This window comes from Phyllostomus hastatus, unplaced genomic scaffold, assembly GCF_019186645.2.
Source record: "Phyllostomus hastatus isolate PE091 unplaced genomic scaffold, TTU_PhHast_1.1 phas_scaffold_200, whole genome shotgun sequence".
Lineage (NCBI taxonomy): Eukaryota > Metazoa > Chordata > Mammalia > Chiroptera > Phyllostomidae > Phyllostomus > Phyllostomus hastatus.
Genome location: NW_025334016.1, coordinates 2,906,212 through 3,026,417, shown reverse-complemented (window position 1 = coordinate 3,026,417; position 120,206 = coordinate 2,906,212). Strand labels below are relative to the sequence as shown.

Below are 120,206 nucleotides of genomic sequence, written 5' to 3'. Positions count from 1 at the left end.
GACTAATTTTCCAGTCTAAGTCCTCATGATGCTGCTGACCTTTGGGTTACTTACAAAAGAGTAAATGAAAGTTTTCCCTCTCTTCCAACACATCCTTCTTTGACTGGAAACATGTGTCAAGGCTGTTACCTCCAGCAGATGCTTTCTGGATGAGTCAGCATTCTAAAAGACAGAGGCCCTAGGATGTGCCAGTAACAGAATCAGCAAGAAGAAAGTGGGGAGATGGTTCAATGGATGCAACCTTCTGCAGGGTGTCAGTTGTACCATCTTCAAAGTTGGCAGCCCCAGAATTTTATTGGGAATAAAGGGAGAAAGGGTCAAAACCACCTCTGCAGGGCCCTGAGTGGACCTCACTGGGCTGAGGACTGGGTTCTTCTTTGGGAAATCAGTATCATGATAGTTCGATGTCTCTGAGAATAGTTTTTATACAAAAACACTGCAGTCTTGTACTAGTTATATTCCTTTTCAAATGTGCAGCCTCTGGGATACAATTTACTGTTTCCTCATTACCACATTCAGGTGTTTCTGCCTCATCAGTATCCTGGCCTCCTACTTCTCTGCTCTTCTGTTAGGCTGGGAGATTAGTGCCACAAACCACATTACAACCCATGGTGAGGACTTTGGAGTTTTGGATTCAATCCTTATAGAAAAGAGATTATGTCATAGGATCTAACCGATATGCCCTCACTTTGTCCCATTTTCTGTCAGCCTCTAGTCTTGAGGCATATTCCCTTGTACATATTTCCATGGGTTTTACCTGGCAAAAAAGGAAGTGCCCTTCAAATTCAGGTGTCTCTTGTCAAGATCCAGAAGCTGATGTTTGCTATGGCTTCCTTCACTTTACCCTGTTTGAGTTATATACTCTTTTTTCCCTTTCATTCCCTCTTCTCCAATGTCCTCAAGGACCTCATCCACTGCAATGCTTTCAGCTTTCACCTGCATGCAAGCATTTCAAATCTATACCCCTCTCTTCATCTTTCCTACTGAATTTCAAAGTATTTTAACACTAGGCATTGTCCACATTGTTGTTTCACCTGCATTATAATTGTAACATATTCAAAACTAAACTCAATTTCTCCCCATACTGGCTCTTTGTTGGTATCAGTCCAAGTTCAATCAGAGCAGGAGAATCAGGGGATATATATTGCATAAGGCCAATATGGACTTGTTACAGGGAATTGCTCTTATGCAACTGTGGGAGCTTGCTAAGTACTTTCTGTATGGCTGTTGTCTCAGAGTAATACTGGAGCTTGAAGTTCATGGGGCAAGCAGTAGGGAAGGAAAGATGTAGATTGAGAGGGGAGATCCAGGGGAGGCTGGAACCAACAAGCATAATCTGGAGCCCCATGATTAAGAATTGGAACTCATCTTAGTTTGTGTTGTCACTGGCCTTGGTGATGAGGGTATACAGCAGAAGCAGGGCTCTTTGTCACATTACTAAACACACACCCCTGGCCCAGGAGTTGGACAAACTAAACGAGGATCAGGGGAAGGTAGAGTACTTGCAGTCCCAGTTGCTGCTTCATACCAATGAGGTAAGTCAGCAAATCTGCACCATGTGTGAGTTACAAAATGGCCCTGCTTCCCTTCCAACTTCCAAATCTCCCAAGAATCCCTGTGGCTGATTTTAAGTGGAAACAAACGAGAGAATGAATTCTGGGAAATACAGCTCAGTCTAGCCAAGCTGACACATTACAAAACCATTAAAATCCATCCCTAGCCAACTTGGCATCCATACACATCTGCTTAAAGTATACTTAATCTCTGAATAAAAACAATACCAAAGTCCTTCTTCTGCCTAGCATGATACAACTATCCTGCATACAAGTCAGAAAATGCTAACCCTTTCCTCAGAAGAGAATGCAAATTTCTTTTTTATCTTTGGGTGATGTTCATTCTTTTCCAAGCTGATTCACACACTTCCTTTGATATAACTGAGATATAAAGTTAAGTATTATTAAGATATCTTGGTAAGACGATAAAGGGGTGAGAAAAGAAAAAATATCTGATATATATATATATGTATATATATATATATATATATATATATATATATAAACTCATTTGTGTTATGAGGAAAAATATCCATTACTATAGTCTTTGTCTCTGCAGTGGTCACATGGTCATAGCTGATATTTAGAGTAACTTTTCCCCATATTCTACCATTACATACTTTTTTACATTTTTTTATTTTTAAATAATTTTCAATTATTTTTACATTCAATATTTTTTATCATTTTCAGGAGTATAGTATAGTGGTTAGGCAATCATATACTTTATAAAGTGTTCCCCCTGATATTTCCAATACTCAACTGACACCATAAATAGTTATTACAATATTATTAACTACATTCTCTGTGACTATTTTGTAACTACCAGTTTGCACTTTTTAAAATATATTTTGATTATGCTATTACAGTTGTTCCATTTCCCCCCCTTCACTCCCCTCCACCCTGCACACTCCTTCCCACCCACATTCCCCGCCTTTAGTTCATGTCCATGTGTCATACTCATGAGTTCTTTAGCTTCTACATTTCCCATACTATTCTTACCCTCCCCCTGTCTGTTTTCTACCTACCATCTATGCTACTTATTCTCTGTACCTTTTCCCCCTCTCCTTCTCCCACTCCCCTGTTGCTAACTCTCCATGTGAACTCCATTTCTGTGGTTCTGTTCCTGTTCTAGTTGTTTGCTTAGTTTGTTTTTTTTGTTTTAGGTGTAGTTGTTAATAATTGTGAGTTTGCTGTTACTTTACTGTACATGTTTTTTTATATTCTTTTTCTTAGTTAAGTCCCTTTAACATTTCATCTAATAAGGGTCAGATGATGATCAACTCCTTTAACTTGACCTTACCTGAGAAGCACTTTATCTGTCCTCCCATTCTAAATGAAAGCTTTGCTGGATAGAGCAGTCTTGGATGTAGGTCCTTGCCTTTCATGACTGGGAATACTTCTTCCCAGCCTCTTCTTGCCTGTAAGGTCTCTTTTGAGAAATCAGCTAACAGTCTTATGGGCTCTTCTTTGTAGGTAACAGTCTCCTTTTCTCTTGCTGCTTTTAAGATTCTTTCCTTATCTTTAATCTTGGCTAAGGTAATCATGATGTGCCTTGGTGTTTTCCTCCTTGGGTCCAACTTCTTTGGGACTCTCTCGGCTTTCTGCACTTCCTGGAAGTCTATTTCCTTTGCCAGATTGGGGACGTTCTCCTTTATTCTTTGTTCAAATAACTTTTCCACTTGTTTCTCTTCCTCTTCTCCTTCTGGTACCCCTATAATTCAGATGTTGGAACATTTAAAGATGTCCTGGAGGTTCCTAAGCTTCTCCTCATTTTTTGGAATTCTTGTTTCTTCATTCTTTTTTGATTGGATGTTTTTTCTTCCTTCTGGTCTACTCTATTTATTTGGGTCCCAGTTTCCTTCCCATCACTATTGGTTCCCTGTACATTTTCCTTTAGTTCATTTAGCATAGCCTTCATTTTTTCAGTTAATTTGTGACCAAATTCAACCAATTCTGTGAGTATCCTGATTACCAGTGTTTTGAACTATGCATCTGATAGGTTGGGTATCTCTTCATCACTTAGTTGTATTTTTTCTGGAGCTTTGATCTGTTCTTTCATTTGGGCCATTTTTGTTTTGTCTTGACGTGCCTGTTTTGTAGTGAGGGGCGGGGCCTTAGGTGTTCACCAGGGCAGGACAACCCATGTCATTGTGTTGTGACGCTATATGTGGAGGAAGGGTTCAAGGAGGACAATTTACACTTCTTAATCCCTTCACCTTTTCTCCCAGTCCCCAACTCCGCCCTCTCTGGCAACCATTAGTCTGTTCCCTATACATATGAGTCTGTTTCTGTTATGTTTTTTCATTTATATTGTTCTTTAGATTCCAAATAGGAGTGAAATCATATGGTAATTTTCTTCCTCTGACTGACTTATTTCACTGAGCATAATACCTTCTAGATACATCCATGCTATTGCAAATGGTAAGACTCCATTCTTTTTTATGGCTGAGTAATATTCCATTATATATTTTTCTTGCCATCAGCAAGTAGCACAGCTGGTGGTCATGGTTCTTTGCTTGGTGGAGTGATGCTAATTTTCATTCTTGAAGGCTCTGGGATATTAGCAATCCTTCCTGAATTGGGTTTTTGTAGTTTTCTGTTGACTTGAACTCTGGGACATGGGAGTATTAAGAGGCACCCTTGAGCATTTCCTGCTTTCCTGATATTCTCATTCTTATCCCCATTGTGTGGTAGTAGCAGCCTTATTCCTCTTGACGTTAGGGTTAATCACTCTAGCCAGACAGTAACCCCCTTCTCCTACTGTTTATTCAGTGGCACAAGGTACCCAGAGTGCCTAGGCAATAGTCTCATCTTCCATTTCAGTGCAATCATCATTAGGTCCTCTGTGAAAGCATTCCTGCCTTTGAAACTAAGACCTCTACAGAAGCAGGGCCTATGCATTATGGGGATGGGAAGTGACATTTTGCATAGATCAGTGCTACTCTCATTTTTACCATTGTACTCATGGGTTTATGAATATTGGCTACGGGAGAAACAGCACCATATATTAGATGCTGACTCAGCATCCAGGAGGACCTTTCCCAGCCCTGTAAGCCCAAGGGTCCCCAGCCTCCAGGCTGAGGACTGATACCGGTCCAGGCCTGGTAGGAACTGGGCTGCACAGCAGGAGGTGATTTTAAATGTAATGCACTTGAATCATCCCGAAACTGTTCCCCTTTCCCTGGTCCATGGAAAAATTGTCTTCCATGAAACTGGTCCCCAGTGCCAAAAAAGTTGGGGACCACTGCTAAGGTGTTACCACTTAGCTGATAACCATAACTTTGTCTTCAGAAGGGCATTCCACTTTTATTAGCCTGCTTCAAGATGATGGGGAACATGGTAAGACCAGTAAACTCCATGAGCATGGACCCCTTGCCTTGTTTCATTTTCTGTTAAGTGAATTTATAGATTGGAAGTAATGCTGTGTGGAATACCATGATGGTGGGTAAGGTATTCTGAAAGACCATGGATGGCAATTTTGGTAGAAGCATGTGGACAGAGAAGGAAAACCCATATTCAAGGTGTCTGTTCAAGTAACCAGATAGACTACTCAAAGTCTTGCCTACTGGGAGGATTTTTCCACACTGCTGTCCTTCAGGGCTGTCATAGGGTAGGTCTGTAGTACTACCACTATCCACTTCCAGAGGTGTCTCATGTCTCTATGTCATGCAGAACTATGTGCAAACCAGGCCTGAGGATTTTCTTCCTAAGTCAACTGGTCACAGGAAATGCTCCATCAGGACAGAGATCTGGGCTGGAAGAGAGAAGGCAATGTAGCAGAAGTAGGAGCCATGGGCATTGGACCACCTCCTAATGCAACTTACTTGTGCCTTCAAGACTTGCTCAAACCTGATTACATGTATATACCTTTCATTTGATGATGGAGTGCCACTATGCATACCCAGCTCTGTGGCTCAGCCAGTTGGACAACACCCAGTTCATGATGAGCAGCTCAGGCTACATGGCAATGTGGTGTGGCCCATGGTTAAGCATGCAGTCTATTAATGCCCAGTGGCAAACCAACCGTTGCTTTTTAAATGGAGAGTTGTTATTCACAAAGGATGGCAGGGATTTGCTACAAAATTCTAAGGGTCAGGTTTTCCTTCACCAATAGGATTTTGCCAGAGACTTGCAAATGCATCTCTATCTGCCACTGACATTTGAGCACCACTGGATGGCCTGGATCATATGGCCCAGGTGGCAAAGCAACTTGTATAGAAGCCTAGACATATTGCAGAGTCTTTTCTTGTTCTGAGCCCAACACAAAACTGGCATTTATTCAGTCACATTTACACAATACCTAACCAAAGAGGAAAATAGAGATTCCTTCAACCGGCCTCTGTTTTAAAAATCTGAGCAAGCCTCTGATTGGCCTGCATGGAACCTGTGCTTACCCCTCTAATTGCAATGGCTTGGGGGAAAGTTCAGTTGACCCAGCCTGATTCACAGAACCACACCTATGACCCAGGTTTAGAGTGTCATGGTTGGCAGTTCCTCTCCAAAACCAGTTCTCCAAATGATGTTTTCCTGGGAATTCATCATCAAGACAAGTCAGAAAAATGCCCTTCTTGGGGTGAGATAAGGTTCTGGTGAAGGCTTTCCCCTTGTACAGTAGTTCTTTTTAATGGAGAAGTCTCTGACCATATTTCTGAATGACAACTCTTCCCCTCTCTCAGAGCAGGAGGGGTCTTTATTGGACCTTTATCATGAAAACCTGGTAGGGTTGTTGGAGGTGAAGCCTACAGCAAGGTCAGGCCCTGTTATGACTTCAGCCCCAAGCATTTCTCACTGTCATATTAGTCACCCTTAGCTTCCAGCAATTTTTCTAAATTTGCTATATGTGTTTCTACCCACAGATGCTCTGATATGTCTTCTGCTTTAGGTAACAGATCTTGGCTGTGACTTTCTGGATCTGCCTGTCTTTCCAGATGATGATGGGTGGATATTTGCCCTGAAAACTCAGTTCTTTGCTGGATTTGAGAAAAGTCATTGATTTTTCTGTTTGCGTAGCTATTTCTTATTGTCCAGACAGGAATGATGACTTCCAAACACATGGTGATTGAAACCGAAAGTTATTAATTTTATTTTTTTAATTCTGTACATGCATACATCCTTTTATTGCAGTTTACTTTATTGCGCTTCACAGATGTTGCATTTTTAAAAAATTAAATGCTAGACCCTCCACCAGCAAATGATACAACTTGCTTTATTGCAGTGGTCTAGAACTAAAGGTACAATATCTCGGAGGAATGCCTCCATTTCTCAATTCTCTGTCTGACCCTCTACTCCTAATATATAAAAGCATTTCCTTTGATTCTTACTGAATACACCAAAATGATGTCTAAAATTGCTTTTCCTTTTTCATAGATTATTTTCATAAGAGATGTTTCCTTTGAATCTTTAGAGTAAAAGCATTCCTTTTATTTTATGCTGTAGAATGTTTTCATCCCCTAGAGCTTGTGTTGTTTCATTCTGGATATTTATCCTAGAAAAAGAAATCTCTTTAAGTCAGGGGATTGTAAACAGATAACATTCTTGGAGTGTCTTTAGCTTTTTTGATCTTGACCTTGTGCATTCTCACCTTAACCCTCTCTGATCTAGATTTGTAATAGATACCAGTGAGCAAAAGCACCAGCCCAACTTTCCCTAGCCTTCTGGCATTCATTCAGCATAATTCCAATAGACTCAAGTAAAGTGTGTTGTCCTTGTAGTCCTGAGTTCTCAGAAACCTGGAAAATCTATGCTAGTCTGTAGTTTGTATACATGTAGTATGTCAAAGACTAAATTCAAGATAACTGTGCAACTCAAAGTCTGGTCCCTGGACCTGTGCTTCTCTCTTTTTGCCATTTTACTTTTCTAGTGAGTCATGTTTATTACTTTTACAATAGCATTGATCAAGGATAGATTGGAAAATTTAAAATAGTAGTCCTTGCCAGAGATAGTTTGAGAAGTATTGCCCTACATTGCATAACTCCTGAGTGTTTCCTCAACTTTGGGAAATGCCAACCTATTTTCCCTTTAAACTGCAGGCCCTTTACTCTTAATGGATGTGGAAAGAGAACCATTTGAAAGGGTGGGAGAATGAGGAGGTATGGGAAAATTGTAGGGGCACAGGGAGGAAAGGACCTTGACTGACACTGTTGGGAAATCTCTCTGCTGTAGTAGGTAGGTGGCTACCAGTTTCTCCTTTAAAACCATCTTTGATTAGACAAGCTCGAAGAAGTAAGTGGGGGTGAATCCTAGAATCCTTTTTCTTTCTTTTCCATTGTGGTTCATTTTGCTCTGACTCAGGGAACAAGACTGGTGTTTACTCCAACCTTCTTCACACAGTACAGATTGGAAAGAAACCTCCACTGCCCCCGCTAGACTTTGATGTCTGTGTTCCTTTCTCCTTACTTCTGGCACTTTATGCATCACCCAGGAATGCCTCAGAGCACAGAACAGGCACTGTCTGCACAGCCCTGAAGTGCTCAGGAAATCTTCCTTAGCTTGTGGGCAACTAGGCTTCACTCTCACAGATACTGCTGTGAAGCCACCTATCCCCTACTCTGCATCTATGTGGTTGGCTTTCAAGATCTAATATAGGACATCATATGTACCCTCATTTACCATTCAGACTCAGTACAACATTTATGCCTATAGAGATGTTTGGAACCAAGTTCTTGCCTACCTATCTTTGTGCCTCATGCCAACAATGTCTTTTTTTCCATTTATTAATAGTTATGTAAAGCAGAACAGGAATGAGACCATATCTCTCTGGCACTCCCTAGGTGACTTCTCTTCCTGTTTCCATCAACTCATTACCCCATCTTCTTGGTTCAGTTGTTTGACAGATCATGAATCTACTTAACCATCTTATTGTCTGCAAAGATATTGTGGGATAAATTGATAACCTCTTCCCCTCACCTTCTCTATGCCCTCATCCTTTCTATCAGAGAGAGGCCTGAAATAATAATAATGAGTATCACTACTACACTAATAATAATATCTGATTGGCATTTGCTCTAAGATAGCAAAGAGAGCAACACTTAATAGCAAGAGTGGTGTTTCTTGTATTTTAGCCAGACTTGGGTGCTAGCAGAAAGCCAGGTGTTCCCTCTCAGTGTAGTCAGATTTTATGTTGGTTTCTGTAAGCAGAGCTTGAGTTAGAGGAGATATAGGAGAGAAAGGCCACTGGACAGACAACCTGGACCTGGAATTTGGGAAGCACATTAACTTTTGCTCATGGATCTAAAACAATGGTTTCAACTGGGGGCAAATTTTCCCTTAGGGGACATTTGACATTTTTTTAAATTGTCATAACATGGAAAATAAGGGGCTGCTATTGGCATTTGGTACATAAATGCCAGGGGTGCTGCTAACTATTCTTCAACACATAGGGCAGCCAACCTCCACAAAGAAGCAGTATTGAGCTCCAAATGTTAATAGTGCCTAGGCCGAGAAACCCTGGCCTAGGATTTATCCCATTCTAAAACCTGCACACGAGTGTGGGTGAACAAAATTATGGATCCGGTCAAACTCCAGGCCGCATCCCTAAAGATTCTAGTGTTGTTGGTCTGGATATTTTTATGAAGGCCCCCTACTCCCCTTGTGTGTAGACAAGATTGAAAACCACTCCCTGGAGTGTCTTGTCTAATGGAGGCCACAGATGAAGCTGACCTCCCTCATTTTTCTTGAGGATTATTGAAGGGTTCTTGACTCTTTTAGGAGGTAGCAGCAATGGAGAAACCCACAGGAGATGGAGAAAAAAAAAACACTGGAGAGGATAAGGTATGGAAGTTCAAGTTGGGAGTTTTTGTGAGAAGTGGAAAATGGGTACACCCTCTAGATAAAAGAATTTGAAAACTTTCTAATGGATGTTCCCAGGGCCCTAAGACTAGCTAATGGGCCAGACTGCTGTGGCAAGTAGAAAGGAGCACCTCCACAATGGATGTGGCTTCTGCCAAGGCACAGGGTTCCCTGAACCCAGAGGCAGCTGGATTTATGCTCACACTTGTCCCTTTTTCTAGGTACCTTTGCACAGTGCTCAAACTGCACAATCTGATGCAACAGCCATGGTCAGAATTTGCCTTAACTAAGATGATCTCCTTCATCAGGAAAGCGGTGAGGTTCTGCCTTATGGATTAAAAAAAAAAAAAAACATTGGAGAAAGCCTCAGAGAAACCAAATTGATCCTGCAGGCAGCCTAGAAACCATGCAGGGGTGTCCAACCTTTTAGTGTCTCTGGGCCACATGGGAAGAAGAATTGTCTTGGGCCACAGATTAAATACATTGCAAATGTAATCACACATAAAAAATCTCATAATGTTTTAAGTAAATTTACGATTTTGTGTTCGGCTGCATTCATAGCCATCCTGAGCTGCAGGTTGGACACCCCTGCATCCTTGATGCCAGATAACAGGGTGGAGGCTCCAGGCCTGTCATGGTGTTCTCAGGTTGAGAACAATACAGGAAATGGAGAAATCTGGTTGCAAGAAACTACAACAGCTGGATTCCCAAAGCTGTGATTGGGACAGGGAACTTTGCCTTATGCTCACCCTGGAAAGAGCCTGAAGCCCCATTCCAAACCTCAATTTAGCAAGCATGCATGGGGGCCAGCCTTTGATTCATTCCTTTACAAAAGAGAAACACAAACGCTGTAGTGTGGACTTTGGCATTGTCAGAACCACACACCTAAGTTAAAAACCCTGCTCTGCCCATAAAGTGAACCTGTGCAATTTCTAAGCATGGATTTCTTCCTGGATAAAATGGACATAATGATACAAGACTTCAGGTATGGTCATGAGGATTGTGGATGGAAAAGGGGACCACCTACTAAACCTGATAAGCTCATGGGTGGCCTGCATGGTGGGCCTTACAAGCAGAGAGACCTAAAGTAACCACAGAGGATGGTCTGAACATAAAAGTTCCTAACTAAAAGCGTGTCATGGCAGGTATTCATGCCCTAGGCCTGTAACTTCCTTGACAAAGGTCAATCTTTACCTTAAGTGAGCCCGTCTATTGTCTTTTTGCACCTAAGATAACATACCTTTTTTGTTATGATGTTAGACTGCTTTCCATTGCCATATTTTAGAAAACAACACCTTTGAAATGTCAGAGTAATTGTTTTCTAGACGCCTCAAGACAAAAACAAAGGACACCGGAGCAGGAGACCACAGAACCCCTCATGGTTGTCGTGTTCCCTGAATACCATCTCTATGTGTCAATGTTAATTATTAACTGTCCACCAATATGAAAGAAGCATGTATCTCTTTGTTTTACTTTTAATTCAATCCTACAGATTTCCCCACTTTGCTGTCTCCCACTCCCCATTAAATCTACCGCCAATGAAATTCATGTAACCCTCCTTATGCCTCTTCCTTTTATTCAAATGTATAAAATAAGCTGCAAAACTACCATTCTCAGGAGCATTTTCTCAATCCGTTGAAATTTTGCATCCCAGCAATTGTCATCAGTTTGGCTCAAACTCATAAAAATTCTCTACAGGTTTGGACATTTGTTTCACAGACAGGGTCAAACCAGCCAATGTGGCCATCATAACCTGCAGTAGTGGGCTACTCTGGATCTTTTTGATTGCCCCTTCTCTTTCTATGTGACTCATGCAGCTTCTTACACAAATGACATTGTCCTAGGGGCCCATGATCCTGGAGGTAGTTGGGCCACCAGTGTGTATATTCTGGTGAGAGGGCTTGCAGTTGGAGAACAAAAAGATACCCCTGGAGTGCTCTGGTGGTGGTGGCAGGGGCGGTCAGCTCTGCTTCCAGAAGAAGCACTGGCACAAAAGAAGAGGGTGGGTGGGAGCCCCAAACCGCGCCAGCATTCCCTGGAGGCGGAGGAAGGAGGGCAGGCCCCAACTGAAGGGAGGGAGAGAAGCGAGAGAGGAGGAGTTTTCCAGCTCAGCCGTCCGCTTGCCGCTCAGCCCCTCAGTCTGGTCTGTCTCTGCCTGCCCGGGAAGCGCGCTGCGCTGCAGGGCCAAACTGAGCGCCCACGCGCCATGGGGAGCCCGGCATTGCAGCTGCTGCTCCCATTGCTGCTGGTCCTGCTTCTGCTGGTCCCTCTGAGCCAGGGCTTCCCAGGTAGGGCCGGAGGCGGGGCATCCTCCCTAGCTGGGCACCGGGAACCCTCCGCTCTGGACAGAGGGAGGTGCGTGGGGGAGGGGGGTGCCCTTTGTTTGCCACGAACTCCTTTTTCCCTTCCTGGGGAGGGCGTGACACGGAGCAGGGCTCGAGTCTGGGCACCGGGAGGGGAGAGGCCACTGCCGGCCTCTCGCCAGGCGCCTAGCGCCTTCACGGTGCCTGGAGCCTGAGTACCCTCTGCGTCTGGGGTTCCAGGGGTCCAAGCAAACCCAAGTTGGCGCAGTAGGCTACTCAGAGGAAGTTTAACCTCGGGCTAGTTTCCTACCACCCAGACTTTTGCCTCTCACACAGTTGCTCAGGGCCGGGGCCCAAGGGACTGGCAGATTATCCTGAAAGGAGCTCCTACCCCCTCCCACACAAGGTCCCAGGACATCCCCTAGGGCTACAGGCACCTTCACGGTGAAGCGACTCTTTTGGACAGCACAAGCAGGGTCTCTCCTGCTCCCCGCTTCTGGGGGTTCCAAGAAAGTGTGCGCCTCTGGGAGAGAGGTGCCAACTGAGAGTGGTGACATGAGGCATGCGTTGGAATAGCCCTAGGGAAAAAGGGCTACACAGGCGTGGCTCTGCTAGAAGCTGTTCCAGGGCCCTAGAAGATGTGGCTTCTTGTTGCTGGAAGGCGTGGCCTCTAGCATCTAAAGGAACCCTAGTACTTATTAGGGATCTCCTGGTACTGGCAAAACCTTCTTTGGAGATGTCCTTTAAAAACCTCCAGCCTATTCCTTCATCAGGGAGTCTTACTTAGGTTAGCAGAGAGCTTGAGGGGAGCCGGGCAACGTGGATGCACCCATGACCTAGAATGGAGAAGAAATCCATGACCCCACTTTATTTTAGTGTTAATAGAAAGTGGTTGGTGTGGAGTATAGGGTGTGCAAATATTTGGCTTTGCATTCAGCATCGTGGGCAGTTTAAACTTGGGATCTGAGAAACAAACGTACTGATTTCTAGATGAAGGATGAAGGCAGGGAAGGGGTGGGGGCTTGGGAGATGTAGGGATGGCTGCTGGAAATTCTCTGCACATCCCTAAATGAATGAGTCAAACAAATGTGTGAAGTGATAAAGAGGAACATTTGTGTTTTGAGCTGACTCTTGTAAGTTTAAGCTGTTTGGTAGGAACTGATTCAGGGCAAAGTGGAAAGGAGACTTAATCCTCAGTGCCAGACAAGTGCCATTCCCATGGTGTGATAATGCCCCCCACCCCCCTTAGCAGGAGTCAGATTAAAATGAACCCAGAGGGGAAAGGGAAGTCAGTACTGGGCAAGAAGCAGCCTATGGGGAGCAGTGGGGAGTTGAGAAACTAGCTAGAAGCAATTGTACTCTGAATTAAGAGGCTTCTCTGAGCTACCCGCACATCTGCTGGAGCCTTTCTCAGCCAAGGGGCCTCTTCTCATTTTCCATCTGGTCACCATCCCTCCCTTACCATGCCCTCCGCTCTCTTTTCTCTCAGCTTCTACCCTTGTATAGTGTAGCTTGCTGCCAGAGCCCAGCCATCCACAGAATCATGGGTTTGCCAGGGTGGGTGCTCACCCCTCTCAGTCTTTAGGGACCTGTCCCTGGCTGGCCTGGTTCCTCGGATAGCCTGTGAGCTGCCCCCTACTGGAGGCCACCTCCCTCCTCCTTGCCACCCCCTACATTGATTCCTCACCAGCCCTCAGGCTCTCCTGAGACCCCAAATGAGCAGAAGCTGGTTGGGGAGGCTTTCAAAGCACCCCCCTTGAGCTCTCTCTTGGCTCATCCCCATGGGATCTCTAAGGAAATGTGATATGCTGGGGCTATTGAATTCAAGGGTGGGATTTCACTCCAAGCCAGAGGTTTTAGCAGGCTGGGGAGGGGAGATGCCCTAGGTCAGCAGGTCCTGAGGCAAGTCATGTCAGCTGAGTTCACTGTAAGTGCTGGCTGACAGACTTTGAAGATCATTTCAGACGCACCTTCTTAGCAAGTGGACAGCATGTCTCCAGTAAGAGAGAAGGTAAGAAGCCTATCTAGGGCCCCACTCAGCCTCCTGATGATATAACCAGTTGAGATTTAACAGCAAATCTTGTCAGAATGAGAGTAAATCCTTCCCATTTCCACCCTTAGAAAGTGTCTGGAGTTCTTCCATCTTTGAATTTGATGCAGCTTTTCTGACCCTCTGATTTATTCTTTGTAGCCTAGCAAAGACACAGCATCTAAAACAAACAAACAAACAAACAAACAAACCATGAAATGCATGGAAAGTCCATTGCCAAGTTATTTACATATGATTGTGTTTGCATGCCTATAAGGATAGGGGTTTTGATTCTCTTCTTAAATGAACTCTTGAAACCTTATTTACAGCTGAGATTTTGGACGATCACTTTACCTTCTTCTTTCTGTAAGCAGTGCTCACAGAAGGCAGGAATGAGTGCTGCAGCCACTAGGAAAGGCTGCGTGAATCTTACACCTGGAGAAAGGAGGTTAAAGTGGTGTGGTTTGGCCAGTCAGGAAAGCCAAACCAGACCATGGCAGCCAAAGCAGTCTTCTGAAATGCCACATTTGGAGATAGATATTAGGAACTAAACACCTGGCTCAGGATATACAATTAAAGTCTCAGGCTAGGCTAGAAATCGCTCTTTGTATTTAAAACATGTAATCAGATGACAAAATTACTCTGCATTAAAAAGGAGAATGCTGAGGAGAGCAGGACATTTTCATCTGGCATCTTCTTCACTGAGAATGCTTTCGGTATAGTGTACTGGTATTGCTTGTTCTTATTTCACAGACTTATGAACTCTAAGAGACACCAGAAACCATTTAAAGCACCATCTTCAAACTTCCAGCCTCGTCAGTCCTCACATCACAATTGAAATAAAGCCCCTTTCTTTTTTTTTTATCATTAATACAACATTCACACCTTTAGTTTCTGTTATTCTAACTCATTCTATTCATTTTGGCCAGATTCTGGACTTTTAAGTATACAGTTTTACTTTAGCACCATTTTTATCACTTTACTTTCCTATTCAAAGATGGCAAGCAACAGCTCTAGGTTCTATCCAAAGTTAAGTAGAACATTCTTAGCTGTTCTCATGGGACTATACAATTTGCTTCCATCCTAATTTTCTAGTCTTTCTCACCTGGTTCCCTATAAGTCTGACCGAAATAGTTTAACTGTTTTTATAGAACTGGAGTGACAGAAAAATGTCACTCAAGAAGTGGGAGAACACTTCCTGGTATTACTGCTTCCTGGACCTGGACTGCTTTCCCCCAACCACCAGTCTGTCCAAATTCAGCCCATCATCCAATGACCCCCATTTCGATGAAACTTTGTCTTGATCCCTTGAATGAGAAGCTTCTGATTTCCTTTAAGGACCCACAGTGCTTCATGTCTCTCTCATGGTACTTATCATGCATGCCATACTTTATAGTCATTTATCTGCTCTGCTATATAGGCAGACCTCAGAGATATTGCAGGTTTGGTTCCAGAGCACCGCAATAAACAAAGAATCACAATAAAGTGAGTCATAATCTTTTTGCTAGTGTGGGCATCTTGCCTTTAATTTGTAAAAAAAAAAAAAGCCACATCTATGAAGTGCAATAAAGTGAATCAAAATAAAACGAGATATATCTGTATTTCTACATTCTGAGCTCTTGAAGGCAGGGCAATGCTATGTCTTACCCTTCTTTATATTTCTCACATTGCCTAATTGAGCACCTTAAGCCAGGTGGATATTTGTGCATACTGATTTAATAGTTCCTTGTAATTTGGGTGTTAGCCATTGGAAAGAAAAGTTGCTGAGAGAAACACATGTGCAGGGAAACAGGGCTTTGTGCCACCATCTGCATACATAGAGACTATGGCTTACTGGCTGTAGAGCTTGCATTTAAATCCATGAACACCCTCTGTTGAAGCAATAACTTTCTCTGTTGGGGGCTGTAAGATGAGAGTTTGACTGCAGCCACAAGCTGGAGTTTGTATTTATTGTTTTTGTTGGCCACCTTGCTATGGCCCCTTCCAAAGAAGTTGAATGGTTTCCTTAGTAAACGCAAATGTGTGCTACATTAATTCCCCTTTCAGAGAACACAACTAAAATGGGTAATTGAAAGTGAAGATTGAGCTTAAGCAGAAGAAGGTTTACTTTTGACAAGCTATAGCATAGTATAAAATTGTAGCAGCCAAGTTCTGATTAATACCCAGATTAAAGATTCACTTCCCCAAAACCAGTGTGAATAATAACCTCTCCTGAGTTCCAGTTCATAGGCAGTTTCTTAGGCCGGCCCCTTGATTTTCAGTTGTATGATGTATTGACTGTCAGCTTTTATGGGCCACTGTTTTAGAGGTTTAAAGCCTAAACCTTTCTCTTGGATATTTGAATATAGTTCTGAAACAGAACCAGTTTTTGCCTTCTCCAAGGAAACATGGGCTCCATCCAGAGACTTACTTTTCAAAGTAGACACTAAATGATGGGGTGCTTGGGATACCAGGATGAGGAAGAAGAGGGAATTCCTTCCATCAGAAGCTTTCTGTCTTATGGAGAAATAGACACTGAATGTTAAGGTAGTAAATGTTATAACACAGGTGAGTTGACAGGCCTAGAAGTGCAGAGAGTAGCCATGCAGGGACATTGGGCCTAGTTATTGAAGAATGATGCTGATAGATGCTCATGCCAAAGATAGTGGCACTACAGGCCCATGAAAGGTTAAAATAGGAGACCTGTGGGATTCTCTAAGAACATTCTGAAATTGGAAACAAAAATCTGTGTGGGTGTCCTTTTTTCTGGGGAGAAGGCCCTAACCCAGTTCAAAACCACTGCTCACTAGATCATCTCTGTGAATTCTTTGAGAGAATGTGCACTTAGTAGGCACAAAAATAAACACACAACATAAGATGAAATTTCCAGAATAGGGAAACTTTGATTGAACCAATGATCAGGTAGCCTCAAGTTATAACCAGTGGTACAATTTCCTGTTCTCCTCATTTAAAAAGCAACAGCAAACAAAGCAGACATAATCATAGATTGGAATTGCCTTCAGGCCTGGGCTGGCAATGGTTGTACCCCCCACCCTCAACTTAGCACAGTTTATGGGACATGGGAGAGGGTCTTTAGTCAGTATTCGTGAATTGATTGAAGTAAGTATGGCAGGAAATCAATGCATTATATTTCAAATATCCCAGTAGGATTTAACAAAAATTTCCAAGAGGATGATTCCCAAAGAAAATGGAATGCAGGATAGCAAAATGTCAGGAAATTTGCAGTACCCTGAACAAAAGATGCATCTGAGCAGGCAACAATTCAGGGCATAAGTAATTGCTGAGGCTCTGGGATTTCCAATCACCCTAGGAGACTTAGAGACTCCAGGGAGTTCCAGGGACAAGATTTTCGGATAAAGATTTAAGGATAAGCTTGTGCAAGAGAAAAGTCATTGGTAGCATTGCTAAGCTCCCAAGTTTTCCAGATGATAATTGGTTGCACCTGGATCTTACAGTTGCGTGGCTCTCTGGCCTTGGAAACCTCTGGATCACTCATTCTCTGGCTCAGTGATTCACTCACCCATAATCCTTAGCTCATACTGGATGCTTCTTTATGTATTGTTCTCCAGGAAGATGATAAATGGATTTGGATACAATAGCTTGGATTCTCCCAGAGGTTTGGGGTTGAAATTGAGTATGTTGGGTTTAAAACTATTTTTATGGGTAATAGTCAAACAGACCCAAATGTAGAATTTGGGAGAGGGCCGTTTGCCTTAGCCTTGAAATATCCCTTCACTATTTCTTCTTCCCTGCTCTTACAGTGACCTGCAGTGTGACGGCTCATATGCATCAGCAACTTGTTTCCCGGGCTGTCACTGGCTGTTTGCAGTGTCTGTCCAGTTGTGCTTAGTGAGCATCTATCTCTTCAATGCCTATCACACCCCAGGATCCTTGCACAGAGGCTGCGGCCTGCCACTTACTGTGTGGGTGGCTGAGCTGAATGACCCTGCCAGTTCCAGGATCCAAGAATGTTCAAAAGCACTGCTTAAATTAAGGCCATGGGGTGAGAATTGAGCCAGGCAGGGTTTGGCAGGCTCATTGTGGAGTGGTGAAGAAGTGTTGACATGCCTCACCTTCTGAGACTCTGCCCCCAGAGTGGCCATCCTTGTGGGAACTCTGACTTATTGCCACTGACTCAGCATTTGTCAGCAAAGGCTCTAATTCCTTTAAATATCCAATGCTGAAATTCTCTTTTCACTTAGATTTTAATTCAGCTTTCCAAAGGGTAGAATCATCTTGTTTCACCATTAGATGTGTATGGCTCTGATGCCCCTGACCAAAGGAGCAGGTACTGGAATCTTCTTTATTTTGTGTCCTCAGGGCCTAGTAGGGACCTGGCTCCCAGAAGGCTCTTGGTAGATCTATGGAATGAAATCTGCTGGGGAGCACACCTCTGGCTAGTCCTGACCTGCTGGATGGGTGTCTCAGACTTAATTTCCCACAAGAGTTTCTCACCCATATCCATGCTCTCCTGCATGGACCACCTAATTCAGGTAACTGTGGAACTTCAGAGTGGGAGGTGTGCTGAGATGTAGCAACGTGCTTCTTAGTTGACCCTCTGAGGCTTAGCCAGTTGAAGGGATTTCTCTGGGGAAACACAGGGAGTCAGAAGAAGAGCTGGGTTTTGAACACAGTCTAGTGACTCCAGAATTCCCTTCACTCTACCACAGGCGGTATTCAACTCGAGAGGCCACTACATGTGAGGACCATGCTACGCACCAGGGATAGGCAGGCAAAAATTGATCATGCTGCATGCACTCACTGAGCCCCTGTCTAGGGTATATTTCAGCATGGTTGTTCATATCTACATGTGGCTACAATCTCAGAGTCTCAACGTGCAGCTGCTTGCATATTCCTCAAGGGTTCTGAGAAGTTGCTGTCCCATAGCCAGTTCCTGCCTCCTTTTGTCAAGCTCCCAAACACTTTCTCCCTATGCTACTTGCTTTAAGTTCCCCAACTGATATGTGATAACATTTTTAACAGCTTGATAGAGGTATCATTCGCATACCATACCCTGCTCATTTAAACCAATTCAGTGCTTTTTAGCATAGTCACAGAGTTGTATGTTACCACAATTTTAGAGCATTTTCATACCATCAAAACAAAACCCACAGCCCTTCTCCATCACTCCCTAGCCCTGCCCCAGCCCTACGCAACCAGTCTTCTATTTCTGTCTCTATATTTGCCTATCCTTAACATTACATATAAATGGAATCACATGATATTTGTTCTTTTCTGTCTGGCTTCTTTCATTTAGCATAATGTTTTCAAGATTCATTAGTGTTGTAGCAGGTATCAGTACTTGACTCCTTTTTGTGGTCGAATTATATTCTATTCTATAGGTAGACCACATTGTATCTGTCCATTTATCAATTGATGGACATTTTGTCTACTGTTTGATTATGAGTGATGCTATAATGAATATTCATGTACAAGTTTCTGTGTGGACATATGTTTTCATTTTTCTTGGGTATATACCTAGGAGTGGAATTGCTAGGCCATAAGGTAGCTCTATGTTTAACCATTTGAGGAACTGCCAGTCTGTTTCCCAGAGCAGTTGCACCATTTTACATTTTTGCTAGCAATGTATGATGGTTCCAGTTTCTCTGCATTCTTGCCAATTGTTGATATTATCTGTCATTTTGATTAAGTGATGTCACTTTATCTTAGCTCATTAACAGCTTCCAGTCAAGGGCTAAGTGACAAAGCAATGTCTGTTCTGCCACCTGTGGCGGAGTACTGGTAAGAGTCACTTAAGGATGCCTACCACTCTGTGACTGCTAGCTGCAGGGCCATTGGTAACCCATAAGGCACCTTTAAGAGAATTAGAAAACGATGCTTTTTGGGCACATGTGATTCTGTGGACACAGGGCTTGGTCAGGAGGCATACTTCAGGGTCTAGGACTCCACACTTGGAGAGTGGACACAGGATGATTTGAGACCCTGCTTGCTCTTTTGGTGGGTATGACGGTGGATGCTGTGGTATAAGGAACTCCCTGAACAACCATATGTGTGGCAATCCTGGATGACCATAGCTCAAGGTGGGATAGAGGTATGGACCTCATATTCTCTTATACCTTTTGACTATTTAAACAAAACAAAACAAAAAGTTGTGCCTGCATGCCAGCATCACTCTTGCATGTTTGAATCCTTGGATTACCTGGGAGCAAGTCAGAAATGCAGAAGCTCAGGCCCTACCAAAGACCTGCCAAATCAGCATGTGCATTTTAACAAGATCCTTCCAATGATTCTTATACACAGTGAAATTTGAGAAGTACTGGTCTGATGAATGAGTGTAGCCTTTTGCCAAGACCTGGTGGCTTGCCTGTTTATAACTATCACACTCCCTTCCCCTCCTCTCTCCCTTTTCCTGTTAGCTTTGCCTTCATCACTGTATCCTTTAGACTTCCTTTGCTGTCTCTGACATTCCTGAGAAAAGCACGTACAGCCTTTAGGATCCTACTCCATTCTCTAACTCAAAAACAACCCCAACCCTCAGAGGGCCCCTGACTTCATCTCTTATTAAGTAGTCCTGCCAGGAGTGCAGCCCCTGCCTGGCCTAACCTCCAGAAGCAGCCAAGCATGTCCTCAATGATTGCTAACAGGGTCCTTGCATGGTTTTGCCCTGAAGCTAAGCTGGACCTTAAAAAAAAAACATCAGCTCATAAGAAAGCCACAGGAGTGGGATTAGAGCCAGCTCTACCTCTCTTACAAGACCTAGTTCTGGGGCTGAGACTCACTGGAACAGACCAGCCCTTAAAGACACAGTGACTATATGTCTTTTTATACCAGAAACCAATGCCTCTGGGACTAGGGAGGAGGCAGCACTTGGAGGATGAGTGAGATAGATGCCAATGGGAAAGTCAGGACAGCACACCCAGCCCTTCACATTAAGTTCCCCTCCCCCCGCCCAGCCTCATGAATGGGGCAAGTCAGGAAGATTGAACTGTTAACATCACTAAAAGAGGCTTCCCACCTTTTCAAGGGGTCCTTAAATAAGCAGTGGCATTTGGACATGCTGTATTTGGATGACCTGGGGAGTTTGATGAAATGGGGTTGTCGGACCCCACCTCTGTGTATTCTTTTTTGCTGATCTGGGTTAGAGACTATTCATCTAGGGCAGGGATCTGCAAACTGAGTTCAGGGCAGACCAAATATGGCCCATCACCTGGTTTTGTATGACCAGTGAGCTAAGAATGTTTTTTAAATTTTAAAATGGTTGAAAAATGAAAAAGAGAAGAATATTTCATGATGCATGAAAATTCTATGAAATTCAAATGCCAGTGTCATTAACACTGTGCCACAGTCATTCATTTGGGTATGGTCTATGGCTACTGGGTGATACAATGGCAGCGTTGAGTAGCTGTGACAGAGACTAACTGTATGGCCTGAAAGTATGTTCTGTAAGCTAAAAGTATTTATCTGGCTCTTTACAGAAGAGATTTGCCAACCTCTAAACTAGGGTCTTGCTACACAAAGTATAGGCAGAGAACCAACCTGGGAGCTTTACAAAATGTAGAATCTTGAAACTTACCTCAGACTTAATAAATCAGAACCTACCTTTTAACAAGATCCCTAGGTGTTTGGGTCTACTTCTCCTTCACCATGAGACTTGGCTCAGGACTCATCTTAGCCTTAGGCAGGAGTCTTTAAAGATGTCTGAGCCAGCATGCTGTCACTAACATTGTACACCATATTGTTAATTTATCTGACAGATAAGTGGGTGACTTGTTCTCCATGTTGGAGGCTTGGTAGCTCCTGATACCTCAGACCCCATAGAAACTAGGTCCCTATTTTATTCTTGCCAATTCTTGGCTAGGGCCTGCTGTCCTAATCCAAAGCTAGAGGTGGACTGACCTTTGCTATCCACTGGCAGACTTCCTTGATGCTGCCTGATTTCTGGGCAGCAGGCTTAGTTCACTCCAGCTATACTGCCCTGCCAAGGATTTTGCTAGGTGGTGTGGCCCACAGCCCTCCACTGTCCTTACCCCAGATTGATGCTGAGGGCTTGACTTGGACATCTGTCTCTCGCAGGTTGCTGTTCCTTCAGGAGCCTGTAATCTTGCTTCTGGTCAGGAACATGCCTAATAGAACATTTCCAAAAGTGGCTTCCTTGAAGCACTGCTTCCTGGAGAGTTTCACAGATGTCTTATGGGCAGTAGAATGTATTGCAAATAAGTTGAGAAATGCTTGGTTAAGTAGGTTTCTTGATTTCAGGGCTGCTCAGGGTCATTGATACACTACTGTACTTTGTTACCCTTTGGTAGAGGACAGTGGGAAATAGTAGGGACCGCAGACTCTCAAAGTATGGTCCCCAGACCAGCAGTAGCACATGGGAACTTGTTAGATATGTAAATTCTCAAGTCCCACTCCAGAGCTACTGAATCTGGGGATAAGGGAAGGTGGCCTGACAGTGTGTTTTAACAAACCTTCCAAGTGATTCTGGTGCACTCTCAAATGTGAGAACATTTCCAAATTTTCTGAGTATCTCATTATACCAGTGTTTCCCCTTTGTTGTTTTTAAGAGAAACTGTGTTTTTGGTTTTAGGACAAGACATTTGGGAACATGAAATTAGATTTCCTGAAACATTTACTGGTGGCAGTGACCATTGCAGGCTCAAGGGGGGAAAAGGAAAGAATTAAAAACAACCTTTGGATAACATCATCTGTCTCACATCTGCCCTGCTAAACAGCTGTGGGCACGCTTGGTTAGAGGTTTCCTCCAGTTGAAAGCCACCAACTTTTGTTCGTTGGAAACATGTGTTCTTTAAAATGTATTTTTGTGTATTAAAATGTGAAGAAAGCTGGGAACAGCCTTTGGGATGCATTTCTCTCCCCCTCTGTACATTGTCTCTCTTCAGAATACTCTTCTTTCTTCCTCTACAAAATTTTCTCATCCAAATCCCTTACTCATTTTTCCAGGGCAGCCACATCCAAATGGCTTTTGCTGGCTTCCTGGCCATGGGAATGCCTCTGGAAGCTTTTGGATCTGAGGCTGTGGCCTGTCCCCAGGCAGCATCTCTCAGCACAGGACATCTGTGCATTCTGTCTTAGAGCTCAGCTCACTCCCTCTCATTCTAGAGTTTCCTCCTTCCCCATTCCATTTTGTGGCCAGTGGTGTCCCCACCATGGGTCTGGATGTGAATGCTCTTTTATTCTTTGCTATCAGAGTTTGTAACTGTGGTGTTGTAACTTCGTTTGAAAATCCCAGCAGTGTTTAGGCTTGCAGGTGAGGTGAGAGGAGCCCCTGAGTTTCCTTGCCAAGATATTTGCTCTGTCTTTGTTGAGGTCTTAAGACCTCATGAGCTGATGTGGATGGGTGAGTTCTTGATTTGTTTTTGCCTTCTGAACATAATTAAAAAGAAGCAGAATCACCTCATGGTCCAGAAAACAAAAGCTGTCTGAACACCCCGAGATGTGAATGTGGTGCAGGAATGAGCTTTTCTCCAGCTCAGCATCTCCCTAATGTGCTCTAGCACTCTCTGATGCCATGTGGCCTCAGTCAGTGCCTTGATATGGAACCTTTTACTGAAGGCATTGCTATAGCCTCCCTCATTTCTTTGATTTTTGACTGTGTCTCCGTTGGCCTCTGTGGAGGACAGTTAAACCTTCAGAGGACCATATGCTAGTGCTTTGGTTCCACTCTCTGGTTTTTCTTTAAAGGCTAGACCTTTTTTGTCTGTTTGTTGAATGCAAAAGACTCCAGGGCTTTGGGAATGCCCCTTGGTGGGAGCAGGAGTTGGCATTTGTTGAGAGCTCCTGCTTTGGGATGACCTTCTCAGATCTAGATGCCTATCTGTTTCTCATTTCTTCCCTTTTCCAGCTTTAGGCAATGGGCAGGAACATATGTTGGGCCTTCATAATATTTAACAACAGAGGGAGACTAAATTAGAAATATATTATGTTTCCCTTGGATGAGAGTAATACCTTCATTTATAAAGTTATCCTTTTAACTTTGTTTCTGTTAGTTGTGTAAAATATGGCCACAATTAAAATTTCCACAAGCCACCTGCCATCTTAATTGTCTTTGCTAGTTAAAGACTGAGTGCCTGGAGACTCTGGATGCCATCGGCTCTGCCTGATGTTTCCTTTCAGGTCTTGTGCAGAAGGTTTGAATAGAGGAAGAATATTCTCTCAGGTGAAGCAGTGGTAGAAGGACGGCTGTCTTAGAGCTCATGTCTAACAAGGATCATCCTCTTGCCAACGCTCCCCCACCTTGCCACCATTATCTTTTTCTGGCCAAAATAAAGTTAAAACTGGCATCTAAGAAAAGCTTTAATGGGGAAACAACTTACATAAGGGTGGTGTTGGGATGCAAATAGGAAAGAGGGTGGATGCAGGATGGAGCCCCAGTGCCCATAGCAGTTGCCCACTAAGCAGTACACTTACTGCCTTTTCTCCTTTCCCTGTCTCCTTCCCCCCACAGTCCATCACTGTGCTTCCTGGTATCTCCTCCCAAATAACTACTTGGACCTTGTCTTAATTGTGCATTTGGGGGAACTTGTACAAACAATAGCTAAGCTGGAACTTCGCCTGTGATTTTGGTTTCTGATTCAGAGTTCTTTTTACTGCTGAATTGATTCCTGCTAAATAGAGTTATCCAGGTCAGTAAGTGAACTAGAAGGCTGACTAATATGATGGAAGCCTGGGGAGTGTTTTTGTTACCTGTTGCTGTGTAAGAAACCATTCTAAAACTCAGTGGCTTAAAACAGCAACCACCATTTATTTGTTCACGATTCTGCAGTTTGGGTAGGGCTCAGTGGGGATGGCTCATCTCTACTCAACATGGTGTTGGCTGGGGCAGCTCATATGGGGCAGATGGATTCAAGTTGGCTCCACTAACATGTCTGGCAGTTCATCTGGGATGATTGGAATGGCTGGGATGTCTGCACCTTTCTCACTACCTCTTTACAGCCTCCCATTCTCAGATCTTCTCTCTCTCTCCATGGTGTCCTTTTCTCCAACAGAATAAATGGACTTGTTTACATGCAGATGGCTTCCCTGGGAATGACAGCCAAAGCTGCCAGGACACTTAAAGTCCAGGCACAAAACTGTCATAGCATCACTCTGTCACACTCTATTTGTTAAAGCAAATTGCAAAGCAGGCTTAGATTTGGGGTGGTAGTGGTAGTGGATAGACTCTTCCTCTTTAGGTGGAGAGAATGATATGCATATGCAGAGTGGCAGTAATTGTTTATGGTCAGGGTTGCAATTAATTAACTATAGAGCTAGCATGAAAGAGCATATTGGAAATATGAGTTTAATTTCATAGGATATTTGATGCATGCATTCTGATTAAATGCTGAACCCCAGGTTAGCTCTCCAACTATATTAGACTGCTTAGCCACAGAATGTGGCATACCCAGATTCATTGCAAGTCCATAGAATGGAGTAAATCTGTATTCCTGGGAATATCCCAGGTTTATTTCCAGTGCTTACTGGTATTAGGAACACCCTCACCCCTCACTCCCCCATACTTCTCTTTTTCATTTTCATCAAAGGCAAAGACTTTATTAAAGAAAAAGTAACTTAAAATAGATCATAGACATAAATATAAAACCTGTAACTATAAAACTTCTTGATAATAAGGGAGGAAATCTTTGTCAGCTTGAATTAGACAAGGCTTTCTTAGATATGACACCAAAAGCATGATCTATAAAAGGTGAAAGAAATATTGTACTTCATCTACATTTAAAGCTTCCATTCTTCCAAAGGTATAGTTAAGAGGATGGAAAGATAAACCACAGACTGAAGAAAATATTTGCAAATGGCATATATGATAAAAGACTTTTATCTAGAGTATACAACTATATAATAGAGCTCTCTAAACTCAATAATAAGAGGGCAAGTAACCCAATTTAAAGAGTGGGCAAAATATTTTAACAGACATTTTACTAAAGAAGGCTATACAAAAAGATGGTAAACACCATTATCCATCTACTAGATGGATGAACTTGGACAGTTTAACTTCTACTTTATCTGCTAAACATGAACAACACCACCTGCTCTCTTAGGTTACTGATTTGTAATGTACTGAGCAAATATAAGGTATGGTTATAACTCCCCCCCCCAAAAAACAACTTGCATGCATTTCTTTTCCTTGTAGAGGGCTGACTATCCATTTTGTCTGCCTCTTTCACTGGACTTTATGTGACAGACACCCACAAATTGCTGGCCATGACTGTTAGGTAACCACTGGCCACTAGCAATTTGAGGCAGATCATTTACTGTAAGCTCAAGTGGACGTGGGTGTCTCCTACTATACTTTTCCAAGCCAGCATGGTTTTTAGGGCTTCATAAAGAAACCTCTCACTGCCTACTTATGCCCACAAGTGTCCAATGTCCTTTCATTTCAAGCAAATTGCATCATTTCATGCCCCATAACAAAGGGCTTTAGTGTTTCTTGGTACTATCAATACCAAAGAGATTTACTTTGACCTTGATTTTTTTCTTTGAATTCATTTGTAATTAATGTATTATTTTATATTCTGAAATGTGTATGTTATATTCTCATAGAGTATTTTTAATTCAGAATCTAAGGACTCTGACTACATAAGGAATAAGGAGTAAGTAACAGAACATTCTTCATCTAGCTTCTAAAGTTGGAAAAAGAAGCTTCAGTGAACAGCTGCAATGTCCCAAATACTTTTCCATTTCTATGAATCTCGAAGGCCCCTCTTGATGCATTTAGCATTCCCTAAATTTCTAAAGTTAAAAAATATACTGTGAGAGGAACACACAGGGTTTTTTTTTAAACAGCTTTATTAAGGTATACTAGACATATAATAAATGCCACTGAATTACCTTTGCACCTTTTCCAAAAATCTATTGGCAGGTTTCTTTGCAGGTCTGTTTCTGTGTTCTTTATTCTGATTTATGGATCTCTGTGCTTATGTCTTCATCAATACCCCATTATTTTGATTACTATAGTTTTGTAAATAGTCTTAAAATTGGGTAGTATTTCCTCCAACTCCTTTCTTCTTTTCCAAAGTTGTTTTGTATATAAATTTGATAGAAATTTCAGAATAAGTTTGTCTGTATCTACCAAAAGTACCTGCTGGGTTCCTGATTGGAATTATGGTAAATCTGTTGATCTATTTGGGGAGAATTGATCTTTACTATTTTGAATCTTCCAATCCACAGATGCAGTATATCTCTTCATTTTGGGGGATCACTTTTTATTTCTTTGATTAGCATTTTGGAGTTTTCAGGTATATAGATCTGGTACACGTTTTGTTAAGTTTATGCTTAAGTATATAATTTTCTGCAGCTATTGGAAATGGTAATTTAAAAAATTTGCTTTCTAATAGTTCTTCACTAGCATATAGAAATACAAATGATTTTTGTGTTGTGACTTTTTATCTTGCAACCTTGCTAACCTCAGAAATTATTTTGTAGATTCTTTAGGATAATCATGCCATTTTTGAATAGGGATAGATCTACTCCTTCCTTTCCAATCTACATGCCTTTTTTTGTTTCTTATCGCACTGGCTAGGCCTACTAGTATAATGTTGAAAAAGAGTATGGAGAGTGGATGTCTTTGCATTATTCTCAACCATAGGGGAGAAGCATTCAGTTTTTCACCATGAAATATAATGTTAATTGTAGGCTCTTTGTAGATCCTCTTTATCAGGTTGAGGAAGTTCTCTCTCTTCCTAGTATTCTGTGAGTTTTTATGATAAAAGGATGTTAAATTCTGTCAAATGCTTTTATGATACCAATTGATACGATGATGTGGGTGTTCTCCTTGAGTCTGTTAATGTGGTATATTACATTCATTTTTTTAAATTATTATTTATGTCGTTACAGTTGTCCCAATTTTCCCCCTTCAGTCCCCTCCACCCAGCCCTCCCCCAAGTCCCATAGTCAATCCCCACACCATTGCCTATGTTCATAGCTTCTTCATACATGTTCTTTGGCTAATCCCTTCACCCTCTTTCAAACAGTCCCCACCTCCCCTCTTACTGCTGTTGGTCTATTCCATGATTCTGTGCCTCTGTGATTTTTTTATTCATTGATTTTTTAATAGTAAACCAGCCTTACATTTCCAGGATGTATATCACTTGATGTTGGTATATTATTCTTTTTATGTATTTTGGGGTTTTATCTGTTAATATATCATTGGGTACTTTTGCATCTATGTTTATGGCAGATATTGTCCTGTAGTTTTATTTTCTTGTATCTCTTTGTCTGGTTTTGGCATCAGAGTAATGTTGGCCTTATAAAATGAACTGGGACGTGCACTCTCTACCTGTACTTTCTAGAAGAGATTTTGTAGAGTTGGTGTTATTTCTTCTTTAAATATATGGAAGAATTCAGCAGTAAAATCATCTGGGCCTGGAGATTTGAAGTACAAATTTAATTTATTTAATATTTATGGGACTATTCAGGTTATTGATTTCATCCTGGGTGAATTTTGGTAGTTTGTGATTTTTAAGGAATTGGTCCACTTTGTCTAACTTCTCAAAATTGTGTGTAGAGTTGTACATATAGTATATGAAATGATATCCCCTGCTTTATTCCTTCTTATCCTGGTAATTTGTTTCTTCTCTTTGTTTTTCTTTGTCAGTCCTGTTAGAGTTGTATCAATTATATGAATATTTTCAAAGAACCAGCTTTTTGTTTGATTTATTTTCTCTACTGTGTTGTCTCATAGTTTCTTTTTTTTTTCTTTTTGTGGGGGCAAATAAGTTTGGTTTATTTTTCTTTTTTTAACATTTTTTATTGTTGTTCAAGTACAGTTTTCTGCCTTTTCCCCGCACCCCTCCCTACCACCCTAGCTCTCTCCACCTCCCTCTCCTGTTTCCACCCCCCCGTTGTTGCTTTATTTTTCATTTAATATTTCTATACTGATTTACCAGAGATAAGAATGATTTTTGCACAGTAATTTTTTAGATAAGTGATCAAGAGAAGGTTTCTCAAATACATAAGGTTGAACTTTAAAATTTTTTTAACATACATAAGTTGCTTTCTATTTTAGTCAAATTTACAGAAAGGTTTAAAATCTTAAATCAACATTATCTATCAAAATCAATAACAACAATAATTATTATGGTTGTAAAAATAAGACTTCTAGCTCCCTTCTTCTTGCTTTGGCTTCATTTTTTTGTTCTTTATTTTGTAAGGGTAGAAGCTTAGATTATTGTTTTGAGTTCTTTCCTCTTTTCTAATATAAGTATTCAATGCTATAAATTTCCCTCTATATGCCACTTTAGCTATATCTCACTGCACTCTTTCTCCTCTCCTTGAACTCCAATGCCTTGAATGTTAGACTTTATGATCTTGTCCCACAGGTTCCCGAACAACATAGAAAAAAATTGAGAAAAAAATTAACCAAGCAAGGGGAATACAGGAGACAAAAAGTTGTGGATGCTCCTCTTTACTCTCTCGACACCACAGCTTCTCCAATCAGAAAGGTTCCCCTTACCCAGAGTTTTAGATGCCAGCAGGCCCCTGCAGCTAATGCTCTAGTTGTCACTGCTATTACTGCTGTTCTTTGCTACCACAAGATAACCTGGGGACTGGAGAAAAGAAAACAAGCAAAAGGAGAACAAAGAAAACTAGAAGATTTTTCTCACTCTCTTTGAGCTTTAGGAGTCTCCTTTCCCACTCTCGGAGCCACAGATAGAGAGCTGCTTCTGAAACTCTCTCTCTGCATCCAGTGTCTACTTTTGTATTTGGGCTGACTTGAGTTCATCCCATGTAAAAGTTACCACCAATTCAAATTCTGTCTTCTCCAGCCTGCCTGCTAATGTTTACTTTTCAGAGTCTTAGAATAACTGTCAGTACACTCTGTTCAGGTCTTTGAGTTGCATTCAGTAGCAAAGACAAAGTAGAGTGTGTTTACTCCATCTTACCCAAAACTAGAATCTTGTGACCTGTTTGTTTGTTTGTTTGTTTTAATGTTACCTGATCTTTTCAGAGTGATCAAATAGGTGATTTCCTTGCTCCCTTGTTTCTGTCTTTCTCTCTTTTGTTTCTTCTTTTATTTCTTTCCCATATTTTCTTGACTATGGTACCAAGTATATTGTTAGACCTTGATGAATAACTTTTAACTTTGTTTTGGACGGTAAAAATTCTTTTGCATGAGGCTTTATAAGTATTACAATTTAGGGAAATGATTGGAATGTTCATCACTGGAAAACACTTTCTGCTTTCCAAAGATATGCCTACTAGGATGAGAAAAGAATCACAATTTTTCATTTAATATTTAGATTTAATATTTCATTTAATAATTTTTTTCATTTAAAAAGTCAGAAATACTGATTTTATGACCTCACTCTGAAAGTTCAAAAGAATAATATATCTGATACAGGTATGAGTTACTTTTGTTTCTTTAAGTAAACCCAGTTTCATCCAAAGCCTTTTTCATGATATTATGCCAATAAATCTATATTAATAATTAAAGGACTGTAACCATGCAGAGTGATTATGCATCAAATGCTTTATGTCCTTCTTTTGCTTTATTAGCTAGCTCATCTGAATAGTGAATGACCAATCCTATCTGGAGCTTGAGAAATCAAAATTGTGGAATTGGGGGAGATTCAGTAAAACATGATCTTTCATGCAGATGAGGCTTTTGGAAGGTTTCAATTAATTGCTTTTGTTTGGGCACTTGTATTAACATCATCAAACATTAAAACAGTTTCAAAGCATTAGTGAAGTTATTTCGACTTGTCAATAAAAGGGTGAACTGTGAGGAACTGTGTGGCTTCTTTTCAACTGTGGTCAGATGACAGCTTTCAGCAGCAGACCCATGGACTAGGTCATATACTAGGTGGCCCTAGCTCAGGTGATTGGATTAGCTTCCTACTCCACCCAAGCTATTTCTAATCACAGATAAACCACCCACACATTCCTATTTTGAGCAGACATCTGAAATTGACTGCAGCTTAAATCTAGTGATAGCTGAGGCTCGGGAAACATTTGTGTTAATATCCAAACTCTGTTTAAAACATCAACAAAGCCAAATACCCCCATTTAATAGGCTCTTTTGAAGTCTTCTCTTGTAAACCAACAATGTTGACATGTAATTCATCATTAGCTCATAAAAACACTGCAGAAATACAAATCTAGTTTGAAGTATAAAGTGGAACCATGCTCTTTTCAATTAGAGCACCCAGTCCTGGTTCTGATACAGCTCCTTTTGTCAGCCAGTCTGTCATTTATCGGTTCAATCTTCTTCCTCATCTGTGTCCTGCTCACACTCATGAAATCAAGTTTTCCCTTCTGATACACTCTGTGTCTTCATTAAAAAATCTCCAGTAGAATGCACCAACTCCACATTTAGACAGGAAGAAATGATGGCTCTGAGAGATGGTGTGGCTGGCCACAGTCATACAGTTACATGGTGGCAGAGCTGGAGGAGGCTTCCTAGCACTCTCTCCATCATTCCACTCCTACTCTTCTAGAAGGGCACTGTGTTGTTCACAGAACCTCACCTCTGAAGATACCGCACTGCATTTTTAGTCCACTCACAACTAAAGATAACACTGAGTTTTTAATTTGCTTACTCTTTTCTTTCCACATCATTTAAAAAGATATTTAATGAATTTATTTTTAGAGAGGGGGGAAGGGAGGGAGAGAAACATCCATGTGCAATAGACATCAATCAGTTGCCTCTTGCACTCCCCCAACCAGGGACCTGGCCCACAACCCAGGCATGTGCCTTTACCAGGAATTGAACCAGGGACCTTTCAGTTTGCAGGCAGGTGCTCAATCCACTGAGCCACACCAGCCAGGGCTATTTCCATACCTTTTAAGTACATGAAAGAAAATCAACTTGTGATGGCATTAGAAGTCAGGATAGTGGCACAATTCTTGTCATGTTCTGTTTCTTGATCTGAGTGCTGTTACATGGGTGTGTTCAGTTTGTGACAATTCATTGAACTGTGCACTTTTCTTTAAAAGAAATATTTATAGAAAGTGTACAGAAGAGGGATGACTCTGGTGGTGAGCTGACTGGGAAAAGTGCAGAAGAAGAGGCAATTGGCATATGGTATGATCCCTGATTTTTTACTGGGGCCTCAGAACTTAATATCCTACTAATGTCGTTCATTATGCAACAAGTCACCTCTCTCATCCATCTTAAAAATTCATTTTCCTCTTAAAGTTCTTTCATCTTCATCTCCAGGGTACTTTTACTTCCTGACACCTGTGTAATCTTTGTACCATTAGTGCTGCAAAATCCTACTTAAAAAGAGGAATTTGCCACAGCTGAAAATCATAACAATAATTATGCCATGATCTTGGCCCCCACCCCGGGTTACTTGCTTGTTTAATATTTACTGTGCATGTTTCTAACATGCCAGGGCACATCTGGATTTATAGTTCTTCTGCATGTCTGTCCTCTAAGTCTCCAACAATATATGTGTGTGTGTATAGCTTATTTTCTAAATGGCAGCACCAAAACCTTTTGTATTTCTCTCTTTTTACATTGAATCTGAGACATATGAAATGATTATACTTTAAGGCTTCTTCTTCTCTACCTTTCCCACCTTTCTTTTGCATAAGGGAAGAGGCAAGAGCCCAAGTTTGTAACCAATAGTGGATTGCACTCCCTTCAACCCCCTGGGCTGATGAAATTATCTTCTGTAGGTGTTCATCACTCTGCCTTTTTATCTCTGTCTTAGTTTGAGTCTTTTTCCATCCCTTCCTCCTCTGAAATATTTTATGTCACTGAAATATTGACTTTCAGTGACCTAAAAGTTAATCTTGGGTCTGTGTGAGTCATTATTTGGTATTATAACTTCAGAGAACCTTAACCTTGCAAAGGACCTTAAAATACCACCTTACTCCTCAGTGGAAAAAGCCCCAATCTAACTTCCCCTGCCAGCATCCATTAGCCTTGTGGGAACACTTCCAGGCTTGGGGAGCTTTGATGGTGTCTCAAGATGGTCTCAGAGCCTTAGAAAAATCCTGCCTCATGTTGGGCTGAGGCCAGTCTCTGGATAACTTCCAGACATTGTCCCTATTTTTCACTTGAATTATGGTATACAGAGCAAGTCTCTCATCCATGAGAAATCAGAGCATAGGGATTCTATATCCCTAAAGTCTAATTTTCTTCAGAGTATAAATCTGAAGTTTCCTCCCTATTCAATGAACTTTTTAGTTATTTGTTTACTTATTTACTTGTTATCAAAGCTAGCCCATGTTGGTCACTTTTTTTTTTAACTTTCTAGCATCTTTCAGTATGTCTGTGTCACTCTCAAAGTGTGGACCCAAGAATTGGCCTAAATAGCCTGGTGGTTCTCACAGTCTGGTTGGTTCAGGATATTAGCCTTCTGTGGTTTAGCCTCTGTCCTCTTGCTTGTCACTGTTGCTTTCCTCTCTTTAGAAGGCACTTCACCTGCCAGCTCTCAATGTGGGCAACTGCCTGACCACTGTCTCCCAAGTCTGCCAGGGCAGGTTCATCTATACTGTGTTTGTACAGCTTCATGTAGGAAGAGAAGTACAAGAATTCATGTTTATAGCCCTGACTGGTGTTGCTAAGTGGATTGAGTGCCAGCCTGTGAACCAAAAGGTCACTAGTTTGATTCCCAGTCAGGACACATGCCTGGGTTATGGGCCAGGTCCCCAGTAGGGAATGCACGAGAGGCAATCAGACATTGTTTCTCTCTGTTTCTCCCTCCCTTCTCCTCTGCCTAAAAATAAAATAAAATAAATCTTAAAAAAACCATTCACATTTATAATCTCTATTAAATCCCTCCTTGTAGATTTCTAACCAGCCACTGCCTCTGATGATTCCGTCTGTGATTCCTGCCCATTTGTAGCCACCCTGTTGCTGCCCTGCCCCATCTTCCCTCAGTCATCTACATGTTCTCCTGCATTGAGGTGTACAGTTCCCACTCATGCTGACAGCTTTTCACCTCAAATGTCCCTGTGTCTCAGAGGTTTTGCCTGCAGGATTTCCCCAGTGTTGTGGGAGCTTGCTCAGCAGGAAGTTCTGGATCAGTAAGACATAACACCTCTGGGGCCCTCAGCTAAGAAGGGGCAGGAATCAGTGGGTAAATACCTGGGCTTCCATGTTCCCCAGAGGTTCTTCAGTGTGAAGGAGTCCTGGTTGCCCCCAGAAGTAGTCTGCTTGTTATCACAGCTTTATGGACTTTTCTGTTTTTCCTTTCTCACTTCCTTTACTTTCTCACTATGCTTCCCAGTATCACCTCCCAAATGACTTACCTGTACCCAAGCCCTCATCTCAGGGTCTGCTTTAGAAGGAACAAAACTAAACTGTTCTCTCCAGGTTTGTATCTTCTTCAAATTTCTTAGTTCTTTTACTCCTACAACTATACGCACCCCACAGCCCAACTCCTGAGAGAGTGTTACCCATGAATCGGTTGTGAAATCCATTTCGTAGGTCATGACCAGGACTTTTTCAAAACTGCAGTGGAATAGAATAGAAAATGTGAGAGGACATCACACCTTAAGTCCTGTTCTGTGAAACTTATTTCTCACTCATGTAGATGTATGTGCCTACTGAGCCAAAAGATGCAGTTTTTTCTTACTGTGGGTTGTGATTAACAAAAAAGTTAAAAAGTCACTGCTTTTGCAAACACCATATATAAATCGATATTTCTTTAGGATATTTACAAACTTTTAAAGTATCATCACCTAGTCACAGGGATATCAGATGAAGGTATATAGCCCTTTATGCAAACAAGCTGTGTCAGAGGATGCATTCTTTTGACTAAACCAAGGAAATGAGATTAATTTGGCCCCAGTTGTTCTGGATTAAGCATTGGATTAAATGCTTAATCAGCATTTAAACCAATGCTGATCCCAAATTATCACCATTTAAAATAATTCTTCTTTTTCTGTTTAAATATGTTCTGCAATAAAGCTGAGGATAGAGCTGAAGTTTCTCATGTCCAAGATCTATACTCCATATTTTTACCCATGTAAAACTTGTCCATCCTTAGTCTTTGACACTTCTTTTGTTTCCTGTAGCTTTTCAGTGATTATGAGGTATAATTCTGCAGTCTACCTGCTACATTCTTTCAGACTCTAAGAGCTAGTTTCCCTGAATCTGGAAATTCGAACTCAGATAAAGCAGTCAGCTGAGAGCTCACCACTCTTGTTTCAAGCCCCTCTTCCTAATGTGTGGCTTTTTCTCATTTGATGATAGTTTATCTCATGGAGGTGACAGAAGCATGCAGGAGTTGAGACATTCTAGTTTTAGTCTGTTTAAACATTTGCACAGCTTCTCAAGTAGTATAAAATTCATCTTTATCTTCTTGTCACTTTGAAATTCCTCATTTATATTAAACTATGTGGGACCTGGGCAGTTTGTAACATGACAGGATGAACAAGATGTTGCCTCAGTCATGCCACTGACTCAGTCAGTAGTTCTCCCATACGGCTGTGAGAGTAGCAGACAATCTCAGAAGTTGTCAGATTTCATAGAAGGCATGACTGCATTTAGGGCTGGGGTCCTGAAAGCCTGCGTACACAGCAGCAGCAGCAGTGGCAGCACAACCTTCCTGGGCTTTGAGCTTAAGCTCTCTACCCCACTGTCAAATCACCCCTTTTCTGCTTTTCATTCTTTATACTCTAGTTTTTGTCTCTATTTTTTTTCAAAATAACTTTATTAAATAATTGGGAAAGTAACACGAGGCCATTGAAAAAAATCTGAAATGAAAAAGGAAAATAACCTACCATCCAAATATGATGACTTAATATTGCTGTTTATCTTTTTATGCTCTAGTCTATATAAACATTCACATACTGAAAACACTGTTATTTTCCATCTAATTTGGGGCAATCTGCTTTTTTGTATTTTTAACTTTAATTTTGTGGTGGACATATTTGCTATCTAATTAATATTTTGGCAAGCGAGATGTTGGCAAAATTTCAAATGCACTGACAAGTTGAAATAATTTTTATGCTAAACAATCATATGTACCAACTTAATCCTACAATTAAATTACATATTAAATATGCATGCTTCATTACATATCTATCTATCCTTCTATCCATCTATCGATACATCTATTTTTTAAAATACACTTCAAACTTATAGACATTAGCACCTTCCTGCTTTAGTCTGCATATCATTATCATTTCATTACTATTTATATCATCACTGATAATAGCTATATCACAATTTATTTAGCTAGTCCCCTCTTAATGGACATTAGACTATTTTAAACTTTTGGTTAATATGAACACCATTACAACAAACATCTTTGTTAATTCACATTTCTGTCATTGTTTCCTTAGGATGAATTCTGGTAGTGTCTGGCTCAAGATGCACGTGTATTTGTAAGGATTTTCATACATATTGCCAGTTTGCTTTCCAGAGTCTTCCCAATTGCACATCTGTAAGCAATATATAAGACTGTCTATTTCTGATCTTTTACTGATCTTTTAAAGTTTTTCTAACCTGTTTGGGAAAATACATTTTATGGATTTAATTTGTAAGCCTTCCTCTTTTAGTTCTTCCTCGGACTTCAAATTGCTTCTCATTATGCCATAGTGATCAGCACTTCATGGATTTTTTCCCCTAGGCAGTCTACATTCAGAATTCCAACTTTCCATCCCAGAGATGGGAAGTTCTAGTGTCTGTTTGGATAACTTCATGGACTAGGCTTTGCTTCCATTTGACCAAATTTTGTTTCCTGAGCCTCAAGTAGCCTTCTCTGTCCAGCTTGATAGATTCTCATCAGCCCTTTCCCAAGTTTATCTGACCCACACAGAAAGTTTCTCCTGAACATTGTAGTGGCAACCAGTAGGATATAGGCATACACACTAAAGCAAGAAAGATTTTAGGTGGACTTTAAGAAAAAAGAAATTGAGGCCATCCCAGAGATAAAATATTAAGAGCTGCTTAAGAGTAGGCTGGGATGGCTTTGTCTCCAGACTTCAAGTTTTCATTGGGACACTCTCAGTCTTTGAAGCAGGTGTCTGCATCATATTATCTCTTGAGAACATTTCCAGATCTAAAACTCTCAAATTTTATTGGCAAAACATACCTATTAGTAGAGGCCCAAATAGTCATTCTTAAGAACTTCTAGGATAAACAAGTTCTTATAATTGCAAACAAATGAGAAACCAACTTAACAAACTTTTTGCGTGAAATGTAATTGCTCTGGTTGAAAAAAAATTTAATTACAATAAAAGGCAAAAAACTTTACTTGAACAATTAAAATAAAAATGATTATAAAGAAAAAAATAATTAAACATTGAATAAAACAAAAGAATATTTATATAATATGGATAAACTAATTCAAAAAGCAGCAAATACCTTTGTTCTTACTAGCCAGTTTAATAAAAAGAACATTGCCAAATATGTATATGAATTACCTTGAAGTCCTTGCTTGCTATGCCCCTGCTGGATTCCATCCCTTCTATTTCCTCAGAGGTAAGAAATATCCTCACTTTTGGTTTATTATTCCTCTGACTTTCTTTATAGTATTTCTGAATATGTTTATATGTCTAACAGTACATTATTTACATTTGCATACATGTGATCTTTGTATAAATGTACTCATACTGACCATATTCTTCTGCAACTTACTTTTCTCATTCAACATTACATTCTTGAGATTTGTTGATATTTTTGGGTGTGGTTATAGTTTGCTTATTTACATTACTATATAGAATACCATTGTATAAATATGCCATCGTTTATTCATGCTACTCTTGATGTGCATTTGGATTGTTGCTAGGTTTATGTTATTATGAACAGTGTTGTTGGGGATCCTTGTCCATTTCTCTGAAACAATGTGCAGGAATTTCTCTAGAATAAATACCTAGGAGTGGAATTTCTGGATCACAGTTCATGTATAACTTTGCCATTGCTCAGTAATGCGAAATTATTTACTAAAGACATTGTACCAGTTTAACCTTTTTCCACCAATGTGTGTCTCCACTGCTAAATATCCTTGTCAACAATTGATCTTGTTAGACTTCTACATTTTGGGCAGACTGTTTGTGAAACTGTTATCACTATGGTTTTAATTATTATTATTGTACTAATGAGATTTTTAGTAATAATATAATAGCAATAATAATGTGGTTATGAATTCTCATAGGAGGGTATTTTCATCTTCCACTTTGTGCTAAGGAATAAGACAAAATTTTTTCTTCACAGTGCTGACACATGGGGTGGATTTTTTTTAGTTCACTCTTTATTTTGAATGTGCAGCGCTTTGGTGTAATAGCTCTATGTGGGGTTGAAGAAAGGTGGGAGGTCTCCTCTGAAACTGCTGCTCTTGAATGGTCCCTAGAGGTTGTCTTCTGTACTTGAGTCTTCAATGAGTCCATGGATATCAAAGCTTGGTTTGGGCAGTTGTCCTCAGAATGAAAGGTGAACTTTGATATCTCCTGACCAGGTTCCCATTTTGCAGAAGTTTTGGCCTCTGAATAGTCCTCACTTAATTGCAAATTCAAAGTGGATTTCAAAATTAAAAAAAAAATCATCCAAAAGTTTTAATTGATTTTTGTATGAGCATGGTTAGGCTAAATGTCTCCCATGCTGCCTGAAATAGAGTCCTAATCACTTGACTTTAAAATTGATTCCCTTTCTAACCTATCACTACTTTTTAATGTATTTCATTGGCTTGGACCAGAGCTATTGGTTAATTTGATGAGTGGAAGGATACTCATACCCCCTCCAACTACCCTCCCTCAGATTCACAAACTAGAAAATGCTCAGTGTAGAAGGCAATCCCATCACTTGTTCAAGATTTTTCATGAATTTTTGTGTGTACTTACCAAGGAAGGAGATGAAAATCCTGCCTAGGATGTTTCCCATTTACTGCCTGCCTTAATTTTTCATTTGCAATTTTTTGCTCAGCATTTCATTTAAGAGTGACAGTTCTAGGAGACATCGGCATTCATGCTTTAATGCCCATGCCTTACTTTCCAGATGCATCCTTTATGGTGAGAAAGATCCCACATCCTATTTGATTTTGCTGTATGGAATTTGAGTATGACATGACTATCATACATTTAGAAAAACTTTCAAAGACCAATACCAACAGAACAGTTATTGACAACTTTTGCAAGGGATGCAAAGTAATGTGTTTGCATTTTTCCTTACTTTTGGATAGGCGCCATGTGAATACATTGATTACATGAAATACTCTATGCAAATAAGCAAGCCTGGGATAGGCGATGACTGGGATAGTGTCTGTTCACTGAATAGTAGGTCCTTCTTTCCCTTTACAAGCCACAAACACCTGCCTTAGGACTCACTTGTGTCTGCTGTAGCCAATAAAGCCAAATAAGGTGCTGCTGCACAGAGCTCCTCCTGTGTGGTGAAAGGTTGGAGGAATCACTGTGACTTCATTTAATTTACCTTTTATTTGGCTGCTTCCTTCTCATCCTGGGCTTGTATCTACTCAGCAAGGTGCTGGAAAATTGCTCAGAAAGACATGACTTTGGCAAAGTTCCCTTAAAGGTGTAAACTTTCTTCTTCAGTCACCCATGGTTTCTGAGAACTGGCCTTATCCCAAGGTTTCTGAGTATGGGGACTTTACCATCTCCACCAGTACCCTCCCTGCAAACAGTCTTGCCTTGACCCTGGGGCTAACTGATGACTTGAGGTGCAGGAGGAAAGAAAAAAGAAAGTTGTCACTGCAGGCCCTTCTCCAGTAATGGTCTGGGAAGGGGCCAACGCCCCTGTAGGCTCCTATATTGACAAGTTGCAGCATCCTTGAGAGCAGCCAAGACATTAAAATGGTAATTTGCGTTTGCACCTGGAATTTCTAAGCTCTGAGTTCTTGGACTAGAGGCCTCTCAGTAAGAGAAACCAGAACATGCACATAAATATCCAAATCCATATAAGCCTCTTTGTTAGACTCTGGGTCTACAGATCAATACTGCCAACTACCAGGATGATTGTACTGTAAATAGAATGAACCTGAGTGCTGTGTTCCAGGATAGGGGTGGGGAGCAGTAGATGTGGGATATAGCAGAAACTACAGAGGGGTAAACATCCTCCCCTTTTAGTGGGTATTGAGTTACCTCCAAACATAGTTAGAGTTCCACTACAGTATGACTTAAAACAGCTTGTGTAGACTCTTCAGGGGATGGGATTACCATTTATAATATGGCTCCCAAAGGAAAGCCAAGTTTGTGTTACAAATAACTTTTGCCATATGTTTTGGTAATTCATTTCATTCGAAAGTTAATTGATGGCCTACCACTTGTCAGAACTCTTGATGGCAAAGGACGGGAATCCATCTTGCAGTAGCTTTGGCGAAAGGGAGATTTTATTATTTTATGTAAGGGCAGAGGTATGATAGTCTGCCCAAGGGCTCAAATATGGTGGGATCTCTCTTTCTCTTCCTTTTTCTCTGTTTTGTCTCTGCTTTTCTCTGATGATTTCATTCTCTTGGATTAGTATTCTCTGTGAGACTTAACCTTTGTCATTTTTAACTATAGGGCTCACATCTTCCTTATTTTACCACCAGAGAAAAATGCTCTGAAGGATCTGATTGTCTCAGCTTGGCCCTTGTGATCGTATCCTATGGCCAGGGGATAGGATAAAGCCACCTCCACTAGAACCACATGGGTGACATGGGAAATATTATCCAAAAGAAGGGGTCCTGTTTCACTTAGAAGAACGCAGTAGATGTTCATCAAACCTAGAAAGCAGTAGCACCAGGCACTGTGTATTGGGGTTTAGCCTTTCACAACAGGTATTGCACAAGGCCTGCAGATTATCATTTTCAAAATCATAATTGCCATAAGTTCAGTTCCATGTTCTTCTTTCCCCAGAACTTGATTCTTCCAGTGAAGATTATAATAATGGACAGTAACCAGTGGGTGACTGTAACTTCAAGGGCACTGAATGGAAAGTGGATGCTTTCAAAATCAAAGAGAGAAGCAAAACCATTTTGCCTCCTATCACAGGCAAAGCTGGCCAAATAAATCCTGCATGAAAAGCTTCAGTTGAAGTTTTAAGTTTTCATCCTTGGGTGCTGATGTTCTATCCTCTGTCAGGGAATCAGAGAATGTTCCAGAAGGATGAAGCCTCAAGTTTCAACTGAGTAGTCTGCAGCCTGCCACTTACAGTCTCATGATGTTCATGTAAGGGCTGTATTTTGGAAGTGTTTTTTTCTCACAGTCTCTGCTCTCGCGTGCTCTCTCTCTCTCTCTCTCTCTCTCTCTCTCTCTCTCTCTCTCTCTGCTATTTAACTCACTGTATTAAAATATCATTCTACAGCTGTTCAATTAAAGGCTTGCTTCTACCATTCTCAGTACACACTGCTGCAATTTTATTTTCTAAGTATCTCTGTTTCTTAAATCCTGTTATTCTCAGTTTTGCCATAATGGGCCAGAATTTTTTAAATTATACCACTGGTTTACTGCCATGAACTATGTACCAGTTGCATCTTTATTTGGGCAGCTTTTTTGAATCTTAAATACAGTATCTGTTTCTGTAAGTACAACTTTCACTAAGGGAGATGGGTGTCTCATTTTGACACTGGCAGAACTGCTCCAACAGATCAGTAATGTGTAGACTCAAGTTTTGAGGCGAAGAACACTTTTGAGGGATGCCCAGTGGAGGAATGCCTCGTTAGTTTCACTGGGGAAGTAAGTGGAAACAAAACCCAACTATTGTCCCTGAGGAGTTTGATGTCTAGTTGGGAATATAGAACATCATACACACCTGAAATGACTTCTCAAAATCCAAAGCAGTATAAGATGAGTGCTAATTCAAATATGTAAACAGAGGATTTCAATGTGAACACAGTTTCAGGATTAGAAAAGCTAATCTAGAGGAGCTAGGCTTGGAAATAACTTTTTTTATGTTTTATTTTTAAAGATTTTATTCATTTATTTTTAGAGAGGGGAAGGGAGGGAGAAAGAGAGAGAGAGAAACATCAATGTGTGGTTGCCTCTCACATGGCCTCCACTGGGGACGTGGCCTGCAACCCAGGTATGTGCCCTGACTGGGAATCGAACCTGCGATGCTTTGGTTCGCAGCCCACGCTCAATCCACTGAGCTACGCCAGCCAGGGTGGAAGTAACTTTTAAAACAGAAATGGGACTAGGAGGAAGGGAAGGGCTTTTCAGGTTGGTTGTACAAAGGCATGAAGACAAACAGGTAGCTGTGAAATTACATAGGATTTATGGTCAGAACGGTTCAATCCTTGTTTATCTTGTAACTGATAATTCACTTCATTCTCTGACCTGAGAGTGCAGTCATGACCAAGGCATCAAAGAGTCACTGTCCTCCCCAGTTTACATTCTAGTCCCTGGCTGTTACCTATCTGATGGTGTTGCACTGAGGACTTAAAGAAGCAATGAAATTGTAAGAAGCTAGTGAGGTTTACAGTGATGTGCCATGCTAAATGTTTATTACTAGTTGAAGGAGGAGGGAGGCAAGTTGATTTGCATGAATACAATTCCAACTAGAGGTTGAAGGTGGGGGAATGTTCTGAAGGAACGTGATTTGAAAACATGTACTGTTCTTCCCACTACTCTCGCTCCCTTTTACAGATGAGAAAACTGGAGCTCAGGAAAGGAAAGTGGCTTCCCTAGTCAATACCACATAGTGGAGAACCTGGAACTTAATCTAAAGGCTCTTTCAATTGCATCCTTGCAAAGAGGATGGCCATGAACGGTTTAGGAAACTCGGTCCTTGCTTGACATTTCATGAGCTAGAATGTCTGTCCATGTTCTGAACAAAACAAAGGCTTCTACCACTACCCCCAGAAGCCTTTCTTAGATAGTCAGATATCTTCATTTTGAGAAAAGAAATAATTAGCTAGACAAGACTATTACCTATGGGTTTTCAAAATATTTTTTACTGAGACCCATAGCATTTATCTTTAATATGTGTAATGAACTCTGAAATTTTTTATTCTATCCTACTTTACTACAAAAATACTACTTATGACCCATTGCATTAAGTGAAAAGTTTGAAACACAGTACTCTAGTTGATTGTTTGTACATGTGAGGGGTGTGGGATCATGATGGAGAAGGGGAATCAGGGGGGTATGGTGAGGTGGATGTCTGAGATGTACTGTAAACTTGTCTGATCTGAAGATTTTGGTGATTATTCTCTCTGAAGAACAACTCTGGTAATAAACATTTCCTTCCACAATTAGCAAAAGGTTTAGCATTCTGGGTTCTCTTTTTTCCATTTGAAATGGCATCTTCTCTGTGTACCACCACCTCCTCCCCTTTCCTACCCTTAAGCTTTTATCTGTTAGTCTGCCACTGATTTAGAGTAGTAAGGCTTCCAAGAAAGAGTGCCTTATTTATAGTCCCTGGCTTTCTGCATACTTGCTCTGGGCCTGTGTCTCAGAGTTGAAGTTGATGCTCTTGAAATGCTAAATTGTCTTCTCTGCTCCACTCTTTCAAACACACACACTTACATACAACTCCTGGATGTCTCTCCTCTGGATGAAAACTTTGTCAAGACATAATAGAGCAGTCATGCATGCAAATCAGGCATGTGGGACTCACTCCTGGGCTTCTTCAATGATCCTGCCCATATAGTAGAACTTTCTAGCTATGAAGCCCATGGAGGAGAGAAAGGTTACCACTCTACCCTCTCTCCACCCTTCCTTGAGGCCCCTCCGAATGTTTGAACACTCATATGTGTTAGCAAGAGCCACAAAAATTGCTGCTGAAGACTCAATAGTAATACTTCACAGCAATAAAATAACTTTCTGTAGGCTCCCATTTTATAAAAATCTTTAGGTCCCGAGGCATATAAGGAACCACAGTGGTTTTCCTGCCTCAAAGGATAAACTATGGTAATAGCTTGAGCCTGAAAGTCACTTTTCCCTAAAGCAAATTGTATCATCCGATCATCTGAGTTCATAGACTAGACTTGACAGCAGTTTATTTTACTAGAGAAGATTGAGTATGTGGCTTTTCCTGGTGGAAAACCAAGGACAGTAGTAAATATTTTAATAAAATACTTTGAAACACACAAAATGCCATTTATCTTTTATGGCAACCATATGAGGCATGGCTTATTGGAGTATTTGAGTTTTAGGGAGATTCAGTAGCCGTCTTGGTTCTTTAGAAGTGGAGCCTGTGACTTGTTGAAGGAATGCTGTCAGGGAAAACCTATATGTAAGGGAGAGAAGAAGAAAAAGCTGAGCAAGCATACAGTTTCAGGAACATAAATCCTACAGAATTTTCATGAAAGGTAACACCTATTTAACAGCTAAGTAGTAACAGCTAAGAAGTTCTATGAGTCTGTTTCTGACAGTAGAATTCCAGTTCAAAGTTCTCTCCTTGTTCTGTAATGTCTCTGTCCCCCTTAGTTACACTGGTGATATTTTGCATATTATAACTCATTACAAAGTTTGTGGGACTTCTATGAATCTTCATGGACTTCACTCCTTTAGACAAAAGCCATATTCACAAATCTCATAGACAAACTTTTCTCTGTTGTTTAATAGAGAGGATCTGTAAGACACCCTTAATCTCTTTAAAGGAACTTTTATGTGACTGAAGGTACTCTGAGGCACCACCTTGATTTAACAGAGGATTTGACAGTCATATCCTTGGCTTCATCTTTAAACTGTGTCTTCTTGGCAGTGCTTGGATTTGATCTTTGTTCAGAAGCCATCCAAATGTACTTTTCACTGTACTGAAACTGCAGTGTAACCCCTTTGGCAAACCATTTGCTAGGACTAAATCATCTGGCATCCGCAAATAAATGCCCTGTGGGTTCCAATAGTGCAAAATACTTTTTTCTAAGCATCCAAGTCTCTCCAGTATTGTCACAGTTCACATTTATATACTGAAGCTATCTGAGTAGGGTAAAACCATTCCAGATGCATGACCATAAGGACACCTGATTTATGTGTCATAAAAAGCTTAAGCCCTGGCTGGTGTGGCTTGGTTGGATTGTCATAGACCAAAAGGTTGTGGGTTCAACTTCCAGTTGGGGCATATTCCTGGGTTGTAGGTTTGGTTCCTGGTTGGGGTAAGTATCAGAGACAACTGATTGATGTTTCTCTCTCACATCAATGTTTCTCTTTCTCTCCCTTCCTCTCTCTGTAAAAGTTGATAAAAATTAAAAAATAGAAACTTAAGCAGATTCTTTTTTTACTATTCTCCTCCTTTATTCCCCCTCTGCACAGTACCTGCATTCCCTCCAGCATTCCCTGCTCCCTTAGTTCATGTCCAAGGGTTGTGCATATAAGTTCTTTGGTTTCTCCATTCCTGTACTACTCTTAACCTACCCCTGTCTATTTTGTATCTACCATTTATGCTTCTTATTCCCTGTACTTTTCCCCCCATTCTCCCCCTCTAATATCCCTGCTAATAACCCTCCATGTAATCTCCATTTCTATCATTCTGTTCCTGTCCTAGTTGTTTGCTTAGTTTGTTTTTCTTTTTGTATTTTTTAAAGGTTCAGTTGTTGCTAGTTGTGAGTTTGTTACCATTTTACTGTTCATGTTTTTTATCTTCTTTTTCTTAATAAGTTCCTTTAACATTTCATATAATAAGGGCTTGGTGATGATGAACTCCTTAAACTTGACCTTATCTGAGAAGCACTTTATCTGCCCTTCCATTCTAAATGATAGCTTTACTGGATAGAGTAATCTTGGATGTAGGTCCTTGCCTTTCTTGACTTGAAATACTTCTTTCCAGCTTCTTCTTGCCTACAAGGTTTCTTTTGAGAAATCAGCTGATAGTCTTATGGGAACTCCTTTGTAGGTAACGGTCTCTTTTTCTCTTGCTGCTTTTCAGATCCTCTCCTTATCTTTAATCTTGGGCAACTTAATTATGATGTGTCTTGGTGTGTTCCTCTTTGGGTCCAACTTGTTTGGGATTCTCTGAGCTTCCTAGACTTGTATGTCCATTTCCTTTACAAGCTTGGGGAAAATTTCTTTCATTATTTTTTCAAATAAGATTTCAATTTCTTGCTCTTCCTCTTCACCCTCTGGCACACCTATGATTCAGATGTTGGAATGTTTAAAGTTGTTCCAGAGGTTCCTAAGTGTCTCCTTACTTTTTTGAATTATTCTTTCTTAATTCTGTTCCAGTCAAATGTTTATTTCTTCCTTTTGTTCCAAATCGTTGATTTGAGTCCCGGTTTCCTTCCCTTCACTATTGGTTCCCTGTATATTTTTCTTTATTTTACTTTGCATAGCCTTCACTTCTTCATTTTGTGACCATACTCAATTATTGCTGTGAGCATCCTCATTACCAGTGTTTTGAAGTCTGCATCTGATAGGTTGGGTATCTCCTCATTGCTTAGGTTCTTTTTCTGAAGTTTTGATCTGTTCTTTCATTTGGGCCTTATTTCTTTGTCTCAACACATCTGTTACATTGTAAGGGGCCGAGCCTTAGGTATTTACCAGGGCAGAGCAACCCAGGTCACTGAATTGTGGCAGTGTTTGTGGGGGAGGGGTCAGAGAGGGACCAATGCCACTTGCTTGGCTCTTGGCCCACTTTCAAAAGACTGTCAGTTTCTCCTGCTGCCACAAGCATCATGGGTTTTTACAGCTAAGGGTTCTGAGGTGCTATTTTCCCTACACTGGAATCAGGGGTTATGCAGTCTGTCTTGCTCCCCATTTGTTCTTCCAGTTTATCTGTATGCAAATATGGGACCACCTGGTCCATGAGCCATTGTGTTGCCATGTGTCCTCTCTGTCCCAGCTGCCTGTCTCTGTCCCTCCGACCCATCTGGGTGAATGTTTCTTCTTTAAATCCTTGGTTATCAGACTTCCATACAGTTCTTCAATTTTCTGGCAGTTCTGGTGGTTGTTGTTTTTTAAATTGGTTGTTTCCTTCTTTTCGTTGTGCAAAGAGGCAAAGCATATCTACATATGCCTCCATCTTGGCCAGAACTCCCTCTTTTCTTTTCTTCCAACATTTATTGACTACCAATTCTGAATCATATGCTAGGTATACAAAACAAATTAGACATGGTTCTCACCACTGAGCAATTTAGACACATGATTGACTTCATAGACTATTTTAAATTTAAACCTAGACCTATGCTGTCTAGTATGGTAGCTAACTAGCCACATATGGCTATTTAAATTTAATTTAATTTAAATTATCTAAAATAAAAGTATTCAGTTCTGTAGTTCCACTAGCTATATTTCACATGCTTAATTATTACATGTGACTAGTGGTTACCCTATTGGACAGCACAGATATAGAGAATGTCCATCATTGCATCAAGTTCTATTGGACAGCAATAATCTAGAAAAAGCCAAGAAGATCCAATAAAAGGATAAGCATTTATCCTTGTTTTAAATATATTTGTCTCTCTCAAATTAAAAAGTCAAATATCAAGCAGGTACCACATACTTCTTCACGAAATATTCTTTTGGGTCATATACTGTTGTTAAAATCTACTGAAAGTTAGCAGCTTTTTTCACAAAGAAGTATATTCATGTACCAAAAGGCATATCCAATTACAAGGGGTACATGGACTCTCTAAAACACTTCCATTCATCCTCCAACAAGGGTGTCCAACCTGTGTCTGGGGGCTGCATGCAGCCCAGGATGGCTGTGAATGTGGCCAAACACAAAAATCATAAATTTACTTAAAACATTACGAGATACATTTTTGTCATTACATGTCACAATGTATTTAATGTATGGCTCAAGACAACACTTCTTCTTCCAATGTGGCCCAGAGATGCCAAAAAGTTGGACACCCCTGCTAGGAGATCAGGGATTTGGGTTAAGAATCTCCACTGCAAAGTGAATTTTATTTTCCCATGCACTTATAAAATTGATGCTGCTGTTTACTATTAAATATGGCTTCTTTTAAAAATGATTTTATGTAGTTACCTTTAGAGAGAGGGGAAGGGAGGGAGAAAGAGAAGGAGAGAAACATCAATGTGTGGTTGCCTCTCCCACACTCCCAACTAGGGACCTGGCCTGCAGCCCAGGCATGTGCCTTGACTGGGAATCAAACCAGTGACCTTTTGGTTTACAGGTTGGTGCTCAATCCATTGAATGACACCAGTAAAGGCTAAATATGTCTTGTAATGATAGTAAAATTATATTCAGAATAATGATGATGGAGAAAAGCAAAGATATCCAACAAAACATTAAGAATGCAGAGCTGTCTTCAGAATAACAAAAATAAACCCAAACCTGTGAGCTAAAAATATAACACAGAACCAGAAAATTGTACATTTGGATAATGTATCATAGTCAGTAAAGAAACATATGGTTTTAGCAAATTGGCAGTGTTTTCCATTAGTGTCAAATGCTCTGCACCCCACCCATGCCACACCTTACAGTCAGAAAACTTTAAGGTAGTGGAAGGAGCACTGTAGTAGCCTTCTAAAAATCACAATTCCTGATGTAATTCTAATACATTTAATAGATATTTTTTACAAGTGAGTTTGGTGTCAATGTTGTTATCTACCTGGACAGTCAGAATGAGAGGGTAGGTAGGATTCAGCAGGCCAGGAAAACCCTTTTTTGAAATTTTTGGGAAAAGAAATGGCTCTTTCTTTGAAAATCTGTTGTATTTGATGAAGTTTCTATAAGGAGAGCAGAATTATAAATGGAATTGGCTCCAGGTATGGCTAAGGGACAGAATCCTACAGGCACTGAGTTTCTACTTTCTGAGCCAACATGGAATTTGTATTTGTGTGGAAGAAGCACTGAAGCATTTTTTCCAAATAGTGGTGATCCAAACCATATGAGCACTGATTAATGGTTGTCACAATAAAATCTCAGTTAACCAGAATTCTAAAGGGATGGCCTTTTGTAAACAAAGAAGACTTTGTTAGGACACCTCCCCTCACCTCTTTCTCTTTTCTTTCTCTCTCCCTTTCCTTCCTTCCTTCTTTCTTTGTTTCTTTCTTTCTTTCTCTATTTCTTTCTTTTTCTTTCTTTAACCCTATGGGAAATCTTTCTTCAATATATATGAATATATTTCCCCTTTGCTGCTCTAGTAAGCTTTAGTAAGTATAATCTCTTGAAAATAAGTTGCCAGGCTTTGATATTGTATCCTTCAGGTTGTCCATTTTGTAGGCTGGTCATCATTTTTTATAGAAATTGATGTATGGGTTTAGGCTGAATATAAACTGGAAATTTGGAGGGGGCTGGATAATATCTAATTTTTTTTACTTTTATCTCCTATCAATAGTAGGCAGTAAATTTTCCATTCATTTTTGTGTCAGTTTGGATGGATTCAGCTTTAAGTAACCAACAATACTACTCACAGTGGCTTCAGTTGAAAGGACATTGTTTGTTGATCTAACAAGAAGTATGGAGATAAGATGTCTCAGACTGATTTATTATCCCAATAAGGTCATCATGGACCTTAGGTTCTTTTTATCCTTCCACTGTACCATCTTCAGCTGAAAATTTTTAATCTTGAGACTTCTTACCTCATGGTTGTAAAATGGCTGCTATAGCTTCAGGCATTCATCCTTATATAATAGCATCTAAAGCAGGTATCAGTAGTCTCATCATATTCCAAATTTGACATATGTATAAGTATATATATATGTGTACATATATGTATATATATATATACACATATTTCATCATGTATATAGTTTACAGTATCTGCTTTTTTTTATTAGCTGTGTTTCACATGCATTTCCTATTCCAAACTTGATTAGTGGCTATAAAATAGCTTGTTGATATAAGATAATTTGTTTATTCATTGCCCTATTGTCAGACTTTAATTTTCACTATAATAAACAATATGTGACAAATGCATCTTGGAATGCTGATGTACCAGTAAAGTTGGGCTGTTCACCTCAGGTGCCCCCATCTCTTCAGTAGGTCTCAGTCCTTTCCTTTCTGTATGGAGGGACCCCTCTAATGAGTATACTCATCTCAAATTATTTCTGAAAGAGTGAGTGTTGTGATGGTCATGGAGATGCACTGACTAGATCTTTATTTAAGGAAAAACTGGTTGGCTCAACTGCAGGCAGTCAGCCAGCAGTCCCTTCAGAGATTGCCTCAGCTGTTAGGAGTGTTTAGCCCAAGTTCATGTCCTTCCCAAGGTGGGCCATATTGAATGGCTGATTGATGCAAGGGTATAAAGATCCAGTCATTTCTGCCCAACATGAGAGGCTGTCATTGGGCTGAAATCAGAGCTCAACACTTCCGCCTGTCCAGACCTTCTTCCATCTTCTTCCTTTCACAGGTGTTGATTCCTGTGCACTGAACTCCACCTTAGAAGCTAGTTCCTAGAGAATTTAACCTGTGATGGTTGTCTTCTTTACTTAAAGTCAGGGATAAGTGCAGAGTTTCTTACTGCCTAGGTAGATTATATGGAGGCCAGGATGAGCTGGGGAAAGAGAAAAGTACTCTTAATATGAGACAGATCTCCCAACATTTACAAATGTGACATATGGAGTTGGAGAATCCAAGAATCCTTAGTGGAATTCCAGTTAAACTCTGATTATGGAGAGAAATGGGGGAGGGTGGAAGGGGAGAAGCAGTAGAGTCTTTAACATTTCTAATATATTCAATAGGTATCTTGAGAACTAAGCTTCTTTGAGTTATATGCATAATAAACATTATTTTCCATTACAAAAGTAATACATTTATAGTAGAAAATTTAGAAGAGAAGGAAGCAGAAAAACATCCAATTATCATAGACCCTTTTCTATGCATTGTTTATTTTGAATTTGATTGCTTTAAATTGTTATAAATCACACCATTTATATAACTTTGTTACAGTACATTTTCACTTAATGTTATAAGAAAGCTTTTTTCCACACTATTATTTTATAAACATAATTTTTATAATGGTTATATTTCATTATATCCAATGAATGCATTATGGTTTATTTAACCATAACATTGGCCATTTGGTCATTTTATAGTCTTTTGCTATTATAAGTGACATTGCAAAGAAATCTTTGTATGTAAATTTTTTTCTATATTCAATATAATTTCCTTGGGATAGATTTCCAGAAATGGAATGACTTGATCAGGGGGTTCAAACATAAGCTTTTGATTCATGTTGCTAGATTGCTTTCCTAAAGAGTATCACAGGCTTTCATGTTTACTTTTTGGTATGGAATAATGAAAAGTTTGTGTAATTTTCTACCTATCTGAATAGCCAGAAACCAGGTAAAGAAACCTGGGGCAAAGCAGAACATATAACTGGGGTCTTTTCCAAATGGACATGGCCCAGCCTTCATCAACTCCCCACTTTCAATTTCTACACTCACTATCTCTCATTCAGAATACAAGTGAAGTAGAGACCATTACTCAATCACTTATTCTGTATGGGGATTTGAATAACCTCATAATAGAGAGCATCTCTGTCTGTTAGGATTGTAGGTTCCTGTAGGTAAATGTGTGGCCACAATGGTGCCAACTCAACAGTCAGTAACAGATGAGGAAGTCTAGAAGGAAGGATGTTTAGATTTAAGATTACTATTTTGAAGTTTGGGGCCTGATACCATTTTAAAGATTAAGGATCTACCATTTACTGGAATTCAATATTTAATATTTTAAAAATGATTTGATTCCAACTTCCAAATGAGTTTAAATTTTAAAATTATTAAATACAGACCTTCTCACTGAGTCTTTGGTTTTCAAGGATAGCAAGACTCATCAAGAAGTTTTACTTTAGCCATGCCTTGATGAGAAGTTCTGAATAAACATCTAGATTATCGATTTTGGTCCTCATTTCCTACAAATATACCAAAGCAGCTTTATATTTCTTTTGTCACTAAGACATTTGATTTGCCTCCTTATGCTCCACTCAAATTCACTTCACAAGATGGACTGATTTTCAGGTGCCATAAACATGCAGTTCTGCTGGGTGTTCTTTGACTGCTGGAGAAACTGTGGGCTGTGTCTGAGTCACACACCTTTCACTGTGTCTCCCCTGGCATGAGATTCATATACATTGGCGTCTTCTCAGAGTGAATTTGCCGAGTCCAGAATTTCATTTGGCACGTGGTGATTCCCAAACAGTTTGAGGCTCATTTTGATTGGCTCTAGTCATCCCAACCCAGCCAGGTTCACTCTGAGAGGTCCCCTGTCCTTTCATGAATGGCCATAGAAGCTTTTACTCTTGGCTCTGCGTTCTAATAGCCCTTCCTGCATGGACTGTGCCAAAGCAGTGCTTCGAAATATTCATCCATATCATGTGGCTTTTCTTGCTGCAGTTTCTGTTCTTTTTTATTGTAGGATCTGGAGACTCACCGCTAGAAGATGATGAAGTCGGGTACTCACACCCTAGATATAAAGGTGAATGCTTTGCTTATATGCTAATGAGGACCTGCTGATGCCAGGAGAACTTTCTTTTTTGCCCTGCATAGCAGATTATAATAAAGTGTAATTAATGTAATTAATTACGTAATTAATGTAATTAATTACAAACAATGTAATTAAGTTCTAATTACTTGTCCAAAACAACATATTTAAAATTAATATGCGTATTAATTTCAAATACAAAGGAAAACTAAAGAAAGCAAACAAAAAGCATTTGGAAATCTCTGAAGTGCTGACCTTCAGTATCTCAGTGGTCATTTTATTCTCATAAGTTTCTTTATTGAAACTTATTATTTCTGCAAAGCCAAGCTCTAGCTGATGAAAGTGAAAATCAAGCTATGAGTTCAGCCTGATTCATACATTACAGCCAGAATCATCCAGAGTAAACTATCCAAGGTCAAATCTGGGCCCAGTGCTGCTAATGTAGTGAGATGAATGGGGACTGACAAAACTTGATTTTCATAAGCTCATTTCATCGTACTCTTTCTGAGTCCAGCTTGGCTCCTGAAATGATGAGTAAAGTCTGTTGCCCCATGAAACTTTAATCTAATGTAAAGAATTTCATCTCTACATATTTCCAGCAATCCACCCAAGTATAAAAAGCCTAATCAAGAACCTTCTATGCAGGCTCAGGTAAGTATGCCCACAAATATTTCTACTGGTGAGTCGTTTCTCTGAAACATAGGGAGCCCTAGGAAAAGTGAAGGTAAACAGTTTTTGAAGGTAAATTTAAATCATTTCTTTCTGAATCTGGTTCCCTTTATAGTGGAGAAATAATTTTAAGGAATTGGTTAATAAAGTTCCATTGTGGTATTTTGGCCAGGAAATTTGTCCACATTATGGCAATAGAAGAATGCCCTGCTCTGTTGTGATGTCTGTTGTAAGAGAATCAGGGTAGTGCTGGTCAGCCTTTGGTTGGAGAGAGTCCTTCAGTTGTTTCCCACACAAGTGAAAAGTCGTTCTAAAGTAATGACTGGTGCCTATGTCCAGGTGTGTCTCCCACCATAGTCACATTTGCTTTTGACCTGTGAATACAAATACTCATTTCTATCCACAGCTCCTATACTAATTGTTTCAGGAATTAACCGGTCAAGCAAAGCACAAACTTGTTAATGAGATGTTTGGGGTAAGAAGGTATTGTGATTCCTAACACTTCTTAATTAATTGAGGCTTTAAAAAATCTTTTTTTTTCCTTTGAGTCCCTGCTTCACAAATCTTCCTAAAACACATGCATACAAATGTGACATGACATGTACAGTACAGGTTGTCTACTGCCCAATGATCTACTGGGATCATTGTTCCCAGTGTTTGTCCTCATCTCACAGCATTGAAGTTGTGGAAGGTAGTCCAGATGGTCAAAATATGTGTCTGCCTAAAGCATACCCTGAATGTTTAAGAATAAATACTTCTTAAGGTATTGTTTGTATTGTCAGGTTTAGCTTTAAAACTTAGATACCAACCATTGTTAATTGGAGATTTAGCGCTAGATCTTCCAGCCCCTGCACAGTGCCTGGCACAGAGTATATATTCAATAAGTGGTTTTAAATTTAATTTAAGTAAAAGAAAAAAGTGAAATTTAACCCACATTTATTTTGTTCCCAGAATGTGGCAAACATTGCTTTTGATTTTTTTACTTGGAATGCCATCAGATTTTCACACTAAATGATGGAAGGGATAAGGCACATGGAGATATGTTTATTCCTTATTTACAGGTGGAGGAACCATCGATTAGAGAAGGTAGGTGACTTGCCCAGAGTCACACAGCTAGCAAACATTACATTGGGTTTGAAATCCAGGTGTTTAAGCTCCGTGTCTCGAGTTTGCTAGTTCTTTCTCATTAGTCATGGCATTTCACTTAATTGGAATGCTTACCACATTGACCCACAAAAAATGAAAAAAAAAAACCTTTTCTGAATAATGGATCTAGATTTCTCCCTAAATAAACCTCATCTTAATTGAAGCAGCATAAGAGCTTCCTTTCCTTAAACCTCTACATTAAATGTTTTGCTAATTCACTTTAACTCATAGTGCTTGTATCACTTCAAATTCAAGTCTCTCATTGACATTTTAATTACTGTCACTGCAGGGCCCCTAAACTATCAAAATATATTCCAAAGACTGGTCTTGGAAAATAATCCAAAGTAACTTTTTTTTTTAGAATAGATTCTAAAAGATTCTTCTCCACATGTCGGCAACAGTACAGGTTTTGGATATACAGCCAGCACTACTAGGATTTGAAGACTCAGAATATGGAGCCAAATCTGCTAATTGCATGTTGTATCAAAATATGTGAATTCGTGATGTATGTATACCCAGGTCATCCTCTAATGTACCTGCTAGCCTTAAATATTTGTCATGGGAATATTTGTAGAAAAGACAACCAGAAAGTGTGTGATAACAACTTCAGGTATGCTGCCTCATATTAGTTTACTCTGAAATTGGCCCTGGCTGGTGTGGCTCAGTGGTCTGAGCACTGGCCTGTGAACTTAAAGGTCACTGGTTCAGTTCTCAGTGCTGCGATTGCAGGCCAGGTCTCCAGCTGGGGGGATGTGAGAGCCAACTGATCGATGTTTCTCTCACACATCCATGTTTGTATCCCTCCCTGTGCCTCTGTAAAATAAATAAACACATAAAATCTTTTAAACTGTGTCCTTCCTAAACTCACACCAAAGTCCACAAGCTAGATGTGATAGCTGTCAACGTTGGAGTGAAAAACAAGTAGAAAATTGGACATTCTTCCAGTTTATATATCAGTACAATTATGATCAGGACCCAGAATGCAAAAAAGATTTGCCCTCAGCTGGAAGGGTTACAAGACTACCCAAAGTTGTCATAAGAAGGAGTAAGGTGGTGGAAATGGGTATGAGATGGGTATTGGCTGAGAGATAGATAAGACAGGGTTTGAATCATACAACATAAAAGCTAAATGAGACTTTGAAAAGAGTTTAATCCACTCAAGTCTCTTGAAGATAAGGAATCTGGTTGCCTGAAAAATTTAGTTAATCATTCAGGGTTACTAGAAGATGATAGAGTTCAGAAGTGTGCCCAGGCCTCTTGACTCTTTGCCCAATATTGTATCTGCACAAGCTCATTACGTTTTCAACATCTCCCTTTGGGTCTCCATATTCACTCCCACCACAGTACTCTTCCCCCACCTCCAGTAGAGATTTTATTTTCTTTCCCAGGAGCTTAGTTCTCAGCCACGGATTTCACAGTTTGGCCTCTGAGATGGTGGAAAAAGAGGCAGTTAAGGGGAGCCAAGTGGCAAGAAAAGAAGACTAGAGATGGGGAAGCATGGAAGCACTGCAGAGCAGGCAAGGCAAGTAAGGAAAGAGGCAGTGGGGAAGCTAGGGAGAAGAGGGGAAGACGGTTAAGATAAAGAGGTAAAGTAACAGGTGATTTTTAAGATGTGACATCATTTTAAGTTCTCTGACAAACTATCAAAAGTGCTTCTTGGAGATGAAAAACACTAAGTGCATTTGGGGGATGTCCTTGTAGGTGATTTTTTCTATTACAATTACAAAAGAAAAGGGGAGAGAGACTTCTAGTAGTCACAGAAACCAGTAGTTTCCAAATCTCAGTTTTGTTTGAGTGGTAGCCATCTGTGGATTTTTCCAGAATTTATCTTAAGGACTTTTCATTGTAGAAAACATATACACAGCTGGGCAGTGCTAAGCAAGCATACTCGAAGGACTTCCCATTTACCTGTGATCTTGAAACCTAGTTTCATGGCCTGCTTGGAGCCATTACCAGAGAAAGTACTAAAATATTTAAAATGGTTCAAGAATTATTTTATATGTAGAAGAAAATAATGGAGATACATGTGCTGTTTTGTACTCACTTCAGGGTCCAGATTTTTCTCTTTTAACAATGTTAGCACATAGACTACATGTGTAAACTTTAGAGGAAGGTAAATCTGTTCAAGGGAAGTCTGTAGGCCAGGTGTGAGCTCCTGCAAGTCTGTATCCACGTGGCTGAATTTAATCAGCTGTACACTAAGCACTCAAGACAATGCTTTCATCCAGAATGTTTAGGGTATACTGCTTGAGTCCTGACTTTAGGACTCACTTGGGACCGTCTGAAAAACATTAAATCATGAAACATGACAGCACAAAGGTAACAAAGCAGTCTATGCACCATGCCTGGTAATGGCTGAGAAGCACTTAGAAACATCCTCAGAAGAGAATTCCTGGAAAAGTCAAGCAGGGTGTGTCCTCTTTTCTGGCCACATGATGGCGCATGAAGCCCACTCACTGACAGCTCAGGTGATGGCATGGGGAAAGCCTGGCAGGCTTGAAGAAGCTCCTCACTAGCCGCAGTGAGTGTGCAGTGCCCACTGAGGGAAATTCTCCACCGAGGAGCTAGTCTTGCCCTAATAATTTTATGGCACCCAGTGAGCAGCTTCCAAAGGCACAGGAAGAAGTTCTGATTTATTACTGTTATCCTAACTGTGCTCTGGATAACTATGAGATTAAAATCAAAATATCTTGGAACTATGCCATCTTGGAAGGATGTCACTCTCTTACCTACTTGGAGCATATCTGGGAACATCTGAAAAGGGGAGTTGCAATGATTCTGTTACTTTAAGCCAAAATTATATACTGTGGGGAGAAACCTGGAAATAGTAGCTTCATTCAAATTAATTATAATTAGTATTATGAGTTTTTATAGAATATAAATACAGATGTGGAAAAATCCAAATTATTATTTTATTTTCTTTTTCTTTCTTTAAATTGAATTTATTGGGGTGACATTGGTTGATAAAATTATATAGGATTCAGGGGTACGGTTCTATAATACATCATCTGTGTACTGTGCTGTGTGTTCCCCACCCCAAGCCAAGTCTCCTTCCTTCACCATTTATTCCCCTTTTACCTTCTTCTACCTTCCCCCTCCCCACTTTCCTTTTGGTAATCACCATACTATTGTCTGTGTCTATAAGGTTTTGTTTGTTTTGTTTTATGTTATTTTGTTTTGCTTAATCCTTTCATGTTTTTTTCTCCCAAGCCTACACCCCCCCCTTCCCTCTGACAGCTGTCACATTCCTGTCAGGACCTGCAAGGTCATTTGCAAGGCCATATATGGATGGTTGGGGTTCACAAAGGTTACCAGTTGCCCTGAAGACAATTATGTATCTAGTTCAGGGAGATGTTGAAAAGAACAAGCATTTATTGAATCTTTACTGTGTGGTAGGCACCGTGCTAGGCACTGATGTATTATTTTTTGGTTCTCACAAGAGCCTGGACATAGCTGTAGGTATCAACTCATAGAGATTAAGTAACTTGTTCAAGATCACATAGGTAGTAATGGAGGAACCTGAATTCGTATTCAGATACATCATAACTTCCCCATACAGAGATATCTTAAAAGACATGGGGCACTATCTGGAAGTCCACAATATGGAATGCAGCTAGTCAGCGACTTCTAGGATGAGGAAACCTATTTTCTGAAGATGTTATTTTCTGTTTCTTTCCTCCTTTTTTGTTACCTCTAGACACCCCATGGTGCTCTCCCATCAAGGTGAAGTACGGGGATGTGTACTGCAGGGCCCCTCAAGGAGGATACTACAAAACAGCCCTGGGAACCAGGTGTGACATTCGCTGCCAGAAGGGCTATGAGCTGCATGGCTCTTCCCAGTTGATCTGCCAGTCAAACAAACGGTGGTCCGACAAGGTCATTTGCAAGCGTGAGTAGTCCAGCCCCATGTTGGTCCTCAGGGCCAGTTAGCGCCAGAATCTTTTTCTTTGAGAGGCTTTTTACTGAATGTTTTATGGCCTTTGATGAGAAAAACTCCCCTTGTGAGCAAAATGCAGGGGGATTTCTAAGATACTGAGGAAGTGATATGATACCTTTCAGAGGGAAGGATGTGATCAGCTATTGGGGAAAGAGGAAGAGAATAGTGGCTTGTTCAGCAAACAGGTTATGTTTATTCAGTAAATGCTGGACTCTTTGAAGGCACTAGAGATTTAGAAATAAGACACACACAGGCTCTGCCATCATGGGTATCACAGAATAGCGTGAGAGACAGTGAAGCAGAGATGTAAACCATGACAGCAGAGAAGAATGGTGCTAAGTCATGGACCTGGGGTAATGGACACAAGTATTCTCCCAGGAGGTAGAGATTTGGGAGGCAGGGAACCAGTTCCTGAAGGATGCTGCTCATTCCAGAAAGGAAGTGTACCTCATGGAAGAAGACTGGAAGGGTATTTCAGGGGTGGCTTTAAGCCTCATGAAAAGTCATATGCAGAAGTGGTACATCATTGTCAAAGCACATGTGAGATACCATCATTTTCCAAAACAGCTACCATTTACTGAGTTCTTACTATTTGCCAAGCATTTCACATACATTCAGGTTTTTCCAACAATGCCATTGATGTGGGTGCCATTCCTTTAACTTTATTGTTAGGGAAACTGAGGCTTACAGCTACAGCCATGTGGTCTGGTCTACACAGACTGTGCAGTGTGTGACTAGTGAACACTTTTTGGTGCTTCATCCAGATCTCTCTGGATGCCCTTTAACCTGCGTGTCCATTGCCACCTCCCACCCCCAGGTTCTGAGTGCTTTGCTTCTAATGACTTGCACATTTGATGTTCTTCAGAGGAAGCAGAGGGCTCTGCTCCTTTAGAGGACTTCCCTCTTTGTTCTGACAGGCAGAGCATTCCCGCGAGGACCTATAGCTGCTCAATACTGACTGGTAAAGGATTATGAAAGGCCAGCTTCCTTGCCTGGAGGCAGGACAAATTCTAATGTCATTCATGTTCCAGAACTCCTTTTTGGGAGCAGTCTGAGGCTGACTTTGCCTGAGAGCCTACCTTGCCTGGGTTCCTCTCACCCAATGGTCTGCCTCTCCCACCCCTCCCTGGTCTCCCCCAGGAACACTCACTTACTAAATCCCTGCATATAAATCCTTATCTCAGACTCTGTTTTTGAGGAACCCAACTTAAGACAGTGGCTTACCTAGGATGCCAACTTGAGCCACTCTGAGCCACCCTTCTGTGTGACATGTAACCATCCATTATTTTTCTAATTCTGTCCATTGTATTTAAATTAACTTTTAACCCTATGCTTTCCGAGTTTCTGGACTGTGAAACTCTATGGACAAAACCTAAGAAGCTGAATGTCTGGTTTTCTGTTTTTCAGAAAAGCGATGTCCTACCCTTGTCATGCCAGCAAATGGAGGGTTCAAATGCATAGATGGTGCCTACTTTAATTCTCGGTGTGAGTACTATTGCTCACCAGGATACACACTGAAAGGGGAGAGGACAGTCACGTGTATGGACAACAAAGCCTGGAGTGGCCAACCAGCATCTTGTGTTGGTAAGAAAATCTCACAGTTTTCAGGAGGCACATACTTTGTAAGAAGCAGGGGCTGTTTGTCCAGTGGATTTGAAAGGAAGTATCAATATCCCACGTGTAAAGCATTAGCATCCAGCTTTGCTTTCAGTAGCTTCCTTCATCCCTAGTTCTCTAGTTCAGCTCAGACCTAATCTCAGTCTCTGTCTTCCAGAAGTGACTTAGCAGCTGATGGCTGTCATCTGACATTTGTCTCTTTTTTGGTTTCCTACCGAGGCAGCTGCAGGCTGGCAGAGTGAGGGAACACTACTGCTGCTTTAAATCAGGGATCTTCCTTATAGCTCTGAACAGAGCAGAGCTCCTGACATTTGAGGGGCAGTCCTTCAGAGAGCATCTGTGGGTCTTTCACCCAGCAGATTTCCTTTGTTGCTGACTCTAGTAGTCAGTGAGCACATAGTTTGCTAAACTGGAAGGGGTTTGAATGTTTTACCTTACTCTGGGTTTGTTGAGCAGTAGTTCTCATGGGGTGCTCCTGGGAGCTGCAGCATCAACCTAGAACCTCTGTAGAAATGCAAATTCTCAAATCAGAGGGTGGGTCTAGCACTTTTGCTATCCTGAGCTCTCCCGGGGACTCTAAAGTGCTTAGGGAGCCACTGATCTAAGGCAGTGCTTCTCAAAGTTTAACATGCATCAGAATCACCTGGGGACCTTGGTAGAAATAAAGATTCTAACCCAGCAGGTCTGGGATGGGCCTGGGATTCTGCTAGACTATGCTCTAGGGCAAAATCTCTGAACCTTGGCACAGTGGAAATTTGGGGCCACGTAATTCTTTATCATGGTGACCTGTCCTCTGCACTATGGAATGTTTATCAGATCCTTGGCTTTTACTCACAATATGCCAGTAACATTCTTTTTTCCCTAGTTGTGACAACCAGAATGTCTCCAGACATTGTGAAATATCCCCTGGAGGGGAGAGGAAAAGAAGAAGAAAAATCACTGCCCCATTGACAATCTCTGGTCAAGGGGCATGGATCCCCACCTTGGCTACCTACTGGAATTGCTCGAGTATCTTTTAGATGCTAGTAATACCTTACTTCTACCCTAGAGATTCAGATTTATTTAGCCTGTTGTGGGATAGTTGGAGGAGGCAAGTAGCATTATAAAAGCTTTCCAGGTGGTTTTCATGTGCAGCTAATATAGAGGAACATTGAGAGCAGTGATTCTGGAACTGTTGTCCCCTGACCAGCAACATTACTATCTCCTGAGATCTTGTTAGAAATGCAAAGTCCCAGCCCCACTCCACATGTGCAGGATTAGAAACTCTGGGGTAGGGCCTAGCCATCTACATTTTCATAGACCCTCCAGGAAACTTGGATGCTCTGCAGGGGTGTCCAATCTTTTGGTGGTTCTAGGTCACGCTGGAAGAAAAAGAGTTGTCTTGGGCCACGCATTAAATACGCAAACACTAATTAAAACCAAAAACTCTCATAATGTTTTAAGAAAATTCACAATTTTGTGTTGGGCTGCATTCACATCCATTATTGGGCCACATACAGCCCATAGGCTGTGGGCTGGACACCCCTGCTTGGGAACCTGCCCTCAAAGGTCAAAATATACTAAAAATAATGCCCTTGAACCTGCGGCATCAGCACAAGCAGGAAGCTTGTTAGAAATGTAGAATCTGAGGATCCATCTCAAGCCTGGCAGATCAAAATCCACATTTTAAGAAGATCCCTAGGGGATTCCTATGCCTTTAAAATGCTGAGACAGACTGCTGTAGGTAGTGGTTATCATTTCCATCTGGATATCTAGGCCCCTGCTATTTTTCCAAAGCTGCCACATAAACTGTTACAGCTGCCAGAACCCATCCTTACAGAACATTCTAGTCCAATTTCCCATTCTACAGGTGAGGGCTGACAGGTCACCTGACTTGCTTGAAGTTGCTTACAGGTAGGCTTTCAGGCCCTTGATCCCTGAATCCAGGGACAGCTCTGGCACTGACGTGCTATAGTAGCCGGCCATAGTACTCTGGCTCCTACCCTTGTGGGATCTTCCCATCGTCTAGAGAACTATTCAGCTGTCTGCTAATGTGCTTTACCACAAGCACTCCTTCCTCACTGCTCAGTGTCTGAGACATATACTTCAGGACTAAGACTGAAATTGGATGCTACCCTCTGGGGGCAGATACGCAACAATGCCTCCAATCTTGGTCCCTGGGGTGTCTTCATGATGACACACCCTGTCTACTGTCTTCCCTGGTAGCATCCACCATTTTCACTCTGCAGTTATGTGGTTACTAAGCTACAGCCAAGGGACCTGGCCCAAGATGTGGTCAAAACCCATCTATACCAGAGTCACAGCCTGGATCATACCTTGTATCAATTTGACAAGAGCAGCAGGTTCAAATTACTCAGATAACCAACTGACTCACATTTATTCTGGGCTTTTCTCTTTCTAGGATTTAGGTAGCAGTTTGTATTGGCCAGTAATTGGGAAAACAAAGGCCACTGTAGGTATTTCAAACAGAGGGGAATTTAATAAATTTAACATGGGGAAGTGGTTACAAAAATATAGGAAGAGCTGAAGGAGCAAAAGAGGAAAAACTGTTACCAGGGACAAGTTACAGCAGAAGTCATTCCAACCAAGGGCTGGAGTAGGAAAAGTAGAATGGTAGTGTTATCCTGAGTCCATGAGCCCACCCATGATACTGATGTTTCCATAATTGATGCCATCATTGGTGAGAATGAAGTCACGAGGCAACATTCCTGTTGATGTTTCAGGAGTCTAGAGAACCCTCACTGATGCTCCTACCAAAAGCATAATGGCTTTTACCTCCTTTCTGCCCTCTGGTCCCAGGAGGCACTGTTCTGTGGCAAATCTATCTGGCACCCACCTGGGAAATGTAACTTTGAGGCTTTTAGCTAGACAGTAAAGGGGAGATTATAGAAAAACTGAGTATCAACAGAATATTTGGCCCAGTAACCTTTTTCTGAGGTTTTAAACTTCTCTCCCAGAATCATTGTAGTTGTCAGTGAAAAGAAAGACCTCAGAGTGGTCCTGGTCAACCAGCACAGGTACCATGGTGCTGGGACTATGAACTCTGAATATGCTCCTCTTGAAGGGTATAACCTAAAGCCAGATGTTCAGGTCAAAATGGCCTCTCATGGATATTGCTTTCATTATGTCCCCTGTCACTTGGTATGTGCAAGCTAGTTTTTCAAAACAATTAAAAAAGTTTTGAAGCTCTCCTCCCTCTCATTGGAAAGGGCAGAGGTGATGGGAGGAGATGCTCAGAAATCTTTCTGCTAAGCAAGTGCTGGCAAAGAGTTCTCTAGGAATCATACCATTTCGATGTCCAGATTGTGTGGAACAATGGAAAAAATGCTAATTAGTCTCAAAAAGCAATAAGCTGCACCAGATGGTCCTGGAACCTTCCCAGAGGGAGAGAGAAAGAACTAAAAAAAATGAACCCCAATTTTAGGGGTCTTATCTTAGAGTTTGCCAGGGCAAGTTTCAGGCATATGTGGGGGAAGGGAAATTGTGCATGAAATTAGGTAGGAGTAGCTAAAAGGGCACCAGTGCGTCACAAGAGAGCATAGAGCTCTGAGGAAAAAGAGAGAAATGGACAAAGCAAGCATGCAATTCTTTCTCTGATTTTGGTGACAGATAAATTGGAGTTTGTCCCCAGTGAATTTTACTCTAGGGATATCACTGACTCTTTTGGCTTTAAATGTATTAAATTAGTTTAAAAAGTTTTTGTGTTGGTGGGGCTACAGGGTCCTTGAACATAACTCAGAACCTCAGCCTATTTTAGAAGCTGTCACATGGTGGCTGAGTAGTTCCCAGATTTGCACACAACCTTGAACAGTGCATCTTGGCTACAGCTGTGCTGAGTGCTGAGGAAATTGTCTCACTTCTCTCCTAGACCTGCATGCAAAAGAGAATGCTGGACTGACTTTTGACTCAGAGGTGGTCAGTTCTGTGGTCTGGCAAATTTAAAAGTACCACAAGTTAAGATTAATTCTCTTATGCAGACCATACTCTGGCAGTAGATTCAAATCCACGGTTAAATCAGAAACAGATATAGACAGAAATAAGTCAATGTAGGAGAAAAAACACACAGAAAATTTCGGGAGGGTAAAATTTTTGAAGAACCACAACTGCCATTGATAATAATAAGAGATAAACCTTAGAATGTAACAACTGTTGTTCTGGGGAAATATTTTTCCTTCTTTCCATTTAAGTTATTTTTAGTTACATTGGCATTTAGATAGAACAATGAAGAGTTAAAATTATAAGTCCTCATGGAGAGACCAGATTTTGAGTAGATACATGATCTCTCCTTTAGGCCGATATTTCTTCCTAGGCCAAAAGAAGAAGAAAAAAATTAAAGGAAATTTAAGAAACCATGGACAATGAAAACTCAGTAAATTTCTTTTGATATGCAGAGAGGCCCAGTTAGTTATTTTAATGAAGAACAATGTACAAACAAACTTTGCTTTTCAAATTGCCCTCTGCTTGTTTTATATTTCCTAAAGTAGAATAGATGGAGAGTTAACACAAATGAAATTTGGAATAAAAAAATCTCCGAGATTTAAGATATGCAAATTCATGAATACTTTTATGACTTCCCAACTATCAGACAGCTGGGTTCACCCATAAAGAAGTTTGCTGGTCTGCACTGCATTATTTTCAGATTCAGTTGAACACACGAACATTGAGGGGACAAGAATAAATGTATCAGTGCATTGTTGTAGATGACCATAAATTATGCCAAATTTTTGCTGGGTGGACAAATTCATATTCTTTGCAAACTTTGAGAAAACCAGTTTCAGCTTTGAAACCACTTGATTGACATACTGACCCACTTTTTACCTGACATGGTTTGCTAGTACAAACTGAACAGGTAAATTTTTAGTGGCCATCTTCAATATAAATATATCCCCAATTAATTTTTAGTTGGCCATCTTTTTTTTCCCATTTTTTAAATTGTTGTTCAATTACAGTTGTACCCATTTTTTTAGTTGGCCATCTTTTTGGTGAAGATGTTCACCAAACATCTCTTAATTGTGGAATTCATTGCTTTCCTTTTTGCCTCTTTTGTCCAGTTGAGAATGTTTTCTAATACCTTATGTGGTACAAAAGAAATGGGACCACTTCCCAGAGATATCTACGGGGATTATGCTCTCACTGGGGAAGAAAACAATTGGAAAAGTTTTTAGTGTCTGGATTTGCTCTGCCTTTGGCAGTCATACTCTTCTTGTGCCCCATGACATAATCACTTCCTTCCTTCATCACCAACCTCGAGCTATTTTATATTTGGATCAGCATTCTATTGCTAAACAATAGACCACACAAAACTAGGTGGCTTCAAACAGCCATGTTATTGCTTGTGATTATTTGGGTGGGAATTTGAGCAGTACTCGGTGGAGACAGCTCACCCCTGTTCCACATAGTGACAGACTGGAGCTAGAGGATCCAAGATGGCTTCATTCACATGTCTGGCATCTGTCAGAGGTGGCTGTACTGGCTAGAGTTTGGCTGAGCCTCATTCTCTCTTTCTTGCTTCATAATTTCTCATCTTTTCCACATGGCCTCTTTAGTCAGCATTTGGACCTCCTTAGGTGGCAGGTGGTTTCCAAGATAATAAAAGTAGAAGATGTCAGGCTCTTTAAAGCCATAGGCCTGGAACTGGCAGAGTCATTTTCCTTGCATTTTATTAGTCAAAGCAAGCAATTAGTCTTGTGACTGACACAAGTTCAAAAGACTGGGAAATAGACTCCACCTCTTGGTAGGATGAGCTGCAAATACATAAGAAGATCATTGGTGGCCATTTTTGCAGGAAATTCACCATAATATTCTTCAAAATTAGTGCTTAGAAATCATTACTGAAATGTATCTTGGAAGATGTTGCACAAGTTATTATATAGACATAGATCTCCACTGAAAATACTATTTAACCAAACATTTTAGGATACAGTTAATTTATAGCCTTAGTTTAAAAGGGTTTTTTTGCTAGTTACTTGTTGGCCAGGACATTTGAACCTCTTTCTTATTTCTACCACCTACCTGCTTAGATGTGTTAACAATCCCAAGTACATAGTTCAGTTTCTTAGATAAATAGAGTTTGATACAATGCAATATAGCAATATGTTTGTTTCTGGTATTTTAGATGTAGACAGGAAACTAGAGCACAGTCTGTCAGATGTCTCCAGTGAATGGGGCAGAGGCCAGCATTTTCATGAGATTTTCAGGATTTCCACACAATAACAGGCTCTATGGGCATCCTGATTCAATAGGGAATTGTCATTATGTTTCTATAGCAACTTTGTTCATTTCATTCATGGAAATTTATAATAACATAAGAAGCAATGATGGGCACGACTATATAAGAATAGGCTTAGGTTTCCGGAGCATCTTCGAAGGGCAGCTAGCTGTTCTCATCAGCTGAAAGAGAGGGCATAATGCTTGAGGACACAACAGAATCCAGTCCTGCTGCTGCTCTTCAAGGAGTTATGGGAAGCTGTAGCCAGTGACTGCAAAAGAATGTGTGTGCAAGGGTTGGAAGAAAACAAGTAGGGCAGCAGCAGGCTGACACACAGAAGTGTTTGGCTTATTAAAATAACTTTAAAAATATTTGATCATATCGTAAAATCCCAGACCACAAAGAAAATCCAAAGTGAGGAAATGCTTTCCAGTCTATAAATGGGGATGATGAAAACAATCCTTAGTTTAGTGAGTGGTTGTGAGAATTCAATGAAATAATGCAGAGATACTACTTACCATGGGGTGGGCATGTAGGAGGGTCCAGTAAATATTAGCTATTATTTTTAGTAATTTATTTTTTTCTTGTTTCTGGTTTGGAAAAGCACTGCTTCTGAAATACTAGGCTAGTTTTGAATGATCATTGTTAGCTGGACATAAACTGGCTTTGCAAAACTCTCAGAATCATCACCCAAATAACATAATTTGGAGCTTTTTGCTTACAATGTCAGTATGACTAGTTGATACAGAAAACAACCTAGCATATCATCCAGATGTTTAGTTTGAATGACACACAGACTAAAAGAATCTCTTCACTCTAATGATGTTGCTCCAAAAAAAAGTGGTAGCACAATGAAATTTTACATTGATATCTATCTCCTCTCCTCTAACCCTCCTTTCTTGCTTTATTTTTTCTTTTTTTTTTAAATATTGAATTTATTGGGGCAACATTGGTTAATAAAATTATATAGGTCTTCACGTGTACAATTTCATCTGTATATTGTATTGTGTATTTACCACTCCAAGACCCCAAGGCAAGTCTCCTTCCATTACCAGTTATGCCTCCTGTACCCCTCCCTCACCCCATTTTTCTCTGGTAATTACTATACTGTTGTCTGTGTCTGTGAGGTTTTTTTTTTATAAGGAGAGAATCTTTTTTATTTTATTTATTTATTTATTTATTTATTTATTTATTTATTTATTTATTTATTTTTAGAGAGAGGGGAAGGGAAGGAGAAAGAGAGGAAGAGAAACATCATGTGTGGTTGCCTCTCATGTGGTCCCCAATGGGGACCTGGCCTGCAACACAGACATGTGCCCTAACTGGGAATTGAACCAGTGACCTCTCGCTTTGCGGGACAATGCCAAACCAACTGAATCACACTAGCCAAGGCTACTACAGTTTTTTTCCCCACTCACTTACTAATGAGCACTTGGGCTTTAAATTTTTAAAAAATAAATATGCTTTCTATGATGAGATCTGCCAGCTATAGTTAACCAGTAGGGGCAGATATTGTATACTTGTCTTTCTGATTCACCCTAAACTGTGAAATGTTCATCTGAATTATGAAAGTATGTCTTCTATTACCTATTATAGAGAAAAAGTATTATTTTTTAAAGCTTAGCAACTGAAATTAGACACCTCAAGTGCATTTAAAGCACCTTCCATGTCATAACATTTACATACTTTATTTCATCAGTTGTAAGAAGCATATTTTTTTACCCTATAACATCCCTGAAATTGGCTGCATCTCACAACTGATAGTGACTTGGACTCAATAAACTATGGTGGTCATCTTAGTATTAGTATTAAGGCTGTAAATTCACACTCTATGGAAGCATGACATAGAATTAAAAATAAATTTGGATAGCTGAAGACAACACTGTTTAACAAATGATTAATAATTTCCTATCCTAAATAGAAAGAGAAATTATCAGACAAGACACAGGAGAAAGTATATGAAGACTTCACTTGGTGTGTTTTTACTCTCTCAAAGATGCTTGATTCAGAATCAAATGACACAATTTTACTCAGGTTGTGGTAACATTTAACTACTTATCAGTTAGAATGTAAAGCAATGCAAATCTGAATATTGTTAATTTGCTATGACCTCTTGAAATACATTGGCCACATGTTCAGAATCATCAGGTAGAGTTTGCTAAACTTCGAACTCCCCTTCTTGTGATTTCACTTTAGCTATAACAGGATAAAATCCAAACCAGTGTAGAGCCAAAGTAAAACTGCTGTCCCAAAACACAAATCATAGGTGTGGTCCAGTGGCAGTTAAAGGGGAGTGTGGACCCAGACAGAGCACTGTTTTTTAATATATTGAAGAATATGTTGACAATAGACATAGCCAGAGGAGAGAGGGTTCATTCCAGGGCTAAGGGGTCTGACTTGAGTTTTAAGTCATACTCATTATCTACATGCATTGCCTTAAGTAAATCACTAGGGCTCTCTGAACTTGTTTCCACACCTGTAAAGTGAGAGCATTGGGTGGCTCCTATAAGTCTCTGTAGTATTTTCTTTTACTTCTCCAAGGGCAGTGCTCTTTGTACTTCATGTTATATTATATGTGTGCTGACATAATGCCCCTAATAGGCTATAAACTCGGAGAAGCACACAATTCTCTTGCTTTAGTGCATCTCAACCACAGGAGTTGGAAGGATGCCTTGGTTAAGGCAGGCACTTACTAAAGACTTCTTGCCTTGAATTTAATAAAACTGGATGATAGCTAAAGGTACCTTTCTGTAATATTTTATAATGCTCTTTTTAAAGCAGGAGGTATTCAATATGGCTGAATGACTTCTAGATTTAGCTGGGTTACTGCCATATTACCGAGTCAGTAGGCAGAATTTAGAAACATAGGGAAGAAGAAGCTATAGCCAATAAGTTATGCCATAATACACCTAACAAGGCCCATTGATTTGGTTTATCCAGGTTTACCCATGCACACGTGAGTGCTTAAGCAATCTTCAAAACTCATCAAGAGAGAAAGGGCAAGATGAAGGGAAGGAAGAGAAATACAGAGGGGTGAGCAAACCATTAAAAATGTGGAGTACCAGCCCTGGCTGGCGTAGCTCAGTGGATTGAGCGCGGGCTGGGAACCAAAGTGTCCCAGGTTCGATTCCCAGCCAGGGTACATTCCTGGGTTGCAGGCCATAACCCCCAGCAACCGCACATTGATCTCTCTCTCTCTCTCTCTCTCTCTTTCTCTCTTCCACTCCCTCCCTTCCCTCCCTAAAAATAAATAAATAAAATATTTAAAAAAAAATGTGGAGTACCTAGAGCTTTTGGCATGTCGAATGCAAGGTGTCAAACCCCAAGTTAATGAGATGGTTCTTGATGATAGTGAGAATACTCTGGTTATATTTTCAGATATGGAACCACCTAGAATCAAGTGTCCAAGTGTAAAGGAACGCATTGCTGAACCAAATAAGTTGACAGTCCGGGTGTCCTGGGATACCCCTGAGGGAAGAGACACAGCAGATGGCATTCTAACCGAGTAAGTGAAACTTGGCAGATGGAACAATGTTACCTCTTTTAAAATAACTTTTATTGATTTTGAGAGAGAGAGAGAGAGAGAATGATTTTTGTTGTTCCACTTGTTTATGCATTCATCGGTTGATTATTGTATGTGCCCTGACTGAGGATTGAACCTGCAACCTTGGCATATTGGGATGAAGCTCTAACCAACTGATCTACCCAGCCAGGGCTGATGTTACCTCTTTTATATGAGAAGTTTACTACCCAAAGTGGGGAAGTGTATCTTCGCCGGTCTATTGATGTTTACAGACTCTGTACAACACTTGGTCAGCTCTTCCTCACTGATGTTTTATTTTTTTCCATAGTTGTCTTCACCATCTGACATGTTATATATTTTACTGATGTATTTGTTCACTGACATATTCCTAATGTCCAGACCCATGCCTAGCACATAGTTGGTACTCAGTAAATATTTGTCAAAGAAAAGAAAGGAAATAAGAAGAGGTGGTGGGAAAGAAGGTAGAGGAGAGACAGAAGGGGGAAGAGAAGCCACCTGGCTAATTCAGAAATGACCCCATTGCCCACCCAGAGGATTTCTACTCATGCCCCCAGGCCTTACTAAGCCATAACCCCACTGGAAGCCTCCGTGTGTCCCAGCTGGAGCCAGATACTACCCTCCTTGTGCTCTGTGAATATGGCTTAATACAAACCCTTTGCAACCCCCTTTTTGGCACCCGTTTTTAAAAAACTTTTGATTTTTAATTAGTTTAAAAAAACTTGTGGCCACATTGAACACTTACAGAAGAAGCTTATTAAAAAAAGAGTTGTTCTCTTTTGCCTTCTTCCCCACCCCAACCCCATCCTCCAAGACCAATTGTATTAATAATTTAAGATACATCCAAAATACTTTTTAAAATGGTGATTCCATTTGGTGAAATTAGCTACATGTAGTTCCAATCTAGCATCTTGACCTGTACCTTGAAGCTTTTTGGTTGGCCTTCCTGTTCTCTGGAGGCCACTACTTCATGTCACCATGTTCACATTTGTGCCTTGAAGGCCGTGGTCCTGTTAGACCTCCGGACTGAGTTTCCATCTGTGGACAAAGAATCCCTCTGATTCACCCCCTGGTGAGCCATACAGCAGGGAAAGGTTTTCTATAATCCTATCAACCCAGGCTGTGCAAGAGAAAAACATTTTAAAGCAATTATTAGCAATAACAGAAAATCTCCCAACCCTAGCAGGACCTCTTATTTCTACACCCTCATAATTTTCTCCCAGTGTACCATCTAGCTTAGATAATATTATTACTAGTTTTGTTCCTCCTTGAACTACTCAAAAATAAAGTTCAAACTTTATTAAGAAAATTATTTATTTGCTGTCACATATGCATGTCACAATCCCCTAATGAGAAACTTTGGGCAATTGGGATTAAAAAATAAGTCACTGTTGACATATTCAGGGATTGAGCTTTATTTATGTGTGAATCTTGGTGCCTAGCAAAATGCCTGGATCAGCTCCTGAAACAGAATAATTTCTTAAATTTTTATAACTCTGAATGAAATCCTACATAATAAACTCAAAATATCATGTCACCAGATGACTCTATTTACCTTGGCCTTGGTAGCCTGTGTTATGGTTAGAAAGGTGACTTTTTTATTTTTTAATTATATTTTATTGATTATGCTATTATGGTTGTCCCAATTTTTCCCCCTTGGCCCTTCTCCACCCAGCACCCCTCACTCCCTTAGGTAATCCCCACAACATTTTTCATGTTCATGGATCATGCATGTAAGTTCTTTGGCTACTCCACCATTTCCTATACTGTACTTTACATCCCCATGATTATTCCATAACTACCCATTTGTATTTCTTAATTCCCACGTTTCTTCATCCATTCTTCCACAATCCCCTCCAAATTAGCAACCATCAAAATGTTCTCTATACCCATGATTCTGTCTCTGTTCTTCTTGTTTCCTTAGTTTGTTTTTTAGGTTCAATTATTGCTAAATATATATTTATTGCCATTTTATTGTTCATAGTTTTGATCTTCTTCTTTTTCTTAAATAAGTCCCTTTAAAATTTTATATAATAATGGTTTGGTGATGATGAACCCCTTTAGTTTTTTCTTGTCTGGGAAACTCTTTATCTGCCCTTCAATTCTAAATGATAGCTTTTCTGGGTACAGCAATCTTGGCTGTTGGTCCCTATTTTCATGATTTTGAATGTCTTGCCCATCCCTTCTAGCCTGCAAAGTTTCTTTTGAGAAATCAGCTGACAGTCTTATGGGAACTCTCATGTAGGTAACTAACTTCTTTTCTCTTGCTGCTTTTAAGGTTTTTAAAATTATCTTTAACCTTTGGCATTTTAAATGTGCCTTGGAGTGGGCCTTTTTGCATTCATCTTGTTTGGGACTGTGCTTCCTGAACTTGCGTGTCTATTTTCTTCACCAAATTAGGGAAGTCTTCTTTCATTATTTTTTCAAACAGGTTTCCAATTTCTTGCTCTTTCTTTTCTCCTTCTGGGACCCTTATGATGCAAATGTTGTAACACTTGGAGTTGTCCTGAGAGGCTCCTTACACTATCCTCATTTTCTTGGATACTTTTTTCTTTTTGTTGTTCTGATTGGTTGTTTTTTTTGCTTCCGTAGGTTCCAAATCATTGATTTGATTCTTGTCTTCATCCACTCTATTGTTGTTTCCCTGTAAATTGTTCTTTATTTCAATCAGTATATCCTTCATTTCTGACTGGATCTTTTTTATGCTGCTGAGGTCCTCACCTTGAGCATCCTAATAACCAGTGTTTAGAACTCTGCATCTGATAGATTGTGTATCTCCATTTCATTTAGTCCTTCTTCTGGAATTTTGTTCGGTTCTTTCATTTTGGGTCATGTTTCTTGTCTCCTTGTTTTGGCATCCTCCCTGTGTTTGTTTCTATGTATTAGGTCAATCTTCTTTGACTCTGTGTCTTGGTACAGCTTATGTAGTGTGGGCTAATATAGTAGGTGTCCTGTAGGGTCCAGTGGCACAGCATCCCCTATCACCCAAGCTGGGTACTTGAGGTGCATCCTTTATATGGGTTGAGTACATCCTTCTCTTGTAGTTGAGCCTTGGTTGCTTTTGGAAGATCAATAGGAGGGATTTACCCAGGCCAGTCAGCTGCAAGGACTGGCTGTGAGGCTGGGACTCCTCGCTCTCAAGATATCCCTCCTGAATTTTTATCTTCCACATGTGGATTTAGGACCAGCCCATCCACATCTCTGCCCCTCTTACCAGTCTGGATAGGTGTGGTTTCTTCAATTCCATAGTTGTCAGATTTCCATTCAACTCAATTTTATAGTTGTCAGGCTTCCATTCAACTCGATTTTTGATGGTTCAGAGTGATGGTTGCTCTACATTTTAGTTGTAATTTTGATATGGCTGTGGGAAGAGGCGAGCCGTTACTGCTTATGCTGCCATCTTGACCAGAAGTTATGAGTAAAGAATTTTTAAAATAGTGCCCTTTTCACACTCAAAAGGGTCCTTGTTTGGAATACATATTACATAGTCATGTTACTTATTGAGAAGGACAAAATCCACACTATGGAATGTGAAATGGATAGAGTTTACCAGACATTGAACTTTGCCATAATTTGTGTCCTTTATGTTAATTAATCATACTAGTATATCCTTCATTTCTGACCGGATCTTTTTTATGCTGGTGAGGTACCAAGTTCCTTGAGCATCCTTACAACCAGTGTTTTGACTTCTGCACCTGATAGATTGATTATCTCCATTTCATTTAGTTCTTTTTCTGGAATTTTGTTCTGTTCTTTCATTTGGGCCATGTTTCTTTGTCTCCTCATTTTGGCAGCCTCCCTGTGTTTGTTTCTATGTGTTAGGTAGAGCTCCTATATCTCCCTGTCTTGGTAGCATGGCCAAATGTAGTAGGTGTTATGTAGGGTCCAGTGGCACAGTCTCCCCTGTCACCCAAGCTGGGTACTCGAGGTATGTCTTTTGTGTAGGCTGAGCACACCCTCCTCTTGTAGTTGAGCCTTGATTGGTGTTGTCAGGTCAATGCAAAGGGTGTATCGAGGCCAGTCAGCTGCAAGGATTGACTGTGAATAGTGACAACCAATCTCTGCCCTTCATGGAGAATCAACTGTGCAGGGGCAGGGTGGTGGTGCTTTCACATGGTCTGTAGCTATCCACTGGGTGTGCAAGCTCTGGGGTTTCTTGGGTGGCGCAGGCCAAGGTCAGCTTCCACCTGTGTTCTGCCCAGGGCCAGCCTGCTTGAGTGCTAAAGCAATCCAAGATGGCTGCTACTTGTGCTAGGCTTGGAGAACCCAGGTGAAGCCAAGCTGTGAACCTAGACTGGCTGCTGCTAGTGCAGGGCCTGGGCCCACTTAGCAAGAGGTACAGGGGCTAGGAGCTCACTGAAGTTGGCTGTTGTTTGTCTGATAGGATTTAGGACGTTGTGAATCATGAGCCAAGACCAGCCATTTCTGTGGAAAAGCCACTGTTAGTGACTTGGGTGGGCCAGTAAGTTGGGTGGTATGGAGCCTCAGGAGATTTCCAGGGTGGGGCAAACACTGTTAGCCAGGTTGATGGAGTCTCAGATATAGCAATCCACCTGCTGGCTGTGTGGCTCTGTGCGGGGAGGATTCAGAAAAGGTACAATGGCCTCTGCACACCTTTCTGTCTGGGAGAAAACTGGGTACTTGTGGTGCACTGTTGGCCCCCAGCCCTCACCCAAATGGCAGACACTTCAGTTCCTTCATGTATTCCACTGGTACCCTGCAAGCTGCCACCCAGGTATTAGAATTCAGAGAGAGCCAGTCTAAGTAAGCCCGTGTGTGGGTTCTTTAAGAGGAACTGCTTGGGACTCCAAAATTTTTCCATGAACTCAGTCCCCACTGGATTTCAGAGCCAGACTGATCTTCCTGGCACTGGAACCTAGGTTGGGAGGCCTAGTGTGGGGCTGGGACTCCTTATTCCTGAGATATCCCTCCTAAATTTTTTAATGTATATTTTATTAATTATGCTATTACAGTTGTCCCAATTTTTTCTCCCCTTTCTCCCCCTCCTCCCTGCACCCCCCACCCTCCAGCATTCTTTCCCTTCTCTTAGTTCATGTCCATGGATTGTACATATAAATTCTTTGGCTTCTCCATTTCCTGTACTATTCTTAACCTACTCCTGTCTATTTTGTGCCTACCTATTATGCTTCTTATTCCCTGTACCTTTCCCTGCCATTCTTCTGCTCCCCCTCCTCACTGATAACTATCCATGTGATCTCCATTTCTCTGATTCTGTTCTTGTTACAGTGCTGGCTTAGCTCATTTTTGTTTTTGCTTTTTTTTAGGTTTGGTTGTTGACAGTTATGAGTTTGTTGTCATTTTATTGTTCATATTGATCCTTTTCTTAGATAAGCCCCTTTAACATTTCATATAATAAAGGCTTAGTGATGATGAACTCCCTTAACTTGACCTTATCTGGGAAGCACTTTATCTGCCCTTCCATTCTAAATGAAAGCTTTGCTGGATTAAGTAATCTTGGGTGTAGGACCTTGCCTTTCATGACTTGAAATACTTCTTTCTAGCCCCTTCTTGCCTGTAAGGTTTCTTTTGAGAAATCAGCTAATAATCTTATGGGAACTCCATTGTAGGTAACTCTCTCCTCCTGTCACTTTTAAGAGTCTCTCCTTATCTTTACTCTTGGGTGACTTAATTATGATGTGTCTTGATGTGTTTCTCCTTGGGTCCAATTTCTTTGGGACTCTGAGCTTCCTGGACTTCCTGGAAGTCTGTTTCCTTCATTATTTGTTCAATTAAGTTTTCAATTTCTGGCTCTTCCTCTTCTCCTTCTGACACCCCAATGATTCAGATGGTGCATTTAAAATTGTCCCAGAGGTTCCTGAGCCTCTACTCATTTTTTTTTTAATTCTTGTTTCTTCATTCTGTTCTGGTTGGATGTTTATTTCTTCTTTTTGTTTTAAATCATTGATTTCAATCCTGGTTTCCTTCCCTTCTCAGTTTCCTGTTGGTTCCCTCTATATTTTCCTTTATTTCATTTTGTATAGCCTATTTCTTCTTTCATTTTACAACCGAGCTCAATCATTTCTGTGAGCATTCTAGGCGGTTTGAACTCTGCATCATATAGGTTGTCTATCTCCTTGTCACTTAGTTCTTTTTCTGGAGTTTTGATCTGGTCTTTCATTTGGGCCATATTTCTTTGTCTCAGCATGCCTATTAGGTTGTAACAGGCAGAGCTTTAGGTATTCACCAGGGTGGGCCAACACTCTTTGTAGCGTTGTGGTGCTGTCTGTGGGGAAGGGGTCAGAGAAGAAACAGTGCCGCTTGCTCAGTTCTTGCCATGCTTTCTGTCAGTCCCTGCCATGCTTTCTGTCAGTCCCCTGCTACCCACAAGCAGATTGTGCCTTTTCAGGTACTGATTCCCTGGGTGGGTGAGTTTGTGTATGTTCTAGGACCCCGTCAGCCTCTCCAGTGGACTCTCCTGTGAGACTGGGTGTTTCTTCTGCCACCACAACCCCTACAGATTTTTCCAGACAGAGGTTTGGAGTCTTGAATTTCCTTCACGAAAAACCCTGGGTTTCACAGTCTGTTTCACTTCCCATTTGTTCCTCCTAGCTTATCTGTGTATGAATGTGGGACAGCCATTCAGCCAGCCCCCACCGTGCCTGAGTAGTCTGCCTTCTTGCCATGCGTCCTCTCTGCCCTACTGCCTATCTCCACCCTTCCTACAAGTCTTGATGAATATTTCTTTAACTCCTTGATTGTTGGACTTCCATGCAGTTTGATATTCTGGCAGTTCTGGCTGTTTTTGATTTATAAATTGGTTATCCTTCTTTTGGTCATGTGAGGAAGTGAAGTGTTTCTACCTATGCCTCCAACTTGGCCGAAACCCCACTCCTGAATTTTTAGCCACCACATGTGGATGTGGGACTAGCCTGTTCTGTGTCTCTGCCCCTCCTACCAGTCTGGATAGTTGTGGTTTCTTTAATTGTGTAGTTTTTGGACTTCTATTCAACTTGATTTCTGATGATTCTGAGTGATGGCTGTTCTGTAGTTTAGTTGTAATTTTGATGTGGTTAAGTGAGGTAAGCACTGCTTACCTATGCCTCCATCTTGACTGGAAGTCCCATAAATATGGCACTTAAAAATGCAGCCTAGAGCCCCTACCCCTCTGTTCACAGTAGCTGTCTTGTCTCCTTGCAGAGTTCTACAGACCAGAGCCAGTGGAGGCTTGGAGCAGGATACTGTTGAGAGTGCACTGGCAGAATGAGGAATTCAGAGAAGGCTGTCATGTCCCCTTTTCAGCTCTCTCACTTGGGCTCCTTGCTTGTGTGGCATTTCCCTATGACCCCTTCCACTATGTCTTATGCAAGCTACTGTTATATAATCTCCTAAGAGGGAAGGTTCTAGTGTCAAGCTTTGAGACAAGTGCTTCCTGTGAGTTCCCTTATTTATTCCTGATGACTGTTATTTGCATGTCACAAATAAGATACATTTTCCAAGAAGTTAGCAGACACTCATATTTGATGTGTGATTCCTCTCAGGTTTATCTGCATTTCAGTCATGATTCCTGCATGACTTAAAGCATCTGAGGCTCAAAGTAACATGTCTCTAATGGTGGGATTTCTGCCACTTTCCCAAGACCCCTCAGTTCATAACTTGTAAACAGCCACCTTAAACACAGTTCTAAGGTACAAGGTTCTCCTCAATGGTAAGAATGGTAATTTCACATGTCCATTATTAGCAAATATTTTCATCATTCTTAAGAATTGTAGAGAGACTTCCAGCCAAGATGGAGGCATAGGTAGACACACTGTGCCTCCTCACACAACCAAAAGAAGGACAACAACAAATTTGAAAACAAAAAACAACCAGAACTGACAGAAAATAGAACTGTATGAAAGTCTGACAACCAAGGAGTTAAAGAAGAAACATTCATCCAGAGTAGTAGCAGGGGCAGAGATGGGCAGCCAAGGCAGAGAGGACTCATGGCAAGGTGGTGGCTAGTGGAGCGGGAGGTCCCACATTTGAGTGCAGATAAACTGGTAGAAACAACTGGGGAGTGAGACAGACTGCTCAACACAGAGTTCCAGCATGGGGAAATAAAACCTCAAAAACCTCTGACTGTAAAAACCTGTGAGGGTTGAGGCAGGAGGAGAAACTCCCAGCCTCACAGGAGAGTTTATTGGAGAGACTTACAGTGTTCTAGAACATACACAAACCCATCCACCCCAGGAAACAGCACCAGAAGGGCCCAATTTGCTTGTGGGTAGCAGAGGCAGTGACTGAAAGCTGGCAGAGAGCTGAGCAAGAGGCACTGTTCCCTCTCAGACCACACTCCCACATACAGCAACACAACAAGGCAAAGTGGTTTGCCCTACTCCAGTGAACACCTAAGGCTCTGCCCCTTACTATGTAACAGGTTCACTGAGACAAAAAAAATGACCCAAGTGAAAGAACAGATCAAAACTCCAGAAAAAATACAACTAAGTGACAAAGAGATAGCCAGCCTATTGGATGCAGAGTTCAAAACACTGATAATCACGATGCTCACAGAATTGGTGGAGTATGATCACAAAACAGAGGAAAAAATGAAGGCTATGAAAAGTGAAATAAAGGAAAATGTACAGGGAACCAACAGTGACAGGAAGGAAACCAGAATTCAAATCGTTTTGGACCAAAAGGAAGAAATAAACAATCAACCAGAACAGAATGAAGAAACAAGAATTCAAAAATATGAGGAGAGGCTTAGCAACCTCCAGGACAACTTTAAACATTCCAACATCCGAATTATAGGGGTGCCAGAAGGTGAAGAGGAAGAGCAAGAAATGGAAAACTTATTTGAAAAAATAATGGAGAACTTCCCCAAAATGGCAAAGGAAATAGATTTCCAGGAAGTCCAGGAAGCTCAGAGAGTCCCAACAAAGTTGGACCCAAGGAAGCACACACAAAGGTACGTCATAATTACATTACCCAAGGTTAAAGATAAGGAGAGAATCTTAAAAGCAGCAAGAAAAAAGGAGACAGTTACCTACAATGGAGTTCCCATTAGACTATCAACTGATTTCTCAAAAGAAACCTTACAGGCAAGAAGGGGCTGGAAAGAAGTATTTGAAGTCGTGAAAGGCAAGGACCTACATCCAAGATTACTCTATACAGGAAAGCTGTCGTTTAGAATGGAGGGGCAGATAAAGTGCTTCCCAGATAAGGTCAAGTTAAGGGAGTTCATTATCACTAAGGCCTTATTATATGAAATGTTAAAGGGACTTACCTAAGAAAAAGAAGATCAAAACTATGAACAGTAAAATGACAATAAACTCACAACTATCAACAACTGAATCTAAAACAAAAATGAACTAAGCAAACAACTATAGCAGGAACAGAATCACAGAAATAGAGATCATATGGAGGCTTATCAGTGGGGGAGTGAGAATGGGACAGAGGGGAAAAATGTACAGGGAATAAGAAGCATAAGTGGCAGGTAGAAAATAGACATGGGGAGTTAAGAATTGTGTGGGAAATGGAGAAGCCAAAGAACTTATATGTGTGGCCCATGGACATGAACTAAAGCGGGGGGATGTGGGTGGGATGTGGTGTGCAGGGTAGAAGGTAATAAAGGGGGGGATCAGACAACTGTAATAACATAATCGATAAAATATATTTTAAGAAAGAGCTGTAGAGAGAAATTATCTGTCTGTTGAACAACAAACAAAACTCGACATTTGATCATGCTTTACCTCTTGGTGTTCTTATCAGACAGTTAAGAAGAAAGATGCTGGATTCACCCTAGATGCATGATCTTGGACAAGTTCCTGAACTTTTCAGTTCTACAATTTCCTCATCTATAAAATGGAGATAATACTACCTACTTCATAAGGTTGTTCTGAAGATTAAACAAACTACTATATGTAAAACTCCTAGATGTATGCCTGACAGTGTCCCTGCTACAGGGAACCAACAGTGGCTCCCTTTTGATATGGTTTTGTGAGGAGGTGAGCAGTGTTTACCTATGCCCACATCTTGACTGGAAGTCCCAGAAATAAGGTTTGTGTAAGTACAACAAACAATATTATTATTATCACCAAAGAATCACAGTGAACTTTAATTTTGCTCAGCAAATATCTCAACTGGCCCAGATAGAAAAGGAAAGTTGTAACACCTCATGCAGGCCCAAATTGCCAATGAGTGCTTAGACTATAACTGAGGTCCTGGGTTCTCAGCCTCCTCCATCCTCTGTTCTACTTTCCAGTGAGAAAAATAAATATGAAGTTCCCAGGAATTTGAGACTACCATTTTCTGATCTCAAACAACTCTTCCAAAAACAGAGTAAAGCTCAAAAATGATATTTTTCAATAAATGTTTGTTCTAGTCAAACTGATTGCCCTTCTGTATCATTCTATCCTCTGCAGGTTGTTCAACAAATGCCTGTAATGGTCATCTTTGGTCTTTAGGCCCACAATGGCCTAAGTGTTGCTAGGTCCATAATCATCATCTTTGTTCTTTCCATTTCCCCACCTTTAAGTGTTATTCTAAAAGGCCTCCCACCAGGCTCGAATTTTCCAGAAGGAGACCACAAGATCCAGTACACAGTTTATGACCGAGCCGAGAACAAGGGCACTTGCAAATTTCGAGTTAAAGTAAGAGGTAAGAATACTGATTATTGGCTTTTCCCCCTCTTTAAAAGAGCAAAGGGAAACAGGCTCTCAAGTAAGAACCCTCTACAAGCACCCACTGCTATAAGGATACTTCCCAGTTTGGATTCACTTTTAATGAGGCCAAGAAAGTATGCCACCTTATTGATTAAATTTTCCAATACAAATCCAGATGAGGTTCAGTGCTGGCAGCTTACTTAAGGAGTCTGAGAGAGTGATAAGCTAGTCTCACATGAACCAGTCCTGGCTGTACTAGAATATTATTTGATAACTTTTTCATCCCTGGGTTTGGATGACCAACTAAAAGCCTGCAAGTCCTTCTATAAAGTAGGTTAGAAACTCCCTAGATTGGGCCACTGGATCATGTTTTTGGTGTTCTAAGACTTTTGGTCTACCTGAAAAAAAGTGTTTTAAGGTTTATTTTATGCCTCATTGTTTGGACAGCTAATTAATAACCAACCATATTTACTCTTCTGCATTCAAGCTCCTCACATAAAACACAGGGGGCTAAAGCAGTTGACCTCAGCATTTTCACTGGTATAAACAGTGACCATTCCAAGGCACATTCCCTGGCCAGATAGTCATCCCTGCCCCTTCATTCATTTCACATACTGATATAGAAGTCTGATTACAAAGCTGGTACATCTGAGACCTCACTTTCCCTGGTTACTCTGTGGAGGGGAGCTCATAACTGAGACTTGTCTGGGCTTGTGTCCCTACAGTGAGACGCTGTGGCAAACTCAACCCCCCAGAGAATGGTTACATGAAGTGCTCCAGTGATGGAGATAATTATGGAGCCACTTGTGAGTTCTCCTGCATTGGCGGTTATGAACTACAGGGTAGCCCTGCCCGAGTATGTCAGTCCAACTTGGCTTGGTCTGGCACGGAGCCCACCTGTGCAGGTATGTGTGCAGCCTTCTCTATCGCCAGCAGCAGAACCTGAAAATTCCTTGGTTCTGGATTCCAGTAGAGGGAGGAATGGTTTCATTCTACATACCTCAAAAGGTTCAATGCCATCCCTCTTCATCAGATAGGTGAAAATTGTCCCTGGATCCCTGCTGCAGGTTATCTTACCCACCCTCATCCTTTGCCTCTGCCTCTTCTGATTTCCCCTTTAGAAATTTTCTAACGTAAAGACATTTCTAATGTCTTCTAAGGAAGAAGCTGGATGGGGACCCAGGACCAGCCTTTAGTGACATTATGAATCAGCAAAGCCTGCTGTAGTTACCCTTGTTTCTCCCTTCTACAAATGTAATCATTTTTTTGTACAAAAGCAGTATACCACATGTACAGGCAATATAATGCCTCTTTTATAGCACTGGCTTGAAAGTCATGCAGACCTTGGATATTTATAATCCTTCTTCTTATGTCAAATGAGACAGATAATGGCTACTATCTGAGTTGTTGTAAGAGTGAAATTAAGTTATTCATTGAGCAATGGAATAGAGCAGTGCCTGGCCCAGTGTAAGCCCTCAATACATGTCAACTAGTCTTACTGAGGAACAAAACTTGAACTGGGAATCAATAATACTACAGAATTTGGACTAGTCAGAAAATTCTGGACATATCTCTAATTTAAATACTCCTATTTTGGCTCTTTTTCTAATCTTTTCTCTTCTTTATACTTCCCCTTTAATCCCAGATATTCAGAGTCAGATGAGAGAGACAGGCAGATATGCACCATCAGCTAAATATCTGAAGTTCTTCAACTTTATACGTTAAAGTAGAAAGAACATACTTCTTTCCTTCCCTATCTCACTTCCTGTTGTTGGGAGAATAATGGCCCCCTCCTACCAACTCCCCCATGTCCATATCATAATTCCCAGGATTTGTGGATATATTGCCTGACATGGCAAAAGGGGTGTTGCAGATATAATTAAGAATTTTGAGATGGAGAGAGTATCCTGTATTATCCAGGTGGTCCCAGTGTAATCACAAGAGAGAAAGAACTGTTGTCAAGACCAGAGAAAAAGATGATGGGAGCAAAGGTCAGAGAGAAAAGAGATTTGAAGGGGCTGTGCTGCCAGCTTTGAAGATGGAGGAAGGGCTACGAGCCAAAGAATGCAGGTGGTGTCTAGATGCTACAAAAGGCATGGAAACAGATTATCTTCTAAAGCATTTGGGGGAGCCCAGCCCTGCCAACACTTTGACTCTAGCCCAGTGAAACCATTTCCAAACTTCTGATGGCTAGGACTGCAAGAAAATACATCTGTGTGTGTTCAGGCACTAAGTTTCTGGTGGTTTGTCACAGCAGTAAGAGGAAAGTAATATACTTCCCACTCTTCTACCAGTACTTCTTGGGACCACCTCCTGAACAACTTCTCACAACTGAATCTTTATACCAGAGTCCACTTCTTACATATATGGTTCTGTGTGCCATCATAGGCTATATTGAGCCAGAACAAGTAGAGCATTTCTGACCTATCTGGCCCTTTCTAATTATAGCCATGAATGTCAATGTGGGCGTAAGAACAGCAGCTGCACTTCTGGATCAGTTTTATGAGAAAAGGAGGCTTCTTATTGTGTCTACACCCACAGCCCGAAACCTCCTCTACAGGCTGCAGCTTGGAATGCTACAGGTGAGTCCATGGGGTAAGGACAAGGAAGGGACCTTTAGCTGGGAGGATCCAGTCATTTCATTAAAAGTAAAGGCCAGCTTCAATGCCTAATCCGTTTGCTATGAGCTTCAGGATACTGGCACTTTAGAATTACCACTGTTCATTTCTGGTTCTGGGGCATAACCTGATTAGTGTTGATTCCCCAACATTAACCTAATCATTTTCCAACTAATACCATTAGTTTGTCTTCACTAATAAGCCTCACTGACATGCTGTCCAGGCCCAGCCAATAAACAATTGTCTTTACAGAACCTGTCTAGGATATGTCTGGGCTGGAGGTAATCAGTTGTTAGCCCAAAGAAGTTTGCTCAAAAGATAAGGGGAGTCCAGGAGCCCCCATGCCTCAGATTCTACCCCCAGTGAGCTTCTCCAACTCTCCCAGAGCTCCTCAGAGAGTGATGACCATCTTTAGAACACTGGTTCTCAAAGTCTGGTTCCTGGACTAGTGGCATCAGCATCAATTGGGAGCTCACTAGAAATGCAAATCCTCGAGCCCATTTCAGACTTACTGGATCAGAACCTATATTTTAATTAGACCAGGTGATTTCTAAGCACCTTAAAATCTGAAGAATACTTTTCTAGGAAATGTACCTTCTCAGGTGGGCAAATTTTGTAACTAAGTGAGGCAACCAGTATCTTTAAACAACAACAACAACTACAAATTGAAAAACTAGAACTTGCTTAATTTTTGTTGTTAAGCTGGTTTGCAATAAGAGTAGCCAACTTGACTGAATGCTAATGAGTCAGAATGTGCACTGGGTCATGGACACAGTGCTACACTTTTTTATTTGAGCAATATTTTATTTACTACAGTGAATGGAACTAAGTGTTTAGAACAATATTAGTTTAACAAAAGCTACAATTTTACTTCTCATTTAAGCATTAATACAATGAATGATAAGTCTTCATTCTCCTCATGTACTTGAAGGACTTCCCGTGAACTCTGAACAACCATACAAAGTTTTTCAGGCTTCTCAGATAGGAGCCCAATTCATTGTGTCTTTATCCTCAATCCCTGCCACCTTACCTCCATCCTTGTATTGCCTTGTCCTAGCTAGGGGACTTGCTCTTCAGGTAACACGAGCTCACACCACTCCACTCTTTGGGCAATTGGCCTTGCAGACTATATTCCATGATCATACATTTCCTGACCTCTTCTTATTCCAGAGATAAACTATTAAGTCAGACAGCTTGCTTTTCCTCTTTGTTGACAAACTATGGTTTTGTAGGTAAAATTTTATTGGAACACAGCAACACTCATTCATTTGTGCAGTGTCTGTGGGTGCTTGTGCACCACAGTGACACAATCGATTAGGACAGAGACCATCCAGTCCCACAGAGCCCAATGTATTTAACTATCTGGGCCTTTGCAGAAAAAATCTGCTGATTCCTGCCCTAGTCTAGCCCATTCATTTGCATACTAGCTAAAGTACCAATCAATAGGTTGGAAAAGATACTTGGCATCCAGGTGTTTGTATGTGACCTCTGCCCAGTCAATATATTTTAACCAGAGCCTTCCAGGGAAGTTTGATTGATTTAGGTGTTTCAGTTAGAATGATAAAAAAGTATATTTTTACCTTTTCTAACTTTTCCCCCCTGTCATCCCATATGGGGTTGTTTCAGTGGAATTGTAATTTAAAAAATGGTGTTCTAATAATTCAGGAGGTTCAAATTTCTTTTCCCATTTAGACAGATTCATATTATGTTACTTTTTGTTCCCTACTGCCATTGCTGCTCCTGATGTGAGACCTTCTGGCATGTGATTGAGTGGGCCACATTTCTGAGGCTCTTGCCAAGGGCTAGCTTAGAGAGCTGGAACCTTTCATCCTTGTTTCCTTGATGCATTTGGATGTGGGGAACATAGAGCAGAGGATGTGGAGGGTGGACACAAGATCAGATAGGGGGACTCTGGAAATAATCATCCCTCCTTGAAAAGACAAATTTAGAATCCTCTGGGGGTGGTCTTGGACACTTTCTAGGAAATTTGGCTCATGTAAGGTCTTAACCCATCTGGAAAGACAGAGACTGCTATTTTGCTTACGTTTTCAAAATCCCATTGCCAAGCCATTTCTGAATGATTTCTCTAGGAAGGTATTAAGGTTTTACAGCCACCAGTTTCACCCCAATTTTTTCAACTGTTTTCAAGACAGTGTGGAGTGGGCAAATAAACTTCCAAAAACAGACCAATTCTGTTTCTGTCAGTCTGTAGTTCAACATAGAAGTCTCTTTCTTTAGCCATGCTCATGCATTCCCTATTGTTTTTCTTTTTTACAGCAAGCACAGTGCAGCTTGGATCTTCGACATATCACCGTGGTAGAGCTGGTAGGCGTGTTCCCGACCCTTATTGGCAGAATAGGAGCAAAGATTATGCCTCCAGCCCTAGCTTTGCAGCTCAGGTAGGGGGACATCCTGTCCTTAAATTTTCTCCCTTATAAAAGTACTTTTTTTCTGATCAGTTTCCCTGATTTCTTTCTATTCAGTATTGATTCCAGGTAACTTTCAACGTTTAATTGCTTTTATTCTGGGAATATTATAGTCATGTTAGTTGGCATGTTGCTACTTATCCAAATGTATCATACAATAGGTAATTACCAGTGTTCTCTTATTTGACCCTCCAACCACATATTTTAACTTTGCCTTTGTTCTTTTTTTCTGCCTGGGGGGAATGGGATGGATAGAGGAGAACCTCCAAAAAAGACTTAAGCAATCCTTGGTCTTATTAAGAGGGTAGGCATCCAATGAGCCTTTCCAATCTTGGCCTCTTTTTCTTCCATACTTCCAGGACACTTGTCCATATCCCCATTTTAACACTTATATTTTATTTTGGGAATACTCACAAAGCCAGAACCATGGTGTTGCAGACTCTGAGTAATACTGCTTCCAAGAAGCAGAATTCAGCAGCCAAAAAGTAATTTCAGAACACCCAAAAAGTTTTATTTATATCTCTTGATCATCGTGAAAAAGAAAATTAGGCTAAAGCAAAACTGAAAATCTTTCTCACCAATCTTTTTCTCTCACACATTGTAAGGGACAGTGCAGATCTCTTCATTGCCTTTCAGGGTCCCAAGCTAATGGCAGCTCCACCATCTCATAGCATCAACATCCAGACTCATGGCTTCCAGATTTCTTCAAAAGGGGAAGAGAGAAAGTAAAAACAAACCATACTACTCTTTTATACTTCATGTTGAAAGCATAATATTGCTCTCTCTCCTAGCCCCTTGGCCAGGACTCATCACATGATTATGACTGATCTTCAGTGGAGGCTGGAAAATATAGTCTTTCTGTATTTCCAGGAAGAAGAAAATGAAATAACACTTGCTAAACCCTATCACAGATGTTGAAAGAGGGTCACAGAAATTCCTTGAGAGAGATAGAAATATGTCCTTAGCAAGTGATGTTATAGACCGACATAATAGTTTATCTCATTTCTTTATTTTCCATTTGCTTTTTGACCCATCCCATATTTTGTTTATATCTCTCTCCAACTAAAAAGAGTCACCCACCCAGGTAAAAAACTTAGAGGGTCAGGTATGGGAAAAAAGAAAAATAGAATACCCAAGTTCCCTTCATTTGAATGAAGGAGGGAGAAGTCTGGGTACACTCACAGGCATTTATGTTTTTGTCCTAGTGTACTTGCATCTAGCACCTCCTTTGAGATCTGTACCAGATCGTCTCAAAATTCACTACCCATCCATTGCAGAAAATACTCAAGGGGATTATTCTACATGAAACAAAGAATAGAAGGTCACAAAACTATGAGTAAGATCACCAACAAACTTACAGCACAAACAGGGATAATCTGTGACAACAAAAATGAAAAGGGGTGGGTGAAAGGTCTGAATTTGCAAAGGAGGATGAAGATCAGATGCATTCAAAAGAAAAAGGCCTGCTGTATATATGAAACTTTCTTTTTCATAAATAAACCTAATGGAAATCTCTCTCTCTCTCTCTCTCACACACACACACACACACACACACAAACAACTGAGACACATAACTTAAAAAGGGATAAAAGAGGTATGGAGTATCACCAAAAAAAATAAATAATAGGCAGAAACACAAAGGGGAAGAACCAATGCAGGCACAGAGCTATCAGAAAACAAGAAAATAAAATAAAATGACTATAAGAAATCCTCATACATCAATAATTATCCTAAATTTAAATGGACTGAATTCACCAATAAAAAGGCACAGAGTAGCAGATTGGATGAAAAAACAAAGCCCAACCACATGCTGCCTTCAGGAGACACATCTAATCTACAAAGACAACGATAGACTCAAAGTGAAAGGTTGGAAAATTATTTTCCAAGCAAATAGCATCCACAAAAAAGCAGGTGTAGCCATACTTATATCTGACTAAATAGATTTCAAGATAACAAAGGTAACAAGAGACAAAGATGGACATTTTATAATAATAAAGGACACTACATGAAGAAGATATAACATTTCTAAATATATATGTACCCAATCAGGGAGCATCAAACTATATAAAGCAACTACTAACAGAACTAAAGGGAGAAACTGACAGAAACACAGTCATAGTTGGGGACCTAAATAATCCATTGACAGTTTTAGATAGCCCAGACAGAAAATCAATAAAGAAATATTGGCCTTAAATGACACATTATATCAAACGGACATAACTGACATTTACAGAGCCTTTCATCCCAGAACATCAAATAATTCATTCTTCTCCAGTGCACATGGAACATTCTCAAGGACAGACCATATGTTGGGTCACAAAATTAGCTTCATCAAATTTAAGAAGATTGAAATCATACCAAGCATATTCTCTGACCACAATGCTTTGAAATTAGAAATCAACTGCAAAAAGGAAGTTAAGAAACCTATAAATATGTGCAGATTAAACAACATACTGCTAAAAATGACTGGGTCAAAGAAAAAATAAAAGGTGAGATCAAAAGATATAGAGAGACAAATGAGGATGACAATACAACATATCAAAACTTCTGGGATACAGCAAAAGCAGAAAGAAGAGGGAAGTTTATATCATTACAGGCCTACCTCAAGAAACAAGAGAAATCTTAAGTAAACAACCTAATATTACATCCTAAAGAACTTGGAAAAAAGAACAAAAACAACCCAAAGTCAGCAGAAGAAAGGAAATAATAAAAAATTCAAGTTGAATGAAATAGGGAACAAAAGAACTATACGAAAATTTAATACAACAAAAATCTGGTTCTTTGAAAAGATTAATAAAATTGGCAAACCCCTGGCTAGACTCACTACAGAAAAAAGAAAAGGCCCATATAAACAAAATCAGAAATGTAAAAGAAGTTACCACAGACATCACAGAGATACAAAGGATCACACAGGAATACTATGAAGGACTACATGTGACAAAATCAATAACCTAGAAGAAATGGATAAGTTCCTAGAAATATATAACCTTCCTACACTAAATCATGAAGAATTAGAGAATGTAAATAGACCAATCAGCAGTGAGGAAATTGAGGCAATCATCAAAATCTCCCCCAAGATAAAAGTCCAGGACCAGATGGCTTCACCAGTGAATTCTGTGAAACATTCAAGGAAGATTTAATGCCTGTACTTCTCAAAGTCTTCCAGAAAATTGAAGAAGAGGCAATACTTCCTAACATATTTTATGAAGCCAACACAATCGTGATACTAAAACCTGGCAAGGATATCACAAAAAAGAAAACTACAGAATGATATCTGTGGTGACAGATCCAAAATTCCAAAACAAATCAAATACAACAATACATTAAAAAATCATAGATCACGATCAAGAGGGATTTGTTCCAGGGCATAGGGATGATCCAACATACACAAAATGATCAATGTGATATACCACATTAACAAAACAAAGGATAGAGATCATATAATCTTATCAATAGGTGCAGAAAAAGTATTCAATAAGATATAACATCCATTTAAGATTAAAACACTTGGAGGGGGGAAAGATGGCGGCTTTACTCTAGGCAGCATGATTCTGGGCTTCTGTGAAGAGGAGGAAAACTCCTGGATCGGTGGAGGAACAGAGCAAGTGGCCTAGGTTACCAAAACATTTTTTAAAACAGGACATCAAAAATTATTGCAATCATTGAAAAACCAGATGGTAAGGAGACTGCTTCAGGACAAAAGGGACCCAGGAATCAGCGCGGGGACCAGGGGTTTGCAGTCCCCAGGCCCGGTGCTCCCTGGTCTGCCTCAGGCCTCCCGGGAGAGGGGAGTCGCTGCTCCCTCCCCTGAATATGGGGGTTGAGCAACACCAGGGGAGAACTTGTTGCTTGAAGGCACAGAGAGGGCAGTTGGACTGGGGAAAAAAAATCACCCAAGGACTGTGAACACCCACCCAGAGCCCTGGGAGAAGTGAGTGCCTCCAGCCGGAACGACCAGGGGCAGCCTGGAAGAGGCCCCGCACCCCTAGCCTGGTGGGAGTGTGGATCAGTGGAAAACCCAGACATAGCAGCCCCTATCGAGGAAAGGGCGCGGGCGTTCTCAGGTTTCTGGAGCCTGCGGTGCTGAACTGTGGAAGCATGCGCCCCATCGGGAATCCTGACTCTCGCGCTGTGAACCCGGAAGGGACGCGGCACTTAGTGCATTCCTAGAGCCCGAAACTCAAAAATTTGGTGGATGGGCGCGCTCTTTTATGATCCCCAGAGATGGCACAGTGAGTCCCAAAACATCACAGGTGCTTCCTGAGATCATACAGTTGGAACCCTGCGGGGACCCCGGAGCCCGGGAGAACATGGCAGTGAGCTCCTGAGAGCGAGCATGCTCGGGAGCGCCCAGGGTCCTGTAGGGGAAAGTCACATTGGTCCTGGGGATAGTACCTGAGACACTCACTGAGATTTGGCTGGGAAGAATGATAAAAGTTTCAAATGTCCCTCAGCCATCTGAAGCCAGCAAGATCAGAAAAACTGGTCTGGCCAGTTAGAAACCAACAAGAGGTTGTTTTGTTTGTTTTGTTTTGTTTTGTTTTTGTGGCTGTTGGTTGATTGATTTTATCTTGTGTTTTAATTTATTTTATTTTTCAATTCTTATTATTTTTATATCTCTCAATCCCTTATGTTTCTCTTCCATTCATCCTAGTATTATTCCTTCCACTCCAAATTTATCTAGCCTGCACTCCATCTTCTGCTTTTTTTCCTTTTTTTTTGTTTTTTTTTTAATCTTGCAAGTTACTGTAAATTTGTATTATCTTTTTCTCACTCTTCTGACATTTTTTATTTTAATAGTATTTTGGTATTCTTTTTCTTTCTGTATAATCATCTGTGCTTGGCTGGTTATACTGCCATTTGATAGGTTCCCCCTGGTATCTAACTCACAGTGTGTTGATAATTTACTATCCTTCATCTGTGTTCCATTAATACACCTCTCAAGGTTCTATATTCCTTATTCCTGTTATCTAGATCTCATCAATTCTGCCACAAGACTGTTGCTTTACTATTACTGTTAATACCACCTAGTTCATACAATTGTAAATACTACTCAACACGCCTACCTGATCTCAGCCCACTTTACAATGTCCTGAACTACACTATTGTGGAGGTTGTCTCTATTCTTTTACACACTACTCCTATTTACTAATCTTTATTTCAACCCTACCTTAGAATCTGACCTCCCACAGCTTCACAGCTTACTAGTTCCAACTAACAATCCTTTCATCCCCAATAAGAGTCTTGCCTTCTTTCTATCCTTTCTAAAATGTGTCTAGTGGGGTGGAGGATCATGGTTAACACTATAAGGAGCCAAAGGATAACCCATCTCTTCTCTACTGGCTGCTAATGTAAATATCATAGTATACTGTCTTGCTGTCTTAAACCATTTTGCCTTACTCCTCCAACTGATCACAAAAAAGAGTAGGGGGAAGTTGTGAACACCAGGATACTCGAAGGAGACTGCACCACTGAATCTCACACGTATTCTACCACAGAAGTTCACACTATAATTACAGGGAACCAGAACAGATCAATTTAAGAAACACAGGCTAACAAGAAGGAACCCACGAACAATGAGAAAACAAAGAAACAATCCCCAATTGAAGGGAAAGGAGGAAGCCTCAGGCAAAATGCTAAATGAAATAGAGGCAACTCAACTAACAGATAGTGAGTTCAAAATAATGATTATCAGGAAGTTCAATGAACTCACAATGAGCTATGAGAAACTAGATGGAAGCTACAACAATCTCACTGCAAACTATATAAACATGAAAGAGGAAATAGAAATGCTCAACAAGGACCAAGAGGAAATGAAGAATGCCATTTCTGAACTGAGGAACACAGTAGAAGGAATGAAAAGCAGGATTGATGAAGCAGAAGATTGGATTAGCGAGCTAGAGAACAAAGTAGAAAACAACACCCAGAAAGAGCAAGAAAAGGAAAAGAGGCTCAGAAAGAATGAAGAGGGATTAAGAGACATGCAAGACAATATGAAACGTAACACTATCCGTATAATAGGGATACCAGCAGAAGAAGAAGAAGAGCAAGGGATAGAAAACCTATTGAAAAAGTAATGATGGAAAACTTCCCTAACTTGAAGAGAGAAAAATCACACAAATACAGGAAACACAGAGAGTCCCAATCAAGAGGAACCCAAAGAGGCCCACCTCAAGACACATCATAATTAAAATGGCAAAACTTCAAGACAAAGAGAGAATCCTAAATGCAGCAAGGGAGAAACAGGAAGTAACATACAAGGGAGCCCCAATAAGGCTAACAGCTGACTTCTCAATGGAAACACTTCAAGCCAGAAGAAAATGGCAAGAAATACTCCAAGTAATGAGAACCAGAGGTCTGCAACCAAGGCTACTTTACCCAGCAAGGCTCGCAATCAAGATAGAAGGCCAAATAAGAAGCTTCCCAGACAAAAGAAGTCTAAAAGAATACACCTCCACCAAACCAGCTCTGCAAGAGATGCTAAAGGGACTGCTTTAAGGAAAGGAAGGAAAAGAGAGAGAGAGGAACACTCGTACATATAAGACAATGAATAAGTACCTATCAATAATAACCTTAAACGTAAATGGATTAAATGCTCCAATCAAAAGACATAGAATAGCTGAATGGATAAGAAAAAATGACCCACATATATGCTGCCTACAAGAGACCCACCTCAGGATAAAAGACCTGCACAGGCTGAAAGTGAAGGGCTGGAAACAAATCTTCCAAGCAAATGGACAGGAAAAAAAAAGCCGGGGTAGCAATACTCATATCAGACAAAATAGACTTCCAAAAAAGGTCCATAAAGAGAGACCCAGAAGGTCACTTCATAATATTCAAGGGAAGAATCCACCAAGAAGACATAAATATTGTAAATATATATGCACGCAACATAGGAGCGCCCAAATACATAAAGAAAATCTTAGAGGACTTCAAGAAAGATATGGACAGCAACACAGTTATAGTGGGGGATTTTAACGCCCCACTATCAAAAATGGACAGATCTTTCAAACAAAATATCAACAAAGATATTGTGGAATTGAACAATACCCTTGATGAAATGGGCTTTACTGATATATACAGAGCCCTCCATCCAAAAGAAGCTAAATACACATTCTTTTCAAATGTACACGGAACATTTTCAAAGATTGACCACATGATAGGACACAAAACAAACCTCAAGAATTTCAAGAAAATTGAAATCATACCAAGCATTTTCTCGGACCACAAGGTACTGAAGCTAGAAACCAACTCGAAGGAAAAAAACCCAAAACACTCAAAATCATGGAGATTAAATAGCATGCTATTAAACAATGAATGGGTCAAGAATGATATTAGGGAAAAAATCAAAAGGTTTCTGGAAACAAATGAAAAGGAACTCACAACAACCCAAAACTGATGGGACACAGCCCAGGCAGCCCTGACAGGGAAGTTCATAGCGATACAGGCCCACCTAAAAAAGTTAGAAACATTCCAAACAAACAACCTAACCCTACATCTACAAGAACTCGAGGAACAACAATAAAGACAGCCCAGCGCAAGCAGAAGGAAGGTAATAACCAAGATCAGAGCAGAATTAAATGACATAGAGACTAAAAGCACAATTCTAAGGATCAATGAATCCAAGAGCTGGTTCTTTGAAAAGATAAACAAAATTGGCAAGCCTTTAAGCAGGTTCATCAAGACAAAAAGAGAGAAGACCCAAATAAACACAATCAGAAATGAAAGAGGAGAGATTACAACAGATACCACAGAAATACAAAGGATAGTAAGAAATTACTATGGAGAACTGTATGCCAAGAAATTTGAAAACCTAGGTGAAATGGACAACTTTCTAGAAAAATATAATCTTCCAAAACTCAATGAAAAAGAAGCAGAAAGCCTGAACAGACCAAGAACAACAAAAGAAATTGAAGCAGTAATCAAAAAACTCCCAACACGCAAAAGCCCTGGACCAGATGGTTTCACAGGAGAATTCTACAAAGCATTTAAAGAAGAGCTAACCCCTATCCTTCACAGACTATTCCACAAAATCCAAAAAGATGGGAGACTCCCGAACTCTTTTTATGAGGCCAGCATCATCCTAATCCCCAAACCAGATAAAGACACAACAAAGAAAGAAAACTTCAGGCCAATATCACTGATGAACATTGAGGCTAAAATCCTCAACAAAATACTGGCAAACCGCATCCAACAATACATTAAAAAGATCATACACCATGACCAAGTGGGATTCATTCCAGGGATGCAAGGATGGTTCAATATTCGCAAATCAGTACATGTAATACATCACATAAACAAAAGCAAAGACAAAAACCACATGATCATATCAATTGATGCAGAAAAAGCATTTGATAAGATACAGCACTCATTTATGATAAAAACACTCGGCAAAGTGGGAATAGAGGGAGCATTCCTCAAAATAATAAAGGCCATATATGAGAGACCTACAGCCAACATCATTCTTAATGAGAAAAAATTAAAATCTTTTCTACTAAGATCAGGAACAAGACAAGGCTGTCCACTTTCACCACTTCTATTCAATATAGTACTGGAAGTTTTAGCCACAGCAATCAGACAAAAAAAAAAAGAAATAAAAGGCATCCAAATCGGAAGGAGGAAACAAAACTGTCACTGTTTGCAGATGACATGATAGTGTACATAGAAAATCCTATAGACTCCACAAAAAAACTTCTTGATCTAATGAATGAATTTGGCAAAACAGCGGGATACAAAGTCAATATCCAGAAATCAAAGGCATTTCTGTACACCAACAATGAAACAGCAGAAACAGAGATCAAGGAAAAAATCCCATTTGAAATAGCAAAAAGAAAAATAAAATATCTAGGAATAAACCTAACCAAAGAGGTAAAAGACCTGTATTCAGTAAACTACATAACACTCAGGAAAGAAATCAAGGAAGACACAGACAAATGGAAACATATACCGTGTTCATGGATTGGAAGAATTAATATCATCAAAATGTCCATACTACCCAAAGCAATTTACACATTTAATGCAATTCCTATTAAAGTACCAATGGTACATTTCACAGACATAGAACAAACACTTCAAAAATTTATATAGAATCATAAACGACTCTGAATGGCTGCTGCAATTTTGAGAAAGAAGAGTAAAGTAGGAGGGATCACAATACCTGACACTAAAGTATACTACAAGGCCACTGTAATCAAAACAGCCTGGTACTGGCATAAAAACAGGCACATAGACCAATGGAACAGAACAGAGGGCCCAGAAATAAACCCAAGTCTCTATGGTCAATTAATATTTGACAAAGGAGGCAGCAACATCAAATGGAGTAAAAATAGCCTCTTCAAAAAATGGTGTTAGGAGAATTGGACAGCCACGTTCAAAAAAATGAAACTTGAGCACCAACTTACACCATATAGAAAAATAAATTTAAGGTGGATAAAAGACTTAAATATAAAACGTGACACCATTAAAGTCCTAGAGGAGAACGTAGGTAGGAAAATCTCAGGTATTTCACAAAGAAACTTTTTTACTGACTTGTTCCCTAGAGCAAGGGACATAAAGGAAAGAATAAACAAATGGGACCTCATCAAAATGAAAAGCTTCTGCACAGCTAAAGAAAACAGTATCAAAATAAAAAGAGAACCAACTGTATGGGAAAACATATTTGCCAATGATACCTCAGACAAGGGTTTAATCTCAAAAATATATAAAGAACTTACACGACTCCACTCTAAGAGACAAGGAATCCAATTAAAAATGGGCAGAGGACTTGAACAGACACTTCTCCAAGGACATACAGAAAATCCAAAGACACATGAAATGATGTTCAATATCACTAGCTATCAGAGAGATGCAAATTAAAACCACAATGAGATACCACTTCACACCAGTCAGAATGGCCATCATAAACAAAGCAACAAACAACAAGTGTTGGAGAGGTTGTGGAGAAAAGGGGGTCCCTAGTGCACTGTTGGTGGGACTGCAGACTGGTACAACCACTATGGAAAGCAGTATGGAACTTCCTCAGAAAACTAAAAATGGATCTGCCTTTTGACCCAGCAATTCCACTGCTGGAACTCTATCCTAAGTATACTAAAACACCAATCCAAAAGAACCTATGCATCCCAATGTTCATAGCAGCACAATTTACAATAGCTAGATGCTGGAAGCAACCTAGATGCCCATCAGTAAATGAATGGATCAAAAACTATGGTACATTTACACAATGGAATTCTAGGCAACAGAAAGAAAGAAGGAGCTCCTACCCTTTGCAACAGCTTGGATGGAGCTGGAAAACATTATGCTAAGTGAAACAAGCCAGGCAGTGAAAGACAAATACCATATGATCTCACCTTTAACAGGAACCTAAATAACAAAACAAAGAAACAAGCAAAATATAACCAAAGACACTGAAATAGAGGACAGGCTGACAGCGACCACAGGGGAGAGAAGAGGGAATTTCAGGGGATAATGGGAAGGGTTCACGGTAACAAATTTAAAGGACACTTGGACAAAAACTAGGGGGAGGGTTGTAATGGGAGGGAAGTGGGGAGGGTTGGGTGGGTGGGCTGCATTGGGAGTAAGAGGAAGAAAACTGTACTTGAACAATGATTAAAATAAAATTTAAAAAAAAAGAAAAAAGGGAATAATCTTACCTAGTTGGAATGTTTGCTCTCTGTCATTAGCGTTCTTATGTTTAGCCAATGTATTACTGAATCTTCTTATATGACATTTAAGAGATTTTTATGGGTATTTTCAAACACAGATAAAACAAATATCACAATGAAACCTCATACACACTACCGACTTTGACAATTATCCACATTTTGCCAATACAGTTTTACATACATCCTCAAAAAAAAAAAAGATTAAAACACTCAATAATGGATATAGAAGGAAAGTAACTCAACAAAATAAAGACCACATATGACAAATCCTCTGCTAATCTCATACCCAATGGTGAAAAACTGAAAGCTTTTTCTTTAAAATCAGGAACAAGACAAGGATGCCCACTCTCACCACTCTTATTCAACACAGTTCTGAAAGTCCAAGCCAGAGCAATCAGGCAAAAGAGAAAAATAAAAGGCATCCAAAGTTGGAATGAAGAAGAAATGGTTTCATTTTTTGAAATTGGCATGATTCTGTAGATAGAAAACCCTAAATATTCTACCAAAAACTATTAGAAACAATACACAAATACTGTACAGTTGCAGGATTCATAATTGATATACAAAAATCCACTGCTTTCCTGTATACTAACAATGAAATCTAATAAAAAGAAAACAATTCCTTTTGCAAATGCAACAAAAAGCATAAAATACCTTGAATAACAAAGGATTTGAAGGACCTAAATACTAAAAACTACAAAGCATTATTAAAAGAGGTTGAAAAAGACACAGTGAAATGGAAATAAATTCCATTCATGGTTTCAAAGAACCAACATAGTTAAAATGGTCATATTACTGAAAGCAATATACAAATTTATGTAATCCCCATCAAAATCACAATGACTTTTTTAAAGAAATAGAATGAAGAAAATTATCAGATTTGTATGGAACCACAAAAGACCCTGAAGAGACAAAGCAATTCTGAGAAAAAAGAATGAAGCTAGAGGTGGTATCACAGTACCTGACTTCAAATTATACTACAGAGCAATGATAATCAAAATAACATGGTATTGCCAGCAAAACATATGCACAGACTAATGGAACAGAATTGGGAGCCCAGAAATAAAACCATATATACATGGGCAAATAAATTTTGATGAAGGAGCCAAAAACATACAATGGAGAAAAGAAAGCCTTTTCAATAAATGGTGCTGGGAAAATTGGAGGGCCACATATTTCTAAATAAGCAACAGCTTCATAAGAGCTACTTTGAGAATTTTTATTATAAATTTTCATGTTTATTTAGAACTACATGTTTATACCCTATGTAAATGATTTTTTAAAAACCTATTGCAGAATTTTCTAAATGTTTCTTTCGGATACACACACACACACACACACACACACACACACACACACAATAAGGGATCTTTATAAAATCTTGATATTTTAAACTGTTTAAATTTGAAGAACAGGAAAAAAATCTGATTTATGAAAATTTCTGTCATTCGGGCTTTGTGTTTTGGGGCTATTGTAGACTTCTGTAAGCTGAGGATGATTTAAGCAACAAATAAGTTATACAAATGAAATATGCAGTAGTTATCAAATTTTAGCCTGCCTCGGAATCCCTTGGAGGGCTGTTAAAACACAGAGTGCTAGGCTCCACCCCCAGAGTTTGTGATTCAGTAGGTTTAGAATGTGGCCTGACAAATTGCATTTCTAGCAAGATCCCAGGTGTTGCTGATGCTACTGGTCTAGGGACCACACTGGGAGAACCGCTGGCCCTAGTGTTTTACCAAAGGCTTCACAATTGATTTAGAAATAGGAATTTCTCAAAGCAGCCTATAAAAAGAGAATAAATCATTACTATGTAGCCAAAAGATAGTCCAGGTAAATATCATACATAAAAGATTCTTCACATGCATTACCTAAGAGAATCTGTGTTAGGCCTCATGTCCCCTTTATCAGACCTGTCAGTGAGGAACAAGGGTTTGGGCTAATGGAAGTTTTGTTTCTTTGAATTCCACCCTAGAGTCTAGAAGAAAAGAACCACTTTAAACAAAGAAGGGGAAGCAAGACAGAGGAGAGGAAGAATGCCTGGAGAATTTAAAAATTCTCTTGTATGTTTGGAATACTATTTCCAAATAGCACTCACTGAAGCCATGATAAATTAGTTGAAGGTCAGCATCATAAAGGAAAGGGTGGGTGCCTGGTGTTGCAAGATCAGCACTTACCTGCCTTCTTGCTCTCATTTCCTTTATATCTGGATGTATGAGCTAATTCATGTTCCCTAGAGTAATTTTCTAGGAATATCAAGGATGATAGGGACTAAGAATGCAATAAGTTTTATATCCATATCATATTTTAAGGTATAATTGACATATACCATTATTAGTTTGAGGTGAATAGCATAATTATTTGATATTTGTATATATTATAGGATTATCTCAAATAGTCTATAAACATCTGTCACCATATATAATTGAAAAACTATTTTTTCTTGTAATGAGAATTTTTAAGATTTACTTTCTTAGCAACTTTGAATATGTAATGCAGTTTTATTAACTATAATTGCCATTTTTCAGTTTGCAACAGACCTGCAGTGGCTCATGTCTTGTTGGTTTTCAAAGCTAGATGTTTACAGGGCTCGTCTCTCAGATGCGGATCTTAAAAGCTGGGGTACCTGATGTGGGGTACAGACGCTTCACTCATCAGGGGGAATCTCTCAATTTTGAGTTTCCTCCAAATTGTGGGTCATCATGCTGGGGTAGGTGGTTTATGGTGAAACTGTCTCAGCCTTTTCTACCAGCTCATATGTAGTTTCCTTCTTGTTCACTTAATAGGCTGAATCACTCTACTAGTTTTAAGGTGTTTTTTTCCAGAGGAAATTGTTCCATATGTAGTTGTAGATTTGGTGTGTCTGTGGGATAAGGTGATTCAGGATCTTCCTATGTCACCATCTTGAATCAGAACCTCCCATAGTATTTTTTGAGTATGGAGAGTTTTCTAGTAGATTCTCCAGGAAGAACATATTTCAATCTGATGACAGACCTTTGTGTAACTATGACATACCACTGGCACCAGCTCTCATCTCCTGGAGTGTCTGATCACTCATCCCTGAGATTTGTGGTCTCTTGGCCATAATGGGATGCATTTCTGTGCTTGTGCCTAGCTTGTGGATCTATCTACTTATCTTTTCCTCTGGTGGTTTTCTCTCTGTGTGTTTTATGTGAATCAAGGCACAAGGCTCACATGATGAATGTGTATGGTAGCAGATTGTGGCACCATGGGAGGCATTTCTATCCTGGGCTAATAAGCACTATAACATCAAATGTACCAATTCATCATTGATTACACTATCCCACAGGCTCTAGAGACCACAACATTGCTTAGCCCTTTTCTCTCTCAACCTGCTTACTTGCCAATGCTTCTGTTTCCTGGGACCACCCCCCACCCTGGGCTAGGATTTCTCCCTCACCAAAAAACTAGATACTTCTCTTCTTAAAGACACAGAGAAGTTTAGTTGTCCATTCTCACCTGACTTCATGGTCTACATTCATCATTAAATACTGGACTTCTTCATTAAAGCACCTCTGGAAAGAATCTGCACCTGACCTCCCTTCTTACCATTGCAGGAAACATGGAAGAAACACTGCAGTGTTGTCTCTTTTATTTCTAGTCACTAGAAGTGGAATAGTAATTTAGCTTCTCAATGGGATAAAATATAAATTATTCCCGTGTCCCAACAAACTCCTTCTTAAAAAGCAGAAGAAAGTGTAGTCAGTTTGGATTTTGAATGATTTTTTTGATCCATTTGTTTGAGACAAAAATTATTTTAAATCCAGATGGCAGTATATGTTCTGCCTCACACATGATCTCAAGATATCTAAACTAAAAAGCAAAATCTGGATAAGAGCCTGAGCAGGCTCATTTTTTCACTGGGCTCAGCTAATCCATCTGTTTGCTTTCTTTGGCTCTCTTCATCTAAACATGTTTGCATTGATGTAAAAATAATATTTTTGACAGTTTGAATTCTAGTGAAATATAATACAAAAAATCAGACCTTTGAAACCAAATTGAATTATTTTTTGAATTATTTGAGGTACAAATTATAATAACCAAGTCAATATACTAAGGGTATAGACCAAGTTCAAACCCCGCTAACTGTTATCCTGAGCTGGCTACTGAATGGACCAGAACTACAAAATCTAGAAACCTATATCAATCAGCTTCACCTAGTCCAGGCTTTTTCAACCTTGGCATTATTGCCATTCGGTAGTGGATAATTCTTTTTTGGGGGGAGTGGTTGTCCTGTGTATTGGAAGATGTTAAGAAGCATCCCTGGCCTCTCTCCAAATGTGACAGCAAAAAATGTGTCCAGACATAGCCAAATGTCCCCTGTGGGGCAAAATCTCCCCTGTTGATAACCACTTACTTAGTACTGGTGCATATGTGGTTGTGCAAACCTAGTCTGCAAAGTTGTATTGACTCCAGTTTAATGTAAAATATCTGTTAGTATTGTACATGACTTGTGGCAACTATTGGTGCATAGCACCATTGCAGGCCTAATGACTTTCTGATGATTATAACCTAAAGCAGTGCTACTCAATATTTTATGTGCATGCCAGTCATCTGGGGATCTTACTAATAATGAAGATTCTAATTCAGTAGATTTGGGGTAGAGTGTGGGAATTTCCATTTCTAACATGATCCCATGTAACTCTGCTGATCCAAAGAACCACACTTTGAGTAGCAAGGGTCAAAAGGTTAATTAAGTCCTTTGTGGCATTGAGCTTTTCTCTGAACACTGTGTCACTATAGGGCTCTGGATGGTCCACTAGAACCCCTGGGGGTCAGGTTTGACATATTCTTCTCTTTTTCTGCCATAGGTTGTTGCTGCGAATCCCACTTTATTCCTTCAGCATGGTGCTAGTAGATAAGCATGGCATGGACAAGGAACGCTATGTCTCCCTGGTGACACCTGTGGCCCTCTTCAATCTGATTGACACTTTCCCCTTGAGAAAAGAGGAGATGGTCCTGCAAGCTGAAATGGGGCAAACCTGTAACACCTGATGTGATGGTTCCTCTCTCTGCAGTTCCTCTTCTCTTTCTACATAGTGATATGCACATGGAAAGGCCTTAAAAATATCCTTGATGTACAGATTTTTATTTGTAATTTTTAAAGTCTATTTTATTATGACCTTTCTTTGCACTTAAAAATTAGCACAATGCTTTTTGAACTTCGAAGAGTTCAAAAAATGATATATTTACTATTTCTAACTCTCTTTACTCCATGATGGCTGGTTAATTTTGTAGAGAAATTAAAAACCACAGTCATACACATCCTTTCAATATGTTATTCAGTGTGACAGGTAACTTTTCTTACATCTTTTTTTATATAAAACTTTTACCAATAAAATATTGTGGAGCAAATTCATTAAAACCCATTTTGTTTTTCAAGCACCAGCCATACTTAGTGTAGTCAGTGGTTTTAGGACTGCTTTTTTGTGGTGTTTTAAGAATAGAAAAAGTAGCAGCATCACCAGATGCAGAAGCAACCTCTCTCACTTTTTTTCATCATCTATCAGAGAAGATGAAAAGTGAAAGGGGTGAGTGAAAGTATGCCAGGCCACTTTGGCTGCAACTGGATGGTCCCATTGCTCTTCAACAATGCTCCAGACTTCCAAAGAGAGACTTCCCTGACTTAGGGGAGGGAAAGGAAGAAGGCAGACAAAGAGAGCTGAAGGAAGAATGCCTTTCCTGCTGTCTGCCCCAGGATTCCAGCAAGAGATCTGCCCATGGACCTCTGAGAAACCCCTTCCCACTCAAAGATCCCCCTAACAGGCCTTGGGTAAACCCAAAGCCCCAAGTTAGCACACACCTCCCCCTACTCTAGCACCACCTAGTTTTTCTTTTCCACACCAGCTTTGCTATTTGTAATTCCAACCTTAGGGATGAGTCAGCTTTCATAAGAGAAACCAAAAATTTTTGCTATAGTACATTCTAGAAAACAAAAGGAGGGCTCTTAGCTACTAACCTGTTGAACTGTTAGAAGGAAACAAAGTATGTAAACAAAGCTTTACCGAAATAAGAAAGGTGTTCCCTACTTCAAATGTGGCAACAGAAGCATACTATATCAAACACTATGAAAAGTCATGATTATATAGTACTAAAATAAGAAAATGCCAATCTCCAGCAACCAAACCCAAAGACATGAGATATTACAATCTAACTGATAAAGAATTCAATATAGCTGTTAGGAAGAAATTCAATGAGCTATAAAAACTCAAAAAGGCAATTCAATGAACTTAGGAATAAAATTAATTAACAAAAAGGGTACTTTACCAAAGAGAATGAAATTCTAAAAAAATCACCAAACAAATTCTGGAACTGAAGAACTCAATAAAGGTGAGGAAAAACACATTAGAAAGCACTGGAAACAGAGCAAATCAGATGGAAGAGAAAAAAAGCAAGATCAAGGACAGGAATTTAAAAATGATTCAGGTAGAAGAGGGGAGATCATTTAGATTTTAAAATAGTGAAGAAGCCCTACGAGAACTATCAGATTTGATTAGAAAAGCAATCATAAGATAAATAGGTATGCCAGAAGGAGAAAAGAGGGAGAAGGGAGCAGTGAGTTTATTTAAAGAAATAATAGCTGAGAAAGGTATTTCCTAAATCTGGGGAAGGGATGGATCTGCAAGTCCATGTTGCTAATAGAACACATTATTATCTCAGTGCCAAAAGACCTTCTCCAAGACACATTATAATAAAGTTGTCAAAAGTCAATGATAAAGAATTGTAAAGGCGCTAGTGAAAAGAAGTCAGTAAATTATAAATGAACTCCCCCTACCCCCATTTGGCTATCAGCAAATTTCTCAAAAGAAACTCTACAAGCCAGGAGAGGTTAATATATTCAAAGTATTGAAAGATGAAATTGCTAGCCAAGAATACTCTATCTGGCAAAGTTATCCTTCAGATATGGAGAAATAAATGTTTTCCCAGACAAACAAAAGCCAAGGAGTTTACTACCACTACATCTGCCTTGCATGAAATGTTTAAAGGAGCTCTTAAAGCTGAAAAGCTGACAGCATACAAAACTGATTAAGGTGACAAATAGACAAAATTAGAAAACGTAACCTCTTTTACAATAGTAAAAGTAAAGAACAATTATTAAACAATTATAATTAAATAATTGATTTAATTAATTGTATAATTAAACAATTATAGCATAAAAGTAAAAGTAAAGAACATTAAAAATAGCTGCAACTACTAATTCAGTAAAGCAATCATAGCATAAAGAGATAACTTGTGACATCAAAGACAAATGTGGAGGAATAAAAGAATGGAACCATTTAAAGGCAAGTGAAGATAAATTTCTATCAGCAGAAAAAGGATTTTATTCATTAAATGTATCATGCAAACTTCATAGTAACCACAAGTAAATATCTAAAGCTGAGACAGAAAACATAAAAAGGAAAATTGCCGTGGAAAACCACCAAGTTACAAAGGTATACAGAAACAGAAGGAAAAAAGAAAAAATGGAGAGACAAAATAAGCAGAAGACAAAATGTAAAATAGCAGTAGTAAATCCTTGCATATCAACAATCACCATAAATATAAATGAAACTCACCAATCAAAAAGCACGGAGTAGCTCTCTGGGTTTTTAAAAAACATGACATAACTCTATGCTACCTACAGAAGATTCATTTTCAGCTCTAAAGATACACATGGGCTCAAAGTGAAGGGATGGATGATATTTCAAACAAGCAGAAGTCAAATGAAGGCAAGCTTAACCATACTTATATCAGATAAACTAGGTGTGAAGCCAAAAATGCTAACAAGAGAGAAAGATCATTATATAAGTATAAAAATGTCAATACATCAAGGAGATATAACAATCAAATATGTTCACTGCCAACAACTAAGCACCAAAATATATTAAGCAAATGTGAATATATCTTAAGGGAAAAAATGACAATATTACAACACTAGAGAATTTCAATACTCTACCATCAGCAACAGATGTATCATCCAGATAGGAAATCAACATGAAACATTAGATTTGAACTATACTTTAGAAAAGATAGACTTAACAGACATATAAAGAATATTCCATCCCCAAATGGAATACACATTCTTCACAAACGCAGATAGAAAATTCTCTAGGATAAATCATATGGTAGGACACAAAATAAATCTTAGCAAATTTAAGAAGGTGAAATCATACCAACTATCTTTTCTGACCACAATGGCATAAAACTAGAGATCAACAACAAAAAGAAAGTGAGACAATCTACAAATACATGGAAACTAAACAACCCACTTTTAAAGAACCAACTGGTCAAAGAAAAAATCAAAATGGAAATAAAAACTATCTTGAAACAAATGAAAATGAAACTACAGCAAATGAAATCATGTGGGATGCAGCAAAAGTATTTCTGGAGGAGAGTTTATAACAATAAATACATATAGGAAATTAGATAACTTTACACCTCAGGGAATCAGAAAAAGAACAAATTAAGCCCAGGGTTAACAGAAGGAAGGATGTGATTCTGTGCTCTCTGTTATGCTACGGTCACCCCTACATTCTTCAGTTCTTCAACCCAGTAACACTATCTTCATTTAAGACTCCCCCCCAACTCTACTATGATGCCCACTAAAACCTACCCTTATGCAAAACAAAAGTAACACTGATGACTTACCTAGTGTATTTGCCCTCTTCCAAATGACAACTGCCCTCCAGTATCTGCCAGCTTTTTGGCCATTCTCCAATGCCTTCAGGAAGTTGTTTTGTTAATACTTTGTCAAGATATAGTTGTCTGTGGAAGGCTGGTACAACAGGAGCTGTGACCATTATCAAAGGCTAGTGAAGGTTGAGGCAGAAGGTAGAGGAGTCCAGGCCATTCCCATAGAACTACAGATATCACTGCTACAAGCCCTCACTCAGCTCTTGGGCTTGAACTTACATGAATGGGTTGGGGGATGATGGAGAAAAAAAGCAGTGAGATCATCCAAAGCAGAATGAAGAAAGGCTTAATGTTCGAGATGCTGATAACTATATTAACATTCATTCAGGCATCAAAAATTACCCAAAACTCAGTGGCTTAAAACAACAATAAAATTTATTTTCTGTCACAATGAATGAGGATCAGAGATTTGGGAGCAGCTTAGCTGACCAACTATGGCTAGTTGCCTCTCATGATGTTGCAGTCAGATGTTGTCCAGGGCTTCAGTCATCTGAAGGCTTGACTGGGACTGGAACATCCACTTTAATGGATGACTCATTCACAAGACTGACAAGTTGGTCACAGTTGTTGGAAAACACCTCTGTTCTTCTCCACATGGGCCTCTCTACAGAGTTGAATGAATTTTCTTATAATATGGTTGTTGATTTCTTCCAGTGGAAGTGGTCCAAGAGAGGGCAAAATGAAAGTAACATCTTTTATTACCTAGCCTCAGAAAACAGTGTTACTTCCACAGTATCCTATTGGTCACATAAGTAAGCCCTATTCAGTGTGCGAGGGCAGTATATGAGGGCATGGATACCAAGATGTGAGGATCACAGGAGGCCAATTTGAAGGCCAGCCTCCACAACATTTAAAATCTTTTATGTTGGGAAAATCACTCAGTGATCTTTAAGATAAGAGAGGCAAATAGACACGTTTCTTTTCTGTCTCTGAACCTCTCCTGCATGTGGGGTCTCTGACTTTCTCAGTACTTAGGATTCTCATACATATATGTGTAACTTTGGTTATCTTCTCTTGCTAATCTGTCTCATGTAGATTTTATTATCAGATCAGCTGAAAGAACCTTTCAGGGTAGAGAGAAATTTCTTCCTCTCCCACAAGGCCTAATATTGAATACTCATTGACAGCAATGAGCCAGGCATTGTGCTAAGCCTGTTCCATGAAAGGTTTTAGGTAAACCTCACAATAATCCTACAAAGTAGGCATAATTATAGTCCCCATTTTAGAGATGAGAAATTGAGAGGTGGGAGGTTAAGAAAGGTCACCAGGCAAGGAAGAGGAATGTTTGGAATTCAGCACTGCTCCATCAGACTCCAGAACCTAGTCTTCTTTGGAAACATTACCTGCAGGAGTCTTACATTCTGTCAGGATCCTGAACAGACACAAGTCTCTTGCCCACCGGCCTTGGGACAGCTGACCTTTCTGTCTGAATTGCCCTCTTCTGGGGGCACAATCTCCTTACCCCACCCTGTGGTGGCTCAGATTCCCTGCAGCCCAGGCTGAATCCACATCTTTGGGAGGTTGGGGGCAGTTCACTTGGAGACCTGCATGTCCAAATTTGAGATGTTTTCCTCTTGAGTTTACACACTTCAAAAATCTTAATATTAAATTTAAAATTCTAAAACATTTTGTTTACACAGTTGTTTCTCCTAGTAGACCACAATTTGCTGACAGGCAAGAATATTATTTTGTGTCCCTAGAGCTGCCCACTACCTGCCACTGCAGAAATGTGCCCCCTTGGACTTGCAACACCCTGGTGGCTCCTTGTTCTTAATAAAAACTAAAAATAAAATAATAAAAAAGACAGGCATAGTGTGGTAGCTAATGCAGATAGCTTTGGCCAACAAGTATTCAATCTTTTCTATCATGCAGACGATGAGAGATTTAACAAACTACATTTTCCAGAATTCCTTGAAACTACTGTTGGGTTGTGCCCTGGCTGGTGTGGCTCAGTGGATTGAGTGTGGGCTGTGAACCAAAGGGTCACTGGTCCAATTCCCAGTCAGGGCACATACATGGGTTGCAGGCCAGGTTCCCAGTGGGGGGCACATGAGAGGCTACCACACACTAATGTTTCTCTCCCTCTCTTTCTCCTTCCTTTCTCTGTCTCTAAAAATAAACAAATAAAATCTTCAAAAATAAAAATAAATAATTTACAGCTTGAATAACACTTAAAAAAAACTACAGTTGGGTTGGGTTGCGGTAAATATGTGGTGGCAGAACAAGGGTGAGGGAGCTGGTTCTGGTATTGGGAAAATAGATCATGTAATGACCCACAAGTTCCAGGATAACTCTGGAAATTGGGACATTTGTAATTGAACAGCAATAAAAAAAGAAATGTGGACAGTAATAGGGCTGATAAATTGAGAGTATACAGGGAAGATCTAATGATCCTAATGTTGAAGAATGAGTATAAACAATATAAAGATAGGAAGCATTTAGAAGATAGGAGGTGACAGTCAGAGAATGGAAGAAAACATCAAGGGAATTGTGATGTTAGGAAGTTGAATGGGTTGTCCACATGGATTATGAAACCTCCTGGCAAGAGGGGATAAATAAAATACAAGTTTCAAAGGCTTATGTAAGCATGGAGGAGAAAACTGAATGTAGATAGAAATGTTAAGAGTAGGGTGGCAAAGAGTGATGGTAGGTGGCAGGGATCTCAGGGAGACTATTTGGCTTAGATTAGAAAAGAATTGCTGATTGAAAGGAGTAGTGGGGAATTAGGATGATATTGACACTTGTCAGCCAAAAGATACTGGAGTATGCATGGAAGAAAGCACAATATCTTCTATGAAAAGTGATGCAAGAGAAAATCAGGTTTTACTTGGAATTAATTGTCTTGAAAAGATATCAAAGATGCAGAAAGGTTAACTTACTGTGAAATGTATGTATATGTGACAGTGGTCCATAAAGTATCACAAAAAATATTGGAGGAAGTTCACCTGGGGCACACATACAACAGTACGAGAATGAGAAGACAACAGTAGATCGAGGAGGGGATTGGCAAGATGTTTCTTTTCATGCTTACAACTGGAAGATTATAGAAATAATAAGCATGGATGAACTTGACATGCTTTGAGTGTCCAATTTTCAGAGTACAATTGTTTTGGTGCCTGAAATGATCCTCGTGGTGATTTCTCTGTAATCCATCCTAGACTCCAAGGCAGGAAGATCCACGTCCAGACCTACACCATAGCCAGAACTGACACCATGGTGGAGTTGGACCTGGCTGTTCCTGCCTTGGGGTCAGAAGAGGTTACACAGAGGTCATCATGAGTTCTAAAATAAGGTGTCAGGACTCTCTAGAGAGTAGTTGGTTATGTGTGTAAGGAAGGAAAACTTAAAAGGAAGCCTGAGACATCTTGCTGTTGTCAGAGGTAGGAATGCTTTCAGAGGTAACCAAGGTAATATTTTTAAAAAGTGAAGATAAAGAAACTCTGCAAATTGATAATAAAATACAAATTTTAAAAAATGAACAAAGGATCTGATCAGACAGTTCACAAAAAATACATATGAATTGGCAGTAAGCATAAGAAAAATGGTCAATATCTTCATCAAGGGCATGGAAAATGAAAATCATAATAAAATACCACTTGAGTAGTTAAAATGAAAAGGACTGATAATGTTAAGTATTGACAGGAGGTGAACAATTGGAATTCTCATGCACTGCTGGTAGGAGTCTCAAATAGTAAAACTATTTTTGGAAACTAGTAGCTTCTTATAATGAACGTTAAACATACCAACTTTACTAAGACCCAAGAGATCCATTCCTAGGTATTTATTCAAAAGAAAACAAAATGCATATACACAAAAAAGACTTGCAGCTTTATTCTTTATAAATCCTACTATAAATGGCTCAGGAAACTATAAACTGGCATGAAAGAATACTAATCCTACTAGTCAGAAATAAAAATGAACAAACTACTGATATCTACAACATATAGAAGAAATTAAAAATCACTGTTGTGAATAAACACTAGACTCAAATGAATACTTATTACATTTATATAAAATGTAATATATGAAATTTGAGAACAGGCAAAACCAGTTTGTAGTGACAGAAATTAGCACAACAGTGGTATCATGTGTTGGGAGAAAATGACTGGAAAGGAGCACAAGGGAAACATGGGGTTTAGAAATGTACTATCCTGGATGTGGGTTACATGGCTGTATACATTTATCTCAAAACATATTTAACTGTTCACTTTAAACAGGTGTATTTTAAAATACTTAAAAAATAAAAGAATAAATTAGCTTGGAAAAAAATCTAATAAAGCCCCAGTGCTGACAATTTGAGCATCAAAAATATGATAATGATTAATATCAACCGGAGCAATAACTTCATTAAGATTTAAAATGGTAAAAAAACAGAAAGTATGTTTTTAAAAGGCATATGTAATTATGTGAATCAATCACAAAATGCAATTGTGAGCCTCAGTGGATAGATGACTACCCATTAAGAAAGAAGCAGAGACTGAGAAAATAGATGTTTGATGCCTTGGCCCATCATCAGAAACACCCAGATAAGATGATACTAAATTAGACTCAGTGTGTACATTGTGGGGAACTTGAGTTAATAGAACACTGCACAACTGGAGGTGATTTCCCAAGGACCTGGTATTGACTCTGCTGCCTCCCCACAGTTGAAGACATGGCCTTGATGATCTTGATTCAAAGGTGGAAAGAGACAGAAATTCCACTTCAGTTAACAGTAGTGTAACTCATATCATACTAACCCTCTTGATGATAATAATAACTCTGGAAACTATAGAAAAAAATTAGTTGTTCAGATTTTTTGGAACTCAACTAGAAGCAGGCAAAGGCTGGAGGAGATAGGACTCGGAAAGAATGAAAGCATATTAGATGAAATTTACATTTAGTTGGCTTGTCATCTGAAGCCTTCCTCCACAATAGGGGACAAATAGTCTCTTTAATAAATGGTGTTGAGAAAACTGGACAGCATATGCAAAAGAATGAATCTGGATGACTATTTTATACCATACACAAAAATCAACTCAATGTAAAAAACAACTTGAATGTAAGACCTGACACCATAAAGTACTAGAAGAAAACACAGGAGGTAAGCTCCTTGACATTGGTCTTGGTGATTTTTTTTTATCTGTCTCCAAAAGCAAAGATAACAAAAGCAAAAATAAACAAATATAAGTGCACCATACTAAAAAGCTCTGCATAGCAATAGAAATCATAAAAAAGTGAAAAGGCCACTTACTGAATGGGAGAATATATTTGCAAATCATATAGCTGATAGGGCATTAATATCCAAAATATATAAAGAATTCATACAACTCAATCATAAAACAAACACTCTAATTTAAAAAAGTGGGAAGATCTGAATAGTCATTTTACCAAAGAAGACATACATGAAAAGATGTTCAACATTAGTAATCATTAGGGAAATGCAAATACAAACCACAATTAGATATTACCTCAAACCTGTTAGAATGGCTATTATCAAAAAGGCAATAAATAACAAGTATTGATTAGGATGAGAAGAAAAGGGAACTCTTAGAGACTGTTGGTGGGAAAGTAAGTTGGTGCAGGTACTATACGAAAGAGGGAGATTCCTCAAAAAATTAAAAATAGACCTACCATATTATCCAACAGTCCCATTCCTGGGTATTTATCTGAAGAAAACAAAAATACTAACTTGAAGAGATATATGTACCCCCATGCTCACTGAAGCATTATTTATAATACCCAAGACATGAAAACAACCTGAACTGATGGATGAATGGATAAAGAAAATATGATATTTATATACAATGGAACATTATTCAGCCATCAGAATGAAATCTTGCCATTTGCAAAAACATGAATGGAACTTAAGGACATTATACTAAATGACATAAGTCAGACAGAGAAAGACAAATATCGTGTGATCTTACTTATGTGTGGAATCTAAAAAAAATCAAATACAGCCCTGGCTGATGTAGCTAAGTGGATTGAGTGTGGGCCTGTGAACCAAAGGGTCTCAGTTGGATTTCCAGTCAGGGCACCGGCCTGGGTTGCAGGCCAGGTTCCCAGTAGGGGGTGCATGAGAGGCAACCACACATTGATGTTTCTCTCCCTCTTTTTCTCCCTCCCTTCCCCTCTCTAAAAATAAATAATAAAATCTTAATAAAAAATAAAAAATCAAATACAAAGAAGCTCCAAAAATAATGAAACAGAAAAACCAAGCTCATGAATAGAACAGATTATTGGTTGCCAGAGATGAGGAGTGGGTGTGAGTGAAAAAGGTAAAGTTTGCAACTATGTATGGTGATGGATGTTAACTAGACTTATTGTGATCACGCATAATATATACACATATCAACTCATTATGTTGCATAACTGAAATTAATGTTATATGTCAACTATACCTTGATAAAAACAAATTAAAACTGAGAAAAATTTAAGATTATATTTAAATTCATTAAAAAATCATGTTAAAATAGATAACATATTTTTAGAAAAACTAAATATGCTTCTCAAAACAACAAAAAAATGAGATGAGTGACATTATTTTATATTATTGCAAGTATCTTCAAAATTTGCCATAAAGCAAATAGCTAGATTCTCATGTATGTTTTTCCATTCAGTCTGTTGCAATATTGGTATGTTGCATTGACTGAAATATAGGAAGAAAATTTGGCTTCATTAAGATATATATATTTAGAAAAAAGAGGAATATTTTAATGACTATTTAGATAACTCTGGATATTTTTCTTTAAAATTTTACCAAAACTCAATATGGAAAACTTTTGTACTCCATTGTATTAAAATCCATTGGCGTATTTTGCACTTATTTTAATTTAAATTATTTTATTATTGTTCAATTACAGTTGTCTATATTTTCCCCACCCCCTCCAAACCCACCTCCCTCCCTTGCTTCCACCCCCTCCTTGGTTTTGTCCATATGTCCTTCATAGTAGTTCCTGAAAACCCTTCTCCCCACTGTCCCCTCCCCCTTCCCTTCTGGCTATTGTTAGATTGTTCTTAATTTCAATGAGGGACAAACACCATCTGATCTCACTTTTAACTGGAACATAATCAACAAAAGAATAAAGCAAACAAAATATAATTAGAGTCATTGAAATTATCTTGCACTTTGAATGGATCTTTTACCCATGTGTGGTTTTGTACCTCATGTATTGGTCATTTAGGAAATATTCAGAGTCAGGTAGTTCTTCCAAAAGTCCTTAAAATTTGTTATACAGTATCAAAACATCACATTAAATAAGGTAACCATCAACTTATCACAAACGTATTAGGAAACTGTCACACTCAGAAATGTGTATACGTTTTCCAAAATTCAAAGTTTGCTTCAAATCTCGAATTTTATCATTGGCAATAAACACTGTCAGTTGTTTTCCTTGAAGTGATAGGCTCAGTTTGTTCATTTTTGAGAAAATATATGCTCAGTCCTGAATAACTATGATTTGTCATACATTCTTTATAATTAAATTGGTGAAAAATGCAGCCAGTTCAATTTGTGACCCAAATGCATAAGTGCTTTTCCTTGAGACAACCTTTTTACTTTAGTATACACAGAAAATATTAAAAGCACATTACTTAAAGGTCAGTAGCTAATAACATTAAGAATTTTACTGCTTCATCAAGGACTTTCTTAAATTAATTTTTTTCTTTATATTTTTACTGTAAGTGCATGAAGGCAAAGAAACACACTGCCTCAATTCTTGCTGAAGTGCCTGCAGTTTTACTCACCATTGCTTCTGGACCATTGATACACATCTCAACACAGTGAAAAAAAGCAAAGGAAAATTGTTAACTCCCTGAAACTGTATTAGTACACACAGGGACCCACAGGATGACACATTGTGAACTGCTGCCTTAAACTGAAGTGCACTGATTGTTAATATCATTCTGGAATGGGGACAGAAGTTTGAGTAGAAAAAAATGGAAACATTAAAAAATTTGGCTATTTTTGTTAGCTCTGGCAGGACTTGTGAAGAGTGTCCCTAGTAGCTTCGTAAGTCATAGAGAAACAAAGTTCAAGGGAAAATTCCCTCAAATGTGCTGCACCTGTTCTTGTTTTCTGTAGCTATCTTTTGAAAGGTTCTTTATCTTCACTAAATTATTAAGAAATCAATAGCAGGAATGAGTGGACAGTTGGCCCTCAATAATCCAAACTGTAACATTGTATGCACATTCTCATTTAATCTACACTAGAAGTCACAAATATTTCCTCCTCTCCCATCTCATCTTGCTTTTTAACAGTAAACTTGGGACTCATAGTAACAGAAGAGACACTGGAAGGTCTCCTTAGCTAGGGCCCAAGGTTGCCATGGTAAAGGGTATGTCTTTTTCATCAGGACCTTCAACCACCACACCTTTGGCTTGCCAGTTCTCTGGAAACCTTTTATGTCAGTCATTCTTAAATGCACGTTGGAATTATGCAAGGAGCTCTAAAAATGCTGATGCCTTGGTGCCACCCTTAGAGATTATGATGTCATTTGTTGGGGTGCAGACAGGACACAGTGGATTTTAAAAGCTTCCAACAGGATAATTATGTGCAGCCAAGGGTGAGACTCACTGCTTTGAGCGAAGTGAGAAGGATGCAGGTATAACCAGGATGTGACTTGCCAAATTCTCTCTGCCTATAGCCAATGTTTAGAGTTTGCCTTACAAAGTTAGAACTATGCTTAACTCATTTGAAATATAGCACATCTTTCTCCTTAGGGAAAAGGCATACAAATAATGAAAGGTATCACTTTTTTAAACTGAATCAATTTTACTAGTGAATGAGCAGCATGAAGATGCATTTCTATTATGATGTAATTTTTGAATATGCTTAGCCTAAGAATGTGTTTTCCTCTTTGTTCTATGGCTGTATCAGAGATTGGGGGAAACTTAATTTCTGTGCACAGAGTTTGGAATTTTGTTTTTTGTGTTTGTCTCTCTCTCCATCAGAAGCAACAATTTCCTAGCCCTGGCTGGCATAGCTCAGTGGATTGAGTGCGGGCTGGGAACCAAAGTGCCCCAGGTTCGATTCCCAGCCAGGGTACATTCCTGGGTTGCAGGCCATAACCCCCAGCAACCACACATTGATGTTTCTCTCTCTCTCTCTATCTCCCTCCTTTCCCTCTCTAAAAATAAAAATAAATAAAATATTAAAAAAAAAGAAGCAACAATTTCCCTACAGAATGGGACTGTGCTTAGGCAGCACTGACCTGAAACTAAAAAATTGATTTTAAAATAGAAGTGAAATGGTGTCATCTGTCTAGCCACAGTTCAACTCTGAATCCTCCTTTTTGAATACCATCTAATGTATGTCATAGTTTAATGGAATTGCATTTGACTACTAAGTAGGTTTCTGATGCCTTCTGAGACTAAACATGGACTCAAAGGCTTGGAGAGGACTCACCTCTTTCTTGAAAAATTGTAACAGAAAGAAATACTATCATTTTTAAAAAATTGGCAGCAAATTTCAAAGATGGTCTTGTGAAAGGACTGAGTTCCAAAGCCCTCTAGAGCAATGCTCCTCAGAGTGTAGGTCTCCTATTGGCTGATGGTCCTTGCACCAAAGACAGACAGCTGGCCCAAGAATGTAAATCAACAATGTCAATAAATGCACTATTTAGTTCAAGTGATATTTTTTTGATAGCAAAACTTTCCCAATGAAGGAAGCAGCACATTAATTTATATTCTGATGCAAGCTCCTTATTGTATCACGGACTAGTGCTCTGAGTAGCATTGCTCTAGAGGACAGCCAGAGGCTAGACACTTGTTCCTTTGTCTCTATGGGTACAATTAAGAAATTAGAAATATAAAACACAATAGACTTTTCCAAAGGCACAGCAGCTCTTGTACTAGCCCAAGTAGCCTCAGTCGTTGCTATATTTCTGTAATAAGACAGCCTATGCAATTCTGATTGGTAGTTTTGCTAAAAGGTTGTTAACTTCTAGGCAGGCAGCCTAGAATAAGTAACACAGGCTATAAAGAAGGCTTATGTCTGTTAAAATAGGCCTGGCCAGAATATATGCCAGTTGTCACATAGGGAAGTGAGTATGAGTTAACTGCAACTCCTAAGGAATCTGATGTGTTCTAAGACATTCCATTCTTGAAAAAAGAACTCAGATCATGAAGAGTAACAGAAAATAGTAATTTGTAGTGTTGCACATACACACAAATAAAAAACAAAATGGTATCCATGTTGGTAGCATTTGCTTTGGAGTCATCTCATTTCATGAAAAATGAAATGACTAAATATCATTCCTGTTATAACAACCAGGAGTCTGGGGCAAGGCCATAGCCTCATTGATTACCTGTCTCAAGACTGAGAAAGAAGCCTTGGCTGGGTAAGCTCAGTTGGTTAGAGCATCATCCCAATGCACCTAGGTTGAGGGTTCAATTCCCACCACCGCCCCGGTCAGGGAACACATAAGAAGCAACCAACAAATGCACAGTAAATGGAACAACAAATCTCTCTTTCTCATTCTCTCTCTGTCTTCCTTTCTCTCTCATTCCCTCTCTTTCTTTCTATCTCTAATATTAAAAAAAAGGAAACTCAAGACAGAATATCTAAGTATTAGGAAGAATCACTGTTGATTCTGATTTTTGAAGTTTATTCCAAAAAACACACCATCTGTCACACCATTGCATTGTATGTCTTTGAGATGAGCTGCACTGTGAATGCTTATCATTCACTGATTCATTCCTTCACCAGGAATATATTGCAACTAGCATAGTTCTTTGATCCTAAGATGTACTTTTTTCACATTTTAACATCTCTGAAATGGAAAGTGTCTTACAATCAATAATAGCTTTTTAAGTCAAACTGCTGGTGGGAAACAGATGGCAGAATCAAATGGGAATTAAAGAAGATACAATCAAAGGATTATTTATAATGGTGTGGACAGGGTAAAAGGAACTAAGTAGGGGTATTAAGGCACTTCAAAGCTAGCAGAATCAGAGGATATTTACTACCTTAGGCATGAAGGGAAAGAGGAGGGAGTAATTACTGGGACACAGAGAGAACTACAGGTATAGTTTTAGGACAGACCAGCCAAGAGGAGCTGTGGCAAAGGAACACGGCTTTTAACAATCTTCAGCCCAGCAGAGGGAGCATGGTAAATAAATGCTCTGAATTTTATTTTATGTCCGTCCTCTAATCTCAACTACTGGCCCAAGTTAGTCAAACCCAACTGAAAACCAGAGGGCACATGAACATTTGGGGAAATTGCAGAAAGTGAGTCTGGTGGACAAACATAATATTCAGCACAGTTCATTCCTTTTACCTTCAGCTTTTATTTTGTCTGAATAAAAATCTCAGGTCATTTACTGCTGAAGTCAGCAAACTAGAGCCCACAGGCTGGCTGGCTGTTTTTGTAATTAGTTGTAATTGGAACACAGGCACATACTTTCCTTTATGTATTGTTTATAGCTGTTTTTGCTCTACAACAGCAAAGATGAATAGTTACAATAAAGACTGCATGGCTCACAAAACCTGACCTATTTACTATCTAGCTCTTTAAGAAAAATTTCTGACCCCTGACTACTGTATCACTGCAGGGTAACATCAGCTCTGTCATACTCCCACATGAAACCTAAAACCCTAGCTACCACCAGTGCTCTTCATATAAGATAGCTGAAGGAGAAAGAGGGTGGAAGAAACAGTGAATCAACATAAAACATAGGTGCTTCAATCACATTTCTATAGCTGGTCATGGGATCTGAGTTGATAATAATTTCAAATTCTTCTCACTCTCTGCCAGCACTTTAGCTGGATGAATTTACCTGCAAGATTGACACAAACCTTCATTACTGAAGGATCTGATTGCTTAGTGGCCCTGTTTTTACTGGTTACTGCAGTTTTGCACTTGACAAGGATAATTGAGAGATGCCTCAATAAATCCCCTTAACTCTAGACATAGCTCTCCTTTATAATCATTGTATATGAACAATTCAGTTTTCTCTTGATAATTAGTCAAACGAATAGAGGTAACCCTTCCTCTACCTGTAGGTTCAGTGGTATGAGGAACCCCAAATGTTCAGGACATTCTCGGCTTCCAATATAATTAAACCATGACTGTTTTCTTATGAAGCATTCTTCCTTGTGTACTAGAACTTTTAGGTTCCTTGAATTCAAGTTCATGGAGCTAAATAGGATTAACTACTTAAGTAGGTTGCTAGGTATAATGAGAAGGGCCATTCCAGAGCTACACATCTTGGTTTCTGAACCCAAGTAATTTGCCTGTGGGGATGACAGCACCATACTTTGACTGCTGGTTTAAAAGTATATTAGGGGACTTCTGGCCAAGATGGAGGCATAGGTAGACACTCTGTGCCTCCTCGCACAACCAAGATAGGGACAACAACAATTTAGAAACAGAATAACAACCAGAACTCATAGAAAATTGAACTGTATGGAAGTCGGACAACCAAGAAGTCAAAATAGACACGTTCATCCAGACCGGTAGGAGGGACGGAGTTGGGAAGCCAGGCAGAGAGGGGTCGTGTGGCACAAAGAGTGTTGGGACCAGACATGTAAGACCGCAGTGGACAGACCCTGGGCGCGCAAGGGGTGGCTGGCAAACCCCGGCTGAGGGCGGGGCAACCGGCAGACCCAGTGAGGCAGCGATTGTGAAGCAAGGCACTGCGAGCAACCCAGGATCCCAGTGCTGAGAAATAGAGCCTCGGGACACTGATTGAAAACACCTGTGGGGGTTGAGGCACAGGGAGATACTCCCAGCCTCACAGGAGAGGTCCTTGGAAAGTCCCACAGGGTGCACAAGCCCACCCACATGAGAATTGGCAACAGAGGGGACCAGTTTGCTCGGGGGAAGCGGCGGAAGGGATTGAGGTCCCACAGAGAGCAGAGCAAGTGCCATTGTTCCCTCTTGGACCCTGCCCCCACATTCAACGTCACAACCCAGAGACTGGGGTGCCCCGCCCTGGTGAACACCTAAGGCTCCGCCCCTCATACGTAACAGGCACAGTCAAACCAAAGGAAAAAAAAATAAGATGGCTCAAACAGAATTGAGAGCTCCAGAATCAGTACTTTCAAGCAACTGAGAGGTAGCCAACCTATCAGATGCACAGTTCAAAACACTGGTGATCAGAATGCTCACAGAATTGGTTGATTTTGGTCACAAATTAGATGAGAAAATGAAGGCTACAATAAGTAAAATGAAGAAAAATACACAGGGAACCAATAGTGATGGAAAGAAAGCTGGGTCTCACATCAATGGAGTGGACCAGAAGGAAGAAAGCAGCAATCACACTGAAAAGAATGAAGAAAGAATTAAAAAAAAATGAGAGGCTTAGGAACCTCCAGAACATCTTGAAACGTTCCAACATCCAAATTATAGGGGTGCCAGAAAAAGAAGAGGAAGAGCAAGAAATTGAAAACTTATTTGAACAAATAATAAAGGAGAACTTCCCCAATATGGCAAAGGAAATAGACTTCCAGGAAGTCCAGGAAGCTCAGAGAGTCCCAAAGAAGTTGGACCCAAGGAGGAACACACCAAGGCACATCATCATTACATTACCCAAGATAAAAATGAAGGAGAGAACCCTAGAAGCAGAAAGAGATAAGGAGACAGTTACCTACAAAAGAGTTCCCATCAGACTGTCTGCTGATTTCTCAAAAGAGACCTTACAGGCAAGAAGGGGCTGGAAGGAAGTATTCCAAGTCATGAAAGGATAGGACCTACATCTAAGATTGCTCTATCCAGCAAAGCTTTCATTTAGAAAGGAAGGGCAGTTCAAGTACTTCTCAGATAAGGTCAAGTTAAAGGAGTTCATCATCACCAAGTCCTTATTATATGAAATGTTAAAGGGACTTATCTAAGAAAAAGAAGATAAAAAACATGTACAGTAAAATGAAAACAAACTCACAATTATTAACAACCACACCTAAAACAAAACCAAAAGAAACGAAGCAAACAACTAGAAGAGGAACAGAACCACAGAAATGGAGATCACATGGAGGGTTAGCAACAGGGGAGTGGGAGGAGGGGAGAGGAGTAAAAGGTATGGAGAATAAGTAGCATAGATGGTAGGTAGAAAATAGATGGGGGAGGGCAAGAATAGTATGGGAAATGTAGAAGCTAAAGAACTTATGACACATGGACATGAATGAAAGGGGGGAATGTGGGTGGGAGGGGGTGGGGTGTGCAGGGTGGAGGGGACTTAAGGGGGGAAATGGGACAACTGTAATAGCATAATAAATAAAATGTATTTTAAAAAAAGCACACTACATTAAGCAATACATCTCCCAGCTTCACTAAATATTGTCTATCAGCAAATTATGTAACTGAGCTTTGAAGAAGCCATCCCATTGTTCCATCAAGTCAGCTATTTTGGGATGATGAGACATGACAAGACCAATGAGTTCCAAAGCATGAACTCATAGATGTACTTTTTCTACTGTAAATTCAGTATCCTGGTCAAAGGAGATATTATGTAAGGTATTCTTTGAGTCGAAACATAGTGGTACATTTACATGGCAGAACAATTTGTTTTTACTTTCTTACATAAGAAATATCATCATCTGTTGTGCTATTTGTTATAACGTACTCCAGAGGGACCTGGATTGTCTTTATATATGGAATAGTATGCTGATTCATCATATTGATGACATTTAGTTATCTCAGATGTGCTATCCTTACTGGATCAAAGAAATAAAGTCCCTAGTACTTGGTACCCAGATACCAACTGGGAAAACACTTTCTTTTTCATTCCCATCAGCAAAGATAATCAGAAGCAGGCGTGTGCTCTAGAGACCACAGAAAATTTTCTTGAAGCAACATACATCTTTAAATAACCAACTTTGTACATTCTTGAAACCCTGTAAGGGAAATCCCTCTTGATTTCTGTCTACCTGATGTTTTTTCTGGGGATTAAAGGCACTAAGTTGGAGGATCATTTTTGTTCATTCATTCAAACAAACTAAGTATCTATTGCTTTGCCAAGTGCTGATAATGTTCCTGAAATATATAAGCAATACAAACCTAAAATTCTGAGAGCTTATTTCCTAAGAAAACTCATGATTTCTATATCAGTTGAGGTCCCAGCGCAAAATAGATGGAACACTGAAATTGCGACTATGACATTGAGGGAAAATTAATAAAAGGAGTAGTTATAAGGTGTGGTCAGGATTAAGGGAAAGTAACAAGGAATGATGAAGCTTGCAATAGCTGGGAGATTTTATTACTCATAGGCCTGAAGTAGTAAAGGGAGGAAGTGATTACTATACCTCCAAATGTAGGAGAAGGCCACCTGACTGGACCTATAGCCAGCCATAAGCAGAGGAATGTAGCCACTGTCATTTTGTGACCCAGCAGGAAAGAGTCAGGGGAATAACACTATCAATCTCACTTTCCTCCCACCATTCAATTTCCTAATAGTACTTTCTTTGACCAAACTCAACCATAATCCACAGGGCAAGAGAGGCCCACTGAAATAGTTCATTAAGGTTTGCCTTCTGGAGTAGAGAATAGAGTGAAGGAAGGCAAAGAGAAAGTATGCAGGGTCCAATGTAGAACATCTACAATAATATCTTACAGTTAGAATTGGCAGCATTGTTCTTTTTTTAGTGGAATGTAAAATAATGCAGCATTTTACAATCAACAGGATCTTAGAATAAATGAATTCCAGCATGTGCCAGGTGTCAGATTTCTCAAGAACTTTAGAACTTGGGGGGATGCTGGATATCACTTAGTTCAAGCCCCACCTTTTAAAGATGAAAAAAACTGAGGCTCAGAAGAGGAAATATCTTGCTTAAAATCTACAGCAAGTAGCAGAACTTAGAGTAGAAGCTAGGACTGAAAACCATCAAACCCAGTGTTCTTTATCATACATTCTCCTCGTTCAAAGCTCAATTTTTGTATTCTTGATTCAGGTTTCACATTTTTCACTGGATTAAGCCAAGCTGGTATCCAAATGCTTTTCTCTATACCTGATTATCATCAGCAACCCAAGTGCTAAATATATACAAAAAAGAAGAGACCTCATCTAGAAGATGTCTGATTAATATAATAGAATAAGGATGTTAGGGTTCTATTTCCTCAGGTTTAGAGGACACTATGTACATTTGGTTGGTCTTCATTGGATTCAGGTTTGGAAGACTCATCTAAATAAAAAATACCCAGGTCTTCATTGTACATACTCTGAAACAGGTCAGACTACATGCCAGGGAATATCTTCAGGATGCTTATGGGAGAATATGAGGGAAAAAAAAAGGATGTTAGTCACCAAGCATGTGTTTATGGGAAGAAATCAAAACTGAGAAAGAAAAAATGCTCAAAGACT

At 39.8% G+C, this 120,206-nt stretch overlaps 1 protein-coding gene across 2 annotated transcripts; it reads left to right on the top strand.

Annotated features, from left to right (window-relative positions):
* Positions 1 to 11,506: 11,506 nt before the first annotated feature.
* Positions 11,507 to 100,610, top strand: SRPX (sushi repeat containing protein X-linked). 2 transcript variants are annotated; one of them, XM_045860617.1, is made up of 10 exons: positions 11,507 to 11,629; positions 51,745 to 51,804; positions 57,323 to 57,514; positions 58,970 to 59,146; positions 68,766 to 68,892; positions 79,406 to 79,527; positions 80,258 to 80,437; positions 81,981 to 82,114; positions 84,428 to 84,549; positions 100,067 to 100,610. In XM_045860617.1, the coding sequence occupies exons 1-10, from the start codon at positions 11,548 to 11,550 to the stop codon at positions 100,248 to 100,250; spliced, it is 1,380 nt and encodes a 459-aa protein (XP_045716573.1). In that variant the 5' UTR covers positions 11,507 to 11,547; the 3' UTR covers positions 100,251 to 100,610. The 2 variants fall into 2 exon arrangements, with proteins under 2 accessions (XP_045716573.1, XP_045716574.1); XM_045860618.1 differs by lacking the exon at positions 51,745 to 51,804 and having other exon boundaries at positions 11,508 to 11,629.
* The last annotated feature ends 19,596 nt before the right edge of the window (positions 100,611 to 120,206 follow it).

Coding starts and splice junctions, on each gene's coding strand:
- SRPX (XM_045860617.1), top strand. CDS start 11,548: ATGGGGAGCCCGGCATTGCAGCTGCTGCTCCCATTGCTGCTGGTCCTG. Junction 51,805..57,322: donor CTCACACCCTAGATATAAAG/GTGAATGCTTTG, acceptor TGTTACCTCTAG/ACACCCCATGGTGCTCTCCC. Junction 80,438..81,980: donor CACGGAGCCCACCTGTGCAG/GTATGTGTGCAG, acceptor TTCTAATTATAG/CCATGAATGTCAATGTGGGC.